The following is a 126,386-nucleotide window of genomic DNA, read 5'->3' on the forward strand; positions in this document are numbered from 1 at the left end:
TTGTAAAATTAGTCTTAAACATTTTATCATGAAGTTTTCAGGACATTTTTAAATGAAGTAGTCAGTTATAATGGCTAACAGTATTTTTACTTGTGTGTAAATCAGATCCACCCACAATCATCATAGACCCAGCTGGTTACTGCATAATGTACCGTAAAATTTGGATGTATGCAGTTTGTAAGGGCTAGTCAGTAAAACAAACAACATAAACCCTGATCTGCTGCTGCATAGATCAAGGTCTGTATCGTTTTCCAGTGGACCTTACTTGTCCATGAGCATGTATGGTTAACTTTTCAGTATTTAAATCAGTTTATGTTCTTTACTCACCTGCAAAAAATATTGACCAGATCTGCAAATTAGAGGTCATGTTGATACATATTTTGATACATATTTGTTATCTCCTAGATATAAAATAACTGACCCAGACACAAAAAACCCTGCTTTTTACATCAGTGTAACACAAAAAAGCCTGCTTTTTACATCAGTGTAACACAAAATATTGAGAGTGTTATTGTAACGTAGTCAAGCTGACCCTTTGAGACCAGGCAGGGTTTTAAAGAAACAATAAACATGTTCGTGGATGACAAATGACAATATATTAAACACTGGTACTAATGATATGAAAATAACACAGAAAAGCATATAAAATGAATATAAAACACATATGAAATATACTTTGACTACTATGTCACATTTATGTAGTCAAAAAGTTCTAGCAACTCCATATAAACTTCATGTATACAAATATCTCAGCAAACTTTCATATAAACGCTTGTTGCAAACCTATATAATCAGCTACTGGTTGCAAACATTTGTGTAGTCAGACACTACTGTCATAATTCACATGTAGTCAAACCACTACTTGTTATTATGCTTTTACTTGTAGTCAATACACTACTTGTTATTGTGCTTTACTTGTAGTCAATACACTACTTGTTATTGTGCTTTACTTGTAGTCAAAACACTACTTGATTGGAAAATACATGTTGACACGGCCTTCTCTCAGGCACGGTCACTTTCCCCTCCGCACTTGTACCTGTATATTGGCACTGAATTGGTGGGTTATACTAGTAATGGTACACCAGACGTCATGGTATCCACAAGCCCATCCGGCTGCTCATAACCGTCGAGCTGAATATGGAAAATAAACGCACCTTTCCAATAGTCTAGTTTAATTGGAATGGGTTTTGTTGCAACTACTTTAAGAATATACGATAGGTACGAAGTATGACATAGGAATGCTATGCAATAAAAATAAATATACGTAATGCTATGACATTAATACATGCATAATATGTTTTCGAAATTAGTCGTGATAGCGACTAGATGAAATTAACTCGCTACCACATTGCCTTGGTTATATCTTAATAAACTGAATTGCAAATACGATAAACGATGTGACCACATAATACAACAATGAACGTGCTTTTACGAAACTGAATAATTATTGTAAATAATAAAAAGAGTTGACTAAAAAACATTCGACTCACCCAACTGTTTGGCTCTAACTAAATTACAATGGCACCTGCCCGACAGCTGAATATGTTTAGAGCTTCCCTCTATATTGGCTGTGTCCTTCAATATCTCTACCCGATATATATATAGTAGTGCGAGCAAATAAAAGCATCATGCGATACGACGACAAATTACATTTACAGAAATATTACGGCGCGTGAAACAAGACAACCTGATTATATGAAAAGTATGGAAGACTAAATGAGCCATATCGGGCATTTCGTAACAGTTATGTAGCGTGATTGCAAGTTGTTACCTGCTACAGCCATTTGCATTTTACTATAGTTTTGTTCATTGTAATTCTGTGTGTTTCTCCTTAAAGTGAGCAATGGTTGTAAATGACCAATATCAAAATATTACAGATCCTATCTCATTGTTTTTATAAAAAAATATTATAATCATTCACACATTTTTTGTAAGTGTGTATATATTCATTGTTGATGTAGATTTTTAACCTTTTATTAATCATGCTTATGTTCTTAAATAGCTATATTTTGCTTGAAGATCTATTTCAGCCAGGATTTGCATTTGTGGGATTTGTGTGCAGTAGATACCAGTCCCACAAAACTAGAGATTCAATGCTCCAAAATTAATGTCAAAACTGCTTACCGGTAGTAATTGTTTTTGTGAAAATTAATGAAATCTATCAAGGAATCGTTTTCAATTTCACTGGTCATTATATTTGAACTATTTATTTTTACGCCATCTTCCTAATCCCAAAGCTTGGAATCATCCAGAAATAATCATTTACTATATTTACATTTTGTACTATTTCTTGGTTATGAGGTAAAGAATAAGCTATATATGTGACTGAATTATGAATGTCTTGATGACAAATATAGAAGAAATTCAAGTGACACAGTGACAATAACTTCGCTTCTGTTTTAATAACATTTTTAATTGCAAGACAAATTTATAGTTTCTGATTCTCATAACCTTGTAGTGCCAGTTACATGATATGACCTTGGTGTGACACCATTTATTATAAGTAGCAAAGTTTTGCTAGGAGGTAGATCCAGAATGATGCATAACAGATTTCATTATCCCAGTATCACAATCAGTTATTACCTCAGTATTATGCCAAGACTGAAAAAATATCACAGATATGATGTCTAGTGAACAGGCTTGCAAATAACCCCCCCCACCAAGCAAGATAAAACTTCTGATAAAGAATTGGATTCCACAGTGATGGAACAAAAGAGCTGAAACTTTGTAAAGCCCGATGATTATAATGCTAGATGGGTTTAAAACTGTGGACTTCGACTTCTCCTGCAATGTTATAATATGGTCTCATGCATCTAAGAGGGGAATCCTAAAGCAAAGATGGTTATTTATTTGGATTTTATGCAAATAATATCAGAAGCTAGGTACATGTTGATCACACCTTTAGCCCACTTTTTCAAAGGAAGGGACTGCCCATTGGCCCCTTTTTTGTCAGACCTGGCTGAAACACTATTGGTGAAGAAATTGACGGCTGTAACACATGTACTTGTATTTCATCCTAGCAAAATGGCACATGTATTTTGAATTATTGAATTTTTAAAAATTTATTATGTATGGAATGTTCTTTGTTATGTGCATTTGAACTTCAACAGCAGGATGCAAGAGGTTTAGACAATTTTGCCATTATTGCTGGGAAATGCAAATTTTCACCAGCTGTAAGATGAAATTCACTAAATTGCCTTACTGTCGGTTGCAAGTAGTCAGTGTATAGTTACTAGAACATTGGGAGATGGTGTGCAAAGGTTTTAATTTTTGATGTAGGCATTCAGATATGTGCAGAAAAAGAACTATCACAGCATCTGACCAATGCATTATAATAAAATGGCAGCTAATGGTTTATGTTGTATGGTTGAAATCATAAATAGAAAGACTACAATACCTGCAAATCAGAGTCTATGTTTTTTGTTCTACTGATTGCTCCTAACAATACAGACCCAGACCAGCCAGTGCATTATGCAATGACAGATCTGAGTCTGATCAGTTTGCAGTTAGACTTGTCTTGTAAGCGAGTACAGATGATATATGTAGTAACCAGTCTAAAAAAATGTTCTTTACACCTCTAGTTTCAGGATGGGAAGCAGCCAGATCCAGAGATGTTTGGAATCATCCAGCGATCACTGAAGTATATGTTTGAACAGTTGAAAAAGCAGCCAGGGCAAAAGATTATACGAGCATCCTATCTTGAGATTTACAATGAACAGGTTTGCTTTTATTTATTTTGTTCCCAATTTACTGTGCCTGTTACAGGGTTATGACACTACCAGGAAATTAGGAAAAATGTGGGAGAAAGAATAGGTTTGTGCTCGACTGGCAAAAGCCCTTTTGCTGCCACTTGATCATAAACAAATACATAACTGAGTCATAACTCAACAGATTGGGAGTTAAATTTATTGAGTTCTTAATGTAATTTTTGGAGGTTGCCAAACTCTTCATTAAGCTGAGATACAATTGGTGTATTGGTCATTTGTGTGCATGCCCTAATTATATGTCCAGGCAGCTGGATTGGCAAGTAGACTGGTTATCTCATAGTCTGTGCCATATTGGCATAATTTTTGTTTCTTCATGTGGAAGTTATAAAGACCAGCCTAGTGTCACATTGCATCATGATGGCTGAGATGTACGATCGTAGTGAGTGTATGAGAAAAGTAATAATGATTTTCTTCGCCAGTTTCCCTTTAGGTATGTAAAGTAAACAAACAAGTACTTGTTTCTAAGTGGTACATTTTGTGTTTTGGTACACAGCCCTGTGTCTAATTAGGATGTTATGGGAGAATCTCAAAATAGAAACAGCTTTAAAAGTGCATGTTTTCTAAATCAGAATGTTTTTTATTCTGTTCTGTAAATGTCATAAGTGATCCTTAAAAATCAATTTGACCAAGAAAAAGCCTGGAAATCTTTGTTTTAAAAAGCATGAGAATCCTGAGTTGAACATATTCTTGGATACTTTTTGTTTTAATTGCTGGCATAAACAATGTAATATACACAGGGGACGTTCATTTTATGGTACTTGATGCCACCCATCATTGAACATGGTAGCTATAGCAACCCCCCACCCATCAAATGACTTCTCAAAAACTACTGAACAGATTTTTAACAAATTTGACAGCATTCAGGCATGAAGGTATTTCAGTTTTTGTACATTTTTGTTGATTCTTTGGAATCAGACATTATTCTGCCATTACAAACAAAATTAAACTTTAAATGGCTTCTTCTTGCAAACCTGTCAACAGATTTTTACAAAATATAACAAAAAGGATTTTGTCATAAGGCATTTCTTGTTTCTACAGATTGTGCTGATCTGCCATCCAATATGGCTGCCAGTGCAAAAAAAGAACCTTTCAATGTCAGAAAGCATAAAACTAACTAATGACTTCATGGACAACTGTGCTGGCATTTGGGTTTGAGGTATATGCCAGCTAGATGAGCAACCTCTTTTCAACTGTACCGGCATTTGGGTTTGAGGTATATGCTAGCCAGATGAGCAATCTCTTTCCAACTGTACTGGCATTTGGGTTTGAGGTATATGCTAGCCTGATGAGCAACCTCTTTCCAACTGTACAGGCATTTGGGTTTTGAGCTAGATGCCAGCCAGATGAGCAACCTCTTTCCATCTGTACTGGCATTTGGGTTTGAGGTAGATGCCAGCTAGATGAGCAACCTCTTTCCAAATGTGCAGGCATTTGGGTTTGAGGTATATGCCAGCTAGATGAGCCACGTCAGGCCCACTTGGAGCCACATGTTTGAGTTAAATTAACTGCAGTGAAGGAAACTGTCATGTACTATAGTGATGGTTGTAAGAGAGACAAGAGAGGGAGCAACTATAATTCTAATTCTAAGATAGATCAGCTTCTTGCTATTTTTATAAGGTGGCAGTGGAATTTGTTAGCTTTATATCTTAGTTCTAAGATGTTATTTTGATTCAGATAAGTTAGGAAAATTAAAATTACTCATCTTTGGCAGCACTGGAAATCCTTTTGCTGGTTTCTGTGTTACAGAAAAGTGGTCAGATAATGTTTAGCGATCATTACCATTACACCTACACTAATATTATTGCATTTTTATATGCTTGCCAAAAGGCAGACCATATACTGCTATGACATTGCAAGAGTCTCTCTTACTTCTTCTGTCTCCACACAACGACTTTAGTTTTACACTAATTTTACCAGATTTTATGGATGGCTTGCATTAGCAGCATGTAAGAAGCCTATTACTTTTGGGTACCAAAAAATAACTTTGACTGAAAGAAGGAAGAAAGGTTTTTGTGTAATGTTAGCTCTGAATCACAGTCCTGGGTCAAACAGTGTGTATAGTTTGTACTTGAAGTAAAGAAGAAGCCTATTAGTTTTGGTGCTAAAGGGGAAGAGACTAAAGTTACTGTGACTGAATGAAGAAATATGGTTTCTTCATCACAGATCTGGACTAAATGTTGTATATGGCTTGCACATAGAGCAAGAGAGATTGATTTTTGGGGTCATATGGTCTGTGGTCAGGGTCAGTCTGACTAAAAAGTTAAAATGGTTTGCAGTTAGGGTAAGAAATAAAGATGTAGATTTCGGGGTCCTAAGGTGAAGGTAAATCTAATAAGAAAATGCTAAGTATGTTAAAGACGGGATACTTTTACCTTCGGTCACTGTTGGTCAATAGTCTCAAGAGTCAACCATTCTCTATTACTACCCACACTATTAAACATAGGGTAAAGTGTTTAATGTACCATTTGCAATGAAGGTGTTTAATGTTCCACTTGCAATTAAGGTGGTACAATTTTGAGGTACCAAAGAAAGTTAACCATTTTAAGGTACATGAATTTTCCCTACCCAAAATCAGACTTTGATAAAAAAATGCAAGATTTACCTCAATATAATTTAGGCTTTATTTTCAGCCTTCATTGTGCCAAAACAGGTCACTACATCTGGTATTTTATAACAATTGTATGTGTTCTAAAGCTTCATTGTTTTCACATGTTTAATATCTTTATGAAGACAAAAATGAGATGGAAGGAATTATTCATTATTACAAAAGATTTTATGAATTATACGATTATATGATCTAATCCCATAACTTTTTCAACAACAGGTTATAGATCTACTCAATACAAACCAAAGGCGTTATTTGGCAGTGCGGTGGTCCAAAAACAGAGGGTTCTATGTAGAAAACCTCTTTGTAGTAGAATGTGGGACATTGGATGACATTATGGCAGTGCTAGATGAAGGTTTGTATACATTCTACCACATGATTTCATTGATCTAAAATATGTACACTGTTAGTCGTTTTTTTGTCATTTTTGCTCTGTAACTTTATTTAGCTGGGAAATGGTATACTGTAAATTAAATGTTTTGCAGCACTAGATTCATAATGGATTTTGTTGGTGCTATATATTTATGACAGAATACTTTCTCAATATAATACTTGATAATACAAATTTGTTTGACTTTATTGTTTTTAATTGCTAATTATATTTCGGCAAATTTAGTTTTCTTCATAGATTTGCAGAAACATTTCTCCTCCATGCAGAAGCCAAGGGTATAATTCTTGTGCTGCCAGTTTTAAACACAAGATGCATGTTATTTTCCTTTGAGTGCATTTTTATCCATCTGACCAAAGATGTGGGGGTTTATAACAATGACAATACTCATTTGTCAGTTTGTCAAGTTATTGGCGAGGTGACTTCAACAACGTAGGTTAAGTTTGCCATGGTCTTTTTTTTAAAACAGTTCTTATTTGCCTCAACTATAGGTAGAGACAGAAGCCTGTCCACTTTTGGGCTGCTATATGTAAGATGAAGATTATCTTAGCTTAAAATATTATTTTAATTTGCGCATATATTAAGTTTCTTGGCTTAATTTGAAACAAATTTCGTAGGTAGACAACACTTGTGTATTGGCAGTTCCTGATTTATTTTTAGGTCAGGAAGTGAAAGGTCAAGGTGACTGGAACTGGCATTGCAAATTTTGCAGGATTTCTGCTGAACAAGTCACAGGTCTCCTGGATCCAGTTTTCATCATAATTTATTGTTTGTCTAAATTTTGACAGAGGATCCTCTCCCTTGATTATTGGGTGCAGAGGTTAAAGGTTATGGTTACTGGATCTAAAATCTATGCTTTGGGTTCCACATAATAAGTTGACTTTCCTCAAGTTTCCCACATGGAGTTGTTATCAGCTTCATAGTTACATTACAGTTGAGGTATAAATGCTTCCTATTGAGTCTGCAATAAAAAATGAAAGGTCAAGGTCACTAAAGGTGAAATTTTGTATTTATGATAGCTACATTGGGAGGGGAGGCAGTCATTCATCTGATGGCTATTTTTTATTTCACAGCATGGTTGAAGATGATTGAAATTAGAAACTTTGCATGCATTTGAAAATTTCATCAAATTATCTTGAAGTAGTGTATTTCAAATTTTATGTCTGTCAGTGAAATATAAAGAAAAGTCTTCTCAATGATTAATTATTGATATTTTAATAGAAATTTTAAAAAAAAGCAATAACTGATATTCATCTGTCACATGTAACTAATTTCTTACGTCATGAGCATTACTGCCCATGTTCATGTGCAGCTGCAGTATTAGATTACAGACATATTTACAACAGTGAAATGCAAAAGACAAACACAGGATTTGCATTAATTGATTGAAATGTCACTAATAACAAAAAAAATATCAGATTTCATTGATCCCAAAAAGCTATTTCTGGTAACATTGACAAGTATTATTTACTGCCTTTTTTCTTTCTGTGGATTGCACAGACAAAACAAAAATGGTCTTGTACCATAGTACCTGATATAGGTTTTCCATTTGTTGCATACTTTAATTCATCATTTTTAATTTTATGTAATATTCAAATAATCGTAAGACACATAATTCATAACTGTCATGTACTTCTTGCCACAAGTTAATTTCATTTCTTTACAACATAATATGTATAAGAGTTATGTCCTTGCTCCACATAAGAGTGTGAAAGGTCTGAAATCCATACTACAAATAGGTCACATTTTAGGTTGATGTATCCAGTGGTGTGATTATATGAAGTGTGCGTAAAATTGTCAAGCTTTATACATCTGGTTTTTGACCCTGACACCTGGACATTTTTGTCTTTGAAACATGTACAAATTGGAAGTGTAATTCTGAATGACGGCAAAGCTGAATGCCTGAAATTAACCATAGAATGCTTGCAGTCATTTCCAAATACATGTGCAAAAAACTAGCCCAGCTTAACTGATGCAAAAAGCTAATGTCATTATATTGGTTGCAGTATTATAGGCACTTTCAGGTAATGAGATCAGATTTGAAGTGACCTGTCGCTGAAAATGTTCAATTAATAGTGGAACTAAAATTGACCTATTGACAGTTTTTGCCATTTATTGCTTATTGGTAATCTCTCTGATCTGCTGACCAGTGACCAGCTAATAGTTATTATGCAATTACCTCTGTATTGATTATTTGTCTGAGTTATTGCAAACTTAACTCTGACACCTGGATTTTTCTATGTAAACATGTACAAATTCCTCTTAATATACCTTTAATATTTATGACAAAAAAACCCAAAATAAAAGTTATTAATACTGTCTGAAATTGGTTACAAGTTGAGTCCAGCAGCAAATAACACCGATCTTGATCTGTCAAGCATCATGCACCATCAAATTGAGGTCTGTGTTGTTTGTTTTCCTGATGAGTCCTTAGAAACTACTTATACCCAGATCTGCCTGCACATTATGCAAGGGCAGATTTGGGTCATTGCAGATTGAAGTACAACTTAACTTATAAGTGAGTATATATGGTAATAATAATAATAATAATAATTAAAAAAATAATAATAATTAACTGAGACTAAAACAGTATAAATTAATTTTCCATGAAGCCATTATCAGTCTGATATAACAGTTAGAAAAATTAACTACATTATAATACACAGTTAACTGAATTACCTATCAGTGAGAGGCCATACAAAGGTGAGATTGGTCTCGTATCATCTGTCATAGTCTCTATGCTACCACAAAAGTACAATGTTTTTTTTTCAATAATAAGTTCATTATTCTTTTCTCTGTGTGTGTGTGTGTGTGTTTTCAATTTTTAACGTAGCTTTAATAACATGCATCATGATCTCCCACCCAGTCACATTATCCTGACACCAGGCCGACCAGTCCTAGTACTAACCTCTTAATGCTGAGCACCAAGCAAGGCAGCTATTATTACGATTATTTAAGTCTTTGGTATGACTCGGCTGGGGTTCGAACCTGTAACCAATCACATCCGAGGTGGATGCAGTAACCACTAGGCCACCGGGGCGGTCCTACTCTTTTCAGCAAAGTGGATACCACAAATGTATATATTCTTGAGTCACATACAAAAAATACTATACTATGGTCGATTTTAAAGAATGATAAAGAATCAGCTATATAGCTTCAATAGGCAGTGGTTATTAATAGTCTTTTTTAAATACAAAAAATAGACAAGAAAACAAACATGTTACAAAGATACCCTGAGATTTAGAAAATTGCTAAACTACATTTAACAAGAAAAAGAAAACATCGTGAATAGGTAAAGTTTATTTGTAAAGTGGTAAGCATTGCATGAATTTACAATCAATGCAATGACTGTAGTGCATGTAATGTAAGGTAAAAGACATCATTTATAGTAATTTGTATAATAATTGGCTTATTCATGCATGAGATTGTGTTTCAGTTTACACTTAAAAATAGTCATATTTGATGAGTTAGGGTTGTAATTGGCAGTTGATTTCACCGAAGCACAGCTGAGTAAAATATATTCTTTTGTGACTATGTAGTTCAAATGAAATATTTATGCAAATTTTCTCAGCAAATTCTGTAATTTTTAATAAGGTGACTTAATTAAATCAGTTAGCAGAGCACAGTCACTGAATCAATAGCATAAACAACAGTAGAAATAATATTAGAATGTAATTATCACCTGTCATGTATAGATTATTAGATATTACAATGTATTGCATTTTATCCAATTACAAAATAGACCATATTTAAATATCTGAAGCATATCTTTTTATCTAAAAGCACACAAATTCCTGAAAGGCTATTTTACAGTTATTACACAAGACAAGGAAAACTATGTGTTGAATAATTTCAAGCGCTAACAATAAACAGATTGAGAAATCATAAAATCCACTTTCCCAGTCAGGCAAGAACTAATTATTTTACTCACCTGGAAGAAATTCTTATTCAGCCACCTAATATAGAAATATAAAAGTTATCAGTGTTATTGATCGATACAGGGTTGTTTTTCAAAACTTATTTTGTGACCATCCTAATACCAGCTGGAGGTAATTATAAATTGAGACCTACTCTCCTGATAGACTTTTATTAGTATTGTGATGCATGACATCATAAAGTACATGTACTTGTTTCAGTTGTATCCAAATGAATGGAAAGCAAACTTTAATAAAAAGGTACGGACTTTCAATGAATAAAGTTGGCAGTATTCTCAAGTGAAGATTCATTCCTTTAAAGAGAAACACGTTAGCCTTAAATCAGCATTCATCTGTAATTGGAAAATTCATTTGACTGCTGGAAATTTTCACTCACTATTTTGACTTTGCTTATCAATTTAATTAGAAAATGAATATATTGCTGAATAAAATTCTGTGCCAATTTTAAAAAGATCATAATTCAAATTTGAAACAGAAAGTGTATAGATAACCCTGATATGTTAAAGTGTATGCATGTATGGCAAAATTTAAGAAGAAAAAAATGCATGTCAGCTGCAGATTTCTGAAATAACTTTAGTTTTGTCTGCACAAAATTTCTGTCCATTCATCCTAGATGATGGCATTACCTGATGTCCCGTATTCAGGTTTGATGGCCGCTAAGAGAGAAGTTCATGGACTAGATAATAATGTGATACAGTTGTAAATTATTTAGACCTATTAATAACCATTTATAAACCAAATCCTCACACCAGACAGTTTTACAACCAGATTACCTTTGGATCACCTTGGTTTTGAGGTTATCAGTACTAAGCCTATGTCATAAATCAGTTGCAGGAATTTCAACAAGATTGGGTTTTGGTGTTGACAGTAATGAGCAATAAACCACTTACTTTGCAGTACAGTGGTCTTGAGTTTGAACCCCAGTGTCAGCACAAGTAAGAGTTTATGGTTAACCCTCCACATTTTTCTATATTTTACACTTCAACAGACCACTCCATGCCTATCAGTCAACAATAGGAGTACAGCAAAACATAAAAACCAAACCAAAGCAAATATTTTGACTTGCCGTAATTTTGTATCTTGCACACGACATAAAGTTCAAACATGAATTTCTCAAATTTCTCAAATTTTATATTGATACAAATCTCTTTTCAGTGACTTTATTTCAGTATTTGATGTATTTAATGACTTTAAAAGCAAGCAAGCTAACATGTTAATTTACTGCTAGACGGACAGTTTCTTCAGTTTAAAGTACACACCTGCATGGTTGCAGATACACGTACTATACTTTAATTACCATATGTACTTGCTTGTAAGTCTGGTTGAAATACACACAACATAGTCCCAGTTCTACATAGTGTTCTGTGTAGTCTGTGTGGAGTAATCAGTAGAACAAACAAACATAGATCCTGATCTGCCTGTGCATTATTATGTGATGGCGGATCAGGGTCTATGTTGTTTGCAGTTGGATCCAGCGTATTTGTGCTATAAAACACAGTTGAATCTGGTATTGTTAAATGCAGCTTTTGATGATTATAAACTGTCTGGATTGAGGGGAATAGAAAGATTATTGTATTCTTAACTTCAAAGGGTGTTGTATATACTGGCTTATAAGTCAGGTCCAACTAAAACAACAGAGACCCATCACATAATGTGCCAGCAGATCAGGGTCAGTGTTGTTTGTTCTACTGATTACTATTGAAAGGCTGCATAAGACTGCTGGTGCATTAGTGGCAGATGTGGGTCTGTACAGTAATTGGATATTGAACTGGATGATTTTGTTTATCCATACAGCTGAGGAAGCTGAATGCAAATTAATATACAAAAATAAACAATAAAATACCATTCTGACATAGACCAACTGTACCTAAAGAATCCTTATAAAAAATTCAAACATTTTATTCTGGAGTTGCATATGATATCACACATTAAAATATATTTCACTTTGAATGATTCAATGTCTGGGGGATCTTTATACCTTTTGTCATTACTTTTTCATGAGAGAACTATTTGCAGTTAATTTTCATGTCACGATTTATAATTTATGATTGTGTATAACCAGACACCTTGCTGAAGCTGAGAATGTTTGGTAAATTTGTAACTGATAGTGAAAGTTTGAAAGAATTAAGTTTCAAAGGATGCTGTAAAAAAATCTTAAAAATGAAATTGAAGTGTCAGTTTTCTTTATCATTAATAACATTGACATGAAAGTGATTATATGGAGTTTCCCAAATAATTGCAAATTATAACTTTATGTGTTGATGGCAGTCAAATCATTGGTCTTAGGGACTATCTGTGAAAGAGCAGCCTCTCTTGAGAAATTGTTCCAGAAATTTAAAGGAATACAAGTGACTTGTTATTACAGCTGTTTTTTTGTACAGAGAACAAAAGTTACTTTTCACAAATATATGTTTTACAAATATTTTTGCTGATAATTATTTTCATGATTTTTTTCATGGAATTGGAAAAGAAAGACTGCACCTGAAAACTAGTCAAATACATGTTCTATAAGAGGGAACATTATCACTATGATGAATATAACACAGACATTTTTTACTTATCTCCCTTTAACTGCTATTGCACTACTGTGTGCTTTATAAACATGGCTCCACTACATAATGTGGTTTGGGAATCCTTCGACATGTCAGATCAATAGCTTTCAAAGTAATTGAAAGACAGAGTCATGTTTGTAAAGAAAATAGTCTTTTAAACTAAAGTTATTTTTAGAAAAATCAGTTAAAAAATTATAACAATTTATAAAAATTATAAAATTAAAAGAAATGATAAAATGTAACAAATATTTGCTTGTGGGATATGGCATGGGCATATTTTGCCTTCAGATATTGTCAGGGTAAGGGAATATTTTACATTCAAATTTTTTTCATGTGCAATAATACTTTTAATTTGTGTCATACATAAACAGTTGTTTTCATGTTTATATTTGTGAAAATAAAATGAGTTACTGTTTTACAAAGAAGAGTGTATAATAATAATAGTTATATTGGCCTCCTTTATGGCACATTTTACTTGTAGTGTGTGCAGTTTTATATATTTTTGACGTTAATGTATCACTTTATGTGATTCTTTTTGGTCCGGAATAAGCCCATGAAATTCTTGTGATGTATTCTCTCTGGCTGTGATTCTTGGAATTTTTCTGATCCTGCCTTCTAGAACTTTTTGTGTTTGCTAATACTGTCAACACTTTGGCGGCAGTTTTTTCGAACCAATTGCCCAATGAGCAATTAGAGAAATGGTTATGTATGTTGGAATATGCCCAATTTACCCCAAAGTGGCTTGTTGCAAATAAAATGAAGGGTATATGTCAATGGACCAGTAACATATACCCCAGCCTATGACAAGCATGATTTAAATGTTAATTTATAGGAGTAAATAAAACTCACCTTGTCTTAGAGAAGGATATCGGCATTTGATGGTCTCCCAACTGACAGAATGTTCTCCAACAACAGCATTCGTTTCATGGTAAAATAGCTCAATGTTTCTTATTATGTGATGCAGATAAAATTTGTGTATGCAGTACCCTTCCAAATCAAATAATGCAACTATAGGGTCACAAGTACATTAAATCCATATTTTCTGCACCCAATAATCATCCCTTTTCATGATTATCCAACAAGTTGAATGCTTAGTAGTGGAATTGATACACTTCATCCAATAACACTGTAATGTTTACTGTATGGCTTATCTAATTTAACATGAGTGAATGTTGTGACATCATGCTGTACTGGAGTTTTCATTAAATGTTGTATTGATTTTGGAGGAAAGTTGCTCTTTGAATTATGCCTTGTATAAATAATCCATTTTTAAATGTTACTATTTATAGAACTGCATATTAATTTTTTAAATAGTGTCTGTAACTATTTTGAATCATGCACTGTCTGAATCAGAATAAAACAAAATTATTCCTTCTTTGTCTCAAAACGATTTCCATTAAAATAAAAACTGTGATAAACAGAATCTCAAATGGGTAATGATTTAATATTACATTTATGAAACTTGTTGAATAAATTAGTATTAAATCATTACCCATTTAAGATCCACTATTAGAATTAGTGCAGTGTTCCTTATATGATAAAACAAGGGAAACCAGCTATTTTCTCCATAAAATAATCAGCTGGAATATTACCCAAATTAAATAAATAGAATATTCCTTTGATTTTTGTCCTCCAATAGAAAATGCAGATTTTTATTCTAATTTACACAAGACCTGTTGAGATATACCTTGTACCTATGGTAAACGAAAGTTGGAAAGTAATTAATTACTTTACCTATGGGCAGCAATGTGCCATACATGAACTACTGGGATAATAGGTAAATTCTGGCAGTTGATTGTGCACTCATATCAACAGGGTATGAAGAAAGATCTTTTTTTGTAATTCGTCCTATGAAACAGCATAAACAGTGGCAGGTAATTTAGGTTGACAGGTGATTGATACTTTCTTGATGACTGATCACAAGCCTCGTGGATTTTGAAGAAAAAAAAGCACAAAGATGATGCGAGAGCAAGTATACTCACACAAGTATACTCACACAAGTATACTCAAATAAGTGTGATCACACAAGTATATTCACACAAGGCCAAATTATTGTAAAAGGTATTGATGAGAATTTGAGCAGATATATGAAAATGAAAAATCAAAAGAAATTGTCACCTTTACTGGAAAGGAAAAATTGGCCCTGGATTGAACAAAGTGTGGAAAAAAACACAAGGTTTCTGTAAATATTGCAGAAATTTTCTTTACCAAACTCATAAAACAGAATAACAAGGAATAGCTAAAACTGCAAAGCTGACCCAGATCAGACATACTCACTTTTATGTGTACAAAACATTTGGGTGTTGAGGTTGACCAATGTAAAATTGATTTCATTTTCTGCTCCTTTAATTCAAGTACATGTCCTTAATATTTGCTCACACAGTTAATGAATTTTAGAACAGGTATAAACAATGGCAGTTATATGCTAGTTTATGTAACTTAAGTTCCAAACGTATCCAGATGCAGTCAGAAATTCACTGTAGATATCTGGGACCCAGGCATCAGAATGTTTGTGGGGAAGCTCCCTGACCACTTTATCAGTTTCCGAAAGAGTGTCTGTAGGGGGAGGGTGGCTTATTCTTTGAAAAAGTTGCCAAATTTTGTACAAAGAGGGAATAAAGGAAAAATTACGATGATGTAGATATTTATTTCATGTTTTCTAAATTGGTAGGTTTGAATGATTGAAATTTATAGCAGATAACATTTTCTTTCTGCTGTTATTTTAACCACATAATTTGTTTGCATTTGTGATTTACTGCTTCTTTGAATATGTCCTTTAATATAAAAGGTAAATAAGTTCAAAGCTAAGCAAGCACATGCCATTTGTCCTTATGCCTACCCAAAGCCACAGTGATTAATGACAGATAAGCTTTAAATCTTTGCTGTGACATTTACAGGTCATTAACATGTTGATGTAAGTGTTTGAAATAAATAGACAAAGATAACAGATGAGAGTGAATTTGGAGTCTGAGTAATTAAGTTGGATCATGGTTACCAGTAGCAACAGCTATACCCTTGTACCCTTTGTATATCTACATTGCTGAGCTTAGCAACAACAGCAATAGTTGGTATTGGTTACATGTTGATGCTAATCTAGAATAAAAAGGATGATGACTCTAATAATGATGTCATCAACGTGTTTCTATGAGTAAAAATAAAATAAAGAATTTATGATGCAGTAACAAACACATTTGACCAGAAAGAATTTAAAAAATGTTTGACAATATCATTTGCGGGGATTAGAGATCCAATTTGTATTTTGTCACTTTTAGCAGAAAGTGAAAGATTTTTATAACCTTTCACCAAAGCAGCAGCAATGACAATTGGCTTCAACCATGCTGAGATTTTGTCCTTACATTTTTTAACTTCTTGTAACATACATCAAGGTGCTGTTTGTGGATTGGACATAGTGTTCTTCATAAACATGGTTTCATTATGTTTTCTCATAAGTTATTATTAGCCATGTGTATTAGCAATGTATAGCCCACTCTTGCTTGCTTATATGTATGTAGATGTTGTTGTATGAAAATTCACAATGTGATTGATGTTACAACTTGAGGCCTTCAGGTTAGTAACAGATAGAAGTAAAAAACCAGCAAGTTTAGTAGAATGGACAAATAGTTTATTTATCTATGTTACACAGTCAAAATTTAAGAGACACAGTATTGTGAATTTTTATCTCAAAGAATCATAAATGTCTGATACCAAGTTCAATAGCATAAAATGTTCCAAATGAATTCCAGTAGTCTTGAATGACCTGATGTGCACAGCATAAACGAAATATACGTAACACTGTAGTTTAGAGATATAGTTTACTTTTATAAAATCACAACACTTACCAGCACTGTTAATTATTCACCAGTGTCAGAAATTTTAAGTCCTGATGACATTTTGCAACCCTGCCATTGCTAGGATTTTGATACACATAAAAATTAGTGTTGCACTGGAAATTCAACCTTCTCATTATGCCACTGTTAAACAATTTCAGTTCTAATCAAAAGAAAATAAACTGTTTTCATACATTTTATATCGTAAGCAATTATTTTCCCATAATACTTAGTCTACTTCATTTAGCACTTGCCAGTAGCTTCTCGTGGGTCAGTGGTTCTTTCCGGGGTTTTCCCGGGTTCTTCCTCCACCATTAATACTGGCCATCATGTATAGCCTATTGTGTGCTGAAAAATGGCGTTAAACTCCACAACAACAACAACAACAACTTCATTTAGCAGATGTTATTCTTCCTCAAACAAAGCAAAGGATGTTCAGTATTTTTGAGTTCTGAAAAAAAGTATTAAGTAAACATTCCATTTTGATATTGTGATATTGCAGTCTTCTATTCCTGTACAATTTCAACACAGAGATATATCAGTATTACAAGGTCAACGGATGACTGCGTGGAAAGAGGCCTTAGTTTCAGGGAGTCAATCTAATTGCAAGAAGCCAGTCTGTACCTATAAAGAGATCAGGTAAATAATGACAGAGTTGTTCAGATCTCACAATATGGAAATTTTGTGAGATGCCCCAAACTCATGTCTTTATCCCAGTTAATCATAAACACAGAAAGGAATTGCAGTTATCAAAACATGCTATTTCAAGCCCTCACTTAATCTGATCAAGGGTACTTCAGATATAACTGCATTCACAGGAAACATTTGTGAATTACAGGATCCACCTTAGCAAATAATGTCTATAAAACAGTCCTTGACTGCCTGGCATTTTTTTATACATCATTAATAAGCCCAGTACAAAAGTCTGTGTCTACAAATATTTATATGTTCATGAAGAACCATGATTGTGTTTATAAAATTTCATTTGGCAGTGGACCGCTTTAGTGGCCTAGTGGTTAGAGCATCCACCTCGAATGCGGGAGGTCATGGAATCGAACTTCGGCTGAGTCATTCCAAAGACTTATAAAAATGGTACTAACAGCTGCCTCGCTAAGCGAACAGCATTAAGAGGTTAGTGTTTGGACCGGTTGACCTGGTGTCAGGATAATGTGACTGGGTGGTACATGACGCTACATGTCTGTGGCATGATACCCCAGTGATAGACATTACTGTAAACTGCCATACTGCAGACATTGTAGTAATATGACTGAAAAATTGTTAAAGCTACGTTAAAAATCCAGATCACATGCACACGCACACACACACACACACACACACACACACACACACACACACATTTGCCAGTATTAGTTACATGTTATTTTTGTTGTAAGAATACATTCCTAAAAATGTGAGGTGAATCGATACTTCCCAATCATTTCAGTATTTCGAAGACAGAGTCACATTACGAATCCTGCTATATTAATAGGGTTTCATATATAAAGGGTCTACTGGGACCCTGTGATTGAAGAAGCTGTGGGTACAGAGCCTCCTCCTGATGGTATGAAGTTTGGTGACAAGCTTGCTGTATCTGTCATTACAGTTAATCATATCCCAAAATCTTGAAAGAAATTTCCTAAGCTGAAACATACTTTATTTTGCATGGAGGAAGAATAAAATGCAGAATTACTGAAAGGAGGTTGGTATTGCTGCATTGAGAGCTTGAGGTTCACTGACTTTTAATCCACAAAAGCTCTTATAGAGCCCTTTTTCAGCCCTTTTTCAGAAGCTGATCTCAAAATTACAAGATGAAAATACACCATGTTGTTGTATGGTTATTGTTTTGCATATCTGTAACTTTTTTTGTCTGTGTCTCTGTCATACACATGTAATGATACCTAAATATTTCAGAGGTCTTTGAGATCAATCAATTAAAGGTATATGAATATACTTACACATCCTCTTGTTGTCTCTGAAATTTATAATTGGCTTACATAAACTTGTTATACTAAGGTTCATAACTGTCAGCAACAGTACTTTTTTTCATCAATATGGAATGGGTCACTACAGTTCAATCAGTGCACAGACCAATGAAAACGCTTTTAAGATCAGGGTCTATGCAAAAGAAAAAGGACAACATGGACCCTTAATATACTGGTCCTTTTTGCAATGGCAGATCAGGGTCTGTCTTGTTTGCAATTGTACTAGACTTAGAGTCGTGTATATGTGGTACTTCCCAAAAGATGCTGAGAAAAAGATATTAGCCAGCATCTCTTCATTTAGAAAACTGCATACTGTTCATATCTCTTCAATATTTACATTTCCAGCCTTATGTCAAATAAACTATGTATCTGAGGAAGATACAAATGTAGTCTCTAAATATGATCAGAATCTCACATCAAGGTGATTACTGGGTCTGTGTTATATTTCTAACTGAGGAAACTGTGACAGGAAATAGACTGGCTTTGAGGTAAAGCAAAAATCAATATGTGTCTGTGAAACATGTATATTTAAGGACTTTTATTGGACTTACCTATATTTAAGGACTTCTAATATTGGACTTATCATCCATTGATTATCAATAAATGTGATAAGCTTGCTGTGTACTGGATTTGTGCATGGGATTCTGAACAAACTTTCCTGCACAACACCTGTAATGTCCAAGAGAAGTTTGTACCAGGGAGGGTGTCTACAGTTTTCATATGATATGCATAATTGTTTTGTTCTAATTGATCCAATTCACATATTGATTTTCCTCCCAACAAAAGCTCCATGGGACCAAGACACAGGACCTCTAAAACATTCCATTAAACAATGCTTTAGAGCTGGATACAGTGTATTAGATTTTGATGAGTAAGCATTAATTGGTAACAAATCCATACAGTTGTCTTTAGGGTCATTTATGTCTAAATTGAACATTATCCTTGCTTAAAATTTAAATCAAATTTATGTACTTCAGAGATTGTTTAATTGTTTGAACTATTGCCTTACATATGGTAACCTAGGAAACCAGTAATAACTATCCCAATACATACCTCGGGTTGGACAAGATCAATATCATTGTACTTGATTGCAATTTATTTTTAGGTATTGGTATATATAAATTCCATGGGGTACCATATTAAAAGAATAGTGCTTGAAATATTAAATATGTAGATTGATTCAGATATGTCCATTCATTTTACATGCGGCATTTATGTATGTATGTAATGAAACAGTGTGTGGCTAAGGACAAGATATTTTCGCTTCAGTTCACTTGACATTGTTCTGTGTCAGCTTGGTATTAAGTTACAAAATTTGCCAAGTTTTTTTGCGGGTTATTGAAGGTGTGGATATTCACATAAACAAGTTGGGTGAAGAATGAAGATTTAATTATGAGCTGAAAATTAGATATTAATTAGAAAAAGGGAGCCTTTATGTAAGACAAAAATTGCCATTGGTTTTTATATAGGATTTTTCTATACAGCAAATGAAAATAGTGAAAGCCCGACAAAAGACATAAACAGAAAAAGGCACAAGAAGCGATCTCACAAACTTCTCAGGTTTGTTTGCAACATGGTATGGTGCTCAAATAAATGAGAAGGCTTATTGAAAATTCTTCACAGTCTGTTGTACCAGCTAGACAACAAAAAGAACAGTTCTAAGAGTGACAGTATTTAGCATAAAGCAGGCGAAGAGGGATAGAAGGACTTGTTTCACAATGGAAGGCATAATACAGTTTGAGAACTGTTGTTCTCTGGATTGACCTGATATTCTACTCTCCAGTAAGCTTGGATATAGTACAACATTCTGTCTGTCCAAAAAGAGTTTCTAAAGAATAAAAATGGATACACTTTGGGGAATCTTGAATCAGTTGAGTAAAGATTCATGAGGGTAAGAGCAATAGGCTTGAAAGTTTATTGCATCATTGAAAAGACACCATCAGTTTATGTGCCGTTTCGTGAAACTTGTTGAGACGATCATTTACAGTACATTGTACAGGCAACATCCATCAGGTTGCATGATTTTGGATAAAATAGAATCGACATTTTAAGCATCTGTTTAGTCTGGCAGAAATGTTCTCTTGATTCGTTGAAGCATGGTTGTAAAATGTTGTAAAATAAGGATTATTATAAAATTTTAACAATATTAACAATATTGACAATATTAAATGATAAATATTCTTCTGATGTGAATTTTTTAATCATTTCATGATACTTTTTGGCCATTCATGAGTTAGTGTGATAACAAAAGCTTGGAACGGTCCAGGAATCCAGCTTTGTTTAGGTACAGACAGTGAAATTCCCTTTTTATTAAGATATTCAGCCGTGTGAAATTGTACTGAAATATTGTGAGCAGTATACGCTTATTAAAGATACTAAGGTACTTTAATTACTTATAAACTGACAAGGACCCAAAAAGACCTTGCTTACCCTCTGATATTACATTGGCGTTAAATTGTGTACTGTAATGGCAATGTTGACAGTAGTGTATATTGATGTACTTTAATAACGGTCTATTATGACAAAGTTTCTCAACTCCTTAGCAGTCACTAAGGTACAACACAGAGCATGTTCATATAGGAAGATGCTTCCGAAGTATATTTTGTCTTCATGTGCACACCAGTTCAAGATGTAAATTGTAATTTTGGGTCTTCTTTTGTTCAATATTGGCTTATAGTACAGAATCTCATTTGGTTTCTCATTCAGGTGAGCAAACATTACAGCAAACCTAGCTGACATTTTAATAATGAAACACTGATAGAGGTAAACAGCTTTGAAAATTACTTGTCTCTTTTATGAGGGCTCAAATACTGGAGACATTGTAAGATTCTAGCTATATTGTTCCTGTAAGATCCCAACTGTAGTTCCCATGTATTTTTGATGGTAGTTTATGAAGTGCAGATTTAACTATACTGTGACAAGCCCTGCCATTTAGCAGGGTTCCCTGTTTAATATTAGAGGATGCTTGTTTTGCTTTTCTGTTTTATATTCACATGGAATAAACTTAGCAAACATGAGAGGAATACTGAACAGAAAATTATTAAATTTATCAGACTGCCCAAACCATTGAACTGGTAGATAAATGAAGGTGTGATCAATAAACATGTCAACAAAACAGCAGGCAAAGAATGTTTTTACTGGTGGTATTAGTGACACTAAATCTAATGGACCTCCAAAGCAGGCAGCAGTTACTCAGAGCAGACGACACTTAAAACAGACAGAAACTGTTATCAGAGAGCAGATATACCCACCAACTGCAAGGAGTAAGCAAATTAGTGATCAGTCTGCCGGAAAAATTGTGTATCATACACCACGCAATATTCTCAGTGATAAGAACCCACTGTTAAAACATGAGGGAAATTATGCAGCACTCATTGGTACATCAAATATTGTGATCCATCAGCAACAGCCTAGTCAGTGGCTTAATGAGCCAGGACCAGGGGTTTACAGAGGCACGTATATACCTAAAAAGTTAATTGATTCAAGTAGTACTGTGATTACACAGCCCAACAAACCAAAAACTGGACAGACTGGAGACAGTTTGGATCAGGGTAGTAAAGCCAAAAAGAATATTGGTTCATTTCAGAGTGGGGTCCAGCAATCTCAACCTCTAGGACTCACCAGCAGGGACAATTTTCCAGATGGGGACAATCATACTGAGACAGGTAGAATCACACAAAGAACATTGCTAGATCGTACAAAACACGTTCCGAGTTTTCAAGAAAGTCAAAGAACAGCAACACAGCATGTCACAGTTAATATTGACTTAGACCCACATAGTGTAGCACGTCAGTCACAAATTACTGTTACTGGGAGACATCCAGTGGATAGTCATACTAAGTATCTTCATTATGTGTCTCATGTAGATTCACTGCCTGAAGTTGGAATTGGACAAAAGGAAATCAACCAGAATGATAGCTCCAGTCCAACACGACGACAGCTCCCAACAATTCCTGTTACTCACAGGGGAGGTAATACATCCACAACTGTAGTGGGAGATAACTCTCCAAGACTTAATAGTAACAAGAAGCCAAAGCAACAAGAACCACATGATGTCCCTGTCATTACTCGACAGGACCTTGAGACCTACCGTATATCACCTGCAAAACTAAATAGTGACAAGAAACCTAAGCCATCTGAATTACATAATCAAAAAAGCCTCTCTGGTGGCAGATTACCCAGAGAAGGCAACCTTGATTATCAAGGAAATGATGACAATACTTTGAAAAATAGGCCTTCCACAGATCTTCCAACAAAATTCTTCAGAGAGAAATTTGAGGAACTAGAGATGTCAATCAAAGAAATGCAAAGACATCATAGTAAGAACATACACAAAAGCAATACTGAGACTAATCCTGGTCAGCAAGAACAAAGACCCCATTATCGACGAGACAGCCAGGAGGACCAAAGGCCAGCTCGTGATGATTGGGCCTCCTGGGATGTAGAGAACATTACAAGACAAAATGAGAAACAGCATCAAGACAGGCAGTACCTTGACTACAGACAATCTGATCACAGATACACAAGTAAAGGTGAACCTGATACTAATGACAGACCCTTAGGTCAGCATGAAAGAGATTACAACAGGTTTAATAGGGAGGTAACACCAAAAGGAATTTCAGAGAAAAAGGTGCCCAGTGGTCCAGTTGATGAATACAGGCAAGATGACTATCACAGAAAAAGACCATCTAGTAGGAGAAGTCACAAAAGTTCAGTTTCAGAACAACCTGTGCCTTCAAAAGAACATTACCCTCCTTTCATGGTAGAGCATGATGATGAAGGAAATAATGCAAGAAACAGAAATCTTGGTCAAGACAAAGGATATAATGATTTGAGATATAATGAAGCTATTGCCATGGAAGCCAAGAGAAAAGCATTAGATGAAGATAAGCGAAGGCAATCACAGATGAGGAAACAGTCTGCAGGTGGGAAGGCATCATCAGAAAGGAGACAGCCTGTGGACTCCGAAATTGTGTATGTCATGAAAAACAAAAGTAAAGACCAGTCCCTTGGAGAAAGAGATCATGCAGATCAAAACAAAGAGACTCCTGTTTCTGTAGCAAAAAATGCTGAAGGCAAAGTTGAAGCTAGGCATGAATCATACCCACCACCTGTGTTAGAATTAAATGTACCCAATGAGAAACAAAGAATTCAGACAGAGCACAGGGATCAACATCTTGCCAGAGTTGATAGTTCCAAAAAAGTGGAACATATTGCAAGAGCTCAGCAAGCATTAGTGCCTAATAACCAGAGTTTACCCAGAGAACCAAGAGACTTTGGGAATGAAGCATCTAATAGACAGCAGGATGCTTATAGGGCTGACAAAAATGTTGGTTCAGACAGGGTTGATGTAGAAGATACCTCTTCCAAAGAGAGAATCAGAAAAAAGTCAAATTCTCCAGATATTGTTAGATCGGCAAAACAGAGCAGGGAGAAGAAGTCAGTGGGGCCAGATATTTTTAATGAAAACAATGAAATTAATTCACACATACCTACTGAAGATAAAAGATTGAAAAACAATACTCCTAAAAAGGGTCAGGGTGAAAAGGGCGATGATGACCTTTTTCTTGATATTGACCTGGATGACATAGAAGAGGAATTTGTGGGAAATGAAATATATATATGCTATCTTGTGACTGATGAAGGGGCTGCTGTTGGCCCCTTTAAGTTGGATATTGAGGACATAAAATTAGGATTACCAAACAGTAATAAAGGAAAACCTGAGGATCAAGGACCAGAAAATAAACAGGAGAGAGAGGAAGGTAATTTTTTAAATAACATATCTAAGCTTTTATATTTTGGGAAATGAAACTTTTGCAGCCTATAAACCTTCAATAAATATTTGAATTTTAGCAAAATAAACAAACATTTGTTTTAAGTCAACAAAGTCTAGTAGCTTGGGAATTTAGACACTGGCCAGAGATAAATCATTAACTATATTCTTCCTAGTGTCAATAGCGGTAACTTAGTTCATTAAGAGTCAGATTGATTACCTAAATATTTTCCTAGTTTTTAATTTGGTACCATGAAATTAAGGTCCTATTTTTTCTTATTAACTACCAATCACAACCTTGATTTTTTGCAAAGATGGTGATATAAGATCAGGTGGTTTGGGTGGAAACTGGATGGAGAAAGGGGTGGGAATGCTGTTTGGGTGGAAACTGGATGGAGAAAGGGGTGGGAATGCTGTTTACCAAATGGTTTAGTTGAAATAGTTTTCGTGATTTGTAAGCACATATTTTGTTGGTATTTTGTTCAAGTTGAAGGAAATTTTTATTGGGTTTATTTTATTGAACATATTAGGAATGTAGATGAGTTGAAGACTTCACCATCAACATAAATTACACATCAAAATAGCATTACTATTATTGAAGACTTTATGATCAACATAAATTACATATCAAAATAGCAATACTATTATTGAACACTTCACCATCAAGATAAATTACATATCAGAATAGCAGTACTATTATTGAAGACACCATCAAGATAAATTACACATCAAAATAGCATTACTATTATTGAAGACTTCACCATCAAGATAAATTACACATTTAAATTGCCTTACTATTATTGAAGACTTTCCCATCAAGATAAATTACACATCAAAATAGCAATACTATTATTTAAAACTTCACCATCAAGATAAATTACACATTTAAATTGCCTTGCTATTATTGAAGACTTTACCATCAAGATAAATTACATATCAAAATAGCAATACTATTATTGAAGACTTCACCATCAAGATAAATTACACATTTAAATAGCCTTACTATTATTTAAGACTTCACCATCAAGATAAATTGCATAATTAAATAGCATTACTATTATTGAAGACTTTACCATCAACATAAATTACATATCAAAATAGCAATAATATTATTGAAGACTTCACCATCAGTATAAATTACATATTTAAATGCATTACTGTTCTTGAAGACTTCACCATCAAGATAAATTACACATTAAGATATCATTACTATTAATGAAGACTTCACCATCAAGATAAATTACACATTTAAATAGAAATACTATTATTGAAGGCTTCACCATTAAGATAAATTACACATTTAAATAGCCTTACTGTTATTGAAGGCTTAACCATCGACGTTAAGTTACACATTTAAATGCATTACCATTGTTCCAACAGAGGATCCGGATCATTATAATGTAGGCACATATTTCTTGAAATTCAGATTGCATAAACATTAATACTTTAGTTGCTTGAGTTGTGAGTCATTTACCTTGATTCGAACTGAAGGGGAATTTTAAATTCAAATTCATGTATTGAGCAGGTTTAAGTAAGTTTAACCAGTACTTCAGTTTACTTTATCATGTAATCAATTGCCTATAGACAGCTAGAGCATGAAGTTCACTCACAAGAGAAGTACAGCATGTTTCTTTCATTAACATGCTCATAGGAATAATTTGGCAGTATTAATGAACAGTAAATACTATACTGATTAGTTTTTCCTGCTCCTCATTTCTAAAAGTTCTTTTGGTTAATTAGTATATGTACCAATAGTTACTCTGATCATAACCTTCTTTTTCAATTCTTTTCATTGTCTACTTTTCCCTTTTGGACTCTTTGGGGGAATGGAGTTCATATAACATATGTCATGGATTTTTATTTGTATCTTTTAGTTTATCTGTTACAGAATTTTCATTACAGTGTATCTCTTATCATGAAATGCCAGTACTTGACGTTTATGTTTATTTGTAAGGGTTTATCTTCCTGAAGGCTTTATTCTGGCAATATTTATTTTTTAGAACTTAAGTTTAATTAGCACCATATAGCTAGTATTGTGCTGATGTGCTGTTAAACCATACATCCATCCATCCATCCATACATACATGCATAATTCACACACACACACACACACACACACACACACACACGGCAGAAATAGTAAATTCCATAACCAGTTACCCATAATACATTCACTGACCCTTGTCAGTTAATCACAGTCAGACGTACCTCATACAGTGTACATGGCATGAATTGGTATTAGAATTGCAGCATAATCAAAGATTCTAGTTTCTAAAATCTATTGCATTATTTAAATTTTACACTTGATGACACAACTCTTGCTTTTGTTGATCTCTGTGTATACATTCCTCCTTTAATTATGTTGTCATAATTCTCTGCCATTGCAGGTTACAGTGATATCAATACAATCACAATACAATCCGGCTGATTGTAAGGCTCACCCAAAGACTTGAGTGTTTTGATCTTTTGTGTTGGTAGCATTAATATAACTTAAACATAAACATAGAACTGTAAGACCTCTTAAATGTCACAGGAAGAAAATAGGCCACATGTCAAAGAACTGTAAGACTTCTGAAATGTCACAGGAATAAAATAGGCCATATGTCAAAAAACTGTAAGACCTCTGAAATGTCACAGGAAGAAAATAGGCCATATGTCAAAAAACTGTAAGACCTCTGAAATGTCACAGGAAGAAAATAGGCCATGTGTCAAAAAACTGTAAGACCTCTGAAATGTCACAGGAAGAAAATAGGCCATATGTCAAAAAATTGTAAGACCTCTGAAATGTCACAGGAAGAAAATAGGCCATATGTCAAACATCTTGCTGAGCCATATGAATGTCTGGTTGAATGTAACTTAGGGGATTAACTGGTTAAAAAATGTCATAACTGCTTACTGTGAATTAAAACCATCAGTGTTTATCTGGGTAATCATTACAGTTCTGATACCTACCTATCTACTTACCTACCTACCCGATCTTGTTTTTGTCTTGGGTATTATAGAACATGGTGTGCAAGAACCATGTATTCTCACTTACAGATCAGTCCAACTACAAACTGCACAGACGCAGATATGCTAGTGCATAAAGTACCAGCATATCTGGGTCCATGCAGTTGGTTAGGAATAATCAATATAATAAAGAGAGCAAGATAGCTCCAAACAACTCCTTGCAGGGACATAGAAGGGGTCCATATTGCAGGTGAGACCCATAAGAACCTGGAAACAAGAGAGATGTAATTGTAGGCATGTTAAGCCAGAAGGAACAGGTCAACTCCAACCTTGTTGCTACTGGTATTGAATCTGGTTCCATGACCACCAAATAGTCAGCAGGTTATGCAGTTATGCTGGACAATTGAGTTCACACACTGTCACTCAATTTTATAATGAAAGTTGTCATATCTGTGTAAATAGAATTGCTAATTGTGTTTTTTAACATCTTTTTGTAGTTATTTTTATAATAGAAGTGTATCCTTCAAGTGCCTTGTACAATTTCAGTTGGGGCCCCGAGTGGCTGAGTGGTCTAAAGCGCTCACCATTCGGGATCACTGCCATCTCACCTCTGTCTGCGTGGGTTCGAGTCCAATGCTCGGCTAGCGTGGGTATGTGGGAAAGCCTGCCAGTAGCTTCTTGTGGGTCGGGGGTTCTTCCTGGGGTTTTCCAGGGTTCTTCCTCCACCAGTTATACTGGCCACCATGTATAGCCTATCTTGTGCTGAAAAATGGTGTTAAACCCTAGAACAACAACAACAACAACAATTTCAGTTTGTTTGTCTAATTGATTATTCTTTTTAATTTTATATATGGGGTTTTGTGTTGTTTTATTTCTTATCTCTGTTCAGATCTCTATTTATTTCATCCATTAATTTTGTATGTTATTATCTGCTTGATCCAGTTGATAACACTGATGTTGATCATCCTCTAGATAATGCTAACCACCACCACACCACATAACACTGATACTGTTGTAGCATGTTTCTTATTTAACTGTGCTTCAGTTGGGGCAAGTGAGAGGGTTTTCCTTTTATACATTTAATTCCTTAGGAACCCTTCTAGTTTTACATGCTGACTGACTGCGCTATGGTTGACCCTATTTAGAAATGAGAATAGCTGACTTCTGACAAAACATTCCCTGATGGCCTTTCTAGGCTTAGTGCTGAGTTATGAGCCAGTAGTCAGACTATGTCAAATGAAGATACTTATCTATCATTTGAACCCTTGTACTAGTTTTACATGCTGACTGACTGCGCTATGGTTGATCCATTTAGGAATGAGACTAGGTGACCTCAGGCAAAGCATTCCCAGAAGGCCTTTCTAGGCTTAATGCTGAGTTAAGCCAATTGTCAAATTGTATCAAATGAAGACACTTGTCTATCTTTTGTATACAAACCGAAATGCACATAGCCTAAATTCTATAAGCATATTATAACCATAAAACCTACATTCCACATTCACCTTTGTAGCATTTAATGTGTAGCATAATTTCCATAAATGTTATATTTGGTGGGCAATTACTTGTAAAATATTTCCTTATGAGGTAATTAATTCCAAATTACACTATAACTCTCTATTAAACACTTACACATACTAAAAGAGCAATAAATGTCACAACAAATGGTCACAGAAATAAATATTTGCCTATATAGGGAAACTTGCAATCAGTGAATGTTTGTAAATCTACATGCAGTAATAGGAATTTTGGTTTCAGTGGGATGAATGGCTGATTTTAGTGAAAGCCTGATTTTAATGCTGATTTTAGTGAAAGCCTGATTTAAATGAAAGCCTGATTTTAATGCTGATTTTAGTGAAAGTCTGATTTTAATGCTGATTTTAATGAAAGCCTGATTTTAATGCTGATTTTAGTGAAAGCCTGATTTTAATGCTGATTTTAATGAAAGCCTGATTTTAATGCTGATTTTAGTGAAAGCTTTAGTGAAAGCCTGATTTTAATGAAAGCCTGATTTTAATGCTGATTTTAGTGAAAGCCTGATTTTAATGCTGATTTTAATGAAAGTCTGATTTTAATGCTGATTTTAATGAAAGCTTGATTTTAATGCTGATTTTTAATGAAAGCCTGATTTTAATGCTGATTTTAGTGAAAGCCAGATTTTAATGCTGATTTTAATGGAAGCCTGATTTTAATGAAAGCCTGATTTTAATGCTGATTTTAATGAAAGCCTGATTTTAATGAAAGCCTCTTTTTAACGTAAGCCTGATTGTAATGAATGCCTGAATTGCTAGAATATATACTGTATTTATAGGTTACTGCATTTGTATGGGAAATATGAACGAGTTTTGGGATGGAATACTGCACGACCTTGGGAGTGCAGTATGTCCTTCCGACAAAACAAGTTCATATTTTCACATACAAATGCAGTAACCTTTTTATTATATGCTCATTCTTTTTATTCTACCTAAGGTTTAATTATATAAACAAAATACACTACAAGAAACAACGTAAATGAATGTATGCCGCATTCCAAACTAAATACACAAGCGCATATTTACCATTACACAACATCATTATTAATGCACACATAACTCCGCCCATATAAAATTGAACTTAATCACGCGCGCGACATAACTTTTGAAAGAAAATGGCGTGTCTAGTTAAAATTGAAATTTGCAGTCATATTGTGAATGAATGCGCATTGCAACAACTTTTCCATTTCATCTGGAATGAATAGATTTTGGTATTTTGTTTCGATTTGATGAAAGTTTGTGATTTTGGACTGGATTCATCTGCACATTGTAAAATGAAATACTTCGGATTGAAGCGGCACGGGAGAAGCGTGTTTACATCTGCAAGTGTGTTTGTTCTGTCATTGACTATTTGAAATCATTAATTCCATTTGATCTGGAATGAATAGATTTTGGTATTTTATTTCGATTCGATGAAAGTTTGTGATTTTGGACTGGATTCATCTGTGCAAATTGTACATGAAATACATCGGATTGAAGCGGCACGGGAGAAGCGTGTTTACATATGCAAGTGTGTTTGTTGTGTCTTTGACTATTTGAAATCATTATGTGGGGAAAATATGAAGCGTTTCAATTGCAATTATCAAAAAGATGCTATTGAATTTAATGTTTATTTCATTTTGAAATAAATAAAGTTATTGAGAGAGTTTAGAAAGTTATTTACAAACATACTTTTCGTTTTTGACATAGCTGACTAAAACATGACCTGAAATAACTCAGTTTGGCACAGATATTACATACACATGCTGAACTTGATTATATTCTCTTTAATATTGTGTACACAGCATAGTTACATTAGCTCCATTTGTTGAAATGAATATGAAGACATACTTGTTAGCAGATTCTGGCATTCTGCAATTCTAACAGCTTTTCCCTGATATTTGTTTTTCTTTCTCAAACTTTAAAATGGCAGCCCATATATTTGTGAAACTTAAATATAGAAATTTTGAAATGAGACTTAACAAGTTGCTTCAAAAAAGGGAGTACTGAAAAGCATGTTGGTTTTGGTTCCAAAGTTGCTACCACTTTAGTACTGACATACTTTTTCCATGATACACTGGTTTTCTTGATATTTGAAAACTAGCAGACGGTCATTTGATGACTTTGAGGTCATTTATTGGACATGTTTTGCAAGTACAGTGTTCACTAGTTTCAGGATCTAAGGTACAGATAAACATTATTGAAGACTGGATGCAATAATACATTTACTGAAGACTGGATGCAGTAATACATTTATTGAAGACTGGATGCAATAATACATTTATTGAAGACTGGATGCAATAATACATTTATTGAAGACTGGGTGCAATAATACATTTACTGAAGACTGGATGCAATAATACATTTACTGAAGACTGGATGCAATAATACATTTATTGAAGACTGGGTGCAATAATACATTTATTGAAGACTGGGTGCAATAATACATTTACTGAAGACTGGATGCAATAATACATTTATTGAAGACTGGGTGCAATAATACATTTACTGAAGACTGGATGCAATAATACATTTATTGAAGACCGGATGCAATAATACATTTACTGAAGACTGGATGCAATAATACATTTACTGAAGACTGGATGCAATAATACAGTTATTGAAGACTGGGTGCAATAATACATTTATTGAAGACTGGATGCAATAATACATTTATTGAAGACTGGGTGCAATAATACATTTACTGAAGACTGGATGCAATAATACAGTTATTGAAGACTGGGTGCAATAATACATTTATTGAAGACTGGATGCAATAATACATTTATTGAAGACTGGGTGCAATAATACATTTACTGAAGACTGGATGTAATAATACATTTATTGAAGACTGGATGCAATAATACATTTATTGAAGACTCGATGCAATAATACATTTACTGAAGACTGGATGCAATAATACATTTATTGAAGACTGGGTGCAATAATACATTTATTGAAGACTGGGTGCAATAATACATTTATTGAAGACTGGGTGCAATAATACATTTATTGAAGACTGGGTGCAATAATACATTTACTGAAGACTGGATGCAATAATACATTTATTGAAGACTGGGTGCAATAATACATTTATTGAAGCCTTAAGTAGAGGCAAGCAGTGACTTTATCATATGGTCGCTGGGGTAAAACAAAATACAGTTTTCAATTATCTGTGCATTTAATTGCTATACTTAGGAGAAATTGTCAGGTTTTGGTGTAGCAAATTTATATGAATTACTGGTAACGTTTGTAAATGTATGTTGATGTAGGTAAAGACCATGAAAGATTACTGGGGCCCCGAGTGGCCAAGTGGTCTAAAGCGCTATCCGTTATGGATCACTGCCATCTCACCTTTGGTAGGGTTTGAGTCTCGGATTCGGCTAATGTGGGTATGTGAGAAAGCTTGCCAGTAGCTTCTCGTGGGTCAGTGGTTCTTTCTGGGGTTTTCCCGGGTTCTTCCTCCACCATTAATACTGGCCGCCATGTGTAGCCTATTGTGTGCTGAAAAATGGCGTTAAACCCTACAACAACAACAACATCAGAGATTACCATAGTAGGCAAGAGTTTGATAAATGAGTATCTCCATGAACAGATTGAGTAAACAATGTGTTAACAGTATTTGCTGTAGTTTGTTTACTCTTTGAAAACAAAGAAATCATTAAAAAAATGTGTGCTTTCTTCTGTTCAAGTCTGATTTATTTTGTAACATTGAGTAACATTGTATGATTGATTGATTCGGCCATAAAAAACCTGTACTTCTAATGGCCTTGAATTTTGTCCGAGATTTAACAGTTACTAAAGTCAATAACTCTACCAGTGTATTATGCCCAAGTCAATAAATCATATTGATAGTATCAGCGGTATGCTATTCCAGCAGAACAATAACAATACAATGTCACCATGCCTTCTGTTTACAAGCTCTTTGAGCTTTTTAAAGGCAAAAGTTTTCGTTTGACAAAAGACCTCCATTGTCATCTCCTTATCATTTCCAAAAGAGGTCATCCAGTATCGTTTTCTTCACTAGACACGTTGACAAAATTAGACACTGAATTACATCCCAGAGTAATTCGCTCACAGTTTTGTGGAGTAACTTGTGATTATAAATTCTGTTTTCTCTAAAGATAAAAAATACAGTGATGTAGTTACTTATAAAAAAAATCATATTTAGTAAAATCCTAAATAGACTAAAACACTGATACAGATCTAAATTGATAGAGATTTCTTTTAACCTTAATGGGATCATCATTGCTGAAAAAATTGCATTTTTGTCCACTTACCCACCAGACAAATAAATATAAAGTTTTCCTCTCCAGCAAAATATTCAACCTGTCCAGAAATAAGATCACCATATCTAGTCAATTAAATCTCTTCTCATACAGTAGCTATTTTTGTCCCTGCTGTCTTTGTTCCTTAAAGTCTGTTTCAAAAATGGGGTCATTTTTTGTTAAGTAAACTATTTCAACAGTTTTATTGTATCAGTTTGAAGGTACCGATCTTGCATGATTTCAGTTGAAGATGTTGAAAAATGTGTCATTGTTCAAGTGTAAAAAATAAGTAAAATATACTAATTTTTTTAGACTGAATAGTATGAATAATTGTATAATTGATTCATAACTAATTTATGTACATTAGTTGTTAGGTAATAAGACCATGTGAGCTTATGGTATGATCCTTCATTTGTTGTTTGTGGTGCATTTGGTGTCTATGATGCATCAGTTCTAAATTCCTATCTTTAATTTTTATTTAATAACCACCTAGTAGAATGTGACCAAATTGACAGAAAGCATCGTGGCATGAGGTCATTCAGATTTGTATAAAAACATATAATGCCAGTTTCTTTTCAAATATGGTCACTGTTACTAAAAATATACAAAAGATTTAATGACTTTATATAAACTGTTCAGCAGAAATAGACTGAATTTGGCAAAACAATGGGATAGTAATAAATACATTCAGATTATACAGCTGATGCCAATCTGCCATTATATATGGCTGCCATTACTAAAAATAGAAAATCTTTTAAATGATTTCTTTTCAAATGTTACTCAACAGAATTTGACTAAATTTAATTGAAAGAATTTTGGCATGAAGGGCTTCTAAGTTTACACAAGTAATTCCAATCTGCCATCAAATATGGCTGATGTTACTAAAAATAGAAAAACTTGAATAATTGAAACACCATATGAACAATCTCTAAGATGTTAAACTTGGGTCAAGTCCCTAGTGTCAGGAACATATCTTAGCTACAAGGCTGGTTGTATAACGTGTTCATTTTGATGGTTTCAAAGTTATGACTCCTGGGATGGGTCTTCACAAAGAAGGATAGACCCAGGATACATTGCTAACTGCACTGATTAAATTGACTTATAATGCCATGCAGGTGTATATGCTCAGATTTTGCATTTATCACTTTCATACATCGTTTCCATTAATATTTGCATGTTTGATACAAAAATGGAAATGCATTTACAGAAGTCAGATTTTCTGTTTCCAGTGTGTTAAAGGGAAAGAATCTGAGCTTTCATATCTTGTCTTAATAAAGGTGCTTTTAGTGCAATGGCACAACTCAACTGCAATAAATGTAAAATTATATACACAATGGGTACCTAATATATACACCATGGGTATCTAATATATACACCATAGGTATCTAACATATACATATATACACAATGGATACCTTATATATACACCATGAGTATCTAGTATATACATATATACACAATGGATATCTTATATATACACCATGGGTATCTAATATATATGTAATGAATACCTAATATATACACCATAGGTTTCTAATATATAGACATTGGATACCTAATATATACACCATGGGTATCTAATATATACACAATGGGTACTTAATATATACACCATAGGTATCTAATGGATACCTTATATATACTCCATGGGTATCTAATATATACACCATTGCTATCTAATATATACACAGTGGGTACCTAATATATACACAATAGGTATTTAATATACATGTATAAACAATGGGTATCTAATATATACACCATTGGTATCTAATATATGCACCATAGGTATCTAATATATACACAATGGGTACTTAATATATACACAATGGGTATCTAATATATACACCATAGGTATCTAATATATGCACCATAGGTATCTAATGTATACACAATGGGTACTTAATATATACACCATAGGTATCTAATATATACACAATGGGTATCTAATATATACACCATAGGTATCTAATATATACACAATGGGTACTTAATATATACACCATAGGTATCTAATATATACACAATGAGTATCTAATATATACACCATAGGTATCTAATGTATACACAATGGGTACTTAATATATACACCATAGGCATCTAATATATACACAATGAGTATCTAATATATACACCATAGGTATCTAATGTATACACAATGGGTACTTAATATATACACCATAGGTATCTAATATATACACCATTCGTATCTAATATATACACCATTGGTATCTAATATATACACAGTGGGTATCTAATATCAGCCATTTATGTTTTTAATTACAATTGTTCAAATAAATATTGTACAGATACAAGCAGTGCTGATCATGTCGTCATGGCAGTAATGATAGTTCTGTCTCAAGATAAGAATACCACAAATTACAAAGGGTTAAAAACAATTCATTGTAAAAAAATCTGATCCTGGATTATTTTGCAAAATGCTTTCAACCACAGAAATTGAGCAACCTAAAACTAGATTTTCAAATCCATTCATGAAATGTATTGGTGTTTCATTCTGTTCTCATTTATCATTCATTGTTCAGTGTTTTGCATTTGTGCACATCCCCCACTTCCAGGAAATAATGTGAAGCCCCTGCGGACTCTCCCTGAATGCAGGCCTCTGCAAGAAGCCTGGACTGCTTTAACATATTAGTATTTTTATAGAAGTTTTAAGAAAATTGGACTGGTAAGTTTATGCATAGCTAAATATGTATTAGTAGTTGTCCTAGAAGTAAAAACAAAAGTGGACAGGTTAAGTTCATACATGGCTTAATATACACTGGCACTTGTTCTAGAAGTAAAAACAAAATTGGACAGGTAAGTTCATGCATGGCTAAATATGTGCTGGTACTTGTCCTGGAAGTAAAAACAAAATTGGACTGGTAAGTTCATGCATGGCTAAATATGTACTGGTACTTGTCCTGAAGTAAAAACAAAATTGGACTGGTAAGTTCATGCATGGCTAAATATGTACTGGTACTTGTCCTGAAGTAAAAATAAAATTGGACTGGTAAGTTCATGCATGGCTAAATATGTACTCATACTTGTCCTGAAGTAAAAATAAAATTGGACTGGTAAGTTCATGCATGGCTAAATATGTACTCATACTTGTCCTGAAGTAAAAATAATATTGGACTGGTAAGTTCATGCATGGCTAAATATGTACTGGTACTTGTCCTTGAAGTAAAAATAAAATTGGACTGGTAGGTACATGCATGGCTAAATATGTACTCATACTTGTCCTGAAGCATGACAGTGTACAATTCATGGTATTATGAAGAATTAGGAATATTTCATATTACAGTTTCAAAATTGTGCACATTTCATTATGTATGTAGATTTACTAATATCTGTTTCAGGTATGCGGAATCGCCAGACAGGATCACATGGCCTAAATGAATTCTCTAGTCGTAGCCATAGTATGTTGATGTTGACAGTTGACTCTGAGCAGCAGGATCCAGATGATGAAAATCTCTACATTACTAAACGGGGCAAGCTAACCTTTGTGGACTTGGCAGGTAAGAACTAAGTCATTTTGGAATAATTGAAGAGTAGTTTTGTTGAACCCACAGCAGCGGACAGTGAGATGTAGTGGTACATTATTTTTTGTACGCTGTTTAAATTAGCATTTTCACACAGGCATGTGCATAAGATTTGCTCTTCAAAGAGGAACAAAAACATGGCGCACAAGTCACATAGTCATTATTTAGACTTTGTTTTTAATAAGATGCATTAAATATATACAGACTGAGATTTTAAACTGCATAGTTGATATTTTTTTTCAGCTTTTGTTTAAAAGTAAATAGAAAACTTGCTTTGTAATGTATTGTTGATACTGTTTTTGACATTTTTAATAAAGCAGTTGACCTAAGAATGCTGTTCAGGTCAAGTTATATAAGCCTATGCTTAGGCGAATGGCTGCTGACAAATATGATATACTGTCACTCAACCCTTCCGACTGAGGTGTCAGACTTTGTGGGGTTCAATAATAATGGTACTGGTGCTAACATGGAAGTATTCTCCATGAAAAAAGAACAAAGTATGCATCTAAAGCCCAGTCAGTTGTTGATAATCGATAAAGGCCCTTGTCAAGAAAGATAAAACTCTCATAATGCTGTGTACAGCCTGTTAGTTAGCAAGATTGGCTTAGCAACCAGAAAAAAAGTTCTAAAGACTGAAAGACTGAACTTTGCTGAATTGAATAAATTGAACTGTGTAAATATAGCACCCTTGCTTGCATCATTGTGTATTTAGTCCTGAAAATTTATATCAATGTGATATGCATGCTATGGTTGACTTGTGTCATGGAAAGTAGAACCCAATCAGGATTTTACAATATAGAGGAAAACATTAATTGCTTTGCCTGAGGATGTTTGCTAAAAATTAAGCACTGCCCTTGGAAATACTAAAAAAAATATCAAGCAGGCTGAAATTCTGAATGATATATGTTACATTTTCTTGTTTAACCATGGAGTTTTCAGTGAACACAAGGTTATCTATTACCAAACATTTCAAAGTGTAATGATGGTTCAGAAAACAGTATTTGTCACTCATATGACCTTGATGACATCATTAACGTAAACACATTCCCCAATTTATGCACCAAAAATATACATTTTTGGCTGGAAAAAGTGATATTGGGGCTTTTATTTTTAAGCAAAAGGGGTCTCAATTTATTCTATGTACACATGTAAACACATGATTTTGTTTCTGTTCAAAGAGTGTCTTGTGCAAGTTCCTGGGTGAAAATGCTAATTTATTCATATTCAGCCTCCATCTTGCTCCAGTAATGCCCCTCTTTCAAACACATCTAATGTATGCTTGGACTGAGTCCATTTTCCAGTACGTGAACAGTTTTTATTAAGGCTTTGATGAGTATTTTTTTATGCATGGGCTCACCATTCAAGTCCAGACTTTCTGGTTTAATTAGTTTACAAGGACCATATTCTGAACACTATGGGAATTTTGTATACATATACATGTCTGACTTAATGTTATGCAGCCAGGTCAAATATTAGTAGGGATCTTGAACAAATGAAATGTGACTATGAATGTTGCACAAGAACTATAAATAATGAAAGAAAAGGTAGCTTTATAATATCAAATTAAATGGGTTATTTCCAATCAACAAGTGGGTAATTTCATCTACAGCATGTAGGTAAGTCCAGCCACTGCAAGACACATATTAATTAATCACTTCTGACATATTCTATTTAATGTTTGATAATAAATTTGGGTCAGCCATCAGGATGCAGTTTGGTTAAGGGTTAAATATTATATTTTACACAGATAGGTAGATGGCTGAATTGTTAATTATACATAGATAGGAGATTGCTGAATTGTTCATTATCCACAGATAGGTAGATGTCTGAATTGTTCGTTATACACAGCTCAGACAGATGAGATGAGAGGGAAGATTGAGTAAGAGAAATAGAGATAAAACTTAAAAATATAAAGTCATAGGGATTCTAAGGAAAAAGTTTGAATTGAAACTTTTAAAGTTTTATTTTTTGTTGGAAGCTAATCGTTGTTCAACTTACCCAGATGATTAATATTACTATGACCAACCTGATTGCAACTGAAATATTATTGGTTTTTGTCTTTTCAGAACTGCTTCATGTACTTTAAAAGATTCAAGCTTATTTTTAATTATGAACACACATCATATTAGGCATGGGTTGAAGTGTTCTTAAAACCTGACCGAAAGATTTCCCTTATCCCACTTGCTGCATGTTACTGTTGTATTCAATTCTTTATGATGACAACAGAGAGGAAAATGATGATGGGTTAAGCTTATTTGGACTGTTAGTGTGTCATTGGATTGGGGAGTCTGTACATTGTAGATCCAGATCAGCTGTTAATGTGTCAGTGGATTGGGGAGTCTGTACATTGTAGATCCAGATCAGCTGTTAGTGTGTCAATAGATTCGGGAGTCTGTACATTGTAGATCCAGATCAGCTGTTAGTGTGTCAATAGATTCGGGAGTCTGTACATTGCAGATCCAGATCAGCTGTTAGTGTGTCAGCAGATTCGGGAGTCTGTACATTGCAGATCCAGATCAGCTGTTAGTGTGTCAGTAGATTAGGGAGTCTGTACATTGTAGATCCAGATCAGCTGTTAGTGTGTCAGTAGATTTGGGAGTCTGTACATTGTAGATCCAGATCAGCTGTTAATGTGTCAATAGATTTGGGAGTCTGTACATTGTAGATCCAGATCAGCTGTTAGTGTGTCGATAGATTTGGAAGTCTGTACATTGAATATCCAGATCAGCTGTTAGTGTGTCAATAGATTTGGGAGTATGTACATTGTAGATCCAGATCAGCTGTTAGTGTGTCAGTGGATTGGGGAGTCTGTACATTGTAGATCCAGATCAGCTGTTAATGTGTCAGTAGATTGGGGAGTCTGTACATTGTAGATCCAGATCATCTATTATACTGTACCAATTGATTGGTTCTGCTTGCAAGTCTTTACATTGTAGACCCACATCAGCTATTATACAATGTGCCAATAGATGTTGGTTTGCTTGTACGTCTGTACATTGCTGACCCATGTCAGCTGTTATACAGTTTGCCTGTAGATCTGGGTCTGTTTTTGAGCCTATACATTGTAGACTTTCATCAGCAGTTATACAATGTGCCAGTAGATTTGGGTCTGCTCGCAAGTCTGTACATTGTCTATTCCCCATATCCAGGGTTTAAATGCTGTTTTACTACACCAAATTTAAACAAGTGTTAATCTTACATTGTTGGTGATTTTTAGGATGAAGGTGTATGAAAACTGGATTGATGTGACCCCTTTTGCAGGATTTATTTAAAATTGACTGTGTCTCACATAAACTTGGGTCACTATGACCTACTTTCTAGAATTTATTTATTTAACATTAGATACAATTTGTGTCAGTTCATATTCCAACACCATTTCTCCAGTTACAACCAAATTAGCAGAGAAGAGAGAATCTTGGGATCAGATCAAAACGAGATCACTTTGTGTGGTTGCTGTCTACAGGTAGCTTGGTTTTTATAACTGTATACCTCAAAAGGTCATATTATGGTAATAAAAAAAATAAACAAAATACAGGAACAATTAAAGTATTATCCATCTTGTACTTTAAACACAAGTTAAAAATTAATGAAGGGGGAATAACTTGTTTTAATTTTACATGAGTCTTACCTGTTAGAATTGCAATTGTATCAAATGAGTAAGAGTTACTTCCCATATTACACAACAGTTTGTTAAAAAACCCAACTGTGAATACATGCAAAATAGACCATATGTAACAGGACAGGGAGTTCTGGGAAAAATATAGCTAAGCAGAAATGCCAGAGGTGCCAAATCAATGACAATTCATAAATAACAAATTAAAGTCAACATCATATTATGTATAATGACCAAGCCATGAAGTACTACTGGTATACAGTATGTCCATCAATTGGGGCTATTTTTGGTCTCTGGGAATTCCCCATCCTAATGTGCCATGTACAAAGATAGGAGGATTCAGTTAACATAACATTTTTTTTCTGATTATCACTCGTTCTTTTTCTCATTAAATGTATTACTTTTTTTGACACAGTGGGTCTCAATACTGTCTTTGAAGGTGCGTATGGTTGATAAACAATGAGAATTGGTAAATAAAATCATCTTGCTTGCAAGACAAGGTCAGCTGCAAAAATGGTGTACCTCACAACTACCACATGATTATTTGTGGTGGCAGTTCTGGAAAGAAAACAAATTAATGTATTATCTGAACATTCTAGAAAGATGCTCTTTATCCGACATCGTACATTACGGGAATTCAGTTTTGTCTTGTCTTGTTTGCCATTACTTTTTGTATCCTTCCAGTTCTTGTCATTAATACAAACATTATTTCAAAGTCATCTTTCAGTATATTTTCAATACTTCAGCATAAAAAATTAATTTACCTCTTTGCAAACTATGGTACTACTTAAATCCCATTTGCAAACAGCTTGCCATAAGGCCATTTTAAATATAGCCTAAATGGAGCAGAGGTCCTCACCTAGCTAATCAAGTTCATGTCATCCTCCTTTACAATGCTGTAATATATCGATCTGATTTGTAGGCTTTATTTCAGTATGTGTGTTCCTTTTTTCTCTTTTGTTACATTATTTTTTTAAATTTTTTTTGGGGACCTAATACTATGCTATAATGCACCATTGATCCAAAAATGACTTTGCAACTTCCATCAGTGGCTTTCAAAATCATCCTAAATGGGTAGATCTCAGAATATTATTAAGTTGATGTCCATGGAGTAAATATAATTGTGGTGAATAATTTACCACTAATTTAATTCATAAATGTGTAGATTTATTTAGCTGTTCCCAACATAAACGTATCCATATTAGTCCTCAGTTATGCAAGATAGATTCAGTACAAGCTAATTTCACCCAGCAAAGCAATGTAAACGAACTGGATTTGTTACTGTTTAGGTCCATGTTTTGAATATTTTTATAAGTCTGTATTGCTGATCAAACATAATCTGAAAGCCATTAACAGCTGAGACAACACAAATAATTTAAATTTCAAGGCCTGTGCTTCTTGTGAATCATGACAAGAACTGTTGTTGACAACAACTGGTGGGACAAGAGTATAGAAAATTATAGTCTGCATGATATAGTCCATCTTGCATTGCACGATGAGTACAGAAAGTGCATGATATTGGAGTACAAATCTTCAGAGAATGGTTTTCAGAAATGCTTACTATCAAATAATTTATTTAATTGATTAGTACTTTTGTTTTGTTGAAGTCTGACCTGTTGATATTAGTAATTGATAACTTGTCTGCATTAAGTATTACAGTTTACATGAATTTTCATTTGAAAAATCAAAGTTTACGACAAAAAACTTAATTTCTGCCATGTCATAGTATTTGTACATGGACATAGTTCAAATGAGTCCTTGATTCCTTTTGCTGATGTTTTACAAAAGAGAGACATATCTAATATTAAGGAACAAGAAAATGTCATGAAAATCAAAACAATTGTGAAAAGTCAGTTTGCATTTTCTTTGCCACATTTGATATTGAGTTTGTTTATGAAATACTTAGTGCAAACAATTTGGAGAGCTTTGATTTGTCCAGAAGTTTTAGTCCCAAATTGTCATAAAACAAAAGTACTAGTCAAGTACTGTAAATGCTCTAATTAATTCATTTGAATAATGCTTTATAATGTTTACTCACTAATGTAAGATTCACTATTGATATCACTGGACAACAAATTTTTACAAATCTTTAGAGACATATTGCAGCCAAGTTTCTTATACTTCATCAACATGTCTTCTACTAGTTCCTTATAGTTTTCTGCCCTAACATTTCCGAGGAAGTTTGTAGAAACTAGGTGAAAAGCATTCCATGCTTGTTTTGCGTCACCTTCCAGCAAGTTGTTGAACCGGTCATCTTTGAAAAGCTCTCGAATCTGAGGACCCACAAAAACTCCCTCTTTAATCTTTGCTTCGCTGAGTCGAGGGAATTTTTCATGCAGGTATCGGAATGCTGGCAAAGTCTGGTCAATGGCTTTCACGAAGTTCTTCATCAAACCTAGTTTGATGTGAAGGGGTGGTAGCAAGATTTTCTGAGCCTCAACCAGAGCTGGGTGTTGGATATTCTTCTCTCCAATGGCTACATTCTGCCTGTGAGTCCATTCCTTCCTCATGTAGTGCATTTCCCTTGCTCGGCTATCCCACTCGCATAAGAAACACATGTATTTTGTATATCCTTGCTGCAGTCCCATTAAAAGGGCAACTACCTTCAAATCACCACAGAGGTGCCAGCTGTACTTGTTATACTCAATGGAATTCAGTAGCTGCCTTAAGTTATCGTATGTCTCTTTCATGTGGACAGCATACGCTACTGGAATAGATGGAAGAATGTTTCCATTGTGCAAAAGCACAGCCTTGAGACTCAGTTTCGAAGAGTCCACAAATAGTCTCCATTCTTGTGGGTCATGAGTGATTTTTAAAGCATTCATGAGGCCCTCAATATCGGAACAGAATATCAGATTACTTTCCTTTCTGAAGAAAGGCTCCAATTGCTGGTGGCGCTTTCGATATGCAGTAATTGTGACATCTTCTTCTAGAAGATTCCATTGTTGGAGTCTTGATCCTAGCAATTCTGCCTTGTTCTTTGATAAGTCCAAATCACGAATCAGGTCATTTAGTTCTTCCTGTGTTATTCTGTGTGGGGTTGATGATGCACCACAGTGAAAATCTGGATCACTGCATGCTGATGGACCAGGAGAAGAACAGGTCGACTCACCTTTGTCTTCGTCAGATGAATCAAGAGAATATTCTGCTGGAGGTTCTGGAATAGGAAGTCCCTCACCATGTGGAACTGGTCTCAATGCAGACGGAATGTTTGGGTAGACTATTCTCGACTTCTTTCGCTTCGTTATTCCGCCGGAAAGAGGAGGAACCAAGCAGAAGTAACAGTCATTTAGGTGGTTGCTTGGCTCTCTCCACACCATTGGGACTGCAAACGGCATTGATGACCTTTTGCAATTCAACCACTGTGAAAGCTGTGTTGTACATGTAGCACAGCATATATGCGGAGCCCAAGGCTTGTCTTGGTCACCAACCTTGCATCCGAAGTAAAGATGATATGCCTTCTTCACTTGAGAATTGATACTTTTCTTCTGGTTGGCAAATGTCACTTCCCCACAAATATAGCAAAAATTGTCCGCGGTATTAACACACTTTCGAGGCATTACTGTTCTTTATTGTACGTAAATGGATAAAATAATAAGTTTTATGTAACAGTAGCTTGAACTGTCTCGCACAACGTCTAAAATATTTTAAATGCTGAACCTATCTGATTGGGCTTTATATAGTACACTGCTTACGTCAGCTTCAGCAGCCGCCTGGCATTAGTATAATAGGCCTACACATGTATAGTACACTGCTGACGTCAACTTACTTCAGCAGCCGCATGGCATTAGTATTGCATTGCATCAGAAAATGATGCAATCAACTGTGGATGATGTGAGCATGATGGTATTATGCAATGTTACATCATTATTCCGGATGTTGCTGCAGTCCTACTGGAGAAATTTACACAGTGAAACATAGAAAATGAGGTATATGAATATCTTCAAAACGAGAGCCAATACAAATTTTTCATGGTTATATTCGTGTTCGGCACACCAAAATACTACAGATTAGGGCCTTTTCAAGTCAGTAATGATTTCACTGTTGACCAGTGTATCTGAAACATATGATTAATCAAATTTTGATAAAGTAGTTCATTACAAGCATGGTAGATTGCTTGCCCTTTTCTAATGTAACACGATTCATTAATGTACATAATTTAGAGATAATTATTACATGTATATTGGTGATTTACTCTATATTCAATATGGTTTGTCTTAACTGTGAAATTGAATGGCTGAAATCTTATTTTTAATTTAAGACTGAAAATAATGAGAGTTATTTGAGATTTTCATATATAAGTTCAGATTTTTGAATGCAGTTAATTCTTTTGCAAACTGAAAAATGCCCATTGATATCACACCCCCCAACAATCTAGAACATATATATATATATATATATATATATATATATATATATATATATACAGACAAATGTGTTCTTTCACTAATACACAAGCAAGATCAGACTAAAACAGACAAAAGTACTTTCTGTTATTAGGTAGGTCAGTTTAAGTTTCACAGGCATATCTAAGTATATGCTTTTTGTTTTATGTTTCAGATGTATCTTTTTTAATTATATCTATGTGATATATCTTTGTTAATTATGTTTATGTGATATACATGTATTTTTCTTAATTATAGCTTTGTTAATTGAATGTTGTGCAATATATCCTTTTTCATGTTTAATACTTGTTGTTGCATACGAATATTCAAAAGGTAATTTCATGTTCTTGGACCATCAAGGTGCCAGAACTGTCAAATTTAGTACACAGTCATGTTCTTAATTCACCATTTAAAAAAAATAAAATTGCATTCAGTTTTGTGAGTTATGTACAACTAAAAAATGTAAGTACTTTAATGATTGTAATGCTTGCACTGTCTGCTTCAGATATTATTTTTGCATTTAAGATAATCATAAAAGTCTATCATTGATGATACTGTAAATCTAGGAGGGCAAAATAATCCCATGACATCATTTTATCCATTAATTTACTTAATAGCATGTGTCTTTAAAAATCACTTATCTGGCCTGCCCCCTGGAGGAAGTTGCCCATGTCCGCTGTAAACAAATGTCCCCATCATATGTATGTATATATTTGAAGAGTTAGCTCCCTTTGTCTTTTCCAATATAGTAATGCTGAATTTATTTTTAAAAATCTGTGATTCATTTGTAAGACTTATTTAACCCATTATGTTAAGTGTTCAGTTATGAATGAGACATTTGTATACTCTGTGGTAAGTTCAAAGAAAATAAAAATGCTTTAGGTAGAGTACCTTCTTCAAATCATGGCTGGATAGAGACATACTTTCACTAAGGCAAATATTTGGGTGGTGGTTGGTAGTATTTTGACCAAAGAGAGGGGTGTGTACTTATTTAGGCATGACTGTTGAATACATTATATGAGAAAAAGTCATAAAAACTAGGACTAGGAAAATTATTACATGGTGGTCACATGAAAGCCATAAGCCAAACTGAGATTTAAAAATTTCTTGTCACAAGAATTTCTATAAATAGGCCTTTGCTTATTCTGTGTTACACAAAACTATTTTATATTGGATTCTGATACGATAACAGAATATGTATCAGGTTACATTATTTCACATAATATGACTTTTAAGACTTTTGTCTCATTCAATTTAATTTAAATTCTATAATTTAAGACAAAATGTCAGAATGTACCTATTTTCATTTGACATTTATAGTTTTCTTAAGCAAGGAGAAATCTTGATCATGTAGTATTAACAACATAGTGTCAGGATAGAATAGAACTTAAATTATGACCGTTTTACTACAGTTAGTAAAAATATAAATTTCCATCTAGAATTGCTCAGGTTAACATTCATTAATGTCCTAATACATATATTTGTAAAGATCTCTAAGTTTCTTTGTTGTATTGAATGGTCTTCAGATGTTCCTGAATTTGTAAAACATTCCAGTTGACTACAGTGTATGCCTGAAGAATATATAATTGGCTGAGAATATTATGACAAGACCTGTTGTTATTGACTATTTATATCAGGTGGCTATAATCCAAAAAGTTCATGTATATAAATTAGTACTGCATCACCATGCAGTACTCTCACTTAACCAGCATGCCTCACCAAAGAAAGAATTTCTTTGTTTTGCTATTATCCATTGTGCATTTTATCCAGCATACATGGACAATCAGCATTTACTGTTTTTCACCTCATCTGATAATCACAACTAAATATTCCTGTGTTCATGTGGGGACTTTTTGCATCACAGAATCGCAAGTTATACAAACAAATCATCCATTCAGCCTGGCATTCAGCATGAAAAATTAATGATTATTAGAATTTAACTTTACTCAGAGCATAAATGACTTGGATATCTTAGAGTTCAAAATATTTGGCAATATCACACTGCCTTCGTCAGCAACTACTGTTGATCACGTGACTTATAATGATCATGTGATAGATGGAGACTGGTATGGATGGGTGGTAATTCAAGCCCCTCATCCCATTATGAGTGTTGGCCTACACAATCATATTTCATTTGCCTCCTTCAATCAATACATTTGAAATGTTAAACCTCACAGTTTGTGAAATATTTTCAATTTTATCCTTCACATGTGTAAGTTGTTTCATTTAAACAATTTGATGGTTTGTGATATATATTACTCCCATGTTGTCTGAATACTCTAGTTAGGACTTTTGATAAACAGCAGATACAGTATATGTTATGCCAGTGATGGTTTTATTTGTGCTACTTCTGGTTCTGTTTGGTGCTTTTTCTTCTGTGGAATTTTGAAACCACTCTAGATAGCCATTTACTCATAGTGCAGCTTTCACATGCTTTACTTCTTCAATTCAGAATGTCTCATCAGTGAAATATGACATCAGAAACCAACACTGAACAGTGATGTGGGGCTTAAATTATCACCCATTGTCACCAATATCCTTGTATCACATGACCATTATAAGTCACATGTTTAACCGTAGTTGCTGATGAAGGCAGTTTGATATTACCAGACATTTTGAACTCTTAGATAATAATAATAATAATAATAATAATAATAATAATAATAATAATAATGAGGACTTTGTATAGCACCTAATCTTTGGAAGCTCTAAGCACTTTACAACATTAGACAACACCTATAAGATAAAAAACATATGATAATATTATTACAAAAACAAACACCACGAAGTTAGAAAAACATTAAAAAATAAAAAAACATGCTGAGAATATTTCAGGTAGGAAACATTATTAGGTCTTTAAGTTTGTTCTTGCAGTTGAAATAAGTGAGTTTTGAGAGCCCTCTTGAAGTGATCACTGTGTCTTTGTGTCTAAGTTCAGTGGGCAATTCATTCCATGTTGCTGGGCCTTGGTATGCAAAAGAACGCTGTCCATATGACTTTGTTTTTATAATGGGAAGAGGAGCGTAAGTATCTTGCTGGTGTGTACACATCTGTGAGGTCGGATAGGTATGTTGGACGAGAGTCCGACAGTGAAAGGTAGCACAGAGAACAAATTTTGTCTTTGATTCTGGATTGAATGGATAGCCAGTGTAGGGTACAGAGCAGCAGGGAGGTGTGCTCTGATTGTGGTACTCTAAGTTGATCTGAGCAGCTCTGTTTTGAACTTTTTGAAGTTTCTGGAGTAGATATTGAGATGAACCAGACAGAACTGAGTTACAATAGTCCAGTCTTGAAAGTACTAATGAACACACAAGTGTTTTAGTGGCATCAACTGAAAGATATTTGTGAATTGAGCTGATGCGTCTCAGCTCAAGATATGCAGCCTTGCATATGTTCATGACATGTTGGTGCAGTGTGAGAGTACTATCCAGATATCACTTACATAGAACAGTAGAAATTAAAGACTTTAAAGACATCTTCAGCAATATTACCCAGCTTATTTTACTAAAATTGGGACTGAAGCCAAAATGTCAGGTGAGTGATATCAAACCAGTTTGGGTCTCTTATTATGTTATGTAAATGCTTCTCAGTTTTATGTGAAAGGCATGGAGTCATTTGCTGATTACTTTAAATTCTCTTTTTTGAATCAGTCATTTGATGATATTAATAACAGAGTGAATTATCTATCTAGTTACATACACTAAATACAAATTCTTTCAGATTGATTCACTATACTTGCACAGTTGTGTAACTATTGCCACTGATGGAAAGGAAAAGATATATTTATTTTCTTTTTTGGATACACCACTGTGTGAAAGGTCTTTTAACTCTGTTAGGTGTCAGCTATCAGTGAAATAACACAAGGTGTATAAAGGAATGAATTGTACTAGGTTGTCAGTTTAATAAATTTCACCTTGGTATGGCATGATAAATTCAACAATCAATTGTCCCTAAATTACCTTCCAAAAGATCAGGAGAGCAATTATCAAACGTGTCCTGACCCACTATCACCAATTACAGTTAGAAATGGCCTAACATGGTGGCAGCAGTGGGATTTAGACAGTGTTGACATGGAATACATAACCACAATTTCACTGTGATATATTCAGCTTTTCATGGAGTTAAAGGAATCTTGGTCTTATTTAGTGTTTCAGGAGGAATACTTCAGTTTTATTGGCATTTTACAAACGGAATTTCAGAGGGAGTAGAAGAACATACAGGTATAAATAATGTAGTCAAAGAACGAAGCAATGGTAACAGTGCTAATAAGTACTTGGATATATGTATGAACTTTCTCAAAATAAGTTTCTTGTATTATTAGAGATACAATTTAATCACAGTCAAATTTATTCTGAAAAATTGTCCATAGATATATGATTCAAAACATAGTTTTAGTTCACCCAATAGAATACAGTATTCACCACAAAGAAGAAACATATTGCAATTACCTGGCCCTGAAAACAGTACAGTATACAGTCTGGCAGTGCATATTATGAAAGTACAAAAATTGGGCACTTTTAAAGTTGAGCTTCTAGCAACCATTGTTTAATGAGTTCACTTAAGGTTTGAAAGACACATATTAGCCCAATTGATTCTGAATTTATTATATAGAATCTTCTGCATCAGTTATTATGCAGAAATTTTGATGCCCCCTGATTTTACAAAAATGTATATTAAATTTGACAATTGTGTCCCTCTTTTCTCCTCATTCCTTCATCCATGCATCTATGTAAAGTGTTTTCAGCAGAATGCTACTGGATACTATACATTGTAGAATTTATTGTGTAAAGATACATGATTGTTTTTGTGTGTGAGTATGAGTATATATATATATATATATATATATATATATATATATATATATATATATATATATATATATATATATATATATATATATATCAGAGTGTAGGAGACTTTTCCTAGCACTCATCCCAGGAACAAGTGAGAATATATACCATCTTGGCCATCATTTTACTCAGAACTACTGTACACTTACTAACTACTGTACACTTACTAACTACTGTACACTTACCAACTACTGTACACTTACTAACTACTGTACACTTACCAACCACTGTACACTTACTAACTACTGTACACTTACCAGCTACTGTACACTTACCAACTACTGTACACTTACTAACTACTGTACACTTACCAACTACCGTACACTTACCAACTACCGTACACTTACAAACTACTGTACACTTACCAACTACCGTACACTTACTAACTACTGTACACTTAATAACTACTGTACACTTACCAACTACCATACACTTACCAACTACTGTACACTTACCAACTACCGTACACTTATCAACTACCGTACACTTATCAACTACTGTACACTACGTATGCTCATGCCGAATAAATCCACTGACACCCAGTGCATACTTGATGCTACATTGGGTCCAGATAATGAAAATATGTTTGGAGTCAAGACAGGGGGTTTAAAATTCTTCTAATACACGCAGAACCCCTTAGATAATTAAATCTATAACAGGATACAAGGCTTGCAGTTTCACATATGGCCGTCAGTTCTATAATGGCTCTCGTGTTTACAGTGGCTCTTTTAAGTAATCTGCATACCATTTGAAAATGAAGAAAGGCTGTGTTTGGCAAATTATGACATATCTTTATGAGTTAAGCATGTAAGAAGTTAAGAATCAGAAATGTCAAATTTTTGGTCATGGTCTGGTAAAGCACCCAAGGTCACCAGTATTTTCAAAACTGTTTAACTTGATTGATATTTTACCAAAATGAAGATGCCAGCAGATATTTATAAAAGTATGTAATTACTTTTTTAACAAAAAATGTTGCTGATGTACAGTTGAAGGATTCCATTTGTTATGACTCTGTGGTCTTAAAGTAACAGAAGAGAGCAAAAACCAACACATTTTTGTAAAATTCAACAAACAATTTATTTCCCTAAAATACAAAATGGAAACAAAAAGGAAATCTTACAGTATTGTGAATTAAATCCCAGATAATCATAGAATTTCTAGCACTAAACCTAATGATTAAAGTTCTGAAAGTATTCCAAAATAAATTCAGTGCTGGAAGTGTTGTTGTGTCTGTGATGGCCTGAATAGTAATGGTGTGCAAACAGTCGTTTGTTGAATCACAATAGTAATATCCATCCTTCTTTTAAATTCACTATAAATCAAAGCCTCTATTGTCATGAATATTATTTGTGTATGAGCACTTTGTATTTCCATTGAATACATCATTTAATAAATAAATTCCAGGCCAAATGAAATACTGGACAAAGCAATAAGACTGATTTCTGCTTCAGATGTTATTGCAGGAATAAATAATTTTTCCTTTAAACAAGATTTTATACTTCTATACCTTACCTCAGTCAAAATAGCATTTTAAGGAAAAAGAACTATTACCTAATGGAAAGTTTCATTCTTGAAGGTTCCAAATGTTTCAAAGATAAATTCTTAGTTATACAGGTAAAACCCATTATAATGTGATTCATTATAACGCAATACTGTTTATAATGCAATGGCAGCATGGCTCCCATTCTTCCATTTTTTATATAAAGTGACCTCTCTTTTTAACATACTAAATAAATGCTCTCGGAAAAGCTGATTATTCATATCCCTAGCAGAGTTTTAATCCCAGCACTGCGTTTAATGTTGCCTTAATTTCCAAAATTTTCTAAAACATGTTGCAGTGTTATATTTGTTAACAAAAATAAAGAAAAGCTATCAAGTTCAGACGTTAAAAGATTTTTTAATACAGTCAGCACTGTTTAATGTTTGGAGGAAGTAACATGTAGCTAGTTTGACATTTTCCAATAATTTTTTAATGGGATCCCACTTATATCGCAATATTATTCTTTGGACCTTGTGCATCGTGGTATAACAGTTTTTACCTGTAATTAAAAGGTCGGTCACTAAATATATAATAAAAAATATGGTAAACACAACGTCCTTGACTAAGTTTAAGATAATCCTAATAATTATCATTCTGTCAAAGAAAAAGAAAGGAAAGCAATGTTGTTTACAAAACTGTCACTAATTTTGGACAAATTCAGTTACAAAAATACAATTTTACATAACCCACAGCATATTATTAACTAAAAAAAATTAAAAAACCCTATCTAACAAACAATGCAAACTAAATATAAAGAACACAATCTTCTCCTCAATTATCCACCTTTTTTATATCAAGTAAATCCATTCCAGTCAATCCTCCATTTCTACAGCACTATTCAAAGGTGCCTATCAAAGGGAATATTGCTGATTGACCAAATAAGTTTGAAGTTTATTAAATTATTACCCCAATTATGTTACAACCAATCACATGTTTGAACATTCTGTGCTTTATAAATATATTATAGTTGCATGCATCAAGTTAAGCTGGTGGAAATAGGTGAAGACACTTAAAATCTTTTATGTAGTTTTAAGTTTGCAAGATTTTTCTTATGAAAAAAATAACAGTACATACTTCTAGAAATATCTGCTGGTAAGCATCAACAAAGCCCTGCAGTTTTGAAAATATGTGACCATGGGTGAGTGTAATGCTGTGTGACAGTAAAAAAAATCACAAGAATTGATATTGTCTGGTTCTACCATAACTATTTTCAGCTCAAATTCATGAAAATGTGTGATAATTTCATTGAAACAGAAAATTCTCCACAGTCGAACAATGCCTAGATTAGTGAAAGTGTCACTGTAAACAGGAATGTAATTAAAAAACCGAGGGTTATTTGTGAAACTAAAACTTCTGAATTTGGTATAGAAATCTTGTCTCTTATTATGTATTTATAAGGGGCCATAATACTGGAAGGATTGAAAACTCATGCCTTCACCCAACATAATTTCTTCTTGATATGGACCCATTTTAGTGTCCAGTTTGCAATGAGTACCTTAAGCAACACCTCAAAGTAGGCTGATATATATGGGTGGCTAAGTAGTCTAAAGCACTCACCCAGTGCACTGATCACTGCCATATCACCTCTGTCCACATGGGTTCAAGACACAGGCATCATCCAGGCCAATATTGGTATATAAGAAAGCTTGCTGCAGGTAGCTTCCTGTAGGTCATTGGTTCTTACAAGGGGTTTTCCAAGGTTCTTCCTCCGCCAGTTATACTGGCTGCCATGTATAGCCTATCTTGTGCTCAAAAATGGCATTAAACCCTATAACAACAACAACAACTTTGTCATCTTGAATTATTTGAAGCACAAAATTGAAATTCAGGGATGAAATCCAAGAATTATAAACATGGATTTATTTCATGCATAAAGAAAACAAATTAATTTTCAAAAATTCGAAAATTCTTGACTACAGATTTATTGTGATTAAATCTAGAAATATCATAAATTTTAGACATTGCTCAAGTGTGAGTTTCATGTACTGAAGATTTTGAGATTACTAGTTTAGTAATCCCACATATTGCCTAACGAATTGCCATGCCAGGTTTTGAAATTACTGTCCTTGTATTTCCCCACATATTGCCAAATGAATTGCCATGCCAGGTTTTGAAATTACCAGCTTATTATTCATGAACATTGTGCCAATATGAATTGCCATGCAAGGTTTTGACATTGCTGGCATTGTAGTCTCCACAATGTGCCAAATGAATTGCCATGCCAGATTTTGAAATTACTGTCCTTGTATTCTCCCACATTGTGCTAAATACATTGCCATCCCAGGTGTTGAAATTACTGGCCTAGTAGTCCCACACATATTGCCAATTGAATTGCCTTGCCAATTGTTCAGTAACTTGTGCAACATATTTACCCAAAAAATTAGTGATTGGCTAAGGCTGGGTTATATTTACACAAAACATGAGTGATTGGCTAAGGTTGGCCTATTATTACACAAAAAAATGAGTGATTGGCTAAGGCTGGCCTATTATTACACAAAAAATGAGTGATTGGCTAAGGCTGGCCTATTATTACACAAAGAATGAGTGATTGGCTAAGGCTGGCCTCTTATTACACAAAACATGAGTGATTGGCTAAGGCTGGCCTATTATTACACAAAACATGAGTGATTGGCTAAGGCTGGCCTATATCTCTTTGAACTATATCAAGTTATGACACAAGAAGACTATAATGGTTCGCATGTTTTCTTTCCACGAACATCTAGATTTGTATCATCTTAATACAGTAAATTATGTTTATTAATTTTTTTGTTGTTGTCATTGTTGTAGGGTTTAACACCATTTTTCAGCACACGATAGGCTATACATGGCGGCCAGTATTAATGGTGGAGGAAGAACCTGGGAAAACCCTGGAAAGAACCACCGCCCCACAAGAAGCTACTGGCAGACTTTCTCACATACCCACATTAGCTGAATCTGAGACTCAAACCCACGCAGACAGAGGTGAGATGGCAGTGATCCTTAACGGAAAGCGCTTTAGACCACTTGGCCACTTGGGGCCCTGTTTTATTAATAATACAATCTATTATTAAGATGATGATTTTAACAAGGCAGGAATTTCACTGTCTTTAAAGCTATCTTATAAAAATATTAAAAATTTTTAAAAATGTTCCCGTCATGGTGCAGGAAGTTTACATAATATATAATATCAATGGTTCAGGCAACAACGACAAAAAAGCAAATAAGCATCACTGGGTAGGGGTAGGGGTGGGGGGTTACATAAAATAAAATATGACCTTACACTCTTAATTAATCATAACTGAACCAAATATTTAAATTTGGATTTAGTAGACAGTACCATACTGACGTTGCCTAATGTATGTAATGAGTGAATCAAAGAACATGACAGCAAATTCACAACTTTCATTGCAAAAATGGTTTTAACAATTTTTGTCCATGTTTTTTAGTAATAACTTTTTTGTTGCCAATGTCATAAAAGGTTCAGTTTTATAGACAAGATAGACAATCGCCACTCAGAGGAATAATTTAGAAATTTTGACTGTGCTACAAAAGTATTGAAGTCTGCTTAAAACCTCCATTTAGCTGATTAAATTAATTTGGGATATCCTTTTGTATTGAATGGAATTGGTGACAAAATGTAATGACCAAAGAACAGGAAGGCAAAGCAGTTTTTCACTTCAATTTTTGTGTCAAATTCCAAGTTAAAGGTTATCAATGAAAATATGTACAGAAAGGTTGACACAGTTTAATTTTTGCTGCCTGAAAATTCCTTTTATGATTATACTGAAGAATCTTCTAGTAATGCCACAAGATTGTTTATGTTTGTTCTATCAAAACACCTTAACATTGCATACTACCTGGCATTACATACCATATGTATTGCCATATAAGTTGAGTCCATGTACGACCAACAGAGCCCCTGATCTGCCATTACATGATGCACCATCTGATCAGTGTCTATGTTAGTTTTTTTTAATGATTACCAACTGTATATGGATCTGCTGATGCATTATGCAATGGCAATTCTGGGTCTGTGCAGTTTGAACCTGGTTGTTGTTGTTTTGGGGTTTAAAGCCATTTCTCAGTGCAAGAAAGGCTTTACATGGCGGCCAGTAGAACTGGTGGAGGAATAACCCAGGTAAAACTCTGGTCAGAACCACCAACCCACAGGATTAGCTTTTGGCAGGTTTATCACATATGCACATCAGCTGAGCCCGAGACTCAAGCCCACATGGACAGTGGGTGAGATGGCAATGACGTTTGCAGTTGGATTTGACTTATGAGCAAGTATATTTAAAGAACATACAATGTATAAAATCAGTGCAAACTTGTCTCAGGATTAAAAATTTGCATTTACAGAAACTTTGACCAGTGTCAGGCCAATTTATTTTAAAAATTCTGAAATTATTAGATGTGCAAAAATTGATAATTCCACCACAAACCCAGTGATAACTCCACATGTATGGTCACTCTGGCAAGTTAGGTCCTGTGAATGGAGGCTATGGTAACCTGTCCACTTGTTTACTTGGCTCTGACAAGACTATCTGCATGAAGTGAAGGGAATAGCCCTGTTGTGAACTATTCCTATACTGAACCATTACACTGGTAGTAATTGATTTCTTTACCTGTGGGTAATAGACTTTGTTTACTCAAAATGAGACACATTGACCTGGTAACTTCTGATCTGTATTACGATCACATTAGTTGGTCTTCACAGACCAGAAAATACATTTCATTTGATATGGATTTAATACAGAATAATGATCAATGTGGAAAAGGTCTTTTCTCCATCAAACTGATTTTGATCAAAATATTGACAAGGTGGAAGGATCCTTAACTGAATAGCTGAAGTTTTGGGATTTTTAAAGTAATGTCTTCTTGCGCTTTAAGTCCACATTCAACCATGATAAATGACAAAATTAAACGACCTTCACTGTGATACAAGGACTGGATATTTTCCACATTATATTGGTGTGTGTACCCCACGCCAAATCTTTCTACAGACAGCAGACATTCTCAGGGAATGTTCCATTGCAATTCTAAGATAAGGTCAGAGCCAACAAATTTGAGGAAAGATTATTGCAGTTTGTAATAGCAATATCATTTACAAATGATACCAATCAAGCTTCTACCATATATACTCACATATAAGACTAATCCAACAGCAAACTGCACAGACACAGAACTGCCATTGCATAATGTTTGGGAAGATCTGGGTCTGTACAGTTTATTAGGAATAATTAATAGAACAAACCCTGATCTGCAGGCACATTATGCTACAGCAGATCAGGACCTTTGTTGTTTGCAGTTTGACCTTATAAACGAGTATAGACGGTAAGTCATTATAACATGTACAAAACCCTTGTTTTGGAACTTGACTTACCTCAGATTTTTAGCATTAGAAGAACAGTTGTCTGAACAATATTCTTTTTTTTACTTCTAGGAAGTGAGAAAGTGAAGGATTCTAATTCCACAGCAGAGACATTAGTGGAGTCCAACAACATCAACAGAAGTTTACTTGTGTTAGGTGAGCTTTAATTAATTTGTTTTTTTAAAAACTTTTTTTTACAAAAAATGTTGGGACTTTACAAAATTCTTTCTAACACAACCTGGACAGTGTTAAAGGGTTTCTTCTAAGGTTTTTGCTTTTTCCTATTTTCTAATGTATTTAAAATGTCCAAAGGCAGGTTTTACTTGGCTGAATGTCTGATTGTTCAGCACCCAGTCATTTTCTGTAAAATTGGTCATATTAAGCATACCTGTTTTGTATGTGTAATTTCCATTTATCTTCGGAAACTGAGCACATGTGATGTGAGGGGCAGGAGACTAACAGAACATGAGTGGCTACTGATGTGGGAAGTTGATTCCAGATGATTAAAACGAAAAAATGCAAACATGCATATAACTGATCAAACAAATGTTTAAAACAGTCAGGAATTCATTTCTACTGATTTCCTTTGTGTTGCACCAATCTCAAGTAGCGTTATATATCATATAAAAAGTCATTACAGTAGATGTTTTAAATTACCCAGAAACATTTTCAGCATGATATTTGCCTATTACTTATTGCTGTTACAATAGAGGATTGAATCAAGATTATTATCCTATTTACTCTTCATAAAAAGTGCCATATACAGTACACTACACAGATTGTATATAGTTCAAGTACAGTATCTGTACAATCTACATGACTGAGAAAGTCAACAGCATTTTGTAGTACACTTATGTACATTCATAATACATATTCCCTCAAATTTTTATTATATGATATTTAACAACCTTTTCTTTTTCTCTGATATTCAATATCTGTGTCACTACCACCTCTGAGAACAGGTTAACATTATGGTTACCTCCTGTGACATTTTTTTTTTGTTCCTTGCATAATAAATGAACCATACTAATAAACTTGTTATCTTCGTTTCTCCATCCTTGCAAACTTGAATAATGGAACCTCCAAAAAGTGGTGATTAATGTGCAGTGTCAAATACACTGTCTGGTGATGCAGTCTTACTTCTTAAGAGCTTTCATTTCCACAGGATCCACTTCTTGACATAAGATTCTGTCCTTCCCAGTAGGCCTGAGCTAACAGAAACCAAAAAATACCCATGAAAGAAGTAATTGAAGAAAGAATGACAAATACACAGGTTTTACTACAAAGACAATATGAATGTCCCATTTGATGAGGCTGCCTGTTATTTTAAACCAGATTTTAAAATAATGCCTGGCTCAGTTATTAAATATTAAATAATTGCCTCTTGCGAGACCACATAGAATGAAAGACGACTTTTTGCTGGAAGAAGTGTTGGTGGTCTCTTCAGCAGGTTTTATTGTATTAGCACAAGACTATATAATGGAAAAAAGGATGTCTTTGTTTGAGGCACTTAACATGGTGCATGACATGCACTCTATATTGAAATATAAATTGTAAAAAATACAAAAAAAGCTAACTACCAGCTCCTGTTCATAAGTATGTTGATGTTGATATTGTCTTTCACATCAGTCAGAGTTTTCATCTGATATGCTGGCTTCAGAGGTGTCAAAATCAAGGAGTTCATTTGACCATGGTTCAAACTGGTATGGCTAAATTTACTAAATTCAGGCATAAAAAATTCACAAGGCTGACTAGCCATTCCTTCAGCTGTCCCATCTCTAACATCAGTCACATGACAGAGAATCTCATTAATCTTCAGAACAGTCGAAAGATTTTGTATACTTTATTCGCTTTTCAGACACCTACAATGATGAGGGTGGCTGTATGCAAATGAGACGTATTTGATCAAAGTTTTAGTGCTTGATATAATAAAAACAACAAGCTTTTAGAAACCATGGAAGCAGCCCTTTAAGGGACTTACGCATAATTATTGAGCAGTCCTGACTCTTTTTGGCATAGTCTATATTATTAAATATAAATATATACACATATAGTTGGGCTAAAATGAAGAATATACATGAGTATTAACGTGCATTAGGAAAAATAAGTGTTATTCAGATTGGGATGTGATACAGAAAATTACACACTCAATAGTAGGTACACAGTTAGCTGTACTATTCTGCAAGCTGTTACAGTTTAAAAAAGGATTCACTTTTTCTCGAAGGTAAGTATTTTATTATATAACATTTCTACATATTTTTCCATGTTTTTGTAGTATAAAAGTGCTTTTGTAATTTGGAAATTTGGGTTTTTTAAGCACAGCAGGATCTCTAAATTAGAATTTCGCAATCAGAATGAAGAAATTAATTATATCGCCCAGCATGTTCTTTCCAAGGAATACATCACTTTTAGAAATTGTAACATTTGATATATAATTCCTAATTCACACAAAAAAGGATTTCCAAAAAATCTTCATTAGCTAATGAGATAATTGTTCTCAACTTCTTATTTACAAAGCATTCATGTATCATCGTTGAAATTTATTTGTTCAAGTCTGCTTTTGACTTCTTATTTCAAAAAATAATAAGTATTTAAATTGGTATCTTTTGTGCACTGCTTAGTCAAGAGTAGAGTTTTTTTTCTCCAGTTTTCATCACTTATCTGGCACCTTAATTGTCAGGACCAAGCCTCAAATTTTCCATTAGGTTAATTTAAAAAAAAATTATTAACCAAATATTTATATAAAAAAAATTTAAATTCTTATTTGCTTGGAGAGTAACATCATTTCTAATATTCCATGGTTTACAGTAATTGTATGGCTTTTCCTCATACATGTCAGTGTTTCTGTAGTTGATATAATTTCTAATCTTTCTCTTCCAACTACCAGACATTTTTTAAACAATTTTTTTATTGATTTAGTTGAAATACCGTCTTTGCTCACTTTTGAGTTGAGTCCAGCTGTAAACTGCACAGACCCAGATCTGTTGTCACATAATGTGCTGGCAGATATGGGTTTGTGCAGTTTGATAGGAGTAACCAGTAGAACAAACAACATAGACTTGACTCTGTAGGTGCATTATGCTATAGCAGCTCAGGATCTTTGTTGTTTGTAGTGTGATTTAAATATGAGTATGTAAAGTACTGTAATTACACTACACACTTGCTGATAAGTCTGATACAACTCTAAACTGCATTGACCCAGATCTGCCATCTCATAATGTGCTGGCAGATCTGGGTCTGTGCAGTTTGTTAAAACAAACAGCAGAGAACCTAATCTGCCAGTGCTTTATGAAATGGCAGATAAGGGACTTTTGTTTGCAGTTGAATCCAACTTGCTTCAATATATGGTACTTCCGAACCACCGAGATGCAGCATTTAATAATGCTACATCATTAGTCACCTTGTGTAGCATTATTAAATAAGTTCCACAGCTAATTAATTAATCTGATAAAATTTGTTCTGTTTAAAATCACCGAGGAAAGTCTTGACAAACCTATATTAAGTCAAAATTGTGAAAATTTTCTGTCTTTCTTTAGCCTTTTTTTTTGTTATATAAATATTGTTGGCAAAATTATTTTTATACCCAACAAATGAGCATAGCTGCAGGCTTGATGGAAATTTAATGTCCCGGGTCACTTGTACTTTGTAGGCAAGATCTGTAGCTACTGGACAGCAGAAATAGATAAATGTTTGAGAAATTGATCGATGTACGTCATGCCTAGTGTAGCTGTTTTTACATCTTTTGGTATGGATGCTTGAACATGACAGGAGTAATATTAAACTATTAGTCTGGTTCTATTGTTTTATTGAAAAACTTGTTCTTCGTTATACAAAAATGACATACACTTTATAGGTATAATTAACAAATATTCATATGACTTCATTGTCTGAAATAGAACATTTAAAATGAACTTGTAATGTTATAAACAAAAGTGAACTAATTTACATTTGTACAAGTTTTCAAAGAATCTGCAACTCCATTGTGACGATAGCCTAAAAATATTTTGCCAAAAAATATCATTGTTTTCAGAAGATGTACAGGATGTTGTTGTTTTAGATTTAATGCCATTTCTCGGCACAAGATAGGTTATAGATGGTGGCCAGTATACCTGGTGTAGGAGGAACCCAAGAAACCTGGAAAGAACCACTGACCCATGGGAGCTACTGGCAAGCTTTCTCGCTTTGGCTGAGCCTGAGACTCGGCCCACACAGACAGTGGTGAGACTGATCGGTACAGGTGAGCACTTTTGGACCACTCAGCCACCTGGGTCCCCACCATACAAGATGTAAAATGTTTACTATTACATGTACTGTACAATCACTGGGCAGTCATAACCATCAAGACAATATAAACATTGATTATTTATTGAATTTAATCTCAAATATAACTTTTTATTAATCTCTGAAGCTTTGATTTTTAGATGGTGCAAGTTAACATGGAGTTTACATTTGATATTATAGGTAACTGCATATCTTCACTTGGAGATCCCAAGAGGAGACACGGTCACATACCCTACAGGGACAGTAAGCTGACCAAATTATTGGCTGACAGCTTGGGTGGAAATGGCGTAACTCTCATGGTAATTTTATGTTGCAGAACTCAACAAACACCTTTATGTGGCTATCGTACACCTCATAACTTTTCTGGACAGCTTTTCCTCCTTTATTGTAATTTACTTTCTTTGGCATCTTTCGAATTTCTGTGGAATAATAACAGTTTGGGGCCAGTTTTGAGTCAGTGTCTTTGCCAATATTTTAGACCTGCTAATAGCTGTGATTTGACTTAAAAGTAAGTCATACTAAAAATATATGGACTGTGCAAACTTACAGAAAAAAATGTGTTTAGGTACTGCATGGAAATACTTTGAAAGATAATTGTATAATGATTTTAAAAATTTCTTCTTGAAAGCATATTGAAAATAGTGCAGATTCTCAGAATAAACTTAACATATAAAGCAGAGTTCACAGCTGAGGAAATTTGAAGGGGGGGGGGACTTGTTTTCCTTCTTAACTTCCAACTTTGTATCATTTTGCTATATTTTTGTTGTCAATAATTTTGACTTTTCTGATGTATTTTGATATGCGGCCTAAAATGCAGTCCAAATGAAAGCACGGAATATTTGTCAGTGTGCAGCAGCAGCAGATCTAGAAAATCGGGATAAAACATGTTAATGATTTTCATCAGGCTACAGTAAGGTTACATTAACAGTTGATTGGTTCAGTCTTTGTAACAGAACTGAGACTGGTTTAATTGCAGTTTAGCCATGTATTACTTGCAGCCTTTGTAGAATGGTATTTGATAATATCTCTATCATGTAAATCATGATTTATTAGATTAAATATATTTTCCCAAACACAGTGGGCACAGTATGATTATTGCATGGGACTGATGTTTAATACTTCATGCTGTCACTTTTAGATTTGCATTAGTACTCAAAGATTGATATCTCAAGTTTCATGATTTACAATAATTGTATGGCTTGTCCATGAACATGAAATAATTTGTAGCTTTGTATTAGGACCAAAATTCTAATATCTAGCACTCCATAATCTTTTATGAATAGAGTAATGTCTTTACCACAGGGAAGTCATTGTAATTGAATTTCGACAGTTCTTGTCAGTGTATTAAAAATGCAGGCTGTGAGAGCTTTAAAGTATGTGTCAGGTGTAATGCAATATGAGTGTGTAGACTGTTGGGTCACACTCTGCATTAATTGCATTTTGGTTTACACAGGGCAGGTTTAAGAATGTTTTTGTGAACTAATTTGGTAATAATAAAGAAGTCTTTGATAAAAATCAGTACTTAGAGTTGGAAAACATCATTAAAGTTGGAAATTAACAGTTTAAAATGATGAGACATATTTGTAATGAAAGTATATAGTAATTTTCTTTTGCCTACCAATCTCTCTTAAACAAATCATTAATTTATATTTTTACCATGTATGTTTGATTGCAAAACCTAGTCATCATAATGAAAAATATGGCATATGCTTGGAATTTAACTACATCAAATCAACCAAGTGCCTACATATGTTCTTATGGATGCCATAAATACATATGACATTCAAAATGGTAGCCAGGGTGGCCATCTTGAAATTCGTCTTGCAACTCCTCATACACTGATGGGCATATCAGTGTGGGTTTTTTACCAAATGACTTCTTGGATATAAAAATAATACCCAATTCTGATGTCAACCAGTTTAAAACTATAATATTAATTACTCCAGTATGGATGGTCATATCTGTAGTATTAGCCTTAATCTCATTAGCTTTAAAGATATCTCAACTGCTATTAATAAGTAGTATAGATCACCTTCTGGAGTTATTCTTCAGTATCAAATAACATTACAATATGAACACAGAGTTTTAACTAAAGCCTGCTTATACTATCTAAATTATTCAGTATGACCTCCAACATGGATGACATATCAGCCATCTTGGAAATCTTATGACTTACCAGTACTCCTTCTGAATGGATATTCAGTTTTTTTTTTATATGTGTTTTAACTGAAAGAGATCTCATATACATGTAGATGGTCCTGAATGTGTTGATCTGGCTATTCTTCACTAATGTATGGTTATATTGACATTGTGCTTTCATAACAAATTCCTGCTGTATGCAGTTTCTCCTGTATTAAATTTAGGCTGGTCTAAAATCCAAGATGGCTGCCCTGTTTGCCATCTTGAAAATGATACAGATTCTTCTCCAGAATGGATGGTTAAATTGACATAGCATGTTTACTAAATTACTATAGCAATATATAGCAGACCCTGAATGTAAATCGTGTTGTCATGGAGACTGTACTGGCTATTTAAAAAATCTTGTCATCACTACTTCTCTTGAACCAATGATGGCATTAAGATGGCATTTTCATGAAAGAAACCTCTTGCAGTATGGAGTTGGTCCTGATTGAAGACCTGACCATTAATATGTTTGCACTTTTGTAAGCAAGTTTGAAAACCAGACCAATTTGACTGTGGGGTCATTTCAAAATGTCACTGCATTTTGACCAAAATTTGTATTTTATTTTATTTTTCAGTAAGCAACATGATAGCACTGTCACTGCTTTTAAGATCAGTTGTCTGGCCTATTGATTTTTGTTTATGAGGATTGTGACACGCACAGTGCAATCAATGTAAATAGCAGGACATTAAAAAGTAGTTACTTTTTTCCCTGTCTGGGATAATATCTTTATTGTATGGATTGTGTATTGATGCACCTAGCAAACTCATTGAAAGCCAGGATTGTGTATTGATGCTTCTAGCAAGTTCAGTGACAGTGAGAAGTGGACTGAGTAAACAGGGATACATTATATCTTTACTTTGCCAATGAAGAACGTTTGCGTGATATTATTTAGTTTTTTTGTGTCCAATAAAGAAATCTGGTTGCATTTCCTACTGGTCACTGCTCATTGCCTGTTGACTGCCATTGGTGGTGAATGTCCCAGCCCTAAGTGACATAATTTAATATTTGAGAAAGTTCTTGAAATGTGACAGATTTCATTAGAAACTGATCTCCGACTATGACCATGGTTCAGAGTATACAGTATACAAAAAAATGCCAATTGAATTGAGTTTTACTATCAAGATCATTTCATAGTGTAAAAATTGTGACAACAGAATGTATGGCCAAAATGATGAACATCTATTCAAATTATTTCACTAAAGAAAATTTTTAAGACATGCCATATTTTCTTTATAAAATTTTCAAATTGATCTCAGCATAGCAACTCCAGATTTAATATTTCTTTAAATATGCAAATGAGCTAAATTACTTGCATTAAATGGTGGAATGCAGTTATTCTAGTGCTGCTGTAGGGCTGAGGACAAATCTAACTATGTACTTTAAAAATCAGGTTATCAAGGGGAAGTCTGCAATTGAATATAACTGTCTCTCTTGTTTTCCCCCTTTTAGACTGAAGTGTTTGATCATGAACTGTAGAGCTTGTCAGCAGTTTTTAGTGCTGACCATTACCAGCACATTAACTTAATTCAATTACCTGTTTTTATTTTTCATTGGCTTGAAAAGAGCATTCTTGATCACAAAACTTTTATGTTCTATTGAAAATTATTAAAAATCTTAAATTTAACTCTGGAAAATAAGTGTAAGGGTCCATATAATTACAAATAATGATGGTAATTACAAATAATAATTACAGATAATGAGGGTAATTACAAATAATGAGGGTAGTAATTAATTTTGTTGATGTATTAGAATGATCCAAGTTCAGTAATCTTGGTCTTAAAAAATAATATAGATTTGACCAAACTTAGCATGTGGGTATAACTTGTTTATATGTAAAACAAGTTCAGTTACATTCCATCCAAGATATGAAGTTTCACGGTCAAAGGACAAGGATTTTTACCCCATACATATCAAGGTTTTAACTTAAGAAGAAATATTCTACTGACAGATTTGTAGTTTCTCAAGAATATCTGAGATGATTTCAATACTCATAAATTGAAAAGAGTAAAGGAAGCAGGAAATGGATTTCTTGTGGATTTCAGAGTTCTTTTTGGTCAGTAGAGCATTAGTTCCTTCAAGAGACTCTTGTTTTCACAAATTTTAAAACTTTTTACACTTTAGGGTTTCTTGACAAAGTCCATGTTAGTGTGATTAAGTAAAATTAAAGTGATGTAGATGTATTACATTTAGGATTCATATTTGCATATGTTGGTGACCTGATGTGGTTTGTATACCATTACATTAGCTTTTGAAATATTAAATATTTCTAAGCTTTTAAACATTTGGGTGAACATTGACTTTTTTCTGCAATGGGGTATACATGTTTATCGACAGTATCTTGTTAAAAAAGTTGTGTACATAAGCAGGAACTAGAATAAAAGCAAGATGGGTTTGAATTTTAATGAATACTGGCTGATTATTTCTAAAGTGGTATGTATTAGAATAAGTTGCTGCAATGCTGTTGTGTGTGAGAGCAATTTAACATGAAAATCCACTTTGTAATATTGATCTGCCCTGTAGGTAAACATGAAATTTACAGATATTAAATTTGCCAACACTGTTAGAGGTTTTGCTGTATTTTCAACCTGAAATGTCCTCATGAAAGGCTGATGTAGATTTAGAGTGGAAAACGATGAGATATTGGCCCATTCTGGAAGTGTCATATCAACTAATCAATTAAAATGAGTACATTTGAATAGGTTTATTTGTTGGAAAGGGAGATACCTTTGTGAGAGGCAAGGAAGGTTTGCATCCTGTATTGACTGTGTTTGTATGTTTTATCATAAAAGAGCTTAAATTGATAACATGTAAGCTGAGATAAATAAGGTTTAACCTGAATCCTTGCAAAATCTTAAGTTCAAGAAATAACTTGGTTTCTTTTATGTTTAGCTGTTGTCCTCATAAAACTTTACTGTACCTGGCAAAATTGTGAGTATCAAAAGATTTACAGTTTAATTGGCGGTTTGTCCAATTTTCCAACTCTCCAGCCTAATGTCCATCTCCTATAAGACTTCTGCTATATATCATGTACAAATCATCATAACTTAAATATTTTTGAATGGATTTCTTGAAATGCACTAAAAATTAACATTTAATTAAAACTGGGTAAGTCTCTACATAAAATACTATGATTTCATGTGTTGTACTGTGCCATTGAGCAAGGTTTGGTTGTGTACTGTGCTGGTGAGTAGGGTTTGGTTATGTACTGTGCCAGTGAGTAGGGTTTGGTTATGTACTGTGCCAGTGAGTAGGTTTTTTTTTTATGTACTGTGCCAGTGAGTAGGGTTTGGATATGTGTGTATGTATGATTTTGGATTTTTAACGTAGCTTTAACAATTTTTCATATCACTATGATGTCTGCAGTGTGGCAGTTTGTAGTGATATCTAGCACTGGGGCATCATGCCACAGACATGTAGCATCATGTCCCACCCAGTCACATTATCCTGACACCAGGCTGACCAGTCCTAAACACTAATCTTTTAATGCTGAGTGCCAAGCAAGGCAGCTGTTAGTACCATTTTTATAAGTCTTTGGTATGACTTGGCTGGGGATCTTACCCACGACCTCCTGCATCTAAGGTGGATGCTCTAAGCACTAGGCCACCAGAGCGGTTGTTTGGTTATGTACTGTGCCTGTAAGTAAGGTTTGATTATGTACTGACTGCTGGTGAGTAGAGTTTGGTTATGTACTGTGCCATTGAGTAGGGTTTGGTTATGTACTGTGCCATTGAGTAGGGTTTGGTTATGTACTGTGCCATTGAGTAGGGTTTGGTTATGTACTGTGCCATTGAGTAGGGTTTGGTTATGTACTGTGCCAGTGAGTAGGGTTTGGTTATGTACTGAGGGTGAGTATGGTTTTGGTTATGCACTGTACCAGTGAGTAGGGTTTGGTTATGTACTGTGCCACTGAGTAGGGTTTGGTTATGTACTGTGAGGGTGAGTATGGTTTGGTTATGTCCGATGTGGCAATAGGTCAGTAAGTACTATGATACCATGTATTAACACTCAGGGCCATATTGATACCCTAGCTTAGCAAGTTTGTATGATATGTTAGAAAGTTCTATTGTCAGTGTAATTTCCAGGTTTAGAATTCTGTGTTGTATATCCTAGCATGGTTAAGGTAATTTTAGAAGAGACTCTGGTATTACATGCTGATATCAGTAAAGCAGTATTGCTGTATGTTTTACGTATAAGTTTGTATACAGTATAGTGAGATCTAATAGATGCCTATTTTCTTTATGCCTTTGTTTGCTTTCTTCCAAATTCAAATGAATGCTCTACATGTATTTAGTTGAATAGTTGTATTGAAAATGACCTCAGACCAGATGACAGCAACATCAACAGTTCAAGTTTGGTTAATTTTATTTTTTGTTTGCATGTGTTTTCTAGACTCCTTGACAGTATTTACTTTGCATGAATGATTATAAATCTGAGACAGTTCATTATATGACATGCTTACTGACCCCATAGACAATGGGGTCAAGGTTACAGCCCTACAACATTTTTGTTGCAGTTTTTCTTTAATTTGCTATTAATTGCTTATATTTCCTCAACCCCTTAATGACATCTTTTAATAATTAGGATAAATTATGTGGCATGCTTGCTTGGTCTTTTGACTTTGTGGTCAAGGTTACAGTCATAGAAAATTTGGTATTTATAGTTTTCATTAAAATTTTGTTTTATTTGCATATATTTCCTACACCCTTTGATGGATTTTGTTTTATTTGCATATATTTCCTACACCCTTTGATGGATTTTGTTCATACTTTGCACGAATCATTATAAAGCTAAGACAATTCATTCTGTGACATGCTTATTCACCCCTTTGACCTTAGGCTCAAGGTTACAGACAATTCATTCTGTGGCATGCTGATAACATTCTGATGTTTTGATTATGGTCATATTTTTTAATTAGTGCTTCATTCAAGGCCATTATGGTCAGTCTATGGCCATGTTAATGAGAAACCATTCAAATTTTTTCTGCCAACTGTTTTCAAAGTTTTTCTTGTTTCTGTTATTTTTATTCAAACTCCTGCAAGAAATATTTGACAAAAGCCTGGCATTTTGTATAGTTTTACCTCAGCCACACTTAACAAGATCACTTTCTTTTCTTTGATACCTTTTTATTTTTATTTTTATATTTTGATTCTGCCGTGACAACTAGATTAATATGCAGTATGAAGATTAAATGTTGAGTTCACATCATTATTATATTTGCAGTTTCTTTTACCTTGTTTGACCGGTTTAACATACACTTAAAGTTTTAATGGCCAAATGTTTACACAAGGCGTACTTACAAATTATTTGGTGTTTGAATCGGGCTGCATTGCTAATGATAGATCACCAAGAATAATATTTAGGTTTGAATCAATATGTCAAGCATTTGCTTATATCACATGTTGTTTCCATGCAACAGAGTAATCCATAATGTAAACACATGTACAGTTGGTACCATATATATTCACTTATAAGACAAGTTTAAGTGCAAACAACATAGACCGTGATTCGCCATCAAATAGTGTGCTGGCAGATCATGGTGTATGTTATTTGTTCTACTGATTACTCCTAAGAAGCTACATAGACCCAGCTGTGATTGGACAAAATTATGCAATGGCAGATCTGGGTCTGTACAGTCACAGTTCGAGCCCCACCACAGTTGCAGAGGTTGCTTTGATGGTTGCTATGCCACTGATTAAGCGGGTATATGCAGTAGTTCATTTTCAGATTATCAGTTTTCTCTTTAGAGACTTGATGACAAATTATCCTCTATAAAACACTAATGTTATATGTATATATATATATATATATATATATATATATATATATATATATATATATATATATATATATATATAAGGTGGGTATGGTCTTGGATCCAGTTTACTTAAGCAGTAATAAAATTACATCTGTCATCTGTTGAATGTCTTGGTTTAAAACACAGTAACTCGATGGTTCCAGTAAATTGCATTATTATCTAGAAGTGTTGTATTGTGATATATATATATATATATATATATATATATATATATATATATATATATATATATATACAAACAATGTAAACTCTCTCATTTATAGGTATGCTGTATTACTCCATCCTCTCACCATGCTTCAGAGACTATGAACACTCTTCGCTATGCCAGCAGAGCTAAGAAGATTCAAACAAAGCCAGTTGTCAAAATGGTAATGCCTTACATTTAGTCACAACCTTGTATTAAAATCTTCTGTCAGTTTAATTGAATTAACAATCCAGTTAATATCATACCAGTATTCTGAGTTTGAAAAAGAAATTGTGTTAAACATTTTTACTGTAACAATTACATGACACTGAGGTAAATATTAGAGAAAATGAACACTGGGATGGAATAAGCTTCCATTTTCATCAATAAGAAATCATATAAAGAGAAATTTTATAACACTTTCTTCATCATAAATGCTGCTTTTAATATTTATTATTTGTGAGTCATTTCCCAGTTAGTATTTCAGAGAAAGTGGGATTTTAGAACCTGTTAGCAAGACCAAAGCTACAGCTAATGTTCATAGATTTAGGGAGTTTAAGGGTTTTAGTGCTGTGAAGACCTTGCTGATACAGTTGATTAATATTGTTGCCAAGTAAAATTGGAATATGCAGCAGTAAATTGATATTATTCTCTACTAAAATGTTTTTCTCAATTCTGCAAATATTTATAAACTTGACTATGATTTTATCAAACATATAAATGAGTATGGAGACGATCTGAGTGATATTTATGTTGTATGGTAATTACATATAAAAAGGATTGTTTCACTTAATTGGCATGGTCATTTTCATTTTAAATTGAATTTTTCCTCTTCCTGTATACTGGTTAAAATGCAAAATTAACATGGAAATTCTTATCTGAGACAAAAGTAAACTTTTATTTTTTCTCTCTGTCTTTCTCAGGATCCCCGAGAAAAATTGATCCTCAGCTTGAAGCGAGAGATAAAAGTGTTAAAGAATGAGAACCACTATCTCAGACAGCAGGTATGTAAGACCAGTTTGCCATGTTGGTTGTAAAAAAAAAGAATGTTATAGTTAGAGACAGCAAGTATGTAAGACCAGTTTGCCGTGTTGATTGCAAAAAATGAATGTTATAGTTGGAGACAGCATAAGTGATTGGCTATATTTAACCATATTAATTTGACTATTCATATCTCACTCTCACAAATGGAACAAGTCTGTTACCTCCCTTCTGCCATATTTGTTTATAAAGAATTTCTTAGATTTATTTACTTTTCTTGTAAAAGAGGAATAATTTTATTCTTTAAAAAAACATTGCTGTCAGATATTTTGTTTCATTGCTGTAAAAGGATTTTTTTCACCTTGGATTGAACATTGAAAAATCGTAAATTAATTTATTTCCTTTAAAATTCAATTTAAAGTTGACACATTAGCTATGTTGTTGTCAGGTTCTAGGCTGCCTCTGATCAATTTAAAGATGGCGTATGATATATGGTTAAACATGACATCACAAATCAAAATGTTTATGCATCAGAGCCATGGTTATTGACTGAGATACATATTACTGGGTTATAGAGATACAGATAACTGGGTTATAGAGATACATATAACTGGGTTATAGAGATACATATAACTGGGTTATAGAGATACATATTACTGGGTTATAGAGATACATATAACTGGGTTATAGAGATACATATTACTGGGTTATAGAGATACATATAACTGGGTTATAGAGATACATATAACTGCGTTATAGAGATACATATAACTGGGTTATAGAGATACATATTACTGGGTTATAGAGATACATATAACTGGGTTATAGAGATACATATTACTGGGTTATAGAGATACATATAACTGGGTTATGGAGATACATATAACTGGGTTATAGAGATACAGATAACTGGGTTATAGAGATACAGATAACTGCGTTATAGAGATACATATAACTGGGTTATAGAGATACAGATAACTGCGTTATAGAGATACATATAACTGGGTTATAGAGATACATATAACTGGGTTATAGAGATACATATAACTGGGTTATAGAGATACAGATAACTGCGTTATAGAGATACATATAACTGGGTTATAGAGATACATATTACTGGGTTATAGAGATACATATAACTGGGTTATAGAGATACATATAACTGCGTTATAGAGATACATATAACTGGGTTATAGAGATACATATTACTGGGTTATAGAGATACATATAACTGGGTTATAGAGATACATATTACTGGGTTATAGAGATGCATATAACTGGGTTATAGAGATACAGATAACTGGGTTATAGAGATACATATAACTGGGTTATAGAGATACATATAACTGGGTTATAGAGATACAGATAACTGGGTTATAGAGATACATATAACTGGGTTATAGAGATACAGATAACTGCGTTATAGAGATACATATAACTGGGTTATAGAGATACATATAACTGGGTTATAGAGATACATATAACTGGGTTATAGAGATACAGATAACTGGGTTATAGAGATACAGATAACTGGGTTATAGAGATACATATAACTGAGTTATAGAGATACATATTACTGGGTTATAGAGATACATATAACTGCGTTATAGAGATACATATAACTGGGTTATAGAGATACATATAACTGGGTTATAGAGATACATATAACTGAGTTATAGAGATACATATTACTGGGTTATAGAGATACAGATAACTGCGTTATAGAGATACATATAACTGAGTTATAGAGATACATATTACTGGGTTATAGAAATACATATAACTTTGCTATAGAGATACATATAACTGGGTTATAGAGATACATATTACTGGGTTTGCCCATTTGTCTAGTATGGACTACATGTAAATTAACAATGGTTATAGAAATACATATAACTGGCTTTGCCCATTTGTCTAGTATGGACTACATGTAAATTAACAATGGTTATAGAGATACAGATAACTGGGTTATAGAGATACAGATAACTGGGTTATAGAGATACAGATAACTGGGTTATAGAGATACATATAACTGGGTTATAGAGATACATATAACTGGGTTATAGAGATACATATAATTGGGTTATAGAGATACATATTACTGGGTTATAGAGATACATATTACTGGGTTATAGAGATACATATAACTGGGTTATAGAGATACATATTACTGGGTTATAGAGATACATATAACTGGGTTATAGAGATACATATAACTGCATTATAGAGATACATATAACTGGGTTATAGAGATACATATTACTGGGTTATAGAGATACAGATAACTGCGTTATAGAGATACATATAACTGGGTTATAGAGATACATATAACTGGGTTTGCCCATTTGTCTAGTATGGACTACATGTAAATTAACAATGGTTATAGAGACACATATAACTGGGTTTTCCCATTTGTCTAGTAGAGACTACATGTAAATTAATGATCTATTTCTGTTGTGATCTGAGCTGATCTTTTGGATTTTGAGATTCGATAGGCATCCATAGGAGTTATTTGACCATTTGCACATTTTGTACAACCATAAGGGACCAGAGTGTTCCCATCTTATACCAATATCTTATTGGGCAATTTAGGATGGAATTTACTAAATTCAGCATGCTATTAACCTTTCATTTATTTGATGTTTATAAATAACATTGTTATCGTTGGGACCAGAACAAAATTGGAATTAAACAGATTTCATCATTATTGAAACAGTTATCACAAGACTATTATGCTTACAATGCCATACTCTAACAAAAAAGTAATGTAACAGTATTACCCAAAACTAATAAAATATAATTGGATCTATACTAAAAATGTACAGATAAACAATTTTTCTTATATTCTGATGCCAGTCACCCCTTCCAGTTCGAGTCAAGTCCATTATTGCATATGAAACATATCTGCTCTAATCAATCAGACTTTGAGAAACACACATCCAATCTCATCCATTTTCATGAAGATGTAGGCTAATCCAGATTTATCATATCTACTCTAATATTGTAACTGTGACATTTGAGACAATCTAAAAAAAATCAGCAGGTGTGTCAGACAAAACAAGTATTTTCAAAATTGATCCATGCATTAAGTAATCACTCCAAAAAATATTATGTAACCTAACTTTTTTCCGTAGATAGTCTTCTCCAGGCAATTGTAAGTTAGTGATATTTTTTGCAAGTTTTCTCTAAGATGTGCTTCTATTTTGTTGATGTAGTTCTAGGTCTTCTAAGCCAAGTAATCTTTAATGCTTCCACAAATGCAGATACATTTACCATTTTCAGACCTGCCACATTGTAACCATTAATAGCTATTTTGTCTCCTGATTTTATTAACTGAATTATTCCACACAAAATGTTTAAAATACATTTGCAGTTTTGAATAGAATATTTTTGGGCAATGGAGAAGATAGAAATAGGTGGTTTATTTTAGATAATGCTAAACATGTCAAAACCGTGAGTCTGTGAAATGGCATAAGAGATCTTTTTGACCTATGATTTAATAATTTTTTTACTTCATTTTTTTTTCTTTCCATAAGTTATTTCTTTCATTTTTTTAAGCATTGTTATAAAGTTTACACATAGTAATGTAAACTCTGTATTCCCAAATTATTTAATAACTCTGACATAATCTATCCTCACTTACAACTTTTCTTCAAAGCCAGATAACCTTATTGTTGTCATTATGGATACTATGAGAAAATTCAGTATGATTAAAATCAGATCTTTGCTGTCCTATGTGAAGATTTGATGACGACCCCTTAAGGGTCATGTTCTGGTGATCTTTGAAATAGCCAATGGAAATACAGCTTTTCAAATCCTGAAAGTGAATCAAATTGTTCAGTACACATTGATGCTCTTCATCTATACTGCTCTTTCATCAAATGTGAAAATATAAGATTCCATCTGATTGGTTGATTAAATTAGCAATTATGGTAATAACATAGGTTACCAGAGCATGACTCCTGTCAGATCTTCATGTATTACAGTGGAGATCTGATTTTAATCAGATTGTGAGAAAATTTAGTGAAATAAAAGATGAATGGCTGGCTTTAAGAATTTTACTATTCCCATCCAGGGTGAAAAAGGTATCATCTGCTTATTAAGAGGGCAAATATTATGTTATTAATTTGCATGCCTTTAATATTTGGTTTACCTTTTTCCATTTGTGCCAATATCTCTCAACAAAAGATAAATTTTGGTTGTTATACATATATAAATTCTGTGCTTTAACTTGTTTCCATGATTATAGTTTAAGTTAATGGTCATTTGTAAACAAATGTTTAGATGGCTTACTTTTGGCCATTATTGTGGGTTGTATTTTAAGGTAATATCTGCAAACATGTTGATATGTACTTTTGACCTTCGAAAGTTCTGGAATCGAACTTATGACCCACAACCTGGTCACCTTGTTGTGTCTTAGGTTTTTATTTAAGGTTTTATAAACAAAATTATTCATTCCTATTTTGATATTAGTCTAACTGTGTCTAGATATAATTTGAAAGGAATCATTTATTTAAACTATTCATTGGAATTACAGAGTGCTCATTGACTGTTTGGACTAAACACGATTTTAGAATTCATTCAGATATATTCTGGTTTATATTGTGATATATTAGGACTTTTAGTACATCAATTCTATTCAAGACTGTTAATACATCAGCGTATTCAAGACTGGAATTCATTGAGAACAGACTTGACTTTTGGACTTGTGATCACAGCACTGTATGTTCCTTTTAAAATTTCACTTTGTATTCTTGGGAAATAAATTCTTTTTTCATATTATATTAGTGATTTAGGAAGACCAATTTCATCATTCGTTGACTGGGATCCAAATGTGGTAGCTTACATATTGGTTTTTTCTTAAATCACATTTCAATAAATAGGTAGTGTGCATGCAAACAAGTAGAAACAGTTGAACACTTTCAGTTAGAATGTCAAAAATATACAGCTCTGAGACATTGTGTTCTCTTCACATTGCTGCAGCAACTTGAATTTTAGATATTATTATCCATCAGTACTACATAATCTGATGAAATTAACACACAATTATTGATACAGTGCAAACCTTCAAAACATTTTGTCAAATTTATTCACAGATCATAACGACACACATGTATTCCACCTTCACTTATTAGTATATGACCTCTGAAATAGTTGCATAAACTAGAATTCGTCATTTATATATTTATGTATGACATATCTACTTTATGTCAGTAGATTATTATTGACTGTTAAAGTCTCTCAGTAATAGGAAAGACAATTTTCAGCAAGCTTTCTACAGAATCCCACAGATATTATATTGTAAGTTACAAATCATACATGAAGATGTTCTCTTGAATAAATACTGCCCAGACAAATTACATACTGCATAAATCAGAAAATACGTAACAAAAATAATAATTTGAAAGCAGCGATAGTAGTGTATAACAGTTTATTGATATGGTAGCTGAACAAGAGCCAGTCACTGCTCTGTAACATTTGGTAATCGTGACCATTACAGCTCTAAATTATTGTGTTTATAACTGTTGGGAAAATGAAAGCTTTCTTTTTTATGTGCATACAAGTCTTGGTGTATATACAGTAATTTTTTTTTCATTTTTCAAAACTTACATTTATTATAAGGCAGTAAGGAAGAAGGGCTTTAATGCTCAAATTTATATTCCCAAAATGTGAATTGCAGAAAATGTGAGTTGAAATTTTAAAGTCCTTGCTTCTTTTTGCAGGTGCTAATTTTACAAGTGATGTACTGCATATCACTTGTAAAATTCTTTTTTGTACATGCTTAAGCAAAAACAGATGCATAATATATATAACATAAAAAATCTTAAGACTTTTTTTCTTAGATAACCAGTATCAACTATTTGTGTCACGTTTGATGTTTAATCACCACCTGAAAATAAAATTGTTGTTCCCTAATACATGTACTATACAAACATTGCCAAAACTGCCATTCCCTAAAATGCTTAATTATTTCTAATAACCATTCAAGGTCAGAAGATATGAACATAGGCATATTCAGTTTGAGATTTTAGTCATAAACAATCTTTTTTATTAAAAAAGTTAAGATTACAGTTCAGATATGATACTTTAGGTGAAACAGAAAGTTTTCAAAATTAGTAAAATTTTGCAGGTTGAGTTTATTTACCACTCTACACTTTCAAAGAAATGCCAATAGCAGAAAAGGTTAAATTCTAGCCCAGCTAACCAGAACAATGGATGCTAAATGCAAATTATTACAATCCCAAAACACATTTATAGATATCTACACTTTGGAACTTATATTTTTCAGCTGGATTTTCCTGCCAAACCAAAGGGCCAATTGGCAAGGCAAAATGATGAGAATTATGTCAAGCTAATGCAGGATAAAGGTGAGTGCCAAAATAAAATTCTTTTCCTTTTCACTCTATCTACCTGTCAGTCAGACTGTGGAAGCTTGCAGATTCTAATAGCTCACTTACATTACTATCCCTGCTTAGTGTGAGACAAAATTTACCTTTTATGATCATCACAACAGGTACAATGTGTCATATGACCTAAAATGAGGACAGTAACAAGTATTCAGTTAATGTGATTCATTAATGTTAACGTGATTCAGATAATTGCTAATAGGTAAAAATAATTATTGAAATGCCAATTTATATCTTGTTAGTTACTAAAACGTCATTAAATAATGATGAAGTCCAAAACATTTGAAAGCTGTTTTGAAAAAACCTTTGTATATGTATAGGAGAGCATGAGGGATGAATTCTAAGTAAGATCAGACTGATCACCAGGCCTAGCCACAACTCCCTGAAAATTGTTGACAATTTCAGATCTTGGGGTCTCATCAGAACCTAGACCAAGAGACAGAGGGATTAGTCTTGTAATCATGAGTTTCCCAACATTATTAGTCACTTCAACAAAAAATTTAATTCAGTTTTTATCAATCAGTTATCAAACTTCTGCTGTTCATTGATTGGTTTTAATTTGGGCTGTTAAATGTTATTCCAAGTCAGGTGGAGTATGTGTAATACACATATCATCTTTTCATGATCAAAGTCTGAAATTAACTATTATCAGTTGTCCAGTTAACCAAACTTCCTCGGTTAATTAATTTCTGGGCTATGAATGTGGCTATTAAGTATTGCACTTCTTGTCATATAAATGACACCTAAACACACATGTATTAAATATATACACAAGACTGTTTTGAAAATATATTTTATATTGCCCCAAAATATAATCATAATAAAATTTATTCATTTTTGGTATTTGGCTTTTATAATTTTACAGAAGGTTTGCAAATCCTTTCTGTAAAGCAAAAATGATTAAGAAAAAGATATAAATTGTTGTTTTTGTGGCAATTCTGGCAAGATTTTGACATGCAGATCATTGGGCTATTTACAAAAAGTCACTTGGCTGTTTCCATAGAGGTCAGATTTTGGTGGTAATTAAATAGCCTGCCTGCCTATAGCCCTGTTCAATAAGGGTTGTTACCTCCCCTGATTTATTACCTCCCCTTGCATGCTTTTCATAAATAAAGATAAAATTGACCTGTTCACAAAATTTTGGGGAGCAAAAATGGCAGATGCAAAACCTGATGTATCTGAGAGAAAAATCGCTACAGTTTGTAGTTCTTACAGACATTATTGTTGTGTATGCAGCAATTACAGAGGGAAATGTGCTAACAACAGAATAATTGTATTGCATCAGTTACTAAATATTCAGATATTAAAAGCAGTGAAATAGTATTATGTGGTTATTTTTCAAATGATTGCCAGATTTTGGTGCTTTTACTTTCATGCTTATAACAATGAGTTTATTCAGTACACTTTGTAGCTTCCATATTCTGAAGGACAGTTATGCACCAGGTTGTTCTATGCAACTTATCACATAAGTCATTGTTTTATAATACAATGAGTAATAAAAGGAGTAAATACATGCTGATAATATATTTCAGGTTAATAAATATCTTCTTGGTCAGAATATGTTGTTTCCTTTCTTTCTGTTTCGTTCATTTACTTAACTATTTGTGAGGATGGACAAGTTGCGTTTTTGGCCTATTGATAGTATGTCAGAAACTGACAACCGGTTATGTCTAAAGATTGCTGTAAATGAAACAGATGGTTGTACAACTTGGGTTTTATGGCCAATGGACAGTATTTCAGCCATTTATAGCCAGTTAGCTTAAATCTGAGACAAATTTATGTCACAACAGGATTTGAACTCTGACCTTCCGATCCAGAGGCAAGGACCTAAGCCACTAGGTCACCATATGTCACAAACTCAATGTACAGTATATGAGAGTGCTGGGGGATTATGGTAGTTGACAGTCAATCTCATCTAGCAAAACTTGTCAACTGGAACTGGAAACAAGGATCTTCTGATCCAAAAGCAATTACCTTTACCACTGGTCAGCAACTGCCCAAAACAAATAACATTCAAAACATACATAACCTTTTTTTTCTGCAGCAAATTAAACCTGCAAACATGTACAAAAAAATAAGCATGGAAAATATTGATATACATTCAGATAAATACATATCCATACTAGAATATTAAATTTTAAGTGAAACTGAAAGCATATGGCATTCCGAGAGGCATACAAAATATTTCTGCATGACGTTTGTTGTCATTCTCATTGTCGTCTATTTGTATTTCATGTAGCATACGCGTGCCTAAATTGACAAGTCCTTGAGCATGCTTGATCAATTCATGTTTATTCCCTGACACGTGTGCACCTCTATCTCTTAAATAAACTTTCAATTCATGAACTGATAGCTTGTCAAAAGAGCACGAGTCAGCGATTCCTTTGTTAGACGTCATTTCACCTGATTTTTTGCTCACCGGAAGTAGATTTAACAAATAACGATAACTCGTGCAAGGGAGGTAACAACCCTTCTTAAACAGGACTATATGAGAACCCAAGTGTCTGGACCCTGTCCTGCCATCTTATCCTCATTAGTTTTATTAGGCAGACCATGTGAAAACTTTTCAGCTTCTTGGTGTCTGTGCACTGTCCAGGTTTTGTAAGCATACAGCAGGTTGGCAACACAGTGGCTTTGTAGACCCTAAATTTTGTCTGTAGACTGATGCTTCTCTGCTCCCATATATTTGCATGATGTGGACTGGACATAAGAATGTAATGCCAAGATAGATAAATTTGTCCATTACTTGGAGGTTTTGGTCATTTGCTATAATGGTAGGCTCTATGCAAGGCTTTCCAGGTTCAGGTGGGTGCATCACCTCTGTCTTCTTGATGATAGCGAAATTGTCACAAGCTGAAGTGCAGTGGTCCATACTCTGAAGCGCAGTGGTCCTTACTCTGAAGCGCAGTGGTCAATACTTGGTTGCATGTCAGACTCAGATTTATCATGAAGGGAACAGTCATCAGCAAATAGGAGGTCATGAGCAGTCACTTCAAAACTGTTTGAAAAGCATGTAGCCATTCAGGTCTTCAAATTTTTGGAAACATACTCTCTATTTTATAAAGCACAATCAGGATTTAGAAAGTACCACTCATGCCAAACAGAACTTACCAAATTAATTGATCTTTGGCTGAAGGAAATGGATAATGGACATATGACTGGGATTGTTTTCTTGACTTCAAGAAAGCCTTTGATCTTGTTGATCATGAAATTCTGCTGCAAAAGTTGATCTGTTACAGGTTTGACAATCCTTCTTTAAACTGGTTTAGACCATGCCTAAACCAAAGATCTCAACAAGTAAGCATTGGCAATATTAGCTCTCAGACTCGCACAATTCATTCAAGGGTCCCTCAAGGCTCAGTTTTAGGCCCTCTCCTCTTCCTTATCTATACCAATGATTTACCATTAAATAATGAATCCACAAGTACAGATTTGTTTGCAGATGATGCAATCTTGTATACATCTAGTTCTGATAATGAAGTTGTCCAAACAAGATTAAACTCAGACCTTATTAGAGTCCAAAACTGGGCACAACAAAATAGCATGGTAATTAATGAAGGTAAAACAAAATGTATGATTTTGGGGACATCACAAAAGCTACACAAGTCAGGGAACTCAGAACTATCTCTTGCAATAAATAATCATCTATTAGAAAATGTCAAACATGAAAGGCTTGTAGGTGTGTCCATAGATAATAATTTATTATGGAATGACCATATTGATAAGCTTTGTAAAACACTGTCATCCAAAATTGCCCTTCTCAGCAGAATCAAGAAATATTTACCTATGGAAACTCGCAATCTATACTACAAGTCGTATATTCTTCCAACAATGGATTATTGTTCTAATGTATGGGGAAACTGTGCTAAATCTGAGCTTGACAGGATTTATAAACTTCAGAAACGAGCAGCATGTGTAATTTGAGATGCATCTGTTGATCATCCCTCAAAAGCATTATTTACAGAACTCAAATGGTTCACAATATATGACAGGATAGATTTTCACAAGACAGTTCTTTTATATAAATGTCTACATGGAACTGCACCAGAGTATCTTCAGGACTTATTCAGGCCTCTTTCAACACAAGACCAGTTGAAATCAATATCACATGGAAACCTTCTAGCACCAAAACCAAGAACAGAGCAACTTAAAAAGAGTTTTTAATACTCTGGTACAGTTCTGTGGAATAAGCTTCCACTACATATAAAATCTGCTGAAAATATTAGAGTATTTAAGAAGAGATATCATGAGCATGTATGTGTTTCTAATAGATAATGGAATTTAGTATTTTAATACTAAACATGTTAAAATAAACGCTAATTATTGCTATCTTCATATAATGTGCATAAGAGGGCCTCAAGGGAGAATAGTCCTTGACTAATGAGTCACCCTCTATAAATAAAGCATTATTATTATTATTATTATTATTATATGATGTTAATCTTAGTGTCATAGTCACCAAAGGCTTCAGTAAGCATGACAGAGAACATATATTGAAGAGAGATGAGGCCGACACACAGCCTTGCTTGACTCCAGTGGTGACTTTGAATGGTTCAGATGACTTGCCATTGTCCATGACACATGTGGGCATGCCGTTATGGAATTGCCAAACCATCTTCATGAATTTCTATGAGCAGCCAAATTTTTCCATGCTCTTCCAAGGGACTCCATGGCTGATTGTGTCAAAAGCTTTTGTCAGATTGATGAATATTGTGGACAGGTTGGAGTTATGTTCCTGGCATTTCTCCTGGATTTGACGAGCTACAAACACCATGTTTGAAGTCCTATGTCCTTTCCAAAAGCCATTCTGACTCTCAGATAGTAGCCCTTGAATGATGTGATGCACAAGGCAATTCAGCAGAAGTCTGGTGGGTATTTTGCAGGCTGCTAATAGCAAGGAGATGCCCTAATGACTGTCACAGGATTGTCTGTTGCCTTTCAGCTGGTACAAGTGGAGGATGGATGTATCCTTGTACTCCAGGGGTACAATTCCCATAGTCCACATTAACCAGAAGAGTTCAGTCAGTTGGATGCCATGTGTGAGCCTCTGGATTTCTTATCTTCGGATGTATAGCATCTGCTCCAGGTGCATTGCCATTGGACAGCAAGTTAATTGCTTTCTCAGTTACAGTCAGTACTGGAGTATCACCAAGAGTTATGTTGATATTCAATTGGACCAATCAGTCATTTACCTCCTTGCTGATAGATGATTGTTGACTGGGTATGTTGTTGAAGTGTTTACTCATCTTTGAGGTATCTTTTCTCTGTCAGTGATCAGTGTGGTGTCAGTACTTAGCATTAGAGATGCTCCTGGTGACTGGCCTGTAGATTGGCTTCAAAGCATCACATCATTCCTGTCTGCATATGACTGAATTCTATTTACCATATTGCTTCAGTTCAGTTAAACCAACCCTATGCCCTGAGTAATGTGTGGGAGGGTCTGCAGTTACAGTTCCCAGTGTATCCATACCTATTGTTTTGACACTCACCAATTGCCACTGGACTTGAGTAGTCATATACCCCACCAGACAACAGACTGTGAAAGGGGATTCTTAGCACAGAACAATATTCATACACAGATAAGGAACAGATTAAGCTCAGAAACAATCATCATATTATTATTTACACAACTACAGGGATTGAGGATTTTAATTCATCAGAGCCCTAACAGGGTGTAGTAAGAAGAAAAAGAGATGGATATTAAAGTGTTAGGTAAATATTGAACTATGTCTATTCCCTTGTCTCATCTTATTGTCTACTTCATGCTTTCTTTTTGTGAAGGGTTGTGGGTGGGGGAGATTTCTCCCTCCCCAGTAGATATAATCCTGACATAATCTCTGCATCAGCCTGGATTGGCTACTGTAGTGTGTTCATGGGCAAGACACTTTACTCCCAGTACTAAATAACCTGCTTGTATTGCTATGTTGTTAAATGCTAAACTAAATTCAGTCACAGGTATCTTTTATTTCCAGAGAAACAAAATGGCACTAAAGATGACATGGGTCTTTATGAAATGTTACAGGAGTACATGGTGGAAAATGAAGCACTAAGGTAAATTTGAAACACTTGTAAGAGATATAGGGTAGACCGTATAATTGGACAGGTGTATACATACATACATACATACATACATACATACATACATACATACATACATACGCATGCACGCACACATGCACGCACGCACGCACACACACACATACACACACACATACATACATACTGACATGGTATTTACTAAATATGTTGAGTACATTGAAGCTTAATGTCCCAACACTTTGATTGTCATTAAGTTTAATTAGAATAAAACCAGATTTTTCTTCACTTTAGTCACTCTGATAGGCAGCCAAAATTGTCAAGACATAGGTGCATCCTATTTGGTTTTGGAGTTCGAGCTGAGGCATGACATTCTTGATTAGAAACTTTTGAGAAAATGGGGCTTGCACAGGTGTCATACCTGGCTGTTAAGACAGTTGGACATGTAATTGACAGATCAGGTAACAATATTCAAAGATCTTTTCCCTTTTGGAGCCAGATAAAATTACACATGTCACTTAATTCTTGGACTTTAAACTAGTTTTGATCTCTCTCTCTCTCTCTCTCTGGTCTACTGGTTTACTTTGAGAAGTTATAGGCTAGTTACATCTTGCACAGTTACATTAAAGATAGTTTTGGTTAATTCCTTGTTTGCTGCACAGCATTAACCCAAATTAACCACAATATTCCGTATACCAGGGTCAGTATTCTTTATTCCTATTTTGGTTTAGCATTATTTCCAAAATTGCCAATACCAATCGAATTTATAGATTGCATTTCATTTCAATAAAAACCATGCATCGGCAGTGGAAGAGTTTGGGGCTTATGTTGTTTTCTGCAGATTTTGTCTCAGAATCACTGTCATCTGTTAGTATAACATCATTTTGAGATTATGTAATTGTTGTAAGGAAACGACTTTCTTGACCCAAAAAATGCATAAATAGATAATTCTGCAATTATAAATGAAACTTGTTTGTTTGAAAGAAAAATTTCAGTGAAGGAGGGGAATTAAAAAAAGAAAATATTAGTCAGAAATTGGTAATGAAAATTCCAAAGTGCATTTCTTATCCATTAGATGGTTGAACTTATTAGTATATTTCAGGACCAAATTATTTTTGATTCTTTGTGAATAATAGAATCCTTCCTATGCATTAGTGTATAATAGGAAAATTCCAGAATTTTGCAATATATTCAAGGCTTGTGTCTAATGTACAGAATACCCTAGGGTCAGAATTTTGCACTGGCACTAAGCTGTGCATATGTCTGATGTACAGAATTCTACCCTAGGGTCAGAATTTTGCATTGGCACTAAGCTCTGCATATGTCCTATATACAAATTCTACCCTAGGGCAGAATTTTGCATCAAGCACTAAGCTGTGCATGTCCAATGTACATAATTATACCCTATGGTTAGAATTTTCCATCAAGCACTAAGCTGTGCATGTGTGATGTACAGAATTCTACCCTATGGTTAGAATTTTGCATCAAGCACTAAGCTGTGCATGTCTGATGTACAGACTTCTACCCGATTGTCAGAATTTTGCATTGGCACAAAGCTGTGCATATGTCTGATGCAAACATCTGATCCTGAAGGCAGACTTCCCATTCTATACTGATGCATTATGAAGGATTACTTTCATCATGTTCCTGAACAAAAACATTGATGGATGAAGTTAAAATGATGTATTGTCAGTACAAATGTGAAAGTCAAAATGATGTATTGTCAGTACAAATGGGAAAGTCAAAATGATGTATTGTCAGTACAAATGTGAAAGTAAAACTGATATATTGTCAGTACAAATGGGAAAGTTAAAATTATGTATTGTCAGTACAAATGGTAAAGTCAAAATGATTTATTGTCAGTACAAATGTGAAAGTCAAAACGATGTATTGTCAGTACAAATGGGAAAGTAAAAATTATGTGTTGTCAGTACAAATGGGAAAGTCAAAATGATGTATTGTCAGTACAAATGGGAAAGTCAAAATGATGTGTTGTCAGTACAAATGTGAAAGTCAAAATGATGTATTGTCAGTACAAATGGGAAAGTTAAAATGATGTATTGTCAGTACAAATGGGAAAGTTAAAATGATGTATTGTCAGTCCAAATGGGAAAGTTAAAATGATTTATTGTCAGTCCAAATGGGAAAGTCAAAATGATTTATTGTCAGTCCAAATGGGAAAGTCAAAATGATGTTTGAATGGATGTATCACTTCTCAGAAATAAAAAAAAAACAGCTTAAACTGTATTCACAGGCTACACCATTATTGGTTGTGTATTGAACTATCCTGGTACAATGATGCCAAACAGGTAAATGGTCATGAAATATAGTTACCTTTCTTATTATGTATGCATGTGAATCTTAAAATATATGATAAGATATTTCTTGATTCAGATATGACCACAAGCTAATTTTCTAACTGTTGATTTGAAAATGCAGTTTATACTATGGATTTCAAACAAATAATTTTGAAACAAAAACATTGCTTAAATCTGTCAGTGGAGTTTGTACATATAACTTGGTTGATACCTTCAACATGTCACTTCAAGTTGGAATCAGTCACCTTTGCATGTTTTCTTGGAGTTTAATTGTTTTATAGTTGATGTTTATCTTTTCTTCACTGTGAAAAGTGGAACTAGTAATAATGGAATTCTTGGAGTGTTTGCATGTTTTCTTGGATTTTAATTGTTTTATAGTTGATGCTTATCTTTTCTTCCATGTGAAAAGTTGAACTAGTAATAATGGAATTCTTGGAGTGTTTGCATGTTTTCTTGGATTTTAATTGTTTTATGGTTGATGTTTATCTTTTCTTCACTGTGAAAAGTGGAACTAGTAATAATGGCATTCTTGGAGTGTTTGCATGTTTTCTTGGATTTTAATTGTTTTATAGTTGATGTTTATCTTTTCTTCCATGTGAAAAGTTGAACTAGTAATAATGGAATTCTTGGAGTGTTTGCATGTTTTCTTGGATTTTAATTGTTTTATAGTTGATGCTTATCTTTTCTTCCATGTGAAAAGTTGAACTAGTAATAATGGCATTCTTGGAGTGTTTGCATGTTTTCTTGGATTTTAATTGTTTTATAGTTGATGCTTATCTTTTCTTCCATGTGAAAAGTTGAACTAGTAATAATGGAATTCTTGGAGTGTTTGCATGTTTTCTTGGATTTTAATTGTTTTATGGTTGATGTTTATCTTTTCTTCACTGTGAAAAGTGGAACTAGTAATAATGGCATTCTTGGAGTGTTTGCATGTTTTCTTGGATTTTAATTGTTTTATAGTTGATGTTTATCTTTTCTTCCATGTGAAAAGTTGAACTAGTAATAATGGAATTCTTGGAGTGTTTGCATGTTTTCTTGGATTTTAATTGTTTTAGAGTTGATGTTTATCTTTTCTTCCATGTGAAAAGTTGAACTAGTAATAATGGAATTCTTGGAGTGTTTGCATGTTCAGGGATGACATTATAATAGGCAGGAACTGTGACCCAGATTTTGCGACCCAAGGATGGATAGGGTGCCAAGAATGTATACTGGTGCTGATTGTGGGAGACATTGCCAAGAATGGAGCAAATCCTCATTTATTGTTCAGGGACAGGATATTTTATCTGGAACTTGCTTTTAGTTCAAGAAAGTTAATGTGCCACACAGTGGCATAATAAGGGTAAATGGCACTCCTCCCACCAGGTAGGGGGTTTTGAGGAGCGCTGTGAGCTCCCCTAGCAGGGCCTGGGGCAGAGCCTTGGCCACAAATGATTTTTGTGCAATTGAATGCCTTTTGGAGGCTTTTCCTGGCATCTAAATTGCATCACCCCAAGATTTCTGTTGATAAAGATAAGGACAAAAGTATTGCCACAAAGGCATCATTGACACTGCAAAGATAAGGACAAAAGTATCCATACAAGTATATACAGAAAAGACATCATTGACATGGCAAAGATAAGTACAAAAGTATCCATACATGTTTTCTACAGAAAAGGCATCATTGACATGGCAAAGATAAGTACAAAAGTATCCATACATGTTTTCTACAGAAAAGGCATCATTGACATGGCAAAGATAAGTACAAAAGTATCCATACAAGTATCTACAGAATAGTCATCATCATCACTGCAAAGAGGAGTACAAAAGCATCTATACAAGTATGTACAGAAAAGGCATCATCGTCACTGCAAAGATAAGTACAAAAGTATTTATACAAGTACTTACAAAAAAGGTATCATTGTCACTACAAAGATAAGGACAGAAATATCCATACAAATATCTACAGAAAAAAGGATTCATTGTCACTGCAAAGATAAGTACAAAAGTATCCATACAAGTGCTTACAGAAAAGGCATCATTGACACTGCAAAGCTAAGTACAAAAGTATCCATACAAGTATCTACAGAAAAGGCATCATTCTCACTGCAAAGATAAGGACAAAAGTATCCATACAAATATCTACAGAAAAGGCATTATTGTCACTGCAAAGATAAGGACAAACGTATCCATACAAATATCTACAGAAAAGGCATTATTGTCACTGCAAAGATAAGGACAAAAGTATCCATACAAATATCTACAGAAAAGGCATTATTGTCACTGCAAAGATAAGGACAAAAGTATCCATACAAATATCTACAGAAATGGCATTATTGTCACTGCAAAGATAAGGACAAGAGTATCCATACAAATATCTACAGAAAAGGCATTATTGTCACTGCAAAGATAAGGACACAATTATCCCTACAAGTATCTACAGAAAAGTCATTATTGGTTGCAGCCTGCACAGCTCAGCTGAGCCCTGTCCCCATTTGGTCTGCTGCTTCTTTTGACCATGGGACTATTTGTTGTTGTTTTAATGTAGATTTCATTTTGGAGCATGTACTGGACTGAGTGTGTCCTTTAATAAAATAGAACTTGTACATAAACTATTGGTGAAAATATGTTGTTTGCCAAAGCATTGCATTAGGACACTTCTTGATGCCAGTTACTATTTTCATTCATGAGAAAAAAGTCCATTGGGGTGGATATGAGGGGATTATGACACTGATTATATGCCCCTGAATGTTTTGTACTTGGATATCAGGAAACTTATTATAGTCTGCAATTTGTAACCAAATTTTTAGATTTACCTACGATACTATTAACATTTCATTGGCTGCAATTACTTTTTTTGGGCAAAACTGACAACAGTAGCCAATTTGTCAGAAACTGACAGCCCAGTATGATCCTGGACAGCTCTGCCATAAAATCCACTGAGGAGCCTTGAGGAAGTCCTTTTACAGTTCTTTCTGTAAATAGGCCTTCTAATTCATTCCCTGGTGTTGCCTGAGTGTGTGAGTGAGTCATCATCATTGTCAATGGGGGATTCCTTGCCACTGTCATCAGCTTTGGATGTTTGAAATGCATGCTTCTGTGTGTCCTTTATAGAGAATGTCACAGGCAACATTTGTTTTTGAAGTGATGGTACAGATTACTTTTTTAGGAGATCAGCTTGTTTGCTGCCACAACTGTTAATTTGCATTACACTGTTATTGGTTTGTAAGTGACATTGTTTGTGTCATGTAGCCCTATTGACATTGTTTGTGTCATGTAGCCCTATTGACATTGTTTGTGTCATGTAGCCCTGTTGACATTGTTTGTGTCATGTAGCCCTATTGACATTGTTTGTGTCATATAGCCCTATTGACATTGCTCAAGGTATAGAGGGTAATACTAGCCCTGCTGATTGAGAAGCCTTCTGCAGTCCTCTGAACTCCAACAACATGCTCAGTCTTAGTGTCATGAGCCATATCAACATTAGATATAGTTGCAGTGGGTTTCCTATTAGAATGAAACCCTAATGTTCCTCACTCTTGATGTTGCCAAAGGTGATAAGGGTGATACTAGCCCTGTTGCCTGAAATTGCAGGGCCATGTGCTTCAATAACATTCTCGATCTTGGCACCAAATCAAGATATAGTTGGAGTGGATTTCCTACAAGAATGAAACCCTTTTGTTCATCTGTAACCATGCATGGTTGGCTATAGTTTCTTGCAAAAACAATGTGCAAGGAAAGGCTGCTTTTTAATTTTGCAGACAAAGCATGCAAAAATTGCTATAGGACAGAATCACTGTAAACTTAGTACAGTGTAAAGGAAGTAGTACTAATCCAAGTCTGATTGTCTTTTAAAGAGTCTTATAAAACACAAGGGTAACTTCGACAACTTTGTCAGGGGCTATAAAACAATAACTGATTGTCACTTTGGACTTGCATACTGACTAGCCACATGACCTATATGTCTTCTCATGGGGTTTCTTAGCCTAAAGTACTGCCAGATCACAAAGTTTAGCATTATCAGTTTCCCTCTTGCTGAAGGGTACTGACAGATCACAAGGTTTAGCATTATCAGTTTCCCTCTTGCCCACGACTGATGAAAATGCTGTTCAGAACTCACATGAGTGAAGGACATGTGAAATCCTTTGGTGTATAAAAAAAGATTCCCTGGAAATGTATGGTCTGCTTACTTTTTAGATAATTTTAGGAATGTTGACCAAACTTGAAATAGCATCTACTGATGAGAAAGTTGTTAAACTTAGGTCTGACATATCCAGCTGGACAGATAAGTTTTAAAGTTAATGCACATCCCATTTACTCAAATTGAGAGGCACATGATAAGCAGTGAGGGCTAGGATCTCTCATGGTAACAGTAATTTTCATTGTGGTGAAATTAACAAGTTCCTCATATATATATATATATATATATATATATATATATATCATAAAACCTTATTTTGCAGGTCTGACAATGCTGATCTTCAAAATCTGAGAGAGACTCAAAAACGAGACCAGCAGATTCTGTACAGAGACAATGAACGATTGCTAAAGAGAGTTGAGGATTTAGAGAGGTAGGATTTATGTGTGACCATAATACATTTGCAAAATTTTTCATTGGTCCACAGGGGCTTAAAATTCAAACCTCATTCCAATAAAATAATAATTTAAAATTAAAAACAAACGTACAACAAAATTGATTAATCTACAGATTCAATATTGTACATTTTACTGTAAATTTTCCTCTAAAAAAGAAAACAATCAAGAGGTATCTCAGCTTTGTGAATAATTGAGTGAGCTGTCATATATGCATATACATTGAGACCCCACTATAATGCGTCCCACGATAATGCGAATTCAGATATAATGCTGTTGTTGCGTGGCTCCCAAAATTTTGATATTCATTTGCAAATGATAAAGTATTTTTTGTTCAGAGTATGTGAAATAGTGTATAAAAAATGTATTACCATTTTGGGGAAGGGATCCTGTATGAATTTGAATATAATACAATCGTGGCATGGTTCCTGAAATTTGAAATACATGTACATGTATTTTTCTTGTACCTAGAAAAATATTTGTTTAAAGTACGAGAAATAGTGTGTAAAACATTTATTATCATTTTGGGGAAGAGTTTGCGTATGAATTTGTTTATAATATGATTGTGGCGTTGCTTCTGAAATTTAACAATTTCACCAGGTTCTTGAAGTGTTTTATGCAAAAATAAACATTATTGAAAATGTTACTTATTACTGATCCATGAATAAAGCCAGTAAGTCATCTTTGTGATTGTTTTCAATTAATTCTTTATATAATCATTGCTCAAACAATAACTGACATGTATTTCTTCTTTAACTGCATACACAACCATGCAGCAGGCATTGCGGTGTCTGATAAAAGATTCTCACATTTTAATAAACATCAAAAAATGAAAACCGCCAACATGTTTGCCGGGCTTGCAGTGTTATTAGACACAGTCAGTTGACCAGTAAATAATGTCCACTTTACTAGCTGGTCAACTTACAGGGTATGAAATTGTGCATGTGTTCAGCTTAAATTTTTTTTATGAAAGTGACTCTTGACCATTGCAGGCCTACTCACTTAGCTCTCGGGTTTTACATGTGTTTGGTGTTTGCTTATGAACTCGTTTTTAATTTCCTTTTTTTAATATAAAAATTTATGTTATGGAAAAGCAAGTTCACAAATCACAGGTCATTCTCTGTACTTTGCGCAATGATTAGTATAGTAGTTTTCAAACGTTTCTTTTGATCTTCACAAAATCTGAAGTAAAAGTTCTATGCATGCTGAAAGCTTGCGTTGATTGTTAATTATTTTTGCTGTAGTCGTTCAAACGAATAGATGTACAAGCATTAATTATTGAAAATTTAAAATGGATAAATGTACACAGAAACGCATATGAGAAAATGTTTGAAGTATAAAATTTGTACAGACACCATTCATAGACCCTGGAACGTAATGAACTGCACATGTGCTTCGTCTTTCTTAACCTAATTTTGCTGTTAATTTTTCACACTGAATTCAGACACATAATAATCTGTGACAAAATTATTGAATAGTTTAAATATGTATGCAATTTTTGCAATGGAATTACATGTATTATGGATTAAATGCAAGCCCTCACAGTATGATATCAGACGGCAAGTAAATGGTGTTAATACTCTGTTCATGCTAGTTAAACGTTGAATCCAGATACAATGATCTGAGACAAAATTATTGAATATTTAGAATCTGTGTGCAATTTTTCAATGGAATTACATGCATTATAGATGAACTGCATGCCACGTCGGCACGATAGTCAACGGTGTTGATACCCTAATCATGATATACAATAGATATGAATACACATATATGTGCCAATGAGTTGTTCTCTGAAAAAAGTAAAATACTGTAAAACCCTGCATTAATGATCCCCCACTATTAACACCGATCCAATTTTTTTGACCCCAATTAGTGTGTTAATGCAGGGTTCCACTGTATACATCTTACTGAAACTCATTTCACTCAGGCTTGTTTATTGTAGTTATTGAATTGACTAAATGTCAGATAACTAAATTGGGGGCCCCGAGTGGCCGAGTGGTCTAAAGCGTTCACCGTTCCGGATCACTGCCATCTCACCTCTGTCTGTGTGGGTTCGAGTCCAAGGCTCGGCTAGCGTGGGTACGTGGAAAAGCCTGCCAGTAGCTTCTCGTGGGTTGGTGGTTCTTCCCTGGGTTTTCCAGGGTTCTTCCACCAGTTATACTGGCCGCCATGTATAGCCTATCTTGTGCTGAAAAATGGCGTTAAACCCTAGAACAACAACAGCAAGATAACTAAATTGCTGTCGACAATGGCTTATAAGTTGAGTCAAACTGCAAAGTGCATAGACCCAGATCTGCCATCACATGATCAGGGCCTATGCATTTGTTTTGTGTCATCAAAAAAATAAACCACATGGATCCTAACCCTATGATGGCAGGTCAGGGTCTGTGTTGTTTGTAATGGGACTTATGGCAGATCAGGGTCTATGTAGTTTGTAGTGGGACTTATGGCAGGTCAGGGTCAGTGTAGTTTGTAATGGGACTTATGACAGGTCAGGGTCTGTGTAGTTTGTAATGGGACTTGTGGCAGGTCAGGGTCTGTGTAGTTTGTAGTGGGACAGGGTCTGTTTAGTTTGTAATGGGACTTATGACAGGTCAGGGTCTGTGTAGTTTGTAATGGGACTTATGGCAGGTCAGAGTTTGTGTAGTTTGTAGTGGGACTTATGGCAGGTCAGGGTCTGTGTAGTTTGTAGTGGGACTTATGGCAAATCAGGGTCTATGTTGTTTGTAATGGGACTTATGGCAGATCAGGGTCTATGTTGTTTGTAGTGTGACTTATGGCAGGTCAGGGTCTGTGTAGTTTGTAATGGGACTTATGGAAGATCAGGGTCTGTGTAGTTTGTAATGGGACTTATGGCAGGTCAGGGTCAATGGTGTTTGTAATGGGACTTATGGCAGGTCAGGGTCTGTGTTGTTTGTAATGGGACTTATGGCAGGTCAGGGTCTGTGTAGTTTGTAGTGGGACTTATGGCAGGTCATGGTTTGTGTAGTTTGTAATGGGACTTATGGCAGGTCAGGGTCTATTTAGTTTGTAATGGGACTTGTGGCAGGTCAGGGTCTGTATAGTTTGTAGTGGGACTTATGACAGATCAGGGTCTATGTTGTTTGTAATGGGACTTATGGCAGATCAGGGTCTATGTTGTTTGTAGTGGGACTTATGGCAGGTCAGGGTCTATGTAGTTTGTAGTTGGACTTATGGCAGATCAGGGTCTGTGTTGTTTGTAATGGGACTTATGGCAGATCAGGGTCTATGTTGTTTGTAATGGAACTCTGCTTATAAGCGTGATATACAGTAACTTTTTAGCAGTTTTGAGTTCACAACTAAACTCTTAAATAGCAAATACTGATAAATTTAGAATTTTAAAAGTTTTTGTTTATCATTATTTGTATTTGATTACTTATTTTGCATAAATTTCATTGCCACTAGATTTCCTACATAAAGAAAGCTGTAATAAATGTCCAGTTATATCTTAGTTGTGCAAGTCACCACACCCTCATTTTAGTGTACCCAGATAACACAAAACCTTGATATATCTCATTTGTGCAAGTCACCACTCCCTCATTCTAGGGTGCCCAGATAACACAAAACCTTGATATATCTCATTTGTGCAAGTCACCACTCCCTCATTTTAGTGTGCCCAAATAACACAAAACCTTGGTATATCTCATTTGTGCAAGTCACCACTCCCTCATTTTAGTGTGCCCAGATAACTCGAAAACCTGATATCTCATTTGTGCAAGTCACCACTCTCTCATTTTAGTGTGCCCAGATAACTAAAAAACCTGATATATCTCATTTGTGCAAGTCACCACTCCCTCATTTTAGTGTGCCCAGATAACACAAAAACTGATATATCTCATTTGTGCAAGTCACTACACCCTCATTCTAGGGTGCCCAGATAACACAAAAACTGATATATCTCATTTATGCAAGTCACTACACCCTCATTTTAGGGTGCCCAGATAACACAAAAACTGATATATCTCATTTGTGCAAGTCACCACTCCCTCATTCTAGGGTGCCCAGATAACTCAAAAACTGATACATCTCATTTGTGCAAGTCACTACACCCTCATTTTAGGGTGCCCAGATAACACAAAACCTTGATATATCTCATTTGTGCAAGTCACTACACCCTCATTTTAGGGTGCCCAGATAACACAAGAATCTGATCATAAAACAGAGGTAGATGCAGATCCCAGTTTTTTTAATATTATGGAAAATGCAAAATATAGGCAGCTAATTCATTAGCATTATAAAAATATGCATTCAATACTGGCAGATCAAAGTTTGAAATATTGATCATTTTATAATGTGCAGAAACTGGGATTTATCGTCATGAAGTTCAAAACTTTAATAAGAAATGACATATTTTCTAAGTTTTTTTTCACAAAATGTTTCAGAATAAAATAACAAAAGATATGATGAAATATTGAGCCATAAAAAAGTTGGTTAATGCCTTCAGTTGGCAACACTCTAAAAAATAAATGCTTTAAGTCTTTTCAAGTGGCATTTGTGTTTCAATTTTGTTTTAACATCCTGACATCAAAGCACCATCAGGGTATAGGTCAGCATAATTTCTTGGTAAAATCACACACCGTAGATAACTCATTAGTTTTTGTATTTCACTAATTTATCATTGTTCGTCAAAAAGATTTGCAGTGATACATTCAGGTTCTAATAAAACGTACATATTTTTGGTCTTTTCTCTTTCTTTTCAGTTAATTTTCATTTTATCTAGACATTTGTGTTCCTTGCTCCTGGGACAGTGTAACTTTAATGTGTCATGTTTATTAGCAAAAATTACATGAAATTGTACTCGGCTACTGCCGATTTCTTTCATTGAAGAAGTTTAAATCGCTGTCTTGTTGACTTCATCATTGCAAACCTTTTGATGGGTTTAGTTCTGGCTTTAGTTTATTTGGGTTTGCTTATGATGAATACATGTGACATTATAATGGATGCTTGTCCTGAATGGATGGTCATATCAACATGGGGTTTTCACTTGAATGCCTCCTATAATGTGATACTGTGATGGATGCTTGTTATTGCTACTCATCCTGAATGGATGGTCATATCAACATTGGGTTTTCACTTGAATGCCTCCTATAATGTGATACTGTGATGGATGCTTGTTATTGCTACTCGTCCTGAATGGATGGTCATATCAACATTGGGTTTTCACTTGAATGCCTCCTATAAAGTGATACTGTGATGGATGCTTGTTATTGCTACTCGTCCTGAATGGATGGTCATATCAACATGGGGTTTTCACTTGAATGCCTCCTATAATGTTTAGCTGATCCTGTATGAAAATAGTGCCAATCTGACATCCATTATGGCTGCCATCTTGAAATCTTATCACTACTGCGCCTTGTTGAATGGTCATATCAACATGGCTTTTACCAAGTAAATTCTGTTGATGTCTAGTTGGTCCTAAATGAAAATGGTACTGATCTAACGTGAAATATTACTGCCATGACAGCGATCTCAAAAATATTTGTATCAATGCTCCTACTAAATGTAAAGTTAGGGTTTTCCCCCAGAAGACTTCTTGTGACAGCTACTTAGTCCTAAGTGAAAGTGGTGCTGATCTGACCTCCAGTATGGCCACCATGGTAGACATCTTGAAAATCATGTTGTCAGTGCACCTCCTGGATGATTGGAAAATCTATATGTGGTTTTCACCAAGCAAATTCTTATGATGCCTGGTTGGTCATAAATGAAAATGGTTCCTATCTGACATCCAGTATCACCATAGCAGCCATCTTGAAAATCTTAAGCCTGGTTACACCATCTTGAAATGTCTAGCCCCAGTTATGTATGTCACGTGGGGATTTTTCAGAGGGTTGTACAATATTTTTCATAAAACAACAACTGCCTAATTATTTTTTTTGCAGTATACATTACTACAATTAAAAAGAATGTATGAATAAAATGGGGATATGTAATAAATACTAAACCACATATGTGCTTTGTTCCGAGTTGGGGAACTTGTTTGATATGGTGTATGACTTGTTCTTTCACCTCACTCAGAACAAAATACATGTGCAGTTTTGTCTATGCATTGATGATTATAGAAAATGTTCAGTATTCTGATGTAGAATAATGAATGCTTCCATGGGATATATACTAACTATATAGTATTAATCTATTGCCTTTTCAGAATTCTTAAGCAGCCATCCTGGCAAAACATGCCCAGACAGCAGGGACACTACCCTGAACACTATCCCACTTACGTTGGAGATCCAACACAGAACATGCGACCAGCGCCAGGGAGTGGTGGACGAACTGTGCAATCAGTACCAAATAACCGTCTTCCAGTATGTTATTTAAAAATTGGCAATGGCCACTACTTGACAACAGTAATGTTACTTTTCATTATTATTCATCCTGTTGATTTGTCTTCTTGACAACAGTAATGGTACTTTTCATTATTATTCATCCTGTTGATTTGTCTTCTGTCATTTCATGTATCTTAGCTATCTTTCTGACAGTGAACTGTCTTTGTTATCTCTGCTTACCTCTCAGTTATATATGTCTATAATAATAATAATAATAATAATAATAATAATAATAATTTTTCTGTTTGTTTGCTTGTCTGTTATATTATCTAGTTCTCTGTCTTTCTCACTGAGTATTGATCTGTTTGAATGTAAATTCCCAGCTATCCTTTAGTGGCCATCATTTTCTTCAGAATGGTAATATATGAAAGCCACATTGTAAAATTTTAGTGAAATATGTATTTTTGTTTAAATTACTAAAAAGTGTCAGTGGCAGCAATCAAGTTGCTGTTTGAAGAGCACAGTGATAAATGTTGACTTTATGTAATAATTTAAGAAACTGGTTTATCATGCATAGACAATACAGCTTTAATTCCCACTGTTATTCGGCCTTTCATTGATTCAAATATAATGCAGTTTGATGTAGTTGTATGAGCGTTGGTGTAGAGTGAATTTGAAAGGCCCTTGGGATTGCAGTTGAAATAGACAACAAAGTATGGGGTTTACTTGGAGATATTGTCATGACTGCAGCCACTAATTCTGTTATATTATATGGTGAGTTACAAACAATTAGTCAAAAGAGGTAGCTGAATAAAAATTAGTCGCACAGAGTGGTATGAGACTTGCTGTATGAGAAGTATGTGTGCGCTGCACAACAAAGATCTGTATTACTGAACAGTAAACCACTGCATTTCCTCAAAGTGCTCCCCATGCACCACTGCACACTTTCTTTGTCTGATTATTGGTAAATGCCATTCAAATGTTGGTATAGTGTTCATAAAATGGAAGACTGCACTTCCAACTGCATGGCAGCTTCCAAATCGTTGCAGCGAATCCTTGATAACATGATTCAGAACAAAATCACTAGGAGTAAATCAACACTCAATTGGGCATGTGGTAAAGTTTGGATGCTGTGCTTCTTTGGGAAGTCTTCAAAATGGCAGATTTATGCGCCAGTGCATATCTCAGGTACAGGTAGTGTTTGACAAGTTTTGGCAACACATTGGATGCACACAAGTGTGTTTGTTGACAAAAAATTTAAACAGTGATTTATTTCTTGAGATTTATTAATATTTTTTTAGTTTTTATTTAGTTAATCATTACACAGTGCACTGCAACTGTTCATGCAGTGTGTGTAATCAATTTCTAAGATTCATGACTTTATGAACCCTATAAAATGTGAAGACTTTTCATGAAAGCAAATTTTAACCCTATAAAATGTGAAGCCATCTTATGAAACTAAATTTTGACCCTATAAAATGTGAAGACTTTTTATGAAAGCAAATTTTAACCCTATAAAATATAAAGACTTCTTATGAAATTAAATTTTAACCCTTTAAAATGTGAAGACATTTTAGGAAACTAAATTTTAACCCTATCAAATATGAAGACTTCTTATGAAACTAAATTTTAACATCAGTGCTGCTAAAATAAGAAACATAGGTTCCTGAAGGGTTGTTTTGTAAATTTGCATGGAATTGGTTGGACTAGTTAAAAGCTATTATAAATAAAATATATGTAAAAAGACAAAGAAACATACCCACCTTCAACTTTGATATGGTTCTTGCACAGCAGAATGTATTTTTTAAAGTGTTTATTTGTTTCCTAACTTGCACATTATTTCATCCCTAGTAAAGTAGCATGCACTGATGACCTAATCCTTCTCTGCAATAGCCCCCTCAGGATTTGCCTCTTAGGGATCCAGTCTATTCTGGCTCTCCACCACAGGGGTATATGAGCCCCACAGGGCGAGGCAAGCCATCACCACAGCAGCCTAGAAGTGGACAACAGCCACTGAAACCACCACACAGACTTTCAGAGCCCATAGCACGACAGAGGTTAGTAGTAGCTGTAGTATGTAGGCCTCCCACTCAAAATAGGTTTATGGTATGGTAGACCTATTTTAAAAGTGTATCTATTACATTTTTTAATTTCCAGATCATGTGAACATTATGAGAACATTTTGTCGATCTTTCTCAGCATTCATTATCAAAATATGTATATTGAGACTTTAATTCTTGGAAGTGATCTTGCCATAAATGGCAAATAAATTTTTAAGTACACTAGAACTTTGATTATCCGCCAGGGTGCGGGACTGATACCATGACGGATATGAGAATAGATGGATAATAGAATATGTACATTAAAAGTATTATACAATACACCGGGTCATCAGAAAATGATAATATATACATATGTACATGTACCTGTTTTTAATATTTTGATGTTCAATGCCCTGATGGTTAACAGAGGCTGACGGTTAATCGGGTGCTGGATAATCGAAGTTCTACTGTTTGCAACAAAAAAAGTAGGCTTCTGGTATATGTTAGAACAAATTCTGTAATGCACACTTCTTGGGAGTATATTGTTTAAAGTCTTCAACAGCTGTCATAAGATTTCTTGATACTCAGCAGAATGCTTTAGTAAAGAGCACCACAGTTGACTGCCATTCATTATGTCCTTTTGAAGTTTAGCAGGTCAAAGTAAACTGACATCATAAGTTTTTGTATGTGAAAGCGATACATTCTAATGCATCAAAGATAGTGAGCAGGGTCTATTTGAAAGACACAGCAGTTATGGTTGGTACTCATTGAATTCAGCAAGGGTAGTGCAACAAAAATTTCGAAGATTCTGATTTTTTTAAAAATTGTGTCGGGAAACAATCAGTAATTTTAAGAATGATTCCAAACTCACATAGCAAACACTGAGAAAAGTTTCAGCAAACAAAAACTGATAGTACTTTTATCCTGTAAATTTTGTTTAATTAAGAGGGATGTGTTGTACTTTCGTATTCATCTTTATAGTGTTGATCATGTCTTTGTAGTTCTGTTGATATTTGAATAAATATTTATATGAGAGAAAACTACAAAAATCATTGTTTTCAGAAAATTTGCCAGGCAAGTGCCAGTTCAAATTCTTTATTTCTCTTTATAATTGTATGACGATATTAATTAATTACTAAGTTCCTGAAATCAGTCAATATAGCTGTCATTGTGTAGAGTAACGGTTTCCACTTATCAGTGGATAGGAAGGAAGTCATCAATAGCCCTCACTAATTTAGTGTTCATCATTAAAAACATTTGAATATATTTTGATAGTTAAAGGTTCTTATATTTATTTCTTATTTTATGTTCAAAATAAGTCTGATAATTTATATCTCCCTTACATTTTTGCCAGAAAAAATGGACAGTTATTGAACATGTAATTTCATGGATAATTAATACAGCTGTGACAGATTTTATTTGATAATCACATGTCAGTCAAATATGAGAATGCTGAATATATTTTATAAAGCCATAGGAAGTGTGCATTGGTTTGAACTAAAATATTCCACTATTTTCTTTTGAAAATTGAATTTGTTTGTATTTGTAATACATAATATGAACACAATTTGTAAGTGTATGAATATATCACAATCAGGTGAAGTCTTTTTCTCCTTGAAGGTGTGTGTGTTTGGATGGAGGGTTATTATACAGTATATTTTGGCAATATGATTTCAAAAGAGCCAAGCAGAAACTATACATTGTAATTAATTTGAACTGACAGGAGTACCTAGATTGTATTAATTATGAATAGGTAAAATTAGTTAATCAACTGCCACTTAAACAACAAATTTAATTTTTTTGATTTCTAAAAATTAAGTTGAAAATGGCAGTCAAAAACGTTTGTAAATTAGTTTGAAACAACCCTGTTAAAATGAGAGCACATATACAGGTGTCTTCACACTGTAGTGTTCATCCATTCAAACCACAGTGATCACTGATGAGAAGCATCACTTTACAACTACATGTACATGTTTAGGGAGTTCATTATAAATTAAATGTGATTTTTGGGGATTGTCATCTTTTGGTGAAGTTTTTAAAAGTTTAGAAATTAAATTGCTTTTTCTAGCAGCAGTTGAATGACTATTTATACCTATTTTTTTATTACAGTGATATAATCTAGGTACTCCATTATTTTGGTTATTCATTGATGATGAACTGAAGCATTGTGGTGCATCCATTTTTAGAAGCAGGGATTTTCCTAATATAAATACTCACTTTCTAGCTTTGCTACAACAGTCCCTAGGTCAGATTGCAAATTTATAGTTTTTTATATTTCTCTACATACTTGTAATAATGTCGTGTATTGGTTGGATATTATTTGCTTTGCTGCTTTGTTTTGTTTTTACAGCATCTTTTATAGCATAATATTTAGACTTTTCTTTCTGTAAATCGTATATTTTCCTTAATTTATATGTCCAGTGAATTACAACAGTCAGGTTTCATGAAGAGGTACATCAAATATACAGTAATGTCTACCATTATTACCCCATGGCAGGTTCACTTATTGTTTTAGACTGATTTTTTTGAAGATAATAATGCAAGCATGGCAGTTAAACTCTTCACAGTGTATATTTAGAAAGGTCTTCCACTGAATCTATAATTAAAATTAAAATTATTATTTACATATAAATGTTTTAGTTTTGAGACACAAGTTGGTATGATTTTCACCTTCAAATGATAATTTGTGCGAATTGGGCAGCAGTATCTTGCAGAGAAAAGAGTTAATGGTCAAACAGCTGTTAAAACACATTCCTGTGAATGTGCAAGAATTTGTTTTGTTGGCACCATTGATATGAACACCTACTAAGGCCACATGCAGTACATTTCACCTGGGGCTATAACATTAACTACTTGGCTAGGGATCATATACTGTCACTTGGTGTACAACTACAAAAAGTGACAGGGTGAAGTTGTTTACACTTTCCTCCTATAGGAAAAGTCGTACAGCTCATGTAGGATTTCAACGCCAGATATTTCAGTAATGGTGTCATTTTTTAGAATTTGACTCTTCATACCTTTAAATGGCAGTAATTCACTTTATCTGGATCCTCATACATCCATAATCCTTTGGACAGTTATTATTTACATGCCCTGAGAAGAACATCAAAATTAATGTTAAAGTACATGGACATTTTTGGACAAGATCAGTTTAAAGGTGTGATCTGGTTCAATCCATATTGAATGTCATGCACTGTAATTTCACAGTGAAAAGCTACACATAAAAACAAACAAATTTGTACTAACCTATATTATATCAATTAGACTTGACCTGCTCTTTTCCTGACCCAGATTAGTACCTGGCCACCAATGTAAAGGTCCATAGCTAATTTTCTTCTGGAAGTTTGTTGATGACAATTAATATGCAGAGTATTCAGTAATCAGCATTGAATAGATTTTGGTTAAACAAAATTAGTATTACATTTTTAAAAGAACAGTTTATATTGAATTTAAGATGAGTAAATGTGCCAATATGTTCTGTATGACTTTTGCTATAGAAGCAGGTGAAGTTTACACAATTTTTCAGTGCCCATTTTGCCTGGCAGCATGATAGAAATGAAAACATATGAAAAAGGTTTTTGCCAATAATTTTATATATTTCACACTTTATATAATAAAACATAAATAAAAATATATATGTTTGCAGTCCCCATGAGCTTGTAAATGGTCATCCAGGTGGTCATCCTAGTGGTCCCTTTCACCAAGGTCCACCCAGTCCTGTTAAACAAGGTTAGTAGTGTGATGAATGATCATACATAAATTCCATGAAACAATAGTATAAAGGATAATCTTATAATTAATTAGCTCCATTGACCTTACTTATAAAACAAGTTCAATGCATTTGTTATAATCATTATTACATATTTTTGTGCTTTTTATCCCTTGCCGCCACTTGATTATTTCTTTTTGTTTTTCATAAAGTGAAAAGGCGATACAGATATTTTACACCATTTTCATTAGGTTCAATAAATGTTTATTACTTCGATAACAGTAATTCCTTCAACCAAACACATGGTGTTCCCCCAATACCATTTTGCATTCTAATCTTACTATGTTATTATTTATTTGAATACTCTATCAAGGTGTGAAATTCCTAATGTTTACAGATGAATTGTCTTTAGTACAATTATAACAAAATTTAATGAAAAATCTGTAATTTTGTCTGGATTATACATAAAAGTTAGTATTGAACTTTTTATTTTAAAAAGATAATTCTGTGTTCTATCTGAATGTAATCTTTCTTTGCGCCTTATATCTCTTGCAACCACCTGACTTCCTGCAGAATCTAGGATGGGATATGGCCATGCTGTCTCCTCTCCTCGAACATATCTTGATATTGAAACTAAACGTAACAGCTATCGTAACTGGGATCGCTCAAAGGCCCAAAGCGTTTCAGATTTACGCGATTTGAGGCATTCACATTAAGTATTCTAGCTTGGATTGACCTAGTGTCTAGAGCTGAATTCCCATCCCCTAGAAGTGTGTCAGTAGACTTTTTTGTTCGATAGTCTGTAAAATTTATTCTACTGATATTCCAGCAACTTTTCACTTTTATTTAGATTTGGTCTTTGTTCCATGCTTTTCTACATTTTTTGAAATGATTGGGATGCATGGGCTTATTGTCAAAGATACGTTTAGTGAATTTTTGTCAAAAATTGTTAAATGTATTGGGTGTATTATCTGTTGTAAGGTAAATATATAAACCCGGCCCATCTATTCATCAGACCAAGACTTACGTGTCAGCATTAAATTTAATTCTATCAGACATGCAGACTAGTTATTCAAATTGTGACTGGAATATTTTGATATGCAGACTAGTTACTCAGATTGTGATTGGAATACTTTGACATGCAGACTAGTTATTTAAATTGTGATTGGAATACTTTGACATGCAGACTAGTTATTCAAATTGTGATTGGAATACTTTGACATGCAGACTAGTTATTCAAATTGTGATTGGAATACTTTGATACTTTTATAGTCATCCTAGTGGTTCATTTCGCCAAGGTCCACCTTATATAGTCACATTTCTTTCATAATTAATTGAGAGCTGAAAAGTTTTTACATAACATATATGTTCACTTATATGTTGAGTCAAACTGTAAATAACAAAGATCCTGATTTTCTATAGCACAATGTATCAGCAGATTAGGGACTGTGTTGTTTGTTATTCTGATTACGCCAAAGAAACTGCACAGACCCAGATCTGCAATCACATTATACAGTTGTACATGTAAGCAAGTATATACAGTAGGTGACTTATAAATTCATAATGTACATAAACCTTTTATCTAATTATTTCACATTCAAAATTTATTTTAGCAGCCAAACAAGGTCCTAGATTTACTACAAGCAAGTTCTTAGGTATCCTTCATGCATGCATTTCAAAATCTTTATGTATATTTTTTACTGAGTATAATGATTAATAAAAAGAAAATAAGTTTTGAATTAAATGATACTTGATTAATTTCAATACTTGAGACAAATTCAAGTTCTCTTTGCTAGAAATCATTGCCTTTTAAAATTTAACACCTGTCTTTTGCTTTCAAATGTTGGAAAATTTACTTACATTGCACTAACTCCAAATTGAGATAACTGTGAAAGTTTTGAAAAGTAATGTACACTTTAGCTACAATACTCCTAATGAATTTTTATTAATATTTTTTAAACAATATTTTTCAACTACAAAAATGGTTCTAAAAATTCATACACATTGCTAATACTATTCACACTGTATTTGCTTTTGAATAGTCGGTACCTAACATTGCCACACTTTCTAAGCATTTAGCCATTCTTACATTTTCTAAAAGATTTGTCAACTAATTTATAAATAATCATTATCCACATTGAACAAACCACTTTTTTAATATATTTGTAGATAAAGATTTCTCATTTAAAACCATTTTGATAGTTTAGCAGGAGAAAGTCATGTTATAGTATGGAATCACATAATGTGCTGGTGGTGTACACTGTTTCATACAGCATCATTATAACTTTTCCCAGAAGCAATGAATGTGTCAACATTAAGGCTTTATGTTAAAATTAAAAAGTTTTTACAAAATACTGTGAGATACATCAGCACACAAACACAGGTGAGACAAAGCTTGATGGAACACTAGCTTTATATCCATGTGATTTTTTAAATAATATATTAAGGCAATACAATTTACAGACATTTAAAGATGTTTTTTTAAAGAAAATAAAAAATGTTCAGGTAGATTTCATGATTTTAGGTCATTATGTTTTAAAACATTATTCCTTGTTTTTTTTTTAACAACATGGTAGCACCTTCAGTTTGAAGGTATTTGATGGTAAGGGATGACAATCAGTGTATAAACAGAATGTTGTTACTTCACTTTGATGTCCTTCATCACTTTACAGTATTGACTTTTACATTCATGTTGTGATGGTGTTCACATTGTCTTGAATAGGCATATTATAGTCTAGCCTCCAAATATTTTCTTTTATGAATGAAACAATGTAAAGTCAATTAAAGGGCACCTGCTCTGTTTCTTTATTTTGTTTGAAATGGTGGGTGGGTGGGGCTTTTTATTGGTTAAAGTTTTTATACATTTATACAAATTTATCACTTTTGCTTTTCCTATTTAAACTGCTTTTTTTTAAAACAAGTTACTTGTACATGCACAGTTATCTCACATTCATCTCTAATTGTTATCTCTTTTGCAAAACATTGTTTGTTGCACTGAAATTCTTTCTTGATGTGCATTATAAGTCTTTGTGAATGAAAAGAAATATTTTATATATGAAGGAACATGAAACAAAATTTGCATTTAGATCAAGTTTGAAGTAGAACATTTGTGCATATTTGCATTAATTTTCTTTTGAAAGTTACACCTTCCTGCTCCATGGCTATAAAGTCATTTCCAGAAAGTAAAACAATTATGGTTGTTCATATTACCACAGTACTTTGCCATTTATAAATAATTTGCAGTATTTCTCCCAGTATAAGACCAGGGGCCAGCGTACTAGATTTATCAAACATTTCAGGAGGGGCTTATTATCAGATAAAGATATCTATAGTAAATCAGTTTATGAATAAATTTTATTACTTAAAACTTCAGTAATGGATTTTGGGGACTTTTGAAGTAAAATGAGTTCTAGATTACCATCACAAAGGTATAATGACCGAGTGCATTTAAATACTTCATTTTTTCTAATGATTTCATTAACATTGCATGAGCATGCTTTGTGTAAAGATCGGTTTTATTTTTTTATTTTTTTATATAATTGGGTGAAAATATAAATTATTAACCACGTGGTTTGATAGTGAATCTAATATTAAAAATCATAAGATATTTTTGACTTCATAAAGTGAGAGTATTTAGATGTCCAGTAATTATGGCAGTTTTTATTAATGATTTTTTTTCTTCTTCTTATGAAAAGCTTTTGAATGGCTCATGTACAGTAAAACCTGTTATGAGCGACCACCTGTCATTTCCAACCACAATCGTAATGCATGGATCGATTTTATTATATAAACACTCTGTCATGAATGACCACCTGTCATGCATGGATCGATTTTATTATATAAACACTTTGTCATGAGTGACCACCTGTCATGCATGGATCGATTTTATTATATGAACACTCTATCTTGAGTGACCAGCTGCTGAACGCAATCAATGATGGCGATGTCTTGGCAAAATATGCATTTCAACACTGTAATGAACAATAGCATTGGAAAAATGGAGATAAACTCCACCGACCTTTATTTAATCCCTATAACGATGACCGCTTATACCGTTTTTATTTTAAAAAAAGGCTGGTTACCAATATCTGAAATTTTGTAGGTGTGCTTATTGTGTTTCTAGTTTCTATCATAAACCAGTCTAAGTACATGTAGATTATTCTTGCACTTAGCCTTATTGTAGCTAGAACCCATATTTATTATATGCTCATTTTTTTCCCTGTTAACTTTACATTGTGAGAATCGTTCAGTATTCCCTGATATTGAACACATATAGCATTCACGTGAATAAAGGAACTACTTTCTTTTGTAAATAAACAATGGACTCAGACGCCAGCACTTTTGATTTGTAAACAAATCATGTACACTCGCGTAAGAGGCTCTTTACGTTGTGATTGTTTAAATTTGTTTCTGAATGAACTAAAACATGTTTCCTGGACTGCAAAAAACCCCAGCTGTCTTGACATTTTGCGTTGATACAATGTTACGGATTTAGGCTAGCTACCTTATATAAATGACGGATTAGGTCCCTACAAATAACAAGGCATATAACTGTTTTCTTTAGCTGGTGATAAGAATGGCAAAGTAAAATAAACTTACAGTTTTACATCCTGAATTTCCTCAAAATGTTTTTTCTTAATTCTGCAAATCCGAATTACATGAGCCATGTCATAGGTTTTCAATCTAGATTACACATTTCGAAAGTGTGCTGTAATTTCGATGATAAGTGCAATTGCATCCTCCTTACTGCACTCAAAATGAAATACACATTAAATTCCATAGCATCTTTTTGAAAATTGCAATTGAAAGACTTCATATTTTTTCCCACGTTATGATTTCAAACATTCAGTGACAGAAACAGAAACACATTTGCAGACGTAAACAACCTTCTCCCGCGCCACTTCAATCTGATGTATTTCATGTATAATTTGCACAGATGAATCCAGACCAAAATCACAAACTTTCCTCAAATCGAAACAATATACCAAAATATATTCACTCCAGATCAAATGGAAAAGTTGTTGCAATGCGCATTCATTCACAATATGACTGCAAATTTCAATTTTAACTAGACACGCCATTTTCTTTCGAAAGTTATATTAACTGCGCGACTAAGTTCAAATTTATCTGGGTGGAGCTATGTGCGCATTAATAATGATGTCATTTTGTAATGTCAACTCTGCGCTTGTGTATTTAGTTTGGAATATGGCATTCATTCATTTACGTTGTTTCTTGTAGTGTATTTTGTTTATATAATTAAACCTTAGGTAGAATAAAAAATGAGCATATAATAAAAAGGTTACTGCATTTGTATGGGAAAATATGAACTCGTTTTGTCAGAAGGATATACTGCACTCACAAGTTCGTGCAGTATTCATTCCGAAAACTCGTTCATATTTTCCCATACAAATGCAGTAACCTATAAATACGAGTAGGACCCAGTATCCCTACGATTGACCATATCGTGACAACACTGAGATATACATAATCATTGGTAACAGTGACCACTTGATTAGTAATGATTATTCTGATGAAAAACAAACATAAAAGAACTATAAAAAAAGAAGGATTCTTGCTACCAGTGATAGATTTTACAGTCTGTAACCCAGGCTAATGCACATATTGTGAATTGCCATTGTAGTGCTGAAATTGATGTAGTGGTTGTGGATATTGTTTGTCTTTAGAGTTAAACTGTATTGTCTGGGGATGAATAAGTATGTGATCATTGTAAATTAGGCCTCGAACTGTTCTGATGCCAGTAGATGTAACTTACGTAAATTTTGTCCAGAATCCGTAGAGATTTGTGTGTTTTGTTTTGTATTTTTTTAAAGCCCTCTGTAAGATGTCGCTATTGTTTTAATGATATCTGTCCATATATCTGTCATATATCTGTCACATCTGTCCATATATCTATCAATCTGTCCATATATCTGTATGCTGCCAATTCTGTTCCAGCACAGTACTGTAGCTAAAGTTGTCCACCATCTACAATTGTCAAATTTTGTGATTGACTTGCATTTTGGGTAGATAATAACCCTATTGATATTTGGGTCAAATGCTCAAGGTGACATTTACTGTGATGTAAAGTAGGAAGCTGGTTATGCATAATAACGTTATTTCAGAAACCTGGATGAAATCTTGTTGTTGGCTTGTACTTGGGGTAATGAATGAGAATCCTGTGGATTATGGGTCAAAAGGTCAAAGACCAAAGTCATTGACTGAATGAAGAAATTATAATTTCACAAAAACATTAGTTTTACATCACAAACCTGGACAGAACTTTATGGATGGCATACACTTGAGTTCGGAAGATGCTCATTAATTTGTGGGTCAAAAGATCAAAGATCAAGGTCACTGTAGCTGAAAGAGAATTGGTTTTCTGTACAAATGTTTAGGTAATCAACATAGAGAACTGTTAAACATGGGTGAAAGTATAATGTGCCACTCATGGTATTGATTTTGTGTGTGTTTTGTCCCCTCAGTGTTTGATTAGTTAGCTAAATTGTTTCACACGCACATATCCTTTTTTCTGTTAAATTTATTTCCTTTTCACAAATAACAATGGGAAATTAGTCTTTATTATTTTATGCCCTCTCTTTAGCCAGTAAAGTACCATATTCACTGTAATGCTTGTATTCTGCACTTTATTTATAATACATTTTTAAAAATTACCCTTTTTGAACATTTTATGAGCTCAGAGCCCTTCTTAATAGTGCATAATGATGACAACATAAACAATGTTTGGATCATATATATATATATATATATATATATATATATATATATATATATATATATACCACCATTTCAGCCAATTCTGCGTGTTTGGTACTTCTTCACAATGATGCGACATTCCTGTAAACATTGGATTACATGTTGATTTTTAGTTGAATATCCAATTTGTATCAAGAAAGAACGATCGTCCATTTCTTAAGGAAGTGATATTCATGAAGTGTACAAAAATATCCCACATTTCTACCCTAATTGCATATGAAAATGTAATTTTTAAATGTCAACATGAAGACCCATTCCATGACCATCTTGAACTTGTGACCCAGAAAATCCTATTTACTATGTATCTTTTAGAATCATAAAATAAATACATCATATAAAAGATGGAAATGTATACATTAAAACAAGGCTGCATTTTAATTCAAGTTTCTAATTTTACAAGAAGTTGTCCCACACATTTTATTGTCTGCTATACAGCATGTCAACTTGACACTAGAATGGATTCTCAAGAAATTCCCTAGCTTATAGTCTGTTTCTAAATTCTTTAGTCATTTTTTTTCTCCATAAGCGAGAAGTTGTAAACACATTACATCCTATTCATTGTTGGTTCTCTTCAACATAATAGCTGATTGTTTTTATAAAATGTTGAACTTCACTAATTCTTTTACACGATCAGTTTAGTTTCCTTAATATCTGTAGCCATTTATTGGCACTGCTACGTTGAATTTTGTAAAAACGTCTACAAACCTGACTTAATTGCTCACCGAAATGCTGACAGACACAGCCCAAAGTAATACATTTCATTTCCATAGCCGGATTAATTAACATTACATCTTTTCAATGGTATGTGCAGAGTAGGCCAACATATCGCGAGTCATGAAAACACAGGGGTGGTATCCGGTGTGTCCAAAATTAATATTGTTTTGAACAGAATATTCTGGTGACAATTGCCTTTTTTCAAATGGTAAGCATTGCAGTTTGTTTTTTCCGTCAGTTGGTCAAATTTGGTATGCATTTTGCTTCAGTATTGGTGATTGAAACCTTAGTTGCACAGAAATGCCAGACTGCATTTTGTGTGTGTGTGTATATATATATATATATATATATATATATATATATATATATATATATATATATATATATATATATATTTACACACACACACAGGTGCATTATCTATTCCAATATGGTTATGATTGCATAAAGCCTGTTAGATTCAATTTTGAGACTGATACAATTTGTAAAGTTAGATGGTAATGAGACATCAGACATACAGCCAAGAAAATCAAGATGTTCTAGGTGGGTTTTAGCCCCTGCTTTCATCTTATAGGGCATGGAAATGTATGCTCTGTCAGGAATACAATTTGGGGGAGTTTTGATCAAAAGAGGATTTGCTTAATATGGCTTGTACACTGTATAAGCATTACATTCAGTATGGTGTGTAATCTATTTAAGTTTCTTTTAGCGATTGCAAACTACCAAGTATCACATTATGGGATAAAAGATATTTTGCAGTCACTAACACAACTGATGTTTTCATCTAGTTTTATAGAAAGTTTTTCATTTTCATACTTTGACTAGACTACTTTACTTTTCCTGAAAAGAAGAAATTTGGCCACAGTAATAACAGTTTAGAATTCATTTTGCTATGTGTGATACACAGAATTAAATACCATAAAGTGACACATCTTAAAAATACAATTTAGTCTGAGCTCGTGATATTTCTCTACTATCTATAATAACCGAAGTCATTACAATATCCATTCATATTCAACTGAAATATATTGCATTTGTATATAATTTGTTTGATTGTTTTTCTCTAAATGTTCTGCCTAATACGATTTTGTTAATTGTATTCAGTCTTCTTAGTTATTAAATATCCTAATTAAATGTTAAGTGGTGCATGTATATTGAAATATGTATTTATCTGCATAAGCTGGGTAAAGTAGGTACAGGGATTATTTCCCTTTTTGAAATCAATTCCATAATCTTCATAAACATTTTATCTTTCAGACTCAGCAAACAGACTGGATAGTAGAAGGTCATCTCAGAGTTCTAGTAAGTTTCATGGAAGATTAATTTAAGCAGAATAAAAGATTCTGATAGGTTTGCATTTCTGCTAATTGTACATAGTTTATCACTGCAGGAAGTTACTGTCACTTTGGGATTCCTTTGTAACAGACCTCTAGGGACCAGCAAATTTTTAAAGTTTTATTAAGAACAGGAATAATTATTACATCTTTACATTGGGATAATTCATGGTTTGTCACAGCAGCTAATTACTGGAATCAATACTCTTTATTATGCTAATAAAATACCCTGGCCAAGAACTGGAAAATATCCACAATATTTTGTTTGCATAACCAACTGTGATGATGTTTGAGATTGCCTAGCATGTTTGTAAGATCTAGAAATATATTAGATCTCCTTTTTTACATCAGGTTTTACTGTAGATGCAAGGTCTGTAACAATATTCCAAGAAAATAACCTATATCTAAAATGACATTAGCAGATATGCCAACCATTCTGATTTTGGTGGAATCATACCTATCTATTTTTAACTGCAGATCATTCCATTGACAATCAATTTTATCAGATTAGGATTTTTCAGATAAAACTTTTATATATGCAAATGACAGCTTGAACACCAGTATTTGATCATATAGTATACTAAACAGATGCTTATAATGGCTTTTTTTGCAGAATTTTTATAAAAATATTATTTCTGTTGAATTTAACAGACCTTCTATTTTAGTATTTTTTATCATGATTGCCATTGTAAGGGATCATGTCAATAATTAGAATAATTCCACTCTGGGAAATGATTGGAATATATGAAGATGGATTTGAGCACAAAAATGACAGCCAGTTCAGAGATTAACTTCCAGCTGTAGGTGTTCAAGCCATCAGCTGGCAAGACCAACAACTCATCCCAACGTGCATTGCAGCTGGAACACCCAGTTGCTTATAAATTCATCAGACATGGATATAAGCCATCATCATGGTTCTTTCTTGAAGAAAAATGCTGGTATTGGATTATTTGCAGTCAGCTATAATTCTTTGGAAAAATCTTAGTTTTTGCATCTTGAAAGCAATTCAGTCAGAGCAGTCTTGGCCTTTTTTGTCGATGCTATAATTGGGAACCAGTTGCTTATTGACCAAACAGAAATCATGTCAGCTGACAGCCATGATTTATCTGAGAAAGTTGAGAAAAGATCTCAAAATGATCAGTCAGTGAAGATTGTGACTCAACGAAATTAAGGTTGTTTTCACTTGCAGGTCAGTTCACCCATAGTTTTTTTTTGTTGTTATCCCAAGCTATTTCATTTCATAAACAGAGAAGTTAGGTTTGCTTTCAAGGGCATTTAGCCTTGTTGATTAGTATTGTTGTTTATGGACTGCTCTGGCGGCCTAGTAGTTAGAGCGTCCACCTCTGATGCGGGAAGTGGTGGGTTCGAATCTTGGCCAAGTCATATCAGAGACTTTTAAAAATGGTACTGGCAGCTCTCTGGCTAGGTGCTCAACATTAAGAGGTTAGTGTTAAGACTAGTTGGCCTGGTATCAGGATAATGTGACTGGGTGGAACATCATGCTACATGTCTTTGGTATGATGCCCAAGTGCTAGACATCACTATAAACTGTCACACTGCAGGCATCATAGCGATATGAGGGGAAAATTTGCTAAAGCTACGTTAAAAATGCAAAACACATACACACATATTGTTGTTTTTGTAGTAAGTAACTAATACTTGTTTGATTATGTTGCTGGAGACAGTGAATTCAGTTATAGACATGTCTCTGATTAAACCAAACACGTGGTCTCTATTGGAGCAAAGTAATCGCATAACAAAATTTCACAAAGTGAATAGGTAGAAAATGGAAAATTATGGTATCGATTATTACATTTATTATTATTTATAATGGATTTGAAATAACCATTTGGAACATCACATTTTGGGGATGAGAAGACAAGAAGCAAAATGACCTGGGGTGTAAATGTGATCGTGGTAAAATATGCTGAATAAAAAATTCCAAACCGGAGATGTAGGGCATCAGCCATAGATAAATACCATGACTTTGCGGTCTTTTTTTGATGGACTTAAATGTGTGGCATGGTGGGAAAGATGATTGTAGGATTGTATGTTTTAAGCATGCCAGTATACATGTAATTTAATACTTAACATTAATTGTTTAATACAGATTTAAAGTATTCCTATTTTGTTGCAATCTGAGTTTCTTTTAAGCTGACATTTCAATTTTACATTGGTAGGGGTTGACACACCTTGGTCAAGGTCATTGAGACCCATTGGGTAGTAGTCACCAGAGTGAACTATACCCTACTACTGCCAACATTGGGGATTAATAAACATGGACCAGGCTTATAATAATATGCCTTGTAATAAACATGGGCCAGGCTTATAATAATATGCCTTGTAATAAACATGGACCAGGCTTATAATAATATGCCTTGTAATAAGTATGGGCCAGGCTGATAATAATATGCCTTGTACTAAACATGGGCCAGGCTTTATAATAATATTCCTTGTAATAAACATGGGCCAGGCTTATAATAATATGCCTTGTAATAAACATGGACCAGGCTTATAATTATATTCCTTGTAATAAACATGGCCCAGGCTATAATTATATGCCTTGTAATAAGTATGGGCCAGGCTGATAATAATATGCCTTGTAATAAACATGGGCCAGGCTTATAATTATATTCCTTGTAATAAACATGGCCCAAGCTTATAATAATATTCCTTGTAATAAACATGGACCAGGCTTATAATAATATTCCTTGTTATAAACATGGGCCAGGCTTATAATAATATGCCTTGTAATAAACATGGACCAGGCTTATAATTATATTCCTTGTAATAAACATGGGCCAGGCTTATAATAATATGCCTTGTAATAAACATGGACCAGGCTTATAATTATATTCCTTGTAATAAACATGGCCTAGGCTATAATTATATGCCTTGTAATAAGTATGGGCCAGGCTGATAATAATATGCCTTGTAATAAACATGGGCCAGGCTTATAATTATATTCCTTGTAATAAACATGGACCAGGCTTATAATAATATTCCTTGTAATAAACATGGACCAGGCTTATAATAATATGCCTTGTAATAAGTATGGGCCAGGCTGATAATAATATGCCTTGTACTAAACATGGGCCAGGCTTATAATAATATGCATTGTAATAAACATGGGCCAGGCTTATAATTATATGCCTTGTAATAAACATGGACCAGGCTTATAATTATATGCCTTGTAATAAACATGGACCAGGCTTATAATTATATGCCTTGTAATAAACATGGGCCAGGCTTATAATTATATGCCTTGTAATAAACATGGACCAGGCTTATAATTATATGCCTTGTGATAAACATGGACCAGGCTTATAATTATATGCCTTGTAATAAACATGGGCCAGGCTTATAATTATATGCCTTGTACTAAACATGGGCCAGGCTTATAATAATATGCCTTGTAATAAACATGGACCAGGCTTATAATTATATGCCTTGTAATAAACATGGACCAGGCTTATAATTATATGCCTTGTAATAAACATGGACCAGGCTTATAATTATATGCCTTGTAATAAACATGGGCCAGGCTTATAATTATATGCCTTGTAATAACATGGCCCAAGCTTATAATAATATGCCTTGTAATAAACATAGACCAGGCTTATAATTATATGCCTTGTAATAAACATGGGCCAGGCTTATAATTATATGCCTTGTAATAAACATGGACCAGGCTTATAATTGTATGCCTTGTAATAAACATGGACCAGGCTTATAACTATATGCCTTGTAATAAACATGGACCAGGCTTATAAGTATATGCCTTGTAATAAACATAGACCAGGCTTATAATTATATGCCTTGTAATAAACATGGGCCAGGCTTATAATAATATGCCTTGTAATAAACATGGGCCATGCTTATAATAATATGCCTTGTAATAAACATGGACCAGGCTTATAATAATATGCCTTGTAATAAACATGGGCCAGGCTTATAATTATATGCCTTGTACTAAACATGGGCCAGACTTATAATAATATGCATTGTAATAAACATGGGCCAGGCTTATAATTATATGCCTTGTAATACACATGGGCCAGTCTGATAATAATATTCCTTGTAATAAACATGGGCCAGGTTGATAATAATATGCCTTGTAATAAACATGGACCAGGCTTATAATTATATGCCATGTAATAAACGTGGGCCAGGCTGATAATAATATGCCTTGTAATAAACATGGGCCAGACTTATAATTATGTGCCTTGTAATAAACATGGACCAGGCTTATAATAATATGCCTTGTAATAAACATGGGCCAGGCTTATAATTATATGCCTTGTAATAAACATAGACCAGGCTATAATTATATGCCTTGCAAAAAACATGGGCCAGGCTGATAATAATATGCCTTGTAATAACATGGACCAGGCTTGTAAGTATATGCCTTGTAATAAACATGGGCCATGCTTATAATAATATGCCTTGTAATAAACATGGCCCAGGCTATAATTATATGCCTTGCAAAAAACATGGGCCAGGCTGATAATAATATGCCTTGTAATAAACATGGGCCAGGCTTATAATAATATGATTTGTAATACATATGGGCCAGGCTTATAATTATATGCCCCTACAAGGACCACATAGAGGAATATTAAAAATGAAGCAGATGTGTATAAAGTGCCATTCACTTTATTCTTATTTTCAGATCAAGGGAGGAATTTACCCTCAAAATTTTCTGTTCTAGAATAGACTCTGTTCAACATTATAATATTTCTCTGTCAGCTTTGTTGTTGTCATTGCATTTGTCATTATAATGCCCATAGGTGTCATTGTTATATTTCAACACATAACTGCTTCTCTTTGAAACTTTTGCAACCATATTCTAGTGTTAGGACTAGTTGGCCTGGTGTCAGGATAATGTGACTGGGTGGGACTTCATGCTACATGTCTGCAGCTTGATGCCCCAGTGCTGGACACCACTATAAACTGTCACGCTGCAGAAATCATAGTGATATGACTGAAATTTTTTTAAAAGCTACAATAAAAATCCAAGAACACACACACACACATACAACCATATATACACTTGTGAAATCATATGAGGCTTTCATTTTGATTAATTTCATGTAGTACTCACAAACAGCAGAAGAATCACTTTATCAACTCAAGTGATAGCCATAAAATGGACGTTATCATTGATATTTACTGATCCGATGATGTTACAGGGTATGCAGTAGTAATGATCCTACTGACTTCTGGTGGCAGGGTGACTCCACTGATAGCTTTGCCATGAAACTATTGTATTAACTTTCTATCCTTACTCCAGGCATGCAATAGTTGTGATCCTAAAGACTCCTGGTGGCAGGGTTACTCCAGAGATTGCCCTTCCATGAATCTATTGTATTAGCTTTCCATTCCTGTTATAACTGATATTTACTGATTTGATTATGTTACAGGGCATGCAGTAGTAATGATCCTAAAGACTCCTGGTGGCAGGGTTACTCCATTGATTGCCCTGCCATGACTCTGTTGTATTAACTTTCTATCCTTGCTCCAGGCATGCAGTAGTTGTGATCCTAAAGACTCCTGGTGGCAGGGTTACTCCAGTGATTGCCCTGCCATGAATTTGTTGTATTAACTTTCTATCCATTCTCCTGTCATGACAATATCTTTTTAATACTGTTGCTTGTACAGTCATGAAACTTGATAGATGTAGTCCTTTTTAAAACATTAGTAGTCATTTAAAGTAGATTACATTGATCTACATGTCTTATTATAGTGACTACATTAGACTACATTATATTATGCAAATTTTTATTCTTTCAAATTTCTACGATAGAATCTAACTTTAAAATTAGATTTTGCTTTTAATTGTGATGCAGAAGTTTTGATGGTAATCACTTTCATTGTCATGAAGTTTATCTCCTTTTTTCCAGGTACAGATGCAATAAGGGATATGAATGAAAAACTTAAGCAAGAATTGGCACATTTAGATGGTGAAATTTACCAGCACCAAGCCTTGAACAGTAGACAGCGGCAGGTTTATGGATCCCAGGGTTCCATTAGGTGATAATAGTGTAAATTAGATGCTAGATCTGCTCCAACTGTGCTCCAGATGGTTAGAACATTATGATGTGTAATGTCAAGACTTCATACATCATCTCTTCATTGTGTCTGGAATGAACATTTCAAGGACCTACTACTGTACAATGAGCCTGCTGTGAATTGGAGCCATTCAGAAGTGGTTTACATTTCAAGGGAGGATTTGTCTTCACAGTATCTTATTCCATGTTTTTATTTTTTTGTCGAATAGCATGTAAGATGTTTAAGACCATAAATTATTACAGGGCAGTATTTAGGACTAAAGAATGGAGGTCATTGATATCATAGAAATCCAAGGCTAATTGTTATAATTAGTAAGTGGAGGTCATTGATGTCATAGAAATCCAAGGCTAATTGTTATGATTAGTAAGTGGAGGTCATTGATGTCATAGAAATCCAAGGCTAATTGTTATGATTAGTAAGTGGAGGTCATTGATGTCATAGAAATCCAAGGCTAATTGTTATTATTAGTAAGTGGAGGTCATTGATGTCATAGAAATCCAAGGCTAATTGTTATTATTAGTAAGTGGAGGTCATTGATGTCATAGAAATCCAAGGCTAATTGTTATGATTAGTAAGTGGAGGTCATTGATGTCATAGAAATCCAAGGCTAATTGTTACGATTAGTAAGTGGAGGTCATTGATGTCATAGAAATCCAAGGCTAATTGTTACAATTAGTAAGTGGAGGTCATTGATGTCATAGAAATCCAAGGCTAAATCCAAGGCTAATTGTTATGATTAATAAGTGGAGGTCATTGATGTCATAGAAATCCAAGGCTAATTGTTATGATTAGTAAGTGGAGGTCATTGATATCATAGAAATCCAAGGCTAATTGTTATAATTAGTAAGTGGAGGTCATTGATGTCATAGAAATCCAAGGCTAATTGTTATAATTAGTAAGTGGAGGTCATTGATGTCATAGAAATCCAAGGCTAATTGTTATAATTAGTAAGTGGAGGTCATTGATATCATAGAAATCCAAGGCTAATTGTTATAATTAGTAAGTGGAGGTCATTGATATCATAGAAATCCAAGGCTAATTGTTATGATTAGTAAGTGGAGGTCATTGATGTCATAGAAATCCAAGGCTAATTGTTATAATTAGTAAGTGGAGGTCATTGATATCATAGAAATCCAAGGCTAATTGTTATAATTAGTAAGTGGAGGTCATTGATATCATAGAAATCCAAGGCTAATTGTTATAATTAGTAAGTGGAGGTCATTGATATCATAGAAATCCAAGGCTAATTGTTATAATTAGTAAGTGGAGGTCATTGATATCATAGAAATCCAAGGCTAATTGTTATAATTAGTAAGTGGAGGTCATTGATATCATAGAAATCCAAGGCTAATTGTTATGATTAGTAAGTGGAGGTCATTGATATCATAGAAATCCAAGGCTAATTGTTATGATTAGTAAGTGGAGGTCATTGATATCATAGAAATCCAAGGCTAATTGTTATAATTAGTAAGTGGAGGTCATTGATATCATAGAAATCCAAGGCTAATTGTTATAATTAGTAAGTGGAGGTCATTGATATCATAGAAATCCAAGGCTAATTGTTATAATTATTAAGTGGAGGTCATTGATATCATATGATTAGTAAGTGGAGGTCATTGATATCATAGAAATCCAAGGCTAATTGTTATGATTAGTAAGTGGAGGTCATTGATATCATAGAAATCCAAGGCTAATTGTTATGATTAGTAAGTGGAGACTGCATGCAGAATCATTGTACCAGATAAAATCAAGGTCACTCACTGATTCTGCAGAAGAAGAAAAAAAAGCTGAACCACAAATAGTTTATAAATTAATTTTCATCTCTTGTTTCCTGAAGCTTTCATTTGTGAGTATATATATATTTGATTTCTCTCTAAAGAATTTAGAATAATAGTGTTTCAGGAGAGTTAATGTTTGGGTTGCTAAACAAGTGAATGCATATATTCTGGACTAAGTTCCATCATTTTTGGGGATAAGTGCATAATTGGGACGGTATGGAGGTTGGTTTGTATAGGCAAGATAGTATGTGCCATAACTTGAGGACCCTGGTTCATTTCTCAGAGATGCATTATAAATTCTAGCATGTATGATAATATTCTTTCTACACAGACACACACACACACACACACACACACACAGATCCAATTAGTACTGATTAAGTTTGCTGAAAAATGTATATGTAGTATCAGTGCAGAATTTTGCATGTTTCATGGGGAATTGATATATTACCAGTCTAGTCCATATTTATTTTATATGGTTTGTGGTACAGAATAGTCTTCTACTTCAAGCAGATTGTTCTCACTGATATTTTGTTCTTTTGCACATATGTAAAGTGGTTGTTATTTATTTATTCAATAAAATCTGTTACTGGCTTTTACCAATAATGGTTTTATGTAGGATTTGGCAACATTTACAAGTAATACAGGAAACTTAATTTATATCAAAGTCCAGGGTATATGAAAGTTTAATTGTGTATAGATCTTGTTAGATAAAAGTGTGAATTTTCATTTCACATGCCATTACTGTGAATCTTTTATGACAGGGCTAACACAAAGTATTGCAAGCAGGTTATGACCAATTTGATGCCCAGTGGGCTACCAGAATACTGGGTCTGGGCATTTAGGTAGCCCTTGACCAGAGATTATAAAACTTAAGTTTCAGTTTCAGGTTTAATTTTTACCAATTACAAATTATGTTACTTTTGAGGACATATTTCAGTTGGATGCTAGTGAAAAATCAATTTTTTTCTCAAGCTTTGAATTTGTGCTTTCCAAACCAATTGGCTCCTACATGCCGTTATGACATGCTATACATTTTGTGAAAACATCACTATAAAATATTTCTCGAAAGGGAATAATCAGTGTTGTCTCATCAGAATTTAAAAGGGCCATCATAATGCTAAACATATGCCTTTGTTATTGTATACAGGGCTCTGGATATGCATCATGTTACATGGGCAGATTTTTAAAAAAATGCATAAAGCAGTCTTTAAATGCATTAAAATTATTCAAAACACATTTAATTTAAAGCATTTATTGCCATGATGTTTGTATATATTGCTGCTGCCTCAATCACAGTCCATGCTTTATGATAACATGTTTCATCAATATAAACCATACTATTAATACAAGTACTTGATGTTGGTACATGTTTCAAATAATAGTACTAGACCCATGAGAGAACTGAGCCATATAATCAAACACACTGTGAATGAGTCTAGATTACTGTGCCTTTTCATGTGTCCTTAAAGGAATCATTAATGTCTTGTTGATTAAAACACTGAAATAGTTTTTGTTTTGCAGTTTCTTCTTCAAATATGTTACCTGATCATAATATCTTCGAAGCTCTACTACTACTTTGCAAATCTAGTCCACCCTGGCAAAAATATTTAGCTAAAACCTAAAAGTTGTCTGCCCACCTAGGTGGCAGTTGGATAGAGTTATCTCCCCATGAAACAGGTATCAGCACCAAATCCTGTAATAAACATTCCAATTGGTTCCAATGTAGGGAGTAAAATGCCATATTTATTACATTCTTATCTAGAGCTCTGAAATTTGAGCTGGGCAGCAAAGTACTTTTCCTGACAGCTGACTGGGTTGACATCTGATTTATAAAACTGTTAGATGTGTGCTAGAAAACTTTTAAAATATAAATATTTTTGAAAATGCAACCAGCTGTAATAGTTTCACAGCCTTCATATAAGTATGGCTGTAGACAGTAAATATGAGATGTTGATTGTAATTTTGAATTTAAGAGCAAATGAATGTTTTTTTTTTAAAGAGTATGATGAATAGGAGCATATAAGTAAGATGTATAACAAACAAGAGAAAAAAATGATCACAGAATGTCATTAAATATTTGAAAATTCATATCCATTTCATTTAAAAGTTTACATAGTTGTCCGTCCGCCCACTTAAAACTGTGATATTTGAGCTGCATTTTTATTATGTGGCATTATGTTGGTAATTGTCAATTATTAATATGTAATATCAATATGTTGTCTAGAAAATTCATATTTGAAAGTAAGACTAAGTTTAAGTTCTGATTTGTGTTAGATTTTGTTGTTTATGATGTATTTTTCGTTTTGAGACTTAGCATTATTTTGGTTACAGTTAACATATTCGATCTTCATCACCAAATTTTCATGAAATCATAGCTTTTAATGAAGTGTTTCTGATATTAAATTACTGGGTCAAAAATTGTTCTAGAGGTATCAAATGTAACTTTGTACATTACTTGGGAGTTTGGTTTGTACAAGATTTGCATAAATAATGCAAAATTGAATTAAGTAATCACATAATGCTTACATATTTTATGGTTAAGATTCACTCATACATTGAAGTTTTGCATTTACAACCTTTCGTGTACATTAGAGAAAGACAAAAAAAATTGAGTTCAGATAGGGTAAAAAGTTAACGTGTCAATTTATTTTTCCATAAATTTACAACTGATTCAAATTTACATCCTTTATTGCTATCTGTTTTTCAGATTTTTTAAAAGTATGTTTCATAAAAGTAATTTCACTTGCAGGGGGCAGGAAAAGATTTACTAAAATCTCACCCATGGGGCATTTGAGAAGCAAGAGTTACTCATCCCTGACCTCAGCATACTTAACACAGTAAAGTTCTCCCCTTCATTGCATACGTTTTTTTACTGTTGCAAGCTCAATAAAATAGGTCAAAGTCATGAAAATAAAAATAAAATGAAAATATTGTTATAATATATGACTCCTTAGATATAATAAGAGACAAAAAATTTAACTCCAAAAATTGCAGCTGTACACATAGCCCTTGATTTTTATAGTGGTATTTGCATTTACAATAAAACCTCTATATAATCTTAAGATATCATAATTCTGATTTTCAAAGAGCCATTACCCATCTTTGTGGGTTAGAGCTTGCCTCAGATCACCAGACAGCTTTATTTATGCCTTATTCAAAAAAAGCAAAGATTTTGAAGTTTGTAATTACTTTTTAAAAAAATGAAATGTCATGTGAATGAAGGCTTCCATCTCAATTTCCATACTATTTTATCTGTTTTAGTTAAGCCTCCATTGTATAGAAATACACATAGTTGCAAGAAAAGGAAAGTAGCTCATTGGTAAAATGAATTGGAAAAAGTCATGGTCATTTTACCATTCAGCAGTTGTCTGGACATTATTTGTTTTATAAAATAAATTGTAATAACATGTACTGAATGTTGGTGGTAATTAGCCCATACTCATTTCAGATGTAATTTGGCAACATTTTTCTCATGAAAAGAAATTGCATGCATATCAAAATATTTGCTTGCATCTTCCTGTAGCATGACAATATATCAGTAATATTCAGTTTAAAAATACCACTGACCTGCTGCAACTGTAACCTTACTTGACCAGATAAAAATTTTTAAAAAATTTGACATTCTCTGTTTCCTAACTTCTGAAATATTTGACTCATCAAGATCTGTGATAGCTTGTTGAATGGAAAACTTAATGATGCCTGAAAACTATTAATTAATCAAGTGTGAAACTGCTAATTATCATGTTCATAATATTTACCCATTTCACTTTTCTAGACTGACAACAAGTAGGCAGATATTATTTATTTTGCACACCATCTGTTAAGCAATGTTGAACTTTGGTACTTGTTAAGGGTAGAAAATGCATTCAGAATTATTCTCAAAGGTACAAATCTGCATCTATTCTGCCCGGGATAATTACATAGTACAGTTTTCCTCAACCCAGCCAACTTTTACCTGGTCAGGAATAGAGGACAAGTGGTTTTCTTAAATCTTGAAGTTGAGAGCGTGTAACAAATACAGTTCTAACCTCCAGTTAATAGGCATACACAGACTAAAGATGAGGTAAGGGAGATAACTTCTTGCTAATTGCAGTAACTACATAGAAGCATTCTTATTGCAGGGTTATGGTATTAAAAGAGGATTAACTGAACCGTGTCATTCTCTCTCTGAGTAAAAGATGTCTGATTGACCAATTATATGCTTAATTGTTTTGCTAACCATGCCTGACTTTGCACCATAGAGGTAGCCTGCTGGTTTGGAAACCCTGTCTTGAAGACAATGAAAGTCTAGACACCTTTTTGTGCTTAATGTCTTATATTAACTGATCCTAAGTATGCTGAACCCAGACTGATACATGTAAGCCTTTATATGAAATATGACTAAAGATGAATTTTATATGAAATATATTGGGATCAGAGAATTGTGTGTGTGTGTGTATAAAGAAAGATATAAATACTGGGATATAGAAACTTGAAGTCGTCTCATGGCATCTAATATTGCATGCTTATACTGCATTTGGACAATACCCATGCATTTTAACCATATTTTTTAAAAATATGCTAATTTGAGCTAAGTAAGAAGTTAATTTTAATTATAGCACATACTTTAATTGATTGAGGAACAGAAAATGTACATAACTAATTTTTCCAAACAAAGCAGCTTAAGTCGTGTGTGTGTGTGTGTGTGTGTGTGTGTCTGTGTCTCTGTGTGTGTATGTCTGTGTTTGTGAGGGCCTTTAAGTTTTTCATAGATGTTCTGCACTTCTTTCAAAACAGGCTATTGAAAAGTATATTTATCTAATTATACATGAAATATATTGCCAGCCTTTCCATTTATTTGACTAAAATAGGTTTTTGTCACTTGTTTATGTTTAACAACAAGCTTTCTTTACAATAAGGTGTCCATTTATATTTAGCTGTTTATTTAATGTAATTTATGTTATGTAATTTTTTTGTCATAGTATTACAAGAAAGAATTTATATCAGAGTTATATAATCAATATGAAGTTGTTTTTATTTTAATATTGTAACAAGGAAACATTTTTTTAAGATTTGTTATAGCATGGAATTAAAAGATTCAAAAGATGTTATATTTTGTTTGTTGACCCTGCATTTAGTAGATAGAGAGACATAGGTATTGTTTTTCACTGTGAATATAGCTATCAGTGATTGCTGCATTGATGGCTAGACAGTTATCACTTTTTACTGTAGATATAGCATCAGTGATTGCTGTGTTGATGGTTAGACAAGCATCACTTTTCACTGTGGATATAGCTGTCAGTGTTTACTGTGCTGATGGCTAGACAGTTATCACTTGTCACTGTGGATATAGCTATCAGTGATTGCTGTGTTGATGGCTAGACAAGTATCACTTTTCACTGGATATAGCTATCAATGATTTGCTGTGTTGATGGCTAGACAGGTATCACTTTTCACTGTGGATATAGCTATCAGTGATTGCTGTGTTGATGGTTAGACAGTTATCACTTTTCACTGTGGATATAGCTATCAGTGATTTGCTGTGTTCATGGCTAGACAGTTATCACTTTTCACTGTGGATATAGCTATCAGTGATTGCAGTGTTGATGGCTAGACAGTTATCACTTTTCACTGTGGATATAGCTATCTGTGATTGCTGTGTTGATGGCTAGACAGTTACCACTTTTCACTGTGGATATACTATCAGTGATTGATGTGTTGATGGCTAGACAGGTATCACTTTTCACTGTTGATATAGCTATCAGTGATTTGCTGTGTTCATGGCTAGACAGTTATCACTTTTCACTGTGGATATAGCTATCAGTGATTGCAGTGTTGATGGCTAGACAGTTATCACTTGTCACTGTGGATATAGCTATCAGTGATTGCTGTGTTGATGGCTAGACAAGTATCACTTTTCACTGGATATAGCTATCAATGATTTGCTGTGTTGATGGCTAGACAGGTATCACTTTTCACTGTGGATATAGCTATCAGTGATTGCTGTGTTGATGGTTAGACAGTTATCACTTTTCACTGTGGATATAGCTATCAGTGATTTGCTGTGTTCATGGCTAGACAGTTATCACTTTTCACTGTGGATATAGCTATCAGTGATTGCAGTGTTGATGGCCAGACAGTTATCACTTTTCACTGTTGATATAGCTATCAGTGATTGCTGTGTTGATGGCTAGACAGTTATCACTTTTCACTGTGGATATAGCTATCAGTGATTTGCTGTGTTGATGGCTAGATAGGTATCACATTTCACTGTGGATATAGCTATCAGCGATTGCTGTGTTGATCAAGGTGATGGCTGTTGACCAGGATCTATTCCCTCAGTGTAGGCTTGATATGGTCAGTTTTAAATAATAACTAAGTGACAGTCTTTAAAGGACTTGTATTTTTTATGTGGAAAGTAGTATTTTGAAGTGTATGTTTTTGTAGTTAGCAAAATCATTACTGTTCTTAAATTCTGAGGAATTTGAGTTAAATATCCCATGTCAGTCAATACAGTCATGTGCACATTTTCAGACAAATATGCAGAGAGCATTTAAAAGGAACAAAAAACCCCAACCTAAAATAGTATTTGGTTACTGGTAACTGCATTGGTTTGTGATCATCATTATTGATATGGGGCTGTCCATATATGATGTTATGCACAGAAGGGATGAGGGGTCAGACTAGTGTGACAGTGTTTGTTGATGGGGGGTGGGGGTAGGTAAAAATGACATCACAAAACCTATACCCGTGCCATCTACTAGAGAAAATATAAACTATGTAACATCACAATATCACCATGGAAGAAATAGAACATTGAGAAATAAATTCATGAGATGTCTACAACTTTATTATTTGGACTTTGGTTGTGTTTTTTTCCTTATCCAGAATGTTCTTCTTTAGTATAGGATTCCAGGGGACTAAACAGTGTTTGATCAAGTAATTTTTTTAAATATTAAATAATTTGAAACACAAAGTTCTATTTTCTTTTTTTTTTGGCAGAGTGATTTCAAAGTAATCTTATTTTTTAAATTTTTTACGGGAGGATCAAAGTTATACATGAGGAGTGTCTGAATTCTTGTGATGAAACGTGTCAAGGGGTGGTGTGGGGGGTCAAAAATCCACCAAAACTGTGTTATGTCATATACGAATGGCCCCCATTAGCAATTTCTATAACTTCAGGAGACAACTCTTTGGCCTGCCTATGATGTAAAATTGCTACAGTGTTGATGAGCTTTTGAACATTCAGTAAAATGTTTGGAATGGGGGAGAAAGATCAATTAAGTAATGAAATAAAGGTGTTTTAAGCAAAATAGGAAGCAGAAAATATATTACTGACCAGCTACTCCCACTTGGTGCCTAAATAGTGCTGCCTGGTGTCAACAAAATTACTTATGTATTGGTCACTTTCCAGTAATAACCATTTGCGATTTATGAGAGGGGTATAGTTTTTGGTCCTTGTCCTGTGGTTGCTGGAATGGGGTTAAAGGTTAAATATATATGAAAATTACAGATACTGTGACATTTGTTAATATTGTTTTTGTAGACTTTAAAAACTGCAGTCATTGCACAAAGACACATAATCTGTTTATTGGACTTTGGGTTACATATGCAGGATCATAGACTGGGGTTGGGGCATGAGGTGTCTTGATGGGGTGATGATGGGTGGATATGGGAAAAACATGGGGATTTGCCATGTTAAGTCATAGAAGTAGGTCTAGTTAACTCTTCTATGACATCATTAGCTCACCTAGTCACAAGACCATGTGAACTTTTAAGTATGGTCTAACATCTACCATCACTTCAACATTTTCAACTTCCACTGAAAACCCACTAAATGAGTTTCAACCATCCTAGGCAGACAGTGTCCTGGTGTGATGGCCTTTGAAATTTGATGCCAATCCACCATGAAATGTGAATGTGGCTATTGTTACCAAAATTAGATGCCCATGTCCAATGATAGTGTAGGATTTACTACATATTATAAAAAGTCTTCTGGTGACCCCCACCCCCCACCCCCATTTTGAAATGACTTTCAAATTAGGAAGGGTAGCTAAGTTTTTTTCAGATGGCTGCTGTGGAAGAAT

General features: G+C 34.0%; 2 protein-coding genes and 1 long non-coding RNA gene across 3 annotated transcripts in view; 2 read left to right on the top strand and 1 right to left on the bottom strand.

Moving 5' to 3' along the window:
* Positions 1 to 6,780, top strand: part of LOC149775069 (kinesin-like protein KIF12) — a 65,857-nt gene extending 59,077 nt beyond the window's left edge. Inside the window, exons 6-7 of the mRNA XM_089943343.1 lie at positions 3,582 to 3,719; positions 6,592 to 6,780. Of these exons, the coding sequence (XP_089799469.1) occupies positions 3,582 to 3,719; positions 6,592 to 6,765 (312 nt within the window). The 3' untranslated portion in view covers positions 6,766 to 6,780. The remainder of the gene's footprint in view (positions 1 to 3,581; positions 3,720 to 6,591) is intronic.
* An 805-nt stretch (positions 6,781 to 7,585) lies between these two features.
* Positions 7,586 to 14,582, bottom strand: LOC149775070 (uncharacterized). Its single transcript, XR_016416493.1, has 3 exons — positions 14,097 to 14,582; positions 10,692 to 10,716; positions 7,586 to 7,721 (listed from the first exon to the last, which is right to left on the bottom strand). It is a non-coding gene; the product is annotated as an uncharacterized LOC149775070 (long non-coding RNA).
* Positions 14,583 to 22,159: 7,577 nt separating this feature from the next.
* On the top strand, positions 22,160 to 117,242 carry LOC149775071 (uncharacterized). Its single transcript, XM_089944335.1, has 14 exons — positions 22,160 to 24,818; positions 36,914 to 37,072; positions 56,907 to 56,990; positions 61,296 to 61,414; positions 69,379 to 69,483; positions 70,223 to 70,303; positions 76,570 to 76,648; positions 82,660 to 82,738; positions 89,481 to 89,588; positions 95,777 to 95,933; positions 97,788 to 97,951; positions 101,583 to 101,665; positions 110,391 to 110,435; positions 116,371 to 117,242. The coding sequence occupies exons 1-14, from the start codon at positions 22,160 to 22,162 to the stop codon at positions 116,502 to 116,504; spliced, it is 4,056 nt and encodes a 1,351-aa protein (XP_089800461.1). The 3' UTR covers positions 116,505 to 117,242.
* The last annotated feature ends 9,144 nt before the right edge of the window (positions 117,243 to 126,386 follow it).

This window comes from Sinohyriopsis cumingii, chromosome 19 (assembly GCF_028554795.1).
Source record: "Sinohyriopsis cumingii isolate HCF-2022 chromosome 19, ASM2855479v2, whole genome shotgun sequence".
Classification (NCBI taxonomy): Eukaryota; Metazoa; Mollusca; class Bivalvia; order Unionida; family Unionidae; genus Sinohyriopsis; species Sinohyriopsis cumingii.

Excerpts from the sequence above, each read along its gene's own strand:
- LOC149775071 (XM_089944335.1), top strand. The coding sequence starts at position 22,160 with ATGTCAACAAAACAGCAGGCAAAGAATGTTTTTACTGGTGGTATTAGT. Across the intron at positions 61,415-69,378 it reads GAAATGGCGTAACTCTCATG|GTATGCTGTATTACTCCATC; the intron begins GTAATTTTATGT and ends TCTCATTTATAG. Across the intron at positions 97,952-101,582 it reads GAGCCCATAGCACGACAGAG|TCCCCATGAGCTTGTAAATG; the intron begins GTTAGTAGTAGC and ends ATATGTTTGCAG.